This window comes from Terrapene carolina, unplaced genomic scaffold, assembly GCF_002925995.2.
Source record: "Terrapene carolina triunguis isolate 2854851 unplaced genomic scaffold, T_m_triunguis-2.0 Scaffold31, whole genome shotgun sequence".
Lineage (NCBI taxonomy): Eukaryota > Metazoa > Chordata > Testudines > Emydidae > Terrapene > Terrapene triunguis.
This window is the reverse complement of record NW_020664382.1, coordinates 1,687,574-1,821,986: the sequence shown is the minus strand read 5'-3', so window position 1 is coordinate 1,821,986 and position 134,413 is coordinate 1,687,574. Positions and strand designations below refer to the sequence as shown.

Sequence of the window (134,413 nt, the reverse complement as noted above, 5' to 3'; positions counted from 1 at the left end):
GGGGCTGGAGGCCGGGCAGGGGGTGCAGCAGGGGCTGGCTGCAGGTAAGGCAGGGGCCCCCCTAGTTCTACCACCCTCCCCGTGCCTATTCAGCTGCAGCCTCCCTGTTTGCTTCTCCCTGTACCTGCTCGACTGCAGCAGCAACTCTCCCCTAAGTTGGCTCCCCTTTTTGGGGGGACACTGGCTCCCGGGGGCACTCACCTCTCTGCACAGCTCAGCTGTGCTGCCGCCCCGCGTGAGCTGCTGCCGGCGGCCCCTCCCCCTGCCTGCTCTGCGTGCCTACTCAGCTGTTCGCTTCTACCCTGTTTGTTGGAGGGCCGGACAAATGGAAGCCTCGGGCCGGATCTGGCCCGCGGGCCGCAGTTTGGAGACCCCTGGTCTAGATGATCCAGGACTGTGGACCCACTTGAGCAGTAGCCTGAGGGACTTCCTTGTACTGCATGGGCCACAGCAAGTGAAAAACTTCATGTCCCCCAAAGACAATGAAAATAGAAGTTTCCATCCAACACATTACTGGCGTGAAATCCCCAGTGGTGATAAAGTGGAGAGGCCATGGCTTATGTACTCAAAAACCCAGAATGCTGCATACTGTTTTTGTTGCAAACTCTTCCAGTCTAATGTTCCAGCCACATTGGGTTCTACAGGAACAAAGGACAGGAAAAATCTGGCTAGAAATCTGGCCTGCCATGAGAAGGCAGCAAATCACCAGAGAGCATTCCATAGGTGGAAAGAGCTTGAGATGAGACTAAGGTTAAAGGCCACCATAGATGATCAGCATCAAGAGAAGATTGCGTCAGAGTCTCTTTACTGGCAAAATGTTCTGAAAAGGCTCATTGCCATTGTGAGAATGCTTGCTACCCAAAACCTAGCACTGCATGGCACTTCAGATCAGCTAAAAAAACAACAAGGAGTCTGGTGGCACCTTAAAGACTAACAGATTTATTTGGGCATAAGCTTTCGTGGGTAAAAACCTCACTTCTTCAGATGCATAGAGTGAAAGTTACAGATGCAGGCATTATATACTGACACATGGAGTCAGCTGTATGTGCCAAACAATGGAAACTTCCTTAAAATTGTGGAGCTGATGGCTGAGTTTGATGCTGTACTCCAGGAGCATCTAAGAAGAGTCACCACCCAAGAAATGTACACCCACCACTACCTTGGAAAAACAATTCAAAATGAGATCATACAGTTCAAACAGAAGATTGTGGCAGATCTGAAGTCAGCAAGCTATTACTCTGTTATTCTGGACTGCACACCTGACATCAGCCATACGGAACAAATGACTTGAATGGTGCGTTTTGTAACAACAATAGAACCTAGTGAAAATGTCCCTGCAATGGTGACTGTCAGAGAGCATTTTCTAGAATTTATTGACATTGATGATACTACAGGAGCTGGTATGACAAATGTGCTTCTTAAAAAGCTGGAAGATACTGGAATTGTGATAGCTGACATGAGAGGTCAGAGCTACGATAATGGTGCCAACATGAGAGGAAAGAACAGAGGAGTGCAGACACGGATCCGAGAATTAAACCCTCGAGCTTTTTTTGTCCCATGCAGTTCTCATTCATTGAACTTGGTGGTCAGTGATGCAGCATCAGCTTCTAGTGAGGCTGCTGAATTTTTTAATGTAATTCAAAGCATCTCTGTATTTTTCTCTGCATCAACTCATCAATGGCAAATTTTGAAGCAACATCTGGGAACATCCTCTCTGACACTGAAACCACTGATGGGAAAGTCGAGTGGAGGCGATAAAGCCTATCAAACACCAAATTGGGAAGATAGATGATGCCATAGTTGCCATTATGGAAGATAATGCTATGACAGGAACTGTTCGTGGGAGAACAGTGGCAGAGGGAAATGGAATCACCAGAAACATACATAACTTCAAATTTCTGTGTGGCTTAGTATTGTGGCATGACATATTGTTTGAAATAAATGTTGTAAGCAAGAGACTCCAAGGTGTTGACCTTGATATATCTGGAGCAATGGAACAACTGGACAAAGCAAAGTCATACTTACTGTCTTACCAGTCAGATGAGGGATTTCAAAACGTTCTGAAGAGTGCACAGAAGTTGGCAGAGGAACTTCACACTGAAGTTATTTTCCCACCTATTCAAGAATACAAGAGTCACCGAAGAAGAAGACGGGATAATCCCATAAGAGACCCCAAACAACAATTCAAAGTTGAATTCTTTAACCAGGTGCTAGATTGTGCAATACAGTCAGTTGAAGAAGGTTTCATGCAGCTCAAGGAACACAGCAGTATATTTGGGATGTTGTATGATATTCCAAAACTCCTCACTATACCTGAAGAAGACCTACACCAGCAATGCAGGGCACTAGAGACAGTGTTGACACATGATGACATGCGCAATATTGATGCTAGTGATTTAGGTGATGAACTGAAAGCCCTTTCAAGATACATTTCAGCAGGATCAACTCCAAAGGCTGTTCTGGAATATATGTGCACAAATAAGATGACCACTCTCTTTCCAAATGCTTTTGTTGCTCTGTGTATATTTCTAACACTTTCTGTAACAGCTGCCAGTGGAGAACGCAGCTTCTCCAAGCAGAAGTTAATATAAACATATCTACGCTCCACAATGACACAGGAGAGGCTGGTCGGCCTTGCAACCATCTCAGTAGAGCATGAGCTGGCCCAGACTGTGGACCTTCGGCAGGAAGCAGTTCAAAGCTTTGCAACCAAGAAGGCACGGAAAGCATCACTTTAATTATTCAAACAGATAAAATGCCAGTGTTTACTATGCAGACAAGAAAAGTTACATTTGCAGTTCAGGCATTTGAAAGTTAAGTGTTACTTAAAAATTTTTGAACAAGGCATTTTAAGTTGTTAGTTCTCCTTTATTGGGGTAGGTAGCAGAGCAGTACCATGAGAGGAGTAGAACAGGAAGAATTGAGACCTTACAAAGTTTTGGCCCAAGCAAGGGGGATTGGGGCGTCCTTTGAGCTCCTCGCCTCTGGTGCCAAAATGTTGTGGGCCAGCCCTGATGATAGCAAGCAAAAGGGACAGAGTCTCGCACGCACACCCAGCCCCGCCTACCCCGTCCCCCCCAACAGAGGGAGTGATTTATATCTCCCCCGGCTGCTCACGACACCTAAACCGACGCACTCACTCAGGACTGCTGCCCAGGAGAGGTGTGTGACCCCTCTTGCGGCTTCCCTTCACCTCCCTGTCAGAAACAATTATTCTGCAGGGGGGAAAAAATCTGTGGGGGTCATTAATTCTGTGCTTGCGCAGTGGTGCAGAATTCCCCCAGGAGTACTTTACCTCACTTGCCTAAGAAAAGATTTTTGTTGGATTTGCGAGTGTGTAACTGATGTGCAAAATTTGCCCCTAAATATTTAGGGATTTTAGTGGGCTATTTAGAGACTGTGATGTCATTTTTCCTGGGTTGTGAGCACTTATGGAATATTTTTCTGTTCATGTATTTTTTGCGTATCTGCCTTTCCTATCGAACCACTGCAACTAGAAATAAGAATGTTTTTCTTTTCAGTTAATCGAGTAAAATATTAATTGTATGAAATGATGAACTCAGTGGCAGGTTTGAAAATGCACATCAAATTGAGCCACTCTGATGCTCATCCTTTTCACTGTGAATTTTGCGAAGGCAGGTAAGAATTTTGTGCTGTAACCGGTCAGGAAAAAAATCAAGGAGCTGTACTCCTTAGTAAAATGCTATGGTTATGATAGGCTTCTGCTGCTATACACAAAACAGTTAAGTTTTGTTCTCAAGCCTTATGTCCCTTAGACACTGAAATGAAAAATTCGGAGAGAGAGAGTTGATATATGCACCACACATGAAATTTTTCACAGCCCTGAGCAATATAGTTAGGTCAGCCTAAGTTTTAGATGTAAACCAGGCCTTCTGTGTAAGCTTCTTGGGGCACAAACTATCTTTCACTATGTGTTGATATAGTGCTTAGTACTATGGTCTGTGATCTGTTTTGGGGCTTTTAGTGCTACAGGGTAGGACAAATAATAATAAAGAAGTGCTCCGTGTGGGACAGGAGGTTGCCCAACCAAGCTCTGTCTATAGGACTGGCATGTGTTTCTAGAATAATGTTCTGACAGTCTTCCTCAGTTCCTTCTCTAAAGAACCTTGAAACAAAAGTGTTTTTACCAGATAACTGTTTATTAAGTGACTGCCTGATCCTTCATTCCCTCTGCACCCAAAATGCCAATGGCCTTTAATGGAAAAATTAGAAACATTAAATAAATTTGTAACAAAACTAAATATTAAAACCCAGAACACATTATTAGAAATAAATTAAAATAATCTTAAATGAACTTAAGCTCCACTGTCTATAGCAGAAGAGAAGACAAAAGTTGATTGGATATTAAGTGCAGCACATGAGAGAAGTTTGTAGTGTGCCAGGAGGCCAAAGGCTGTTTCAGTCCTGTGTTTTCCCTTGGTGTGGTTTTTAGGGTCATTTAGTCAAAATCATGTTTCCTTATTTTTGTACCAGAAGATGATGGATGATAAGACAGAAAACACAGTCTGCTGCAGTTCCATAACTGGTGTCATAACTATAAAGGGAAGGGTAACAGCTCTCTGTGTACAGAGACTCCAAATCCTTTTACCTGTAAAGGGTTAAGAGGCTCGGGTAACCTGGCTGACATCTGACCCAAAGGACCAATAAGGGGGCAAGATACTTTCAAATCTTGGGGGGAGGGGGAAAGGCTTGTGTGTGTGCTCTTTGTTTTAAGGGGTGGTTCGCTCTTGGGACTGAGAGGGACCAGACATCAATCCAGGTTCTCCCCATCTTTCTAAACAAGTCTCTCCTATTTCAAACTTGTAAGTAAAAAGACAGGCAAGGTGTCTTAGATTTACTTTGTTTTCTCAACTTGTAAATGTACCTTTTACCAGAGTGTTTATCTTTGTTTTGCTGTACTTTGAACCTAAGACAGAGGGGGGGGTCCTCTGAGCTCTTTAAGTTTGATTACCCTGTAAAGTTATTTTCCATCCTGATTTTACAGAGATGATTTTTACCTTTTTCTTTAATTAAAAGCCTTCTTTTTTAAGAACCAGATTGATTTCTCCTTGTTTTAAGATCCAAGGGGGTTTGGATCTGTATTCACCAGGAGTTGGTGAAAGGAGGGTGGGAGGAAGGAGGGGGGATGGTTAATTTCTCCTTGTTTTAAGATCCAAGGGGGTTTGGATCTGTGTTCACCAGGGAATTGGTGAAAGGTTTCTCAAGGCTACCCAGGGAGGGAGTTCTTGTGATGGTGGCAGCGGACCAAAGCTAAGCTGGTAGATAAGCTTAGGAGTCCTCATGCAGGCCCCCACTCTTGTACCCTAAAGTTCAAAGTGGGGATACAGCCTTGACAACTGGACACCAGCTCATCTCGTTAGGGCTGGTACAAGATAAATGTCAATTCAGCCCCACTCCCTATGCACCTCTCATCTATTGTTATGGTGGCAAAAGCCCATCCACTCTCATAGTATTCCCCACATACTTGACATTTTGCAGGTTGCTGAGTATTTGCTCCTGGCGAATAACACAGGTACCTTTGATAAAACCTCAGTCTTGTGAACATTCAAAAGAAAACTAAAGCCCAAAGCCTTCACCTTTCTGCAGGGAAGCAGAGGGTACCCAGCACAGCAGAACTATTGCACTTCCAGTGCGATAGGGACGGGACGGGAGAACAGGCTGCAGGGAGTCCATGCACTGTGGGTTTGATCCTGCAAGGTGCTGAGCACTCTGGTCCTCAGCCAGCAGAGTACTTAAGCACATTCTTCACTTTGAGGACATAAGTAGTTCCCCTGGACTTCTATGCTTCTGAAGGTTAAGCACATGCTTAAGTGAGTTGCTGAATTGGGGCCAGTGTGCTGAGCACCTTGCAGAGTCAAGCCCTGCAGCTTGTGTAGCACAGCTCTGGGAGGACTACTGGCACAGTCATGCCCCGGAGCTTTCTGGTGGTGCGTGGGCCTAGAGGACCCGCTGCTAGGCAGGGGCACAATGAGGGAGCAGTCCAGACCCTTCCGTGGCCAAATTTGAAAGGCACTGCAATTCCATGTGCTACATTTTGTAGTCTTGGTGTCCCTGGGCACTCCCAATCCTTGGGAGAAGCAAAGCAAGTAGCACCAGGAATAGGGTGACCAGACAGCAAGTGTGAAAAATCAGGACAGGGGGTGTGGGGTAATAGGAGCCTATATAAGAAAAAGACCCCAAAATAGGGACTGTCCCTATAAAATTGGGACATCTGGTCACCCTAACCAGGAATCCCCAGTCACAGGCACGTGGGAGGATTGGATCTGGGTATTTGGTTCTTCCTGGAGAAGCAGACACACAGAATGCAGTTTGGGTTCCCAGAACTGCTGGGCCCCTGGTGAGGATGGTGCTTTTCAGCCTATCTATCTGGGGAAGAGCTCAGAGCTGGATGCAGGGCAGCAGTAGGGGACTGCGTGTGTGAGTGCTGAGACAGCATGCATGAGAACACTCAGGACCGAGGATAACAGAGTGTCAGGGGAGAGCTCAGGGCCCTGTACAAGGGCAGTGGGGGATTTCTTCGATTCTTCAGAAAACAATCCAAAACGTCAAATGTGGTTTGATTACATTATGGATGCTTCACATGATGAATTTCAGTTTGAAATGGAAATGTGAGTTCTGTAGCTCAAACAAGTAGTGTGTGTAGAAAGGTACGAAGGAAACATCCAAGACAATGTTCTCAAAGTTTGTTTTAAAATGTGCTGTATGCTACACTTTGTGTAAGTCAGAGCCTGAAGTAAATTTTTACAGCAGCATTATAAAGGTTTCCAAACCAGGGATTTAATCAAGAAAACTGCAGCTGCTTCTTACCTATTGCAGTGCAAATGGGTTAGTGGCAGAAAAATAAAACATCTCAGAGCTGGAGGAAACACCCTTTGGAAGACCTGATAACAACCATCTGTGTCTTTCCCCATGTTCAGTTGTTTTCTTGAAACTAATGATTTTTAATTTTTTTGGACATTAGCTGGCATGAGCTTGTCTGTTGTTATTTGGGGTTGCAGAGTGATGGAGTTGCAAAGTACAAATGCCACATTTGTTGTGAGAAGTGTGTCCTCCACATTGCCCTTTCGCCCCTGCAAGGCTCACCAGCTCCAGTGGCCTAATAAGTATCCTCACTTTCGATATTCTCAACGGTATTTTGAACCCCGTCCCCTGCCCTTTTACAAGGAATTTAGTTTCATTTCTTTACTAAGTTCCTGATGTCCTCCAATGCCCTCTTGTAAGATCTTATACTTGTAATGGTATAAGGTAGCTATTTTGCTCCAAGAATAAAAATAGTAATTGGATTTCCCGCTTTTACCCTTAGTATTTCCTCAGACCTGTGACACCCCACCAGGGAGAGTCTTTACTTGTTACATTGGGAATGAACACATGTACTAGCTAATATTCAAACAGCTGTAACTTGAAATTCATATAGATTCTCAAAGTAACATCAGAATTTGGAAGAGGCTGCAGCTGTTCCTTGTTCTTTCTACCATTGCTACTTTGGCTTCTAGGTGAGGACAACAATGCTATGAATGAAGCCAGTGGCTCACAACTTGTTAACTGAAGGCAAAATTACAAAATTCTTCCGGCTCCCTGAATGGCAATGGGAAGCCCAGTCCACAGCAGACACACTGAATTTCCCTTCTTTAAGGAAGCCAGGAATTGGAGACGTTATGGCATCCATAGTCTGTGTATATATAGGCTGTGTATATGGTTCTACTCATGGGTTTCAGGATGAGAAATTCAGTTACCTTTGCATACACACAGAGCACCATTTACTGGCTTGTTCTATTACACAGTGATAGGAAATCTTTTCTGAAAAATTAACTCTTGAATACCTACCCACTTGTCAACTTCAGACAAAATTTCCAGAACATTAAAAGGTACAGAGAACTTGGCTATTTAGACAGATGGAAAAGTGATATGTAAGTTTCTACATAAAATATACACCTTCCATATTGAGAAGTCTCAAAAAAGTTTAATAGTAGACAGTGTAATAGCACTTGATACAGTACGTTTTCCTGAGAGAACTCAGACTACAAGTGAGGAGGACTTAACCTCTTCCTCATCCCACTTCTTTACAATGGCACTGCTATAGTATAATTATTTGAAAATTGTACCCTGTGTTTTTGTATTCTGTGGTATGTACAATGTAACGTGACATAACTATTGAGTAAGGCTATTGCCTTTACAGCAAGTCTATGTAACTTGTAGGCAAAGCCCTATGGTACACTAATCCCTTTTTGGTTTTGAATGATCGCGCTAGTAAAGATTCTGCAGCTTGAGGCTCCTTTGTTTCAGTGTCAATGTGCCAAAAGCACCGTTCAACTAAATAAATATTTTACCAATAGACAATTGTATGTACATGGATCGCTATACAATGTTGCCATTTTGGCTCCAAATAATTCAATATTTTGCTATTATCAATGTGCAAAATTCCCAAATCATTGCTGAAAAGACAGGGAATAACTTAACGTTAGTCAAAAAAGGCTGGTGATGTATTGGCAAAGATATTGTTCAATAAATGTACGTCTCTGTGCTGGATTACACACCCCTTGTATTTTTACTTTGAAACAAAAGTGGCATAACTTTGGTATTCATTTTATCTAAAGACAATATTTCTTGAGCATAGGAGATATGGAAACTGCTCAGATAAGCAAGTTCCTCATATTGGGCCAAAGTATTAAAGAAAAGTCCTTGACAAACTCTGTGGAAAAAAGTTAAAAGCAGGCCAATCGTGAGGGAGCATTGCGAAGGCCATGTTTTCACAGGGAGAGCAGTTGTGAAGCTGCAGCACTCACTAGCTCTCCAAGATCAACTCATTTTTAAGATCCTCCACTCCCAACTTCTCCAAAAAGACATCAATTATGCTGCAGTTCCACACGTGGCATCTCACCCTGGGTACATGGCTTTTTGGGGGGAAGTTTAGTGAAAAAAATTAAGAGAAATGCTTGATAAATGTGATGTTTTCAGTATACGGACCCAAGTAGAACAGTTTTAAAGTTGTGGTGCTCTGAAAAATGTAGCTGAAGTTTAATTTTTGAAAAACTATCTAATACTTTTTTAGCTCATAATCTCTTCAAAGTGGCCTGGTCAAGGAACTTCAATGTTTTTCTTTTTGTTCTCCTGCGGTGAAATGCCTTTTAGTATTTTAGGGTTAGGGGAAGGCTATTGGAGGATCAAAAGAGACACATTTCTCTTGATAGGATTACAGTAGATCAAATAAATGGTTGGCATGCAAACATTCATGATATGATCACACAGATAAAAGCCTTTCCTTCTCCACTGTGCCCATTCTGATCCCGCCCCCAGGGAACTCTTCCACACCCTGGACTCTCCTTCTATGGCCTTGCTAACATCCAGAGGAAAGCAGCTCTGCTTCATTGGTCCTCATAAAATCTGTCTCAGTAGGGCTCTCTCTATTGCAAACCATATAAACATCAACCCTCTTTCAACACTTGGCACTTAAAGGAGAAAAAAGCAGGGAAATTCACAAACAACAAACCACAGTAGGAATGAGTTGATTTTGAAAGCATTTAGCAATAGAGCCTATCCTGTCCCACTGCACATGTATTATAATGCTTCTGCTTCAAAAATCCTCAAATATGATAGTCTGGGAATGAACAGTTAAGGGATGAAGCCACTTTCCTCATTATTTATATTGCAGAAACACCAATCTACTACGCTCTGGAGAAATGAAAGAAACTAAATACACACTCATGCCACATACTCCTTTTACTTACTGCCATCTGATGAACTTACACCTCCCAGGCAAATTTCAGTTTGCATAAATACATATAAAGTTGAAAACATATTTCTAGGAAAATGAAAGAAGAAAAAAAAAAACCCCAAACATTTCCTTATCAAGAGGTCTATTTTCAGTCTGATATGGCTCTCACATATAGTACACTTTTTTAAAAGCTATACATATGTTTGTTAGTAAATTTAGGTAAAATGTACCAGTTAACTTTACACCAACATATAGCAACACATTTTGTAACTCCATAATGATTTCTCTCAGCCACAAGTTTTTTTTTTTTCCATTTCGCGCGCTCTCTCTCTCTCTCTCTCAAAAACACTTTCAATCAGCACAACACACTTGCAGAAAACTGGTTTCAGAGTAGCAGCCGTGTTAGTCTGTATCCGCAAAAAGAACAAGAGTACTTGTGGCACCTTAAAGACTAACAAATTTATTTGAGCATAAGCTTTCGTGGGCTACAGCCCACTTCTTCGGATGCATTCCGAAGCAAATGTACCCTGGGGCACAGAATCACAGAACCATAAGGGTTAGAAGGGACAGCAAGGGTCATCTAGTCCAGGGATTCTCATAACGATTTTTTTGGTGGCCTCAGATTGCAGCCACCAACTCTAGCTGGTGGCCATTCTTGTCAATTTTTCCTAAAATACTTAATTAACTTTAGGAAAAACAAATATGTACACTGATTTGGACATGTGTATGTAATTCACTTATGTAGGGTTGGCTTTTTTTGCAGACTCAATAATAAAAATAATGTACAGTTGTCTCTATTCTTTACTGGGTCTAAACAGAATAGAAATACAAATAAGGTGCTTTGCACATTCTTGTCTTTTCTGTTCCCTTTTGCTTTTTTGATTTTAGACTTAAGTCTAGTAAGTCTGCTGCTATGAAAAGTGATGCTTGTATGTTAATATCACAGCCTCCCAGCTAGCTACTAATTTTGCTGTGAAAAGTGATATTAACAAACATACAAATAGCACTTTCACTGCAGATTATTCAACCCTGATAAGCCTGGGGACAAATTAAGCCCTGAATGGGGAGGTGGATAGGAAGGCAGCAGGGGCCAGTGTCCGACAACTGCTGCGTGGCTGAAGCCTAGGGCTGGAGGAGGCAGCGAAGGCCAGGGGTGATAGGGGATAAGCCCAGGGCTGGAGCCTGCCCTGGTGTGGCTGAAGCCCTGAGCCAGAGAAGGCAGTGGGACACAAGGGTGATGAGGGAGGGGTGCTGAGCCTGGGGCTGGAGTCTGTCATCATATGGGTGGGGGATGGAGCCTGAAGCCCCGCGCCTAGGGGATGGGGCCCGGAGACAGAGCCTGAAGCACTGCAGCTGGGGTAAGGAGCCTGTCACTGCAGTCTGGAGCCCCGCTGCTGTCCACCACTCCAGGGCTGAAACCTGACCTCCCCCCTCCCCCCCAAGGTGGGGAACTCACTGGCTGCCTGCTCCTCCAGCATTTGTGTCGGCAGAGGAGGACAGGGCCCAACCCCTGCTGGGGGGGGGGGGGGGGGGGGGGGGGGGGAGGCTGCTGCTTTGCCCCCTCCCCCAATCATTGCCCAGGAGGCTGTGGCCGCATTTGAGAAATGCTGATCTAGTTTAACACCCTGCCAAGATGCAGGATTTGTTAGTTTTGAAATCTTTAGTTCTAATTAAACAGAATGTTATTTCTTCTTTATCTCGCTAACACTGTTATTATTTCAGACCACAACAAGGGTGCATAATTTAGGTTGTGTGGGAAGGTGTAATTTGCATGGGGCAATAGAATATATGGTTCTGAATTTTATTTTTGTTGTGAGCCCCTTGGGGCAGGGACTCTCTTTGTTGAATGTTTGTACAGAGCTTGGCACGACAGGGTCCCACTCCTATTTCAGGCCTCTGGACAATGCTACAATACAGATAATTAATAATGAGCAAAGTGGTTGCACATCCCTTAACGGTTCATTTCCAGGCATTCATATTTCTGAGGGATCTGTTTTTGTTTCTAAGTAGAATTATTCTTCTGTGGATACTATAATTCATTCTCTAAGGGTGAGGTAGATCTTGCTGACACACACTTTCAAGTTTAACTCATTCCTCGTCACGTTTTTGTTTACAAATTGAACATTTTCATTAATGTGTTAGGCACAGATAGGCTTTTCGTTAACATCAGTCTGTCTCCATTGTGAAGTGCATCAATTGCCGTATGAAGGAATATCCCTCTTAGCAAGTTTGAGTGCCTCTGTTTGTAATGCAGCAAAGGAACTTTTTCTTCATCCATTGCTGGTTTGGGAAAATTTGCCTTTCAGGTGTCCAGTGGCAGAGAGCAACTTTTACTGTTCACTGCTCTTTGACAACAGCAGTGCTTTGTCCTTTGTGTGGGAGGATATCATCGTCATTTTGTTATGCAACAATCCAGACTGCGCACTGGCACAAACAGAAGATATGGAGGATACAGCTTATCAGGCATTGGAAATGACAGTCTCAGCATAGATGGGTCATATATCCAGGCAGGCCTATATCCATTGGCTCAGAGTGCCTCCTTGTGGCAGTATACATGAATGTTAGACATTGCACTTTATGACTTCATGACAGCCAGTGTGTGGCTATGAGATTTGGAAGTTCTACAAGCAGAATCCACACACTAGTTCTGCCATGCAGAAGAATAAGGAGATGAAAAGATACATGGAACCAAGTCAGACCAGCCGTTAATACGTAAATATAGACCAAGAACACACAGTGAAATACAAAGGCTATATAAAAAATTACTCTCCCAAATGTTTATTACATGATGAAAGAAGACTAATTGGTAAATCCACATCCTGAACTTGATCAAAGGGGACTGATTGCTCTTCCGGCCTCCTAGCTAAAAGCAATCTTGAAGGAGCAATTTTGACAAAATTACATAAAATTTTATCACATTCTGGTTTCAGCTCATAACCGGTTGGATTCAAACAACTTTTATGGTCTTCTAGTAAAGTTGTTTTAACATTAGACTGGCTATTTGCTTCAGGAAGCACTGACATGTTTTACTGATAAAAGATTTTTCCATCACCACAATGGAAATACTTTGTGAAATTGGGTGCACTTTCTTTTACCCCATGGACTTTCCCCCACTTCCAGCCCCAAACCCTCACCCTTACTTTCCCAGAGATACAAGACCTTCTAAGGATGGAAAAAGCAAGACAATCCTTTTTTGGGGGCTCAATTATATCTTTACATTTCAGTCTCTAGAAGGTGACAACCAGTGAACCCCAGCTCAGTGTATACATTCCCTCCAGATTGGAAAACAATTAAATTGTATGGCTGAGGGGTTAGTCATATGTACTATTTGTGATTTCCCCTCTTTGTGTAAGGTCTATTGTGATGCTCTGGTCAAAACCCAGAACCATCACTGCACAAAACACACCACCACACTGGGGTGCTGAATTTAGAATGAGACTTCTAGATGGTGCTGCGTTTAGAAATAGTGTGTGAATTTCAAGACCACGGTGTTGCAGGGTGCTATGCCAATTTTAGTTTACATTTCATTGTATAAACATTTTTCCATCTCTGTTTGGTATCCAGCAAACAATTCACTTATAGTTTCCCACTTTTTAAAAAATTGTCTCATAGTCCAGTCCATTTCAAGACTTTTCAAGTATAAATCAGTAGCTGTACATCTGCTGTTGCTGCTCTGTTTGAACTTGCTGCTGTCCTGACTGCTGTTGTGTTTGCTGCGACTGGGGCGGCAGGACATCAGTCTGAGGCACTGCCCTCCATGTCAACGGATGCTGCTCTGCGATCTGGTTCCCTAGAGGAGCAATGGAGTTCACCAGGGTTGTCAGGTTTATAAAATGGGCCACAGACTGGGGATTGGCTGCCTCTGGCTGTGGCTGTATCTGAATATCGTTTTGGCGATTGTGCAGCATGGCAGAACCACTGACAGTATCAAATGTCACAGTAAGGATTGAATTGTCGAGCTGTAACTGGCGTTCAGGAGCAGTAAGGTGGCCCACAGCCACTGGCTGGAGGTTGGTAAATTGGGTTCCAGCTGCCGTGGTAATCGGGGTGACGGTAATATTTGTCAACCCAACAGAACTAGAAGGGGCCGTGACGTTTGGGTCGCCAAGGGTCACCACCACCTAAGGACAAACAGAAATAAAACCTCAACCTTCTGTTTGGGTCTCTGAAATAAAACATGTTAGCTGGATGCAGATCATTTTGGTGCCCCTACTGCTGGCCATGGATATCATGCTGAAGGGAATCTGCTGCTGTAAGCGGAAGAAAGCAACTAACAAGCTAGAGACAAATGTAATATTGATAACGATTCACTGAATTAATTCCAAACTTGCAAGCACAGCTTCAGCAAGAGGCAGTGGCACCGAATGGGCTGAAATGAAGATAAGGAGTTTAGTGGAAGTGGAGGGGATTAAATAGACCCCTCTTCCTTCCCCATCTTTCTATATCTCTTTGAATTGTGATTTCTACCCTCAGCTTTAAATCTCTAGCTCATTCACATTTGGCCTTAGGATTCCAACACCATCAACCCCTGTTGCAAGGTCTGTCCAGTAGCTTTTCATGGGAACTCACCTGCTGAATACTCTGTACAGCTGAATTGGTTTCATCTCCCACATTCCCTGTGAATTCAGCTTCTTTCTCTGTGTATTCATTGAAGGCAGGGTCCTCAGGCACTTGCACTTCCTCCTCTTCACCCGGCTTCTGCTTTCGCTTATGGCCACGTTTAGGAGCTTTCATATGCTTGCCTTCGGGTAACTCTCCCTGTTCCAGGGTTAACTCCGGCTACAAGAAGAGAGTTTTCAGTACAACTGAATGTCGCTACTCAAGTCATTTAGCTCAGCATAGATCTGAGTGTGTCACCAGAGGTTGGTTTTCTGTCCATCCCCAGGTGAAGATGACCAGATTTGAGGGAATGGTTTTTCTCCCTGTAATTAACTCTTTACAATACCAGTACCCCCACTAAACCACAAAGCAGAGAGGTTATTAGCATCTCTGTAGATGACCTACACCAGCTGAGCTGAGTCACTGAAAAATGCATTCCCCACCAACCATGCTGAACACAGGTAAGATATTTGCAAAGGACATAACCCTTATTTACAGTAGGCACAGAATCTGGTTTTCCTTAGAATTTTTCTTCCTCTCTACACAGTCTTTCACACTCATTCTGGATTTGTTTTTCACTCTGCCCACTCCCCTCTTCTATTTGTCACTCTATTTTTTTCTTGGCGTTTTTGCTGGTCCCCTCACTACTCCATTTTTCAGACAGTCTGATCATGTTTGTTGCCTCTTTGAATCCCTCCACTGCCTTCTGCTCACTGAACATAACATTAAAACTCCCTGTCCTCACCTTCTGCCTAGCACTGCGCCCTGACCACCACATCTCTTACCACTCAAGCTCCCTTGCTCCCTGTTGCTCTACCTGAGCACTTAACATCCCTCTTTCATTTCCTTCTCCTACTCCTCTCTGAAACCCTGGCTCAGTTGAAGTCAATGGGAGTTTTTCCATTGACTTCAGTAAGACCAGGGCTTCACCTTCTGTTTTCCTCTTCAGAATCCTGCTTCTGATCTGATCAATCTCTTCTCTTTACTGTCCCTCCATAAAACACACTTCTTCCACAAGGCCTATAAAGCCCCAGCTCAAATCTGCCCTGTGATGCTTCTTTCACAGTCTGATCACCACAGGTCTGAGCCTTGAGAGCAGGGCCCCTGTCTCTGATCTATTCAACACAGAGCCAAACACAATGACAGTACCGAAACGCTTAATAATAATGTTTGTTAACTCTTCCCACTCTCTGCTCCATTTTTCCACTGCATTTTCTCTCTGCTTCTTTTTTCACTATCTCTATAAACAGAGCACAAACCCAAACCCCACTGGAGTCTCTAGGCACTACCGTAACAATAAGCTACAGTGTTTGAGTAAAGTTTTCAAACCTGTTTTTCCACCTTCAGAAAAAGAAGTTTGTTCATCCTCAGTTAAGACTAAGCCTGGGACAAATGCAAAACACTTGCCCATAGTGCATACAGGATCCTGAATCCAACCCCAGCATTCATGAGCAGGTTCCAGCATGTGAATGGCAAGGACCCAAAGCCACAGAAGAATTTAGGATTCTGCCACGATTAGTTTACCTGAACAATCCCAATAGAGGAGGCATCAATGGTGGTAGCTTCTGAGAGCTGCTCTAAATCGTCAATTCTAACCGAAAGAACCTACAGATAAACAGATCCTGGTCAGCTTGACAAATTATGGCCAGTACAGAACAGCAATGGAGAGCTCCATTGACAAGTAACAACACAGGACAGGATCATGCAACCGAACGCATTTTAATTGATTTGGTTAATCAATATAAGAGGTTTAATGTGTTTTACTTTCATTGATAATAATAATCTTATGGTATATAATCTTCCTTCCTCTCACTGACACCACAGCAACCAACTCCATAACATTTAGTTTCCATAAAATCTCATTGCTTTCTGTGGGAAAAAATAAGCATAATATATGGGTCACTATACTGCCATATGAACAAAGTGACCACACTGCTGGAAATTTAGTTTAAACATAACAGCAACCGCAGTCCATCTTTTTATCCTTGCTTCCTAGGCAGACAATACCCCATTAAAGGACTTTAGGAGAAGACAAACCCTCATTTACCTGCCCTGATGCTTCAGTGAGCAACAAAAATTACAGCGCCCCTGAACTACAAGTCTCTGAGTGTGGCATGCTCCACTGTATACAACAGGATCTATAAATCTCAGTTCACTGAAGATCAGAAACAACCAGCTCTCCACATTTCAGGTACTTTATTACTCAGCTTGGTTTTAATGCAAAAGAGAGAGGGCAAGAGTTTTGTCCCTTATTTTGTTTCCCAGCCTTCACTGGGAAACAAAAGAGATCAAGGAAGAGCAATAATAGTGATAAACGGTTTATAAAGTAAGATCTCCAAGGGAAAAGTTAGTAGAGCAGGTCATAGCTGAGCTAGATTAAAGGAATTCTGAGGGCAACATGATAGCTGTCAACAAACTTGTGAAAGGGATGCCATAAAAGGAACAGGGATCAATTATCCACACTAGTTGATGAGGACAAAACAGAAAAATACGGAGTTAAGATGCAGCAGAAAAAATTAGCTGAATTAATAGGAAAAAGGAATTATTAAATGTTTATGAATCAGCAATTAGAAGGAACAAAAACAGAGGGGCAAGGGGTTGTGGAATTGCCGTTAATGCAGAAAATCAAGCCTAACACAGACACTTGGTCTACAAATAACCAAGATCAGTCCTGCCAGAATGCAAGGAGGAGGAAGTAGATGACTGACTTGAAGTCATAGCTACGCCAAGTGAATTTATAATAAGCCGCAATCCATCTGCCACAGATCTCACCTCTGGATGTTTGCGCCTCATGTGTCGACTCATTGAAGCTCTGGTAGAAACCTTTGTCCCACAGAGCTGACAACTCTGAGCTTCTACCTTATCGTGAGTTAGCTGGATGTGCTTCTGAAGCATGTAATCAGTGACGTACTTTTTATCACAGACTGAACACGTCCACTGTTTCCCCACTGGTGGCAAATGAAATGAAAAGGAGTTAGTAGATATCCCTAAAGGTGAATATTATAATAGTGCATTAAGAGGAACACTTTTTTTTTTTAATTACGTAGTGCAGAATGCGGACTCAGGATTGCTTGAAGCAGAATGTCAAGCTGTTGTCTTTCGATACATTGCATTAGTGCACTTACCTGTATGAATCAGTTTATGGGTCTCCATTGTGTTTCTCTCACTAAATGTCTTCCCACAGAGCTCACACATAAAATCTTTGATCCCTATATGGAGAGATTACATTTAAAACTGGAGTGATAATAGACTAAGGTACCTGGTACAATTGTGAATCTTAGGTTATGAAAAATCAGTTTCACTAGCCACTTTTTCCATTGTTTGCAAAAGTACTGTAGGAAATGCAGGCACTAATGGGAGCTGGTGCAGTGCGTGAGACGTTTGTCTCTGGGGATCAGAGTTCAAACCCTAATTCGAGACAAAAAGCGTACAAACCATGACACAGTGGGCAGATCTCTGCTCATGAGAGGCCAAAGTCTTCACACCTTTTAAAAGACAGTATATGCATATTCTTTTTAACTGTGTTGCTCATGCTCTTTGACTATTCAGAGCAGGGTAATGTCATATATTTCCAAAACAACCATTTAACTGATTAAGTGTGATTTCTGCAGGATGACTGGTCCTCTGGGTTGCTCTCACCTGTGTGCCTTTTGTAGTGCTTCAGCATGTTGACCTTCTGTGCGAATTTACGATGGCATTCCTTGCATTCATATTCCTTAATCCCTTTGTGGAGTTTCATGTGGTGACGCAGAGCATGTTTTGTCTTCATTCCTGTGAGCCATGAAGATGTAACTGAAGACATGGTGGGAAAATTCATCTGCATTACCCTTCACCCCCCACCCTGAGTAAGGACTTAAGATAAGCATGTTTCAAAAAGATGATCCTAACTTCATCCCGAATAGAAGATGTCCACGAATGCCCATAGGTGATCTAGAAATGCTCTTGAAATAGTGGGTTTGGGTTTTTTAAGTAAAAAAAAAAAAAAAATCTATGAAAAACATTTAAACAATCACTAAGGAGGGTCAGAGAAAAGCACGGAGAGACAGGGAATTTGACAAGAACATAATCTAAGGCACCATATTAGTGTCTTGCAGGGATTTCAGTTCAAGGTTGTTCAAGTAACAAAGTAAAGAAAAATGTTTCTTCTAACTGCTAAGTCCTGAAAACTCAGCCTAGAATGCACAGTTAAACTGTGTTCTTTCTGACTCTTTTCTGGGATGTAAATGCGATGGAAGTCAGGCAGGCAAGCGTTCCTGAAATTAGCAGCAGCACAGATGAAGAACTTTAGAAGTCAGGTTTGGTTGCTGCAGGCCAGGGAACTGATGGATGTAAAATTAAGGCAGGCCCCATACATCCTGATCAGCATGGGTTCCTATTCAAAATACAAGACTCTCATTACTTTGAGGACTTTCCTGGTATTTAATGAAGCTATTGGTTTTAATATGGGAAATGTAACCAACAAAATGTCTAATTCAAAGGCGATGTCTGTACCTTTACCACATTCCGCACACAGGTATTCTCGGATGTTATCGTGGACTCTCATGTGCTCTTTTAACATGTCCTTTCTGGCAAATGACTTTCCACACTGCTCACACGCATGACTTTTTACACCTTCAAAAAAAAAAAAAAAGTTATTGCAGTATAAGCAGAATCTCTAGGGGAAAATGAGTGTTGCTAAAAGCCGACAAACCTCTGGCAATAGATTCACTGAGCAATAATCCAACTGTCTCCTGAACAACTCCTCTCAGACAAACTGAATCCCAGAATGAATTATGAGAAATAGGCAAGGGAGAGAAGAGGTTTTCATCTGAGCTTTGAAACAAGACGGAGGCAGAGAGAGATGGAAGAAAGCTGTAGAGAAGGATCTCTTGATGAGCCGTAGAGACTTATGTTTCTGTATCAACAGTGCTGAGATTGTGTAAAGGGACAGAAGAGTGAGTGGTGCTAAGTGAGCAGGTGGGGGGGGGGGAGATAGATGGAGACAAGGGACAGAAGTCTGACTGGAGATTTTTAAAAACCAAAGAGCGCTAGATTGAACTGCATTCTGAAATGCACAGTGGGGAGCCAGCAAAGTCATTTAAGGATGAAGGGACGTGGACGTGCTCCTCTCCACCTCAGAGGAGATGGGGAGCAGCCTTCTGCACGTGCTGGAGTAAAGAGCTGGCACTTTGGGATGCCAAAGAGCTGGAAGGAACTGCAGTTCTCAAGGTGAGAAGAAATGAAGGCCCGGATGAGTATTTCAGCAGAGATAAGTAGAGAGCCAACGTTTTTATTGGATGAAAGCTAAATTATACAATCAGGGAATCTCTTAAATCATGCTCTGGTATCATTTACCCTCATCAATTTTATACATACATACATACATACACACACACTTTATAAAACTGGCCTGCCATAAAACCATAAAAATAGCAATAACTGTATGGGTTCTTACTGTAAACTACCATAACCAGTTTCTTCCTGACAAGTAAAAGTATGGCCTCAGAAAGCATCCAGAAAAGGAAACCTTTGATATTAATAATAAAAGAACAACAACAACATCATGTTACCTGTGTGTATAAGCTTATGTCGTTCCAAATTCCCGATGCTGTTAAAAATCCTTCCACAAATTTCACATGGGTGGATGTATCTGAAACAGAAAAAGAAGCAGACTCTGCCATTCTCTTTTTGACAGGACTATGGTTTCAGTAATCTCAATCAGCAATTGAAATTTGTTTGAAAAGATTGTTACTGGAAAGGTTTCCTTGAAATATAAGTGTATGGTAAAATAGGGTTAAATAAAATAAGCCTTAAAAAAAAACATACAAGTGCATCACAAAGTAAGTGTGGCCAGGCAGTATTGCTCTCTCAAATTATACAGTCATTTTTTGATTTGATTAAAAATCTTTACTTTAAAAATCCAGAACTATTATCTGCCCGATGGTGTACCTGCTATATCTGACATGACATATTGACAGTCGGGGGTATGTTTTACCCCTTCAGTAAATGAGGACCTGATCTTACAACCCTTAATGAAGCAAGAGGTCTCAATGGGACACAAGAACTGCAGGACTGTATAAACCTGAGACAATGTCAGAAAACATCAGCTACTCATATCACAAAAGAAACTGAAAAAAGAAGGGATTTCTCCTGGTCCCTTGACATTAAAGAGAAAAGCCTCAAGAATGTCAATGTGTGTCTATCTCTCACTAACCAAGCACCCCTATTTGGCACAGCCACCATGATCTCAAAAAAAAGTAGTTCATACAATATTAGTCAGACATGTCATCTTACTTCTGCACATTTGGATCAGGCAGATTCTCCCGGTGAATGACCATGTGAGCATGGTAAGTTGCCTTCAAGGCGAATCGTCGATTACAGATGCTACAGCCATAGCCTTTCTCCTTGTGAACCTCCATTATGTGTTTTAGGTACTCCTTCCCTCTGCCAAAGGTTAACTGCAGAACGAACCAATAGTGAACGCACGGGAAAAAATCTCTCAGGAAATAGTGACCAGTTAATGTAGTACTGGGATCTACAGCATAAATAGCCAATAATCAGAAATACTGTCCTCACTATCAGACAAAGAGTACAGGGAAATCTATACTCCTTCCTGGAACCTGTTTTGTCACTGAAGAACTAAGCACACCTATAAAGAACATCCAAAACCAGTCCCTCCACATGGGAGACTGTAGTTTGGGATACTAGTGCTCCCCTCCCAGGGGCTAAGAATGTGGCAGAGGCAGTTCACTCAGCCGCTGGAGATGGAAAAAAATGTCTCACATTGCTCTGCTAGGAATCCTCTGATTATTTCTGGCCCTGAAGGGAGCTACAGCCAACCTCCCTTAGCCATCAATGCAGCAGACCTGCAGGGGAGAGAGTAGCTTTTGGACTCTAAGGATCTTTCCCATCTCACAGGGGAAGCGGAGAGGATAAAGAGAAATTGTCTCTTCATGCAGGAGTCTTACTTTGCTAAGATTTACTTTTCTGTTCTCCCTTCAGAATGTATGAAGAGACATTTCCAGCGGGAAGAACCTTCCCTTCCCAGCACTTACTCATCTTCCACAGCTGTTGCTGTCAGCTCTGATAGTGGATTGTTCTGTTTGCCTAGGACTGCAGGGATGCTTGATACCAGAGCTGACAAAGGAACAGCTTTCTAACCTGAATTGCGTGAATTCTCTTATTTTAAAACCTACGTTATCGGATGCTTTATATCACGGTCAGCCTGGCACGACAGGCAGCCTGAAGAGTTACCACAAAGCACCGTCTCAGGGATTTCACTTCTCAGCTGTTTAAACTGTACTGAGCTGAAAGTGAGGCATGTCACTGCTGAGGTCACACATCTTTATTATGATTACTTGTATGACAGTAGCATCTAGAGGCCCCAAATAAGATCAGGGCCCCTTTGTGTGAGGCGGTGTAGATAGTAAGTTCCTGTCTGAAAGGGATGACAATCTAAATAGACAAGGCAGACGAAGGCTGGGAGAAGGGGTGTATTATTATCCCAGTTTTACAGATGGGGAACAAATGAGGCACAGAGAGACTAAATAACTTGCCCAAGGTAACACAATCTGTGGCAGAGCTAGGACTTGAACCCTGATCTCCTGAATCTCAGCCCAGTGCCTTAACCACAAAGCCATTCTGCCTTTCTGACATAAGTAATAATTCAGTCAGTTTAGCTGTCCCAACCAATCAGTTCTCTGACAGAGAATTCTAAGAATCTTGAAGATGACATTTTCCCCCTGGCCATGACTCCCACCCCCACACACTTCTTTCCAACTCCCAAAAGCCCTGTCCTGTGATGATCATCTCTTCCTCCCACAGTGGATGGCTCAGTCAAGTATGCTCCAGAGGCCATGAATGCCATTCCATTAGCGTCGGATGCAGGGAGGAGTGTGGCACCCTCTCATTGCTGATGTGGGAGTGCAGGACCAGAATTAGGTCGTGGTCTTGAATCCCCCAAATTGTGCTGCTGCTAGACCATCAGACTGGCCCTCTTTTAGCTTATTTTCAATGTTCTGTGAAATTCTGATTATAACAACTTTTTCTTTGACAGAAGAAACTAACACACACATTTAGTTGGAAAGGAGAATTTAAAGCTACCTGGCACCTTTTGCAGCTATACTTGTGAGGCTCAGAATCTGCACTTTCATCAGAGTTGTCATCGTTTTCCTCTGATGAGATTCCGATTTTACCAATGAACTCTTCCCTCTGGTGGTCATCCATTAGTGCAATGTCCTATACAAGGGTGGGGAAGGAGATTCCATCTTAATCAGATCTAATGTCAAAAGTTAATACAGCTCCAACCCTTCTGCGACACTGATTAACTACATAAACTGCAACAATAATGTGATTCAAGGCATTCTCCCATATAATGAAATCCCTGCAAAAGGTCCCCAGTTTGTAGACAGACACAATGTTGTTATTTTTTAAATGCCAAATATATGCATATTTTATGAATATTAGTATAAATAGGGACCAAACCGCAGCAGTGTTAAATCCATAGCACCATTTTAATGGAACCATTGAAGATTGTAACACCTTTCAGTTTGTGTTAAAGAAATTGCACCATTTCACTAAGCCACTTGACTCTTAACTGCATTACAAGGGTTCTCCAGACAGTTCAACAGGCAAGACGTTTCCCCGTGAGGATCCTGCAATACCTCAGGGATTCTGAAAGACTTTCAGAGTATGGACCACATTATAGCAGAGAGACTATTTCAGGCATGCCTCCCCTCCCATTCATAATTGCTTAACAGCCCTGTAGCAACTATAGCAATTGCTTATATGGAAAAGTAACATCAAGAAAAGATTCAGTATATAGCTGCCTTTTAATGCAGTTTAGCAGCTGGCAACCAGGAGGAGGAGCAGCAGCACCATGTCTGCGGACCACCAGCCTGTGCTCTGTGGATCAGTGTGACAACTGCTATAATAATCAATAATACTTCTACCCAACACTCGCATAGCACCTTCCACCCAAAGCTCTAAAAGGGATCATACCAACACTAGTTAATTGAGCCGCCACACCTTGCAAAGGCAGTAAGTGTTCTCTTTGCTTTAGGTGGGTGAACTGAAGCACTGTGGTTAAGTGGCATGTCCAAGGTCAGGCAGAGTGTCAGGGGTCAATCTTGGGACCTGAACTAAGCTGTCCTCCTAACTTCTAGTTGCTTGCCATAACCATTAGACAACACCTCCTCTATGTAACCTATCTATTAATGTTTAATGTGATGGTTCCCTCAACTCTCCTATTTCATAGTTTTTTTTCTCATACTTAACCACCCACAATGTTGAAGATAAGCTACAAAGGATTTACCTTAAAAAACCCAAAACTCTTGTTTCTGAGATTCCAAACACCAAATTCTGGCTTGAATCGAGAAACAGGTGTAACAGACCCTTATAGAGAAGTACGTACAGGGCAAGGAGATGTATGTGATCCCTCTTACGTGGCCAGCACGATCACACCACCTTAGTATTCTCAAACAGGTTTCCAATAAAAAATGCAAGTTATCAGAATATTAACAGAATACCTTAAAATGGACGTGAATATGATCTCTAAGAACGTCCACTCTGAAAAATTTACGTCCACAGATTTCACAGGTGTATTTCTTGTCTCCGTGTGTCAGGAGGTGTTTGTTCATATTGCTCCTGCATGAAAATACCTAGGGTAGAAGAACACTGAAGAATATTTTTCTTGTCATGCCTCAAGAGGCATCTGAGCTACTCCTCTTCATAACTTAATTTGCAATTAGGTTTAGGAGGTATTTAATACTGCTCTACTTGTTCCTGGGCAGGGCAACCTATTTGTTTGTGTTTCGGAGAAGTAAGAGCTCCCATCATCCACTCCACACCAGGCTACACAAGCTGTTAACATAGTCACTTATGCATCAATAATCACTCAAAGGATTAGCAGAGAACTGTTATGTAACAGAGGTGGACATCTAATATAGGTGGAGTAGAATTACAATTAATACATTTGGAGATATTTGGGGATGGTCCCTTGAAACAGGATTGCCTAAGAAGGGTGGTCCCCTTCTATATATGCGACACTGCAGTGACACTTAGCTATTCCCAAGTAAAAAAACCCATCATTTACTTAGAAATAAGGTTGCTTGAGTGCAAATTCCACCACCACAAATCACTAAACATCTTGGAAACAGTAGTTAAGCCCACATTCTCGTCCATGCCATTCACATTCACACTAATCTTGGATTGCATATTTTACCACCCAACACTGCCCAATTGCACTCGTGGCCTCCATCACTATGCCACACACTCACTTTCCGTTCTAATGCAGAATTGCTCACAAAGCCCACATCCAGCTCCTCTCACTCCAACACAAACCCTTCACTCCAACCTAAGCCAAATAAAGAGACTGTATTAACAGACAAATCTGGAGCGTAACAGTTTATAACTGGTCCTCGGAAAATATGAGGTTGGACTAGGGTTTTGTTTAATGCTGCTTTAAGTGAAAAGCTCCTCAGAACGCTGGCTACAGAGTTTTTCTTGGTGCGTCTGTAGTGAGGACTGGAGGATTGCTGGAGCTTGTCAGATAGAGCTTTGCATTCACAAACTGGCAAAAAAAGCCTACCTTCCCACACACAGGGCATCCCGAGGGTTCCTTCTTGTAGCGCACCATGTTCTCCGTGCTGTGTTCAAAGTCTTCTCTTTTCACACGCCTCACCCCTTAACGTCACAGTCCCCACCAAAAAAAAATAAAATAAAATAAACCACATTTTCCACTCCTGTATGCCTTTTCAGTCGAATACACACTATTCCTGTAAAGCGCAGTGAGACAGGGGAGTAGCGCTCTATGTGTAATTTTGTCTCTGAATGAATGAACCAATGCTTAGTTACAGCAGTGAAAGGGATCTTAGAAATACAAGAAAGGCGTGTTGAAGATATATTTTTGTTTTCCTATTGGTTCCTTGTACCAATCTTAAAGTACGAGAAAAGATACTTCTATTGTAAGCAAATCACGTTCATTATTTGTTTCAGTAAAGTCTACCCGGTGTGAGGTGCTTTATCTAGGGTGGTGAGCAGTTTAACATAGAAACTCTTCCAGCCAGTCAGTCAGAGGGTGCTGTAGATGCACAGCCGCTCAACCCCAGGCACTTCATGTTTAACAAAGACCCCTATTTCCACCCCTGCTGCTTTCGAGGGGAGAAGGGGGCCCCAGGTCACTGGCCCAGCCTCTGTGACAGGTGAGGGGAGACCCACTGCCCCCAACACCACTCAAAGTGGGGGATGGGGCTGTGGTATGGGGGCAGAACAAAAGGAGGGGCCTCTCTTGTCATGTGCCTAGGGCTCAGATTGTTTAATCTGGCCCTACTTCTAAACTACTTTCAATCTTGTCCCTAAAAACTACTAGTGGCAGTTTAAAACAAATACCCAGATTTCATTGTATGTTGTCATTTTTTAACCTCTTCTTTGTGACTATCATTTCCTTCAGAGGCTATGGCTTAATTATCAAAGGTGCTGGGCACCTGCAACGCCCACTGACTTCAGTGAGATTGTGAGTGCTCAGCTCTTCTGGTCTGGTTTCATAAGTGCTCTAAATGTTGTAAGGCAACATATTGTGCCGCATTCAATTTATTTATTAAACTGATAGTCATAATCCCATATTATTCTCCGGAATGGATCTGTGCTTACTCACTGCCATCCAATTCCCAATGAAAGACAGCAACTCTGCCAACAAGCTTTTCAGTTACCACAGAAATTTCAGAAGACTTGGATTTTTAACATCACAAGAGATCATTGTGATCATCTAGTCTGACCTCCTATTCAACACAAACCACACAATTTTCACCAGGCAGTTAATGCATGTAGCCCAACAACTGGTGACTGAACTACAGGATATAGTCTAGAAAGACACCCAATCTTCATTTAAAGACTCCAAATGATGGATCATCTACCACTTCCCTCAGTAATCAATTCCAATGGTTCATTATCCTTATTGTTAAAAATTTGCTAACCTTCCCAAGGATAAGCTACACCAGATCAGCTAATTAGTTTTGAAATGATAGCCAGCATCAAGTGAAAACTGATGCAGAATGATTTACTTAATTTCCCCAAGCCAACTGACACTTCAAAAGCAACAATCAGGTTCATGCCAAGTGTACTTACCTTCCAAGTGTCTCCTTTGATGATCCAACATGACGTCCTTCCGGTAGAACATCTTATTGCAGATTTCACATGCAAATTTCTTATCCCCGTGCTTCTTCTTGTGTTTGGAGAGGTTACTATTCGTGGAAAAGAACCTGAAACACATCTCACACTGGAATGTCTTGTCATCTGTAGGTAATGAAAATAAAGCAATTATTTTAAGATAAAAATGGTATTTTTTAAAAAATATGATAAGAAATTTATTCTATAGTTAGATCTGGCATTACAAAGCACCACACATGAATCTGGGGAAAGCAGAACATGAGTTTTTTGTTCTTACTTGTCAATTTGTCTTCTGTCAAAAAATAAAATAAAATCAATCAATCTAGAATCTCGACAGGTTAAGATCTGCTCCTCAAAATCAATCACAGGCAACTCTACTAGAGATTCCACCCTCGCTCCCTCAGGTTTGTCTTGCTCTATGAAAATCTAGAAGTCACCAAAACACACCAAAATTGCTTCCAAAGTTAATTCAGCAATGGTAAATATTAAAGATGTTAACATGTACATTGATTCTAGCAAAATAAGTTCCTCATATAGGCCCCCGACCCTGCAGTCTGGCATACTCTCATTAATTCTATCCAAACTGGGTTGTCACAGGTTTTCCAAATATGACGTCCTATTTGGAGCGGCAATGTCTGAGGAACACAGTAGCATAGGAATTGCTATCCCAACTTCGAACAAAGGCACACCTAGTCCACACCTGATTTCCAAGAACAGACAGTACCAGGTGCTTCAGAGGAAGGCGTAAAACCCCCATAATGGACAGTTATACAACAACAGGCCTACTGGGGAAATTTCTTCCTAACTCAGAGGCTGTTCAAAAGTCTGAGGGTTGTTGCATGGTCCTGCAGATGCCACAGGGAGAAGACAGAAGAAAGAAGTATTAGGCCGTTAACAATAGGTCCAAAATGTTTTTAATTTGGGAAAGGATCAACTCTGTGAGAGAGAGAGAGCTGCCACTGACGAAGGCAGATTACTGGGAGGTCTTGGCACCATCTATCCTTTTATACAAGCATTGCCCCTTGGAAGAAAAGTCTTAAGTAAGGTTACCTCCAGTTGTGCTTGGAGGAACAATTACCCAGAGGATTCCAGGCTGATGGATATTTTGTGTCCAAGGAGCGACTAAGGGCTCTACGGAGGAGATGCAGAGGAAAGGATAGGTTCTAGTGATATCACAGAGGAAGAAACAACAGGACCTAGTGGGAGACTGGATTTACTGGGAGAAGGAATGAGAAAGCAGGTGAAGAGTGCAAGTCTGGGAAACTGGAGGCTGCAAGTCTGGAGCCTTCAACGGTGATAAAGATAAGAGGAAGCAGAGATGGACTGAGAGGAAAGGTGTGAAGTTTAGTTTTAGAAAAAGCAAGCTGGAGAAAGTGGTAGGATATCTGGGAGGAGATATCCGAGACACAGCCGGGGATGTGAGATTCGAGAGAGGGAAAGAGATAAAATACAACGCATGGGTGGAATTGTTGCTGTACAGATTGCCTGAAATAGTTTTCCATGATGCGGTAACAGATGTTTGTTTTTACAGTGCTGCTGTAGTGTGAGGAAGGTGAAGCCTGAAATGACTACTCTTCCCTCCTGGTTGCTATAAAGATGAATTATGGTGTAGCAGACTTCACTTGGGGGTCCATAGGCCATGGCTCAACAGTCCCCAAAATCATGGGATGGCCTTGTCAGGCAATCTGAGGGCCTGGCGGCTGAGTTACAGCTGTCTTCCTCCGGTGTTCCCTGGGTTCTCCCAGCTGGACAAAGGGGGGGAGCGAAGGGTACAGGGACCAGGGCCCTCCCTCTCCACTGGGTCCCAGCCCAAGGGGGAAAAGGGTGAGGAGTGTCTCAGCCCCCCTCTTGCTGGCACACCAGACCAGCTACCCTTGGACTACTTCCTATCTTCCCTATTCTTTCTTCAGTTTGGGGCAGGGTCACAGCACGCTGCTTCCCTCCCCGGGGGAGAGTTGCTCAGACACTCTCAACAATTCAGATAGTCATTCAGGGCTTCCCAGCTCCCTTCGCATGGTCCAGGGATTCCCCCTGTCAGAGAGAAGGGGAGAGAAAAAGGGGTCGGGCCTCTGGCTGCTACGTCAGGTCTTACCCACAGTCCAGGCCCTTCCCCTGTGGATTCCTGTCCCAGAAGCTACCAACCAATTGGCTTCGTTCCTGCAGACAGTTTTTTCTTCACTCTCCCGCCTGCTTGAGTGCCAGACTCCCCTTTTAAACCGGTCCTACATCTGGAGCAAGTTCTACAGTGGCTGAGGGGCAGGGACCTCTTGGCCCAGTACTGCTCCATCGCTCATTTAGTCTTAAGTGAGGGATCTGTAAATGCCATCATATATGGGAAATTATGAAAGCTGATTCAAGATTAGATAACGTTGGTGAGCAGTTATCACCTGTTCTGCAATTGTGGAATTCCAATGCACTTTCTATCCGAAAGGCCTTTTCACATGTAGCACACTTGTACCTGTAGTCGCTGTCGACCTGAGGATTGTAAACAGTAAACATTTAAAAGAGGGAGAAGAAACACAAACCATACACAATGGAAAGAGAGCTTGCAAAAAATTCTAGGCTGCTTTTTTATTGTGACAGCCATTTCATTTTCTTCAACAGAAATATTTTTCTTCAGAACATTTGAGTACGTTTCAGCGCAGAATTCTGACATTTTAAATTTCAAAGAATGACTCCTAATTCTAAACTTGCTGCAAAAAATATGGTGCTGTACTTACTGATCTATAAAAGACACATATGTACGTGTGTAGGTGAGAGAGAGTGTGTCTTTTTGGCTACTCTAAGCCCTGCAATGAAGAATTTGATTTAGGAAAAACAAGATGTTTTCTGACCCATAGTCAGGCTCCACAATATTCTTGGCATCAGATGCCAGTAATCTGAGAGTTTAGGGCCTGATCCAAAACTCACTAAAGTTAGTGGAAAGACTCTCATTGCCATTAATGGGTTTTACTAGCATTATGAATTGTATTGCAGTAGCATTCAGATGCCTCAATCAAAGATCAGAGCCCCAATGCAAGTAACACTGTACACACACACACACACGACCATCTCTGCTCTAGGGAGCTCACAGTCTAAACATACAACAAGAGACAACAGGTGGCAATAACCAGAGAGGACACGCAAACAAGACAACAGTGAAACAATCCTACTTAGTACAGTGAACAGCAGTCAGAGCACACCTTTAGATCCTGCCCTGAGTCTCCAGCTAGCTCTGATTCAGTGACACTCCCCCTTGAGGTAAGAAATGCCTGAGCACTTTTCCATAGGCAATTCATACCAGGGATCCATTCACACAGGACTGACTCTCACACCCCAATCATCAGCACTGAACTCTCAGCACATTTTCATCTCTCCTCATGAAGAACCATCTGGTTGTTTCTACTCACCTCATTCCTGCTGTGTTTATATGAAACATGCTGCTTCAAGCTCTCTTTTCGGCTGAACAGCTTTGCACATTCCTCACATTTAAACAGTTTGTCACCTGAGGGATCCATCAAGACAAAACAAAGAGTGAGCGACTGATGTAACCAACTGGGAACTCCATGTGTGATAGCTGAACAATTCTATAGGTTGCTTCAAACAAATAGGCTAGCAATCAGCTGAAATGTGAGCAGCTTCAATCATTAAAAGGATTAATTCATTGATGTTTGAAGTCAGAAGGGACCATTGTGATCAACTAGTCTGACCTCCTGTATAGCACAGGACATAGAACTTCCCCAACATAATTCCTGCATTTAGTTCTACATGCCCAATAACCCCTGCTTGAACTAGACCATGTATTTTAGAGAGACAACTAATCTTGATTTAAAGACTCAGAGTGACGGAGAACACACGACACCGTCTCACTGTTGAAAGTCTGTACCTTATTTCCAGTCTCAATGTATCTAGCTTCAACTTCCAGCCATTGGATCTTATCATGCTTTTGTCTGTTTGATTAAGGAGCCCTCTAGTAATTAATGATGGAACCTGTGAAAAACATCTGCATCTCGAATATCTCGGTTCCTCTACTGAACCCCTGAACTGACTGGAGAGAACCACAGCATAGTAGGGAGCTGAAGGGAAACCCACCATGAGACCGGATGTGCCTGCTGAGGTTGCTGCTGTTCTGGAAGATCTTACTGCAGATGTTGCACTGATATACCCGTTTGTGTTCCCCAAGTTGCTTTATGAGCTTTCGACGTATTCCATGTCTACTGGAGAGAATTAAACTTCTTTTGAGGGACATGGTGTTTTGGTGATGAGCAAACCTACTGGATTAGAGAAAGAAAGGCAGTGAGTGAACAGCATTCCATAGTTAAAAAAAAATAAAAAGTTAAGAGTTCCATCCGCTGACAAAGGCTAGGAGGGCTACCTCAGCCTTTAGGGGGAAGTCAGCCTCTCGTTCCGACAACGGTGACTCCTCCTGGCCATATATGAAGAGTAGCTGATCTGTCGGAAGAGAATTTGCTCCAGTCTCTCTCAGGCAGAAAAACAGTGGCCACCACAGTCAAAGATTGTATGTTCAGGGCTCTCACAGGAACTGCTCTTCTCACCCTCCAAAGGTATCTCAATGTCATTTTTCACTTAAAAGCTTTGTAGTCTTCATCCAAGAACCGTACAAAATGAGCATGCGTGGAACCATCAGGCAGCACTGTTTTGTTTCACTGTCTAAATGCCATTTGGCACATGTTTTTGAATGTGTACTTTCTTATTGCCATCTACTTGCTGTGGACTTCAATTTATTTATAGCACTATGAACTAGAACCTTAAACTACTAACGGATCGATCACCTCCAAGTCTCTCAAGAAGCTAGCTTCACTGGAACAAGTTTTTAAATATGTAATTAAATGAACAACAAAGGCCTCTATGAGGTTCTGTAAATTTCATAGACATTTTCCCCCTTTGCTCAAGGTTTATTACAAACCCTGAAATTCGCAGTGATGCAAGAGACGCGATTCACAAGTTACAAATATCAGTGAGACACAAAATCTCTCCCAGGCATGTTATTTAAACATCCATATCTTTAGCACCAACATTCAGTGGGAGTAACATTTAACTTTGCAGCCTCTTATGGGTTTCAAATATCCCATTTTGTACAAAACTGTAGCAAGATAGAGAAATAATCCTATTGCACTGCACTCTAAGGGTGAAAATCATATCACCAATCTCCCATCACCCATGGCTACAACCCAGCATCAGTGCATTGGGTCTGCATGAATCCCCCTTTGTGGCATACAAGGGTGCAGAGACTCCTTGACCAGCTGTTCCACTGGCAGCATGCATGTGTGCGCATGCACATACAAGACAGAAGGCTTTGAATGGATGTGGCTATGTGTCCAAGTTCTCATCAGAGTCATTATACTCTGAAGAAGTCTGTCTAAGTGTATCTGGCTCTCATCACTTGCTCCAAATGAGCCCTTCCTCCATGCTAACAGGGGGAAACTACAATGGTGCTTTACAGATGTTAGGAGAGAAGGTTCTACCCCGTTATGAAGGATTGCAACCCACTCTGACTTACTTTGTTACTGAACTGATGTTGTTTGTGGTGCTTGGCAACTTTCCTAAAACCAGTTCCATAATCCTCTCTTCCGCTGCAGAGGGAAGGGCTGCTTCATCAGGTGGGATCTCTGTTATAATTTCAGCTACTCGATCCACTGTGAATACATTATTATAAAAATACAATATTTACATGAAGAGTTTTAAACACACGCACACACGAATAAAACTCAGAATATTTCTGAGGCAGACGTTAACCATTATATTTACTTTGACACACTCTTGATCCAGAAATAAACTGAAATGAAGCTTCACCTCTTGGCATCCGATTGAGTTCAAAATAGATAGGACAGTCAAAAATGAAGATTCAAATTCAAGTCCATAATGGGAACCCAACTCAACAGCCACCTCCAAGACAAACAAAACCATCTGATTACGTGGGGAGGGCAGGACTCTTTTGGAACAATTTAGTCTCAGAAGGAACAGAAAAGAAAACATTTCTCTTTCTCCACAGGACCCTTCTTTACATAAGAGAGACCAAGGTCTCCAGACAGATCTATCTACAACAGAGGTGGGCAAACTATGGCCCGCAGGCCACATCTGGTCCATGGGACCATCCTGCCCGGCCCTTGAGCCCCCGGCCCCTCCCCTGCTGTTCTCCCTCCCCCACAACCTCACCTCGCCACGCCGCCAGCGCTCTGGCCCACTGCTCCTTCTGGGCAGCGCGGTGGCATGGCTGCAAGCTCCTGCTGCTCTGAGCAGCATGGTAAGGGGGTGGGCAGCGGAGGAGGGTTGGATAAGGGGCGGGGGGCCCCAGGGGAGTGGTCAGGAGACAGGGAGCGGTTGGATGGGGTGAAGGTTCTGGGAGGGGGTGATCGGGGGAACGGGGGGGTTGGATAGCCATGGGAGTCCCATGGGGGCCTGTCAGGGGGCAGAGATGTGGATAGGGGTCGGGGCAGTCAGGGAGTGGGGGTGGGGGGGTGGGGTGTTGGTTGGTTAGGGGCAGAAGGTCCCAGGGAGCAGTCAGGGGACAAGGAGCAGGGGGATTGGATGGGTTGGGGGCTCTCAGAGGGGCAGTCAGTGGTCGAGAAGTGAGAGAGGGCAGATAGGGGGCGGGGGACAGGCTGTTTGGAGAGGCACAGCCTTCCCTACCCGGCCCTCCATACAGTTGCACAACCCTGATGTGGCCCTTGGGCCAAAAAGTTTGCCCACCTTGATCTACAATAAGAACAGAAACAAGAGAATTGCCACAAGCCACTCCTCCAGGGGAGTGCTAAAGCTAGAGCTGTTCACAGTTTGGTGTGCAGGGCATGGACAGCAGGTGCTATGCCCTGTGTGGCACTGGCACATTCAACAGCTTCACTGATAACACAGGTGTCGTGTAACAGAGTGCCAGACTGTAGCTGAGGCACAGCCAACATGTCTGTCACAGGGGCACAGCCTTGTAAGAACAGTGGTTTCAAGACAGGGCACATGTCAATGAAGGGTTGGCTGACCATGCATTATGTGATGCTCTACTGGAGACAATATAAAGGAAGGCTCCTGGCTCAATCTTGGGAAGATGAGGGTCGAGGAAAGACCCTAAGGGAAGTCCCTTCATGGGAGCAAGGCAGAAGGCCTAGGGGACAGCCAGGAGAGGCTAGGAAGAAGGATGTGTCCTTTCCCTTCCCAGCTTGCGGAAAGCAAGTTAGGCCTCCGTGACCCAGTATTTTGTGTGTCTTTGAGTCTTTCTGCATCTTCTGCTTTAATAAAACCAGCCCTAAAGAAAGGGACTTGGACCTCAACTTGAAAGTTTGGGCTTTCTTTTGGCTGCCCAGTGGTAAATCTGCCAACCAGATTAAACGCAGCTGCTGCAGTGTTTAGCACTGAGGCATCTAGAAAAGACTGACAATCATTTTCTGCAATGTCACTAGGGTTTTCAATGTGAACTAAAAAAATCTCCAGGTTTCCCCATTTAGACTCTGAGCTTGGCAGACTTTGCTGAGAATAGATCATTAAGGTGGAAGCATGTTTGGCAACTACTTTTGTTAAACCTCTCTCATCTCACCTGCTGGGTCTTTATCTTCAGTGATGACAAGAGGTGTTTCTGCTTTTGCTGCTTTGGGCTTTCTTCCCCTTCGTGGAGTCCTCCTGGAGTCTACGTTGGCACGAGCACCTTCGCCAGTCACAGGCTGATCAGCAATGGGAGCCTCTGCAGGCTTCTCTGGAGTTGCATCATTTTGGCTTGTCTGGGGGACTCCTTTGGCTTGTTCCAGGTGACTCAACAGATGTTCTGCAGGTGTTTATGTGGGGGAAACACAGTCATGTAACATGTAGACGGCTCCAGCACCAAAACTTATAATTAGATCTCCTTTATTGAACGGAATCTTGCCTAGATCAAGTATTTCACTGCAGTTAAAACACCTTTCTAAGTAAAAGTACGCTCTCTATTATAAACTAAATTGATCATTGAGATGGATTGACATTTTAGAGGTTTTAATACTTGTTATTAAATTGGTGAGTGCGTGCTCAGGTCCCCCTTCTGAGCCACTCTGCAGAGGATAGGAATTGTTACACACCCCAACTACAGAGCCTTGCCTTTTTAGCTCAAGCTGTAGCAGTTCATACTTTTTGCTCTGAAGGTTCCTGGTTCAATCCCTGGTGTATCAGCCAAGATGATTACATTATATTTTATTGAACAGATCTACAGCCCACTGATGTACCTCAATGATTTAACAGCGTGCCATTTTAAAAAATGACTTAGTAGCCTAAGTTTCATTGAAAGTCAATGGGACCGCCACTGCTAAGCCTTTTAGGTGCTCAAAAATTATGCTCAATAGCTATAAACACAAAGTATGAAAATGACAAGTTCCATTAGCTTTTACTTATAGTGTCTTTCAGCTCCAATCGCTTTGTTGATAACACTGAGCATAAGCCTGTCACTAATTTTGCACCGTTTTGCGTATACAATTCCCTATCCTTTGAGAGTCTTAATATTCATCTATCATATGTTATACAAGTGTTTCTTTCATTCCAGATCCAGTAACACAAACATTTTATCAGACAGGATGCCTACAGTCAATATCAGTTGCTACTGCAGTTTTACTCTTTTTTCTTAGGATCGGGGTGGGGGAAGGAAATCTACAAAAGTGTAATTTATGGTATTGTGAAGCCACTTCCCTGCCCATAATCTGTTGGCTTGGAAGGACAGAACTTCCAGAATATTTCTGGGTATATTTTTTATACGAATTCCATATTCCCCTTACCTGTCAGTAGCTGAGGTTCCGGGAAAACAGATGAACACACTTTACATGTCCACTGGCTGGACTCCGCTTCAAGGGGCCCACTACTCTCTGGAGCGCTCACTAGGACATGCCAAGGAGAAATTATTACAAGTTTTTAAAATGATGACAGCAAACCCTTCAGCAACTTTCTGGGATTTACTATCTTGTTTATCCTGTAAGGAAGCCCCCAGAAGAGCAGATTACAATCAATCAGTCATGAAAGACCCCAGGAGGCGGCTGCTGCTATCTTGGCACTAGTATTGTAGTCTGGTAAAGAACAGGAGGGATAAAAACCACACCTCCTCAGATACTTTAAGATGTACAAAATGCCAGAAATGACACTCAAAGACTAACGTTTACTCCATGAGAAGGCTGCAAACAGGACTCTCTCATACCAACATTTAAGGAGACAAAATAGAAACTGGAAAAAAAACCAGGAGAGATTTATGAGGTGGGAGCCTTCCTACGTCTCATCTGAGTTGTAGATTGGATCTCCTTCTCCCTAAATTAAGTGGAGATGAAAGAAACAGTACAAAAAGCACACCTGGAGCAACCAATCTTGGGCACCTTCAAAACCGGAGTTACCCAGCTCTGGACAAACTGGGGATACAGACTGAACAAAGTACTGTCTGAAAAGCATCATGGAAACACTAACATTTGGGTTAAAGTAAATAAGGGTGGTGATAAGGAAATCACATATTTGAACAGTTTAATGAGCTGGATATTTTGCCAGACGAGCATATTGATGTTTTGCTTAAGCAACTTCCCAGCTCTTACATACAAAGAAAGAAAAGTAGGACGTTATTTTAAGTAACCATGAGACACATAATGCTATTATGGATTTTTCAGGGAAAAGGAAGGTAACAGAATCAGGAAAACTGTTAAATAACTGTGCGCTGTGAACAGAGATTAAGTTCTAAACAGGTCATCTAAGGATCCATCAGGTGGACCTGAGAAATCTAGAACATTCTGCAGATTGTTTAAGATCTCCAAAGTTGAATATTTCACAATCTATTGAAATCCCACAGCCTGCCATGTGGGTAGCCAGGAATCCCAAGGGCCATATTTCATTTTGGAAACACATTCCCATTTCCAACACAGAATATTGCAGAAGCTTAATTCCATGAAAATGTCTTGAGTCTTATATTTTGTCCCAATTGTGGATGAAAAATTTTCTGAAAATTTAAAATTTCTCACAGAACTGAATTTCAGTTTCCTGTCCAGCTCTACATTCTGGCAATAACAGTACTGGAACTAACAAAGGGGGGGATGTTCTGGTGGAGTGTTTTACACTTCTGCAACCAAGAAAATGACATCTTTAATGTTAATATGCAAAAGTTAGCGTAACTACTTTTCAAAGAACAATCCCAGATGATCTCTTTTTGATCTGGATTCCAGGATCATGAATGTACCCTGATTTGGGTTTTTAGTGTGGCAATTTCTAAAAGTTTAATGCTTTTCAAAAATTTTCTTTGCCCCAGTTACCAAAGATTAGATTTTTTTTTTCTGCTTCATGCCTATGGGAAGTGGGAGCCAATCTTTATAACACATTTAGGCTTTCCAAATGATCTGTTCTTTATCAATATTATCCACCTGGCTTACAAGTTTATTTAAGATTTTTAACTACATCCTTCTACTTTAGCCAACACAAGATTCAGGGGTAACCACTGTTCTTGCCATCTCCAAAATGGCGTTGCTCCCACTCTGCTGTATCTTTTTGGTTTTCTTCCTGTATTCTACCACATTTCAGATATTATGTCTTCCAAAAAAAAAAAGAGGTAATATGAAAAAAAAAAAATTAAAAACAGTCAGTGGCATTTAGGATAAGAAACATTTGCTTGAAAAAGTTTCCATGTCCCTTCACTCCCTTTTTTATCTTCAGTGGATTTTTAAGCACAGCACCCAGGAAGGTAATAAAATGAAAATCCATAGACTTAAATTCTCTCCCCATTAACTATCAGAGATGGATTAAGCGCTTACATATTTACTGTATGTCACATAATCATGATGTTTCCATCACCGCAGAAACACTGTGCACTGAGCAGCTCCTTTGCTCCATCCAGATCTGCCCTTAAACTGTCACTATTGGCTCCATACAGCACAGACAGGAACAGAGGATGAAATATTTTATTTACCTGCAAAGTCAGCTACAGGCACACTGGACTTCTTGATTTTTTTAAGAGAGAAGACTGCACTGGGAGGCTTTGAAGAGATTTTGTTCCCTTCCTTGTCACATTCCATCACTACTAAGCATATATCTGCGGTGAAGGAAAAAATAGTTCCTTTTTGTTATTTTCCCAATATCTGACTGGTATCCTTGCTGTCGTGCCAGTGTGACATATGTGGGTGCTGCAGGCTATGCCACCCAGCAGGTCTTCGACAACTTACTCTGCGAGAGAGCCTAATCAAGGCAAAACATTACGTATGCCTGAATTCTGCAGAATAGCTTCCAGCTTAGAATCCAGGATACAGCGGCATCGCACAGCATAGGTGTGCACTCAGGATGCAAACATATGTATTTCACTGTGTATGGATATACTACCTTACAGAGGTATGTACGGTGTCCATATTTTCATTCGACAACAAAGATCACTAACACTATATAAGCCACCAATGCTTTGAAGTCATTTGGAAGGGATTAACCTACAAATGTATATATTCATTCCAATATTTAGCACAGACTTGAAGCTTGATCTAAGCTAATCAGAAAACTTGGACAGAGGATATTTGATTTAATCTCGCAACACATTCACAAGATTAACCAACCCTGGTGCTCTTTTGCTCAGAAAAAAACAAACAACCAAACAAAAGGTAGGCTTTCAATTTACACCACTGAGAAACATCTTGGGGGACCAAAACTACTTTGCCAGAATGACCTAAATACCAATCAGCTTTACGACACTTCAGATTGCCTGCTGCACTGTCAAGAACACAAAGTTACCAAGCACACTGATGGTGCTGGCACATCACTAAGCAATCATGGCTACATTCATAATCCTGGAAATTTTTCTCAGTCCAGGAACCACACTGTACATTAAAGTATTCTCAACTAAACAGCAACAATAACACTTCTGCAATGTTAGAAGTTTGTTTGGCTGCAGAAATGTAAAGGTAGAAGAGAACTGAGGAGGAAATTATTATTATTTATATTACCATAGCACAAAGCATAGAAGCTTTAACATCAGTTTAAAGAACTCTAACAAAGCTGTCTACCTTCCTTTGCAGAAGCTCGAGTAATCATGAGGAACAAAAGCTCAGTTTGAACTCATCTCCTTGCTTCACAGGGCTCTACACAAGACTTCCGAAGGTGCATGTAATTGCTCCCAATTGTACAACACTCAATGGCAAGGACAGAAAGCTTCATTGCAATTAAAAGAAAAGAAGACTGCTTCTCAGGTGTTTGCACTGTGCTGACATTTGAATTTCTTTGGGAAGAGACTGGAAAGCTCTTCCATGAAGAAACGTTTTGATGAAATTACTGATTCTGCAGCTAACGACCATTCCTCCAGTCTTGGATCTCAAACTGCTGCAGAACCAATTAGGACATGCATCTTTTTTTAAAGACTCAGATACCTCTTGGTGCAGAACTTAGGCTTCTTTCTTGTAGGGCAGAAATGCATCTGAGAGTCCAATTTTTTACACAATTTACAAATTCGGGGCCAGATCCTCCAAGGTACTGAGAACCCTCAACTGCCACTGAGCTCAGGAGGATGATCAGCACCTAGTTGGACTGGGCCCTTAGGGAAGAAGAAAAAGGCCCCCAAAACGTACCATTGGCAATACTAGTGACCTGCTTCAGCACTGGCTTTTCCATTTTTTTGGCGTAAAAAGCTGCGTACCACACTCGCAGCTCAGTTCCTGGTGGGATGTCCCGGGAGGTGGTGAAGTAAATATCACTGTCATGCTGGAAGGCAGTCAGGTTCTGGTGTTCATATTCAGTGGCTGCTCTCACCATCATCATCCAATTACAGTCATCTTCGTTAGAGGTATCAAAATAAACCAGGGGCCCATCCTTCTGGAAAACCTGTGAGCCACCCATACAAACAAAATGCATATATATATACAAACACAATAAATAATAAAATTAGGGCTGTCAAGCAATTAAAAAAATTAATCGTGATTAATTGCGCAATTAAAAAAATTAATTGCAATTAATCGCACTGTTAAACAATAATAGAATACCATTTATTTAAATATTTGTGATGTTTTCTACATTTCCAAATATATTGATTTCAATTACAACACACAAAGTGTACAGTGCTCACTTTATATTTATTTTTGATTACAAATATTTGCACTGTAAAAAAATAATATTTTTCAATTCACCTAATACAAGTACTGTAGTGCAATCTCTCTTTATCATGAAAGTTGAACTTACAAATGTAGAATTATGTACAAAAAATAACTGCATTCAAAAAACAAAACAATGTAAAACTTCAGAGCCTACAAGTCCACTCAGTCCTACTTCTTGTTCAGCCAATTGCTCAGACAAACAAGTTTGTTTATATTTGCAGGAGATAATGCTGCCCTCTTCTTGTTTACAATGTCACTTGAAAGTGAGAACAGGCGTTCGCATCGCACTGCTGTAGCTGGCGATGCAAGATATTCAGTGCCACATGTGCTAAAGATTCATATGTCCCTTCATGCTTCAACCACCATTCCAGAGGACATGCATCCATGCTGATGACGGGTTCTGCTTGATAACGATGCAAAGCAGTGCGGACCGACGCATGTTCATTTTCATCATCTGAGTCAGATGCCACCTGCATAAGGTTGGTTTTCTTTTTTGGGGTTTCAAGTTCTGTAGTTTCTACATCAGAGTGTTGGTCTTTTAAGACTTTTGGAAGCATGCTCCACACCTTGACCCTCTCAGATTTTGGAAGGCACTTCAGATTCTTAAACTTTGGGTCGAGTGCTGTAACTATCTTTAGAAATCTCACATTGGTATCTTTGCATTTTGTCAAATCTGCAGTGAAAGTGCTCTTAAAATGAACAACATGTGCTGGGTCATCATCCGAGACTGCTATAACATGAAATATATGGCAGAATGCAGGTAAAACAGCAGGAGACAGACAATTCTCCCCCAAGGAGTTCACTAATTTAATCAACACATTTTTTTAACGAGCATCATCAGCATAGAAGCATGTCCTCTGGAATGGTGGCCGAAGCATGAAGGGGTATACGAATGTTTAGCATATCTGGCACGTAAATAGCTTGCAACGCCAGCTACAAAAGTGCCATGTGAATGCCTGTTCTCACTTTCTGGTGATATTGTAAAGAAGAAGCAGGCAGCATTATCTCCTGTAAATGTAAACAAACTTGTGTCTCTGAGCATGGCTGAATAACAAGCAGGACTGAGTGGACTTGTAGGCTCTAAAGTTTTACATTGTTTTGTTTTTGAGCTCAGTTATGTAATAAAAGAAATCTACATTTGTAAGTTTCACTTTCACAATGAAGGGAACGCATTATAGTACTTGTATGAGGTGAATTGAAAAATACTATTTCTTTTGTTTATCATTTTTACAATGCAAATATTTGTAATAAAAAATAATAATATAAAGCGAGCACTGTCAACTTTGTATACTGTGTTGTAATTGAAATCAATACATTTAAAAATGTAGAAAAAATCCAAAATACTTAATAAATTTCAATTGGTATTCTATTGTTTAAGAGTGCGACTAAACTGCGATTAATCGTGATTAATTTTTTTGAGTTAATTGCATGAGTTAACTGTGATTAATTGACAGCCCTATAACACATTATTGTTATTAATAATAAATAAGTGTGTATTTAGTGCCTTGATGGTGCCTTTCATCCATGGGTCTCAAAATGCTTTAGAAACAAAGCAAGCCTCAACACTCCTGCAAGGTACGCATCACATATGCTTTCAGATGTGTAAACTGAGGCACAAAGACTTGCACAAGGTCACACAGAAAGCTAGTGGCAAAGTGGGAGAAGATCCCAGGAGTTTTGACTCAAAGTAAGCTGCTTTAGCCTCTAGATCACAATTCCTCCATCAAAACAGAAATGTCATTTAACTTGTTTACCTATTAAGGGTAAGGGAAAAAATCCTCAACACTTATTACCCTTGAATTTGGTTTCTAGATCTTTATTGCTGAATCAGATATTACTGCGAAGGGAAGACTGGATTGAAACACCCAAAGTAGTTTTTCACTGGAACTTTTCAAGGGGAGAGAATGAAACAAAAATGAGAAAGAAACAAACTTTTCTTCTGGATGTTATGTAAACAGCGCCACCACATCTTATGTTCTTGTCAAGGCAAAAGTGTACTGGCTTTTGTGACTACCTATTAGAGAAGTGGGATCAAATCGAACCCTTCATTAAAAATACCTGGAGCACCCAACAGTTCAATAGCTGACTCCAAGTTTTGTGGCTTGAACCCGTCTCTACTTATCAGCTTCTTTACATCATCTGTAGGTGATGACCTTAAAACTAACTTCATGTCATTATCATTTTGCTGGTGCCATACTGTACCTTCAGTGGAAATGCTGACTCCTTTTCCAATTTGGCAACTCTCTTGGATTCAAATGGGCCAAACTGAGTACGTTTGACAAGCTGCGTCACTGCAAATACTCCTTCAGTCCCATCTTCTAGTTGTCTGATCTCCAGATTGGAAGGAAGGGATGACCTATTGAAAACAAAAATGAGAGAATCTAAATACCATGTAAAGTAGCTGTGCAGAACACAATTCTTGCAATGTCCAAAAGAAATCAGCACCCATTTCTCAATGCTGAAATGACAGGAATTTGTTATGCTGAATAAAACTAGTTTCCATTCGAATATAAAAAAACAAACAAACAATGGAAACATTTCTACTGAGCTTCAATTCTATAAAAGCTGATTTTTAAAATAATTTATGTTTTGGTCCAAATCTGAGCCCTTTTCAAAGATCACTTGCTTTCAACATATTTTCCTCTTTAATCAGAATCTTTCCCATCTCTGATGTCAAATCCTGTCTCCTTTCTAAATCCAGAGGTTAGCAGTAGCTTTCCTTCGGATTATAGGTGCCTTGGTCATTGATGCCTCACCATTTTTCCAAATCTGTTTTTAAGGGGAACCGTATCCAAATGTGACACACATTTGAAAATAACTTCTTGTGACGAGAGCCACCATGCAGTTTAGGTAATAGTTGTATGGGAACTTGATGTAAAAGATTGTAAACCATTGTTCTTCAATACTGGTGTAACAAACAGAAGAAAATATGTTGGTGTAAGAAGCCTAAGCATGCATTTATATTCAAGTGTTGCAGCCACACCCAGTAAATCTGTTTTCCTATTTAACTTATTGTGGCCCAAACTTTAGGCATAGAAATGGGGAGGAGGGACTGTATTTTTCTATACTATCCCCCTTCCAGCCCCTCATGAATGCCCCCAGTGAGAGCTGCGCTGAAAGGGCTTTGTAGAAGGGTAAGGAAAAGAGACCAGGGAGGGGCTGCTCTCCACAATACCATCCCTTCCTTTGGGCTCAGATTTCCTCATGCAAATCATGGCAGCAAATAATACTGCTAGTGCCGTCATTGCCTCCCACTGAGCGGCGCTCCTCACCTGCAGGGGGACTGAGGCAATGACAACTCAGCTTCAGTAACAGCTGCGTTACAAGAAAGAAAAGCCAGTGAGTTCCTTTCCCTCCATGCTCCCAAGTTCTCCAGATGTGTGGGGTTGGCATGGGGCAGAGCCTCCAAAATCCATGCCCCTCTCCCTCCTCAATAACTCACCTCAGAAGGGAGGGATGGGGTACATGGGGTAATTCAAAGTTTCTCCCCCCCCATAGATTCCCCCATGTGTTTTCCTACTGGAGGAGTGATCTGACCCCGTGCATTTATAGAACTTTAACCTTCAAAAAGTTATGCTGGCTAGTCAAATTTGGCCCAAATATAAGTTTTATAAAAGCAAGTTGTTACAAAGCCTATGCTCAAGGGAAATGGTTTCCAAACATTTTTAAAATTCCAATTAAGTCAAGTTTATAAAAAGACAAACGTCCCCCTGCATTGCTGCTACGCAACTTTTCAACACCGCTCTAGTGCATGAGAACCTGAGAATGAAATTGGCTAGAAACCAACTATAAACAAAGGTGAATCTGACCAGTCTATTTTCACTGTCAAGGCTGAGAGAAATACAGAAAGTAAACCAATTAAACTTTTAGTGAAAAGCAAAGGAGAGTTTTAAAAGCAGTTTTAATATCCTAAGAGATCATGTTGTTATAAGAGAGGAAAGGACATTTGTTAGAATGGTGATCTTGTGGTTAAGTCACTGGGCTGGTACTTAAGAGATCTGTGTTCCAGTCCCAGCTCTGCTGCAGACTTCCCATTTGACCTTAGGCAAGTCAATCTCGCTCAGCCTCAGCTCCCCAAATGTAAACCAGGGATGGCAATATTTCTCCCACCCGTTGCCTATCTTGTTTATTTAGACTGTAAGCTCTTCAGGACAGGAACCATCTCTTCTTATAATACATTTGTACAGCGACACCAGTTGGGTTATCTAAGCATTACTGTAATTGCTGGTGATATGAGGGGGGTGTTCATCCACCAGAGGCGCTATGAAGAAGAGAAAGTTGATATGGACAGTTTAGCTCTCAATGAGTCAGTTTGGTACTGATCAAACATTCACTGCATTGCCCCCATGCTATACGTTAGAGATCAGTATCCTTCTCTGATTTCCATGTGTCAACAGCCATTATAAGCAAAAAATCAAACATTCTACATCAGAATATAATTCCAAATGGAAACATTTAATGCTTCAATATAAAGTTTACTCCTCAATTTTGTTTTATCCTATTCCTAAATCTATATTTAATTTGTTATTTTCTTTTGGGGAGCATAAATATTTCTGCTATTGTATCATAGACCTAGATTTACTGACAAAACTGGGATTGATGATCACTCTTTAGAAGATTTACAAAGATGGAAAAGTCCCCAAGTTTTGCTTCTCACAGTAGAGGAATTACAGAGGCAGTGCAAAGCTGTGTAACTCTTATTAATGCCACTGGGAAATTCCCATGAACCATTTTGAAATTTGAAAATGTAGTGCAGCACATGTAAGGAGGAGGAACGGGATAAATATCAAAGATTTTCAACCAATATAGGAAACAAGTCACCACCACAACTGGTGCTATCTGACTCCTTTGTTGGCAATCTCTGAGAGTTGCCAAGGAATGCATAAACAGACTCTCTTAGGCCTTGTTTCAGCAAATCATTTAAGCATGTGCTTCGATTCTTTGTTTACTTGAGGCTGTATCTATTTTGTCAAGAGAGGACTTCATTTTTCAGCTGTCAGTCTGGCACCTTTCACAAAGACGAAATTCTCTTTAAAAAACAAACAAGCCATATAGTCGTGCTAAAGTTACTTACCTTGCCCTGCTCAACACAAAGGAGTCTTTGACTGTCACCACTGGGCCCAGCTCAGGACACTCCGAATCATGGTACTGACCACAATCCTCGCACCCTGTAAGTAAACAGCACATAGTTTACCACAGTTGTACCTATGCAACCCTCCCTTGCATGTGTATGGCTGGGGGGGAAATTTGGCACAATGGCAACAGCTCTTCTGGACCTCTGGTCCCTTTCCAATGTAATCTGGCAATTCTTTATTACAGGGCAAAATAATACAAGCTTTCAGTTCCCCTAATCTGACTTTTATTTTAAAATACTGTAAGTTATCCAGGGATAAAGGGATCCCAAGAAACAACCTTTAGCCCTGGATAATGATAAAGTAAGAGTCAATTTAGGACTAGTTGAAACAAACATTTCTGTCATAAAGAGTTGTCAAAATGTTACTGTGAAGCCAGTTGATTGGATAGGGACAAGAAGTCATCACAGAGGGGATATTCCCCAGCTGCCAAATTCTGCTTCAAGTCAAACGTGGGGAACCTTGAGGACTTCAGTAAGGTTGCACAAGTATATTATTACATACATGTTTGTAAATTAATGTGATACAGAATTTAATTCCAGACTGTAGCTAGTGAGAAAGAACACCTTGCTTTTACAATGGGAAACTAAACTCTCACCAGCAGTGTTCATGTCTGTGAAACTTACATAGCACTTCCTTAAAGGATTTGCTGTAGCTGAAGCTTTCACTCAATGTTCAGCATTCGAATTAAGAGTGCCTGAAACTTGTGCAAAGATAGCACACACTGTACAGCCTGGGCTCTCCACATTTCTTATTGTCCAGCACTATTGAGGAGTACAAGAAGCATATATCATTTTTGTTCATCCACTAGAGGATTAAAGATCATCAAAGTGGGGAACTCTAGCATTTTCTGACATATGTCTCTGAAGTCTACAGAATCTGTACAGGATGCCTCATACCAGACCCTCCCCTGAATCGGAGTGCTCACCATATGTGATACTTAAGGGCTTACGACCACAGAAGAAATACAAAGTCAGACACAAAGAGATAAACCGTAGATTTCTCTAAGGGGAGTGTATGCAGTTGGGCTTTAGCAGTGAAGATGCCTTTTAAAATTGAGTTTATGGTAGAAGAATAACTCTAATCAATACATATTTTAAAAGTACAAACTTTAATATATTTTGCATTTATATAGTGCTTTTTATTCAAGGATCTCAGAGCACTCTGCGAACAACTAAGTCTTAGTAACATATGAGGTGGGTATTACATCCATTTTGCAACTGGGTAAACTTTGGCACAGTCACTGGGAGAGTTATGAACAGAACACATGAAGTCTGCTTCCAATTCCCAGCTCTAACCACTAGGCTACAACTCCCTCCACTGCATATTCCTATTCCCTAATGACAGCTCAATCCTGCTCCCACTGAATTCAAAGACAGAATTCCCTGCTCCCACTGAAGTCGAAGTACGGGACTTTACGTGCATCTTTTCAGACACACGTGCTTAGTTTGCTGGCAGAAAGGAAAAAGTGTCACTGCTGTTGGCACTGTAAAGTCATCATAATTGCTGAAGAGCACCGCATGTTATATTTGGCCTCAGGTTTACCAACACGACTGTCAACTCTTATTTCTGGTGATGCTGCATGGAACAGAAAGAGACAGCCACAATTTTCAGGCCCCAGACTGAGCAGTAAGAACTGGCATTTTAGAAACAAGTTGTCTGGCTTATAAACTGAGGTAACTGGATATGAAACTCACTGATGGTCAGTAACTATGGAAGCCCACAATGTCAGGTCTAGAAATTCACTTTTCTGAAACAGAAGCGGCCCTTAAAGTCTGTGGAAAAATCTCACATAGGAGGCAAGAAACTTCATGAATTCATCCATCTTGTCCCATTTGGGGTTGGGGGAGGGGGGTTGTTTGACATACACCATCTGTGGAACTGGCAAGATAACTGCCCCCCCCGAAACCCATAGAGATCAGAGCCTTTTTCTCTGCTTCCTAGTCCTCTCCAGTTTCTACAGCTCTTCTGAGGAGGGGCAAGGGAAGAAGGCTCCCTCTGGAGTTGAACAATCCAAGTAAGACTATATCAACTGAATCAGCATTACTGTTTGGGGGGGAACCCTAGCAAATTTTGAAAAGCGAGAAGATGTCCCAGTCAGTCCCGTCCTGACCTTTGGAGCCCCAACCCTGAAGTGCACCTACAGGGACTGCGAGGGGAAGGGACTATGACACATACCATCAAGGCAGCACTCTCTGCTCTTGATCTCCCCACGCCAGATAGATCAAGGTCTCGTCCACTTATGTAAGTGCAGCTCATTGGTGAGTGTGTGTTCCAGTTCCAGTTCCACCTCTGTGACATATCCACAGAGGATGCAACACTGTCACAGCCCCCACTAGAGAGTCTTGACTCTTTAGCCCAAGCTGTAGCAGCTCAAGCTTTTAACTCTGGAGCTCCTCGGTTCCTTCCCCAGTGTGTCAGACAAAGTGGCAGCAGTCGCTTAACCTAAAGGAAACTATTCAGCCACGGATGACCTTTAGGCTTTTAGGATATGTCTACACTGCAGTTAGACACCCACGGTTGGCCCATGCCAGCTGACTTGGGCTCGTGGGGCTCAGGCTAAGGGGCTGTTTAGTTGCGGTGTAGACGTTCGCGCTCCAGCTGAGCCACAGCTCTGGGACCCTCCCATTCTGCAGGGTCCTAGAGCCTGGGTCCAAACCTGAGCCGGAACACCTGTACTGCAGTTAAAGAGCCCTTAGCCTGAGACAGCTGGCATGAGCCAGTCACAGGTGTCTAATTGCAATGTAGACATACCCTTAGTCTCTTGGAGGCTAGCAATTAATAAGCTGAGCTACTAATTCATATCTAGCCATTTCTTGCATTTCCCAACAAAAAATTGAGAATTTGTATTCTTAACTTTAGTGCGATTCCCTCCACATTGCCATAAACTATTTAGATTTCCCTTAAATAATCACCTTTGGGAAAACAATACAAGAGTAAGTGGGTTTGAGCTTTAAAATTAATGCTCTGTAAATACACGTCACATTATGACTCCATCATTATTCTTCTAGTACTTACAAATAAACATGGTCTCATCGCTGCCATCTTCTGCCATTTCTGAAACCTGTCAAAATACAAAGGAGAAAACTGAGCATAATGTAAATGCTCCTTCCTGACACAGTTCTAATGTGCAGATCTAATGAAAGAGTTACCTACTGAGTGATAATATTAACTGACCCAATGTGTGTGCAAAGAGACTACTGAACCCTAGCAGAGTATATCATTCATAGAACGTAAAACACAAATTAAAGTGGTTAATGATCCACTAATGTCTATATTAAGGGTGATGTCAGGTGTCTTGCAAGACCCCTCCTATGCTAAATATCATGCTTTTCCTAACCACTCTGTTCATGCAGGGTTTTTTTTTAATGAAAAGAACGGAAATACATTACTTCAATCCTTAATCCTTACACAATCATTTATGAACAAACAGTTCACACCAGTTCATGCACTATCACACCTTTACAAGCAGGCACATAAACACAATGTAACTTTTTCTTTTATTGTCAAGTATTTTTTCCCTTCCACATAACGGCTCACTACGAATAGACACCCACTAAACAATGTGGGATTTTTATTCCATTTCACTATAAACTGACCTTCTCTCTGAGTTTACTCTAAGTGCATTCCACTGTACATTACAACAGCACCTGTTAGTAATGTGTCAGCTAAGGCAAGGTTCACAGAAAAGGGGGCACAAATGTTTTAAGTGTGCACCAACTATTCAGGAACTCATACCCTCTATCATCTAGACTGGGGTAGGCAACCTTTCAGAAGTGTTGTGCAGAGTCTTCATTTATTCACTCTAATTTAAGGTTTCGGTGCCAGTCATACATTTTAATGTTTTTAGATGGTCTCTTTCTGTAAGTCTATAATATATAACTAAACTATTGTTGTATGTAAAGTAAATAAGGTTTTTAAAATGTTTAAGAAGCTTCATTTAAAATTAAATTAAAATGCAGAGCCCCCTGGACAGGTGACTAAGACCCGGGCAGTGTGAGTGCCACTGAAAATCAGCTCGCGTGCTGCCTTCGGTGCACGTGCCATAGGTTGCCTACCCCTGATCTAGACAGTACAGCACATGGTACATAACCTCACACAATGAGCTCAGATCCCACACAACTCTCAGCCATAAAGTGTCAAGTTGAGCATGAAGTAGAAGACTCATTTCTCAATGACAGGTTTCAGAGTAGCAGCCGTGTTAGTCTGTATCCGCAAAAAGAACAGGAGTACTTGTGGCACCTTAGAGACTAACATATTTTCACTCAATATGCATCCGAAGAAGTGGGTTGTAGCCCACGAAAGCTTATGCTCTAATAAATTTGTTAGTCTCTAAGGTGCCACAAGTACTCCTGTTCATTTCTCAATGCCTTTGCTTCACAAGCCTGAAATGAGGTCTGCCAGCTTTGGTGTGGGGCACAGTCACGTCATCATTCCTCCCTCCACCTGCAAATACCGTTCTTCTGAGCCAAGACAAGACGACATTCTGAAAATGACAAGAATCCGTAGCGCCAATCCTCTGTTCACTAAGAAGATTGGAGAGAGCAAGCAGAATGGAGAAATGCTGCAATGTGAATCCCAATGCTCAAGTCATCATGCTGGGTTTTTTGGTCATGGATCAGAGAGCTAAGGAGCTGGGATTCTAAAAACGGCAACCCCAGCTGTGAAAGACTGATTTTATTTGATTTATTTTTGGTATTACAGAACAACAAAGGAAAAACTCTATTTGAGAGAGGAGAGTTACTTCTTTGATACGCACCAACCACAAGCTTGGGTTAAATTTTGGTGGCTGTAAATCATGTATGCCTTTGCACATCTGGTCCAGAGAGGTAGCGTGCTTTGATGGAGAGGATGCAGTATTATTATTACTGGGAGCCCCAGTCATGGATCAGGATCCCACGGTGGTAGACGCAGTACAAACACAGAACAAAAGACAGTCCCTACCTCAGAGAGCTTACAATCTAAGTTCTGGGAGTTAGGAAACGTACAGTCTAGTCCAAGCTCTGCCACTGACTTGTGTGATTGTACTTACTCAAGTCACCTGACCTCTATGCAAACAAGTTTCCCCTCACCAGTGAATGAGGCTAAGAACCCGTACCCTCACTTCTAAAGCACTTCGAGTGTTAACGGATGAAAATCATTGGATAATTGCTTCTCACTGATGTCTAAATAACCTAAACTGTCAATGGTCGGTTGTTATAACTGGGCCCTATATTTTGTTAGTGATTATCTGGGGCTCACAGCAAAAAAATGGGCAAGCACAAACAAGGTCAGGAAGATCATTTCTCTCCCAACTCCGAGAGGTCATTCTGGTCCTGTAGTGACATATCCAGAGGCATAAGAAAGAGAAGCAGAACCCCCAAACAAGGGACAGGCTCTTCCCAGAGCTGTAGTGGGAGAGGAGGAGGCAAAATGACCAGCAGAAGAACTAAGGAAGGAGAGAAAGAGGCTGGATGCATTTGAGAGAGGATAAATGCAGAAGAATGAGAGATTAAAACTGCAAACGGAGGGAGGAGGGAGAAAGACTAAAGACACACCCAGCAGATGGTGATAAACAGCAAAGCTAGTCTGATCTGAGAATCGAAAGGTCTTCATGCTGCCATAGGAAACGCTCACCAAAGATGCATCTAGCACAGCAGTCACCCAGGATCACTGTAGAGGCAGAGACCCCCTTTGACAATGGAAACACTGTCCCTTCTTGTACAAATCAGATTTCTTAAAAATTCATGCTTCATGCACTTTGCCTGTCCAGCAAACAGAAATATCCAAGAACCATCTCACAGTCACCAGCACTTGCTTCTGAATGGAGCAATAGTCATTCTGGGTGATGGCTCCTAAAATGCGCATAGGATAAGCATGCAAGCTCCATCAGGGCAGACAAATAAACAGTGACAAGTTTTTTAAGTGCTTGTACACAAATGCTAGAAGTCTAAATAATAAGATGGGTGAACTAGAGTGCCTTGTGTTAAAGGAGGATATTGATATAATAGGCATCACAGAAACCTGGTGGAGTGAGGACAATCAATGGGACACAATCATTCCGGGGTACAAAATATATCGGAAGGACAGAACAGGTCGTGCAGGGTGGGGGTGGGGAGAGTGGCACTATATGTGAAAGAAAATGTAGAATCAAATGAAGTAAAAATCTTAAATGAAGCCACATGTTCCATAGACTGTCTATGGATAGTAATTCCGTGCTCTAATAAGAATATAATAGTAGGGATCTATTATTGACCATCTGACCAGGACAGTGATAGTGACTATGAAATGCTAGGGGAGATTAGAGAAGCTATCAAAATAAAGAACTCAATAATAGTGGGAGATCTCAATTATCCCCATATTGACTGGGTACATGTCACCTCAGGATGGAATGCAGAGACAAAATTTCTCGATACTTTAAATGACTGCTTCTTGGAGCAGCTGGTACAGGAACTCACAAGGGGAGAGGCAATTCTCGATCTAGGCTACGTCTTCACTACGGGGGGGGGGGTCGATTTAAGATACGCAAATTCAGCTACGCGAATAGCGTAGCTGAATTCGACGTATCGCAGCCGACTTACCCCGCTGTGAGGACGGCGGCAAAATCGACCTCCGCGGCTTCCCTTCGACGGCTCTTACTCCGACCTTCGCTGGTGGAGTAAGAGCGTCGATTCGGGGATCGACTGTCGCATCCTGACGGGACGCGATAAATCGATCCCCGAGAGGTCGATTTCTACCCGCCGATTCAGGCGGGTAGTGTAGACCTAGCCCTAGTCCTGAGTGGAGCGCAGGATCTGGTCCAAGAGGTAACTATAACAGGACCGCTTGGAAATAGTGACCATAATATAACAACATTTAACATTCCTGTGGTGGGAAGAACATCTCAACAGCCCAACACTCTGGCATTTAATTTCAGAAAGGGGAACTATGCAAAAATTAGGAGGTTAGTTAAACAGAAATTAAAAGGTACGGTGATTAGAGTGAAATCCCTGCAAGCTGCATGGACACTTTTCAAAAACACCATAATAGAGGCCCAACTTTAATGTATGCCCCAAATTAAAAAACATAGTAAAAGAATTTAAAAAGAGCCACCATGGCTTAACAACCATGTAAAAGAAGCAGTGAGAGATAAAAAGGCATCTTTTAAAAAGTGGAAGTCAAATCCTAATGAGGTAAATAGAAAGGAGCATAAACACTGCCAAATTAAGTGTAAAAATGTAATAAGAAAAGCCAAAAAGGAGGTTGAAGAACAGCTAGCCAAAAGCTCAAAAGGTAATAACAAAATGTTTTTTAAGTACATCAGAAGCAGGAAGCCTCCTAAATTACCAGTGGTGCCCCTGGACGATCGAGATACAAAAGGAGCACCTAAAGACGACAAAGTCACTGCGGAGAAACTAAATGAATTCTTTGCTTCAGTCTAGATAGATAGGAAGATAGCTAATGTAACACCAATATTTAAAAAGGGCTCTAGAGGTGATCCTGGCAATTACAGACTGGTAAGTCTAGCGTCAGTACCGGGCAAATTAATTGAAACAATAGTAAAGAATAAAATTGTCAGACACATAGAAGAACATAAATTGTTGGGCAAAAGTCAACATGGTTTCTGTAAAGGGAAATCGTGTCTTACGTAAATTAAGTTGTCATGGGATAAGAGGGAAGATCCCTTCATGGATTGAGAACTGGTTAAAAGACAGGGAATAAAGGGTAGGAATTAATGGTAAATTTTCAGAATGGAGAGGGGTAACTAGTGGTGTTCCCCAAGGGTCAGTCCTAGGACCAATCCTATTCAACTTATTCATAAATGATCTGGAGAAAGGGTAAACAGTGAGGTGGCAAAGTTTGCAGACGATACTAAACTGCTCAAGATAGTTAAGACCAAAGTAGACTGTGAAGAATTTCAAAAAGATCTCACAAAACTAAATGTGGATAAATGTAAAGTAATGCACATTGGAAAAAATAACCCCAACTATACATACAATATGATGGGGGCTAATTTAGCTACAACTAATCAGGAAAGAGATCTTGGAGTCATTGTGGATAGTTCTCTGAAGACGTCCATGCAGTGTGCAGCGGCAGTCAAAAAAGCAAACAGGATGTTAGGAATCATTAAAAAAGGGATAGAGAATAAGACGGAGAATATCTTATTGCCCTTATATAAATCCATGGTACGCCAACATCTTGAATACTGCGTACAGATGTGGTCTCCTCATCTCAAAAAAGATATACTGGCATTAGAAAAGGTTCAGAGAAGGGCAACTAAAATGATTAGGGGTTTGGAATGGGTACCATATGAGGAGAGATTAAAGAGGCTAGGACTTTTCAGTTTGGAAAAGAGGAGACTAAAGAGGGATATGATAGAGGTATATAAAATCATGAGTCATGTGGAGAAAGTGAATAAGGAAAAGTTATTTACTTGTTCTCATAATATAAGAACTAGGGGCCACCAAATGAAATTAATGGGCAGCAGGTTTAAAACAAATAAAAGGAAGTTCTTCACACAGCGCACAGTCAACCTGTGGAACTCCTTGCCTGAGGAGGTTGTGAAGGCTACGACTATAACAGGGTTTAAAAGAGAACTAGATAAATTCATGGAGGTTAAGTCCAGTAATGGCTATTAGCCAGGATGGGTAAGGAATGGTGTCCCTAGCCTCTGTTTGTCAGAGGGTGGAGATGGATGGCAGGAGAGCGATCACTCGATCATTATCTGTTAGGTTCACTCCCTCTTGGGGCACCTGGCATTGGCCACTGTCGGCAGACAGGATACTGGGGTGGATGGACCTTTGGTCTGACCCAGTATGGCCATTCTTATCAACAGCCCTACCACATAAATGAGGTCAACTCATGCTCAACTCTTTCTATTGAGCCCCCGGGATATTTTTAAGACTTCCCTGCAATTCACACTCCTAGCACAATAACCCAAGCTGCAGACTTGCCAGTATCACATATATGTACCAGAAAGCAATATCTGATATTTCCCCTACAGCTCTCAGCCATATTGATGATCACTGAAACACAGGGTCAGCTCTGCACAGAGATACTAAACATGTTCTTCCTCCTTCTGAAATCAAGAAGCTATTTCCGATCAATTAGGCACAACATTGTTTCCTTACCAAGTGTATCTGAGCTAACACTCCACTGGGCAAGTTCCATAGCAAGAAAGAGGACAAGGTGGGCCGCTATTGTCCAGTCACTCGGACTCCTCCTGGATCTGTCCTCCAGGGAACATCCCCCTGGGACGATAATCTGGATATCCACAGTCTCCTTATGAATTCCACCAGACACCACTTCCAACCATTGCCACTCATTCAAGCTTTAATGAAATGTGCTTCCAGTGCAGTGGTTCTCAACCCACGGTCCAATCAGCACACAGCTGCAGCCCATGTGACATCCTCAGGGCCATACAGATAGTATATATATTGTGTGGATGCAGCCCACATAACGCACAGAGAGCTGCATATGTAGCCCACAATGGTAAACAGGTTGAGAACTACTGTTCTAGAGTAAAAGAGCCCATACAGCTTCTCCCTAGTGTGTTCAGTGCTGACTATGGCTGTGACACTTGTGGAATTCTAGGTTATACATAGTCTGTGCCCTTGCAATGGTTTCCATACGTCATGTGGATGGGTCCTAAAGTAATCCCTATAGAATTGGGCTGAGACTCATTGGTGTGGCACACTGCCTGTGTCAGACTTGTTGTGCAAGCAACTCTGGCTCCAGGACTATCAGAATGGCATTTTTCACAAACAGCAGATTAAATCAAAACATGTTTTTGATAATAATGAGGATGCAGATGTGTACTGTTGTGGAAGAACCAAAACTGCTATTTGCTTTGGGAAAGTGTGAGTGATTTAACAGAGAAAGGGGAGAACACAGTAATATCATAATGCTACCCTTTAAGGAGATGAGGATAGAAAACAAGAGGTCACCCAAATACACTTCATTAATTAATTGATAAGAAGGTACTAACTCTCAGTAAATGTTTTACATCAACTTAATGTCCACCTTTCTAAACAAGTGTTTTTTTTCCTACACAGCACAATGATTTCTGATGCATCAGAGGTCTTTTCAGCAAGTTTAGCACAATGACCTACTGTATTATGTTGACAGAACAGATAATGCAATATGTATAAGGCTGATGATTTTAGGGTTTCACCAACAAACACCAATGAAACACTTAAATAAATTGCTGTTTATCCCATGACCACCAGAAAAACACCAGAAATGGTTACTCAATTCATGTTGACATCACCCCTTTCCAAGTGCAGTTTGTTTATTCAGGCAACGTCCCTGCTCCCCAGCTTGTATCTAAGGCAGTGGTGGGCTACGTGTGGCCCATCACGGTAATCTGATTGCGGGGCGCGAGACATTTTGCTGACATTGACCGTCTGCAGGCACAGCCCCCCGCAGCTCCCAGTAGCTGGGAGCGGCGAACCACGGCCACTGGGAGCTGCAGGGGGCCGTGCATCCAAACAGTCAATGTGAGCAAAATGTCTCGCAGCCCGCAATAAGATTCCCCTGATGGGCAGCCTGCAGGCCGCAGGTTGTCCACCACTGGTGTAGACTGCTGGGGTGCACTAAAGGTTCCCCTAGTGCGCTTTAACGTAGAGTTTTTTGAAACAGTACTACATATATGTACAAAGAGAAAGTCCCTCCCAAAAAACAATTTTGGACATCTACATGGAACTCAAAACTTGCTAAAAATAAGCCCTGAAAAATTAAATTAAAAAATCCTGAAAACCAGAAGCCGTAATTATGTATCAAGTAGACTCAAAATCGCTGTGTAAATATATCCATTGGGACTGAGCTAATAAAATTTGCTAAAGGAAACACCTCAGGTGCAGAGAGAGATCTCAAAGACTACTGTACATTACTATATGCACTCTCATGATACAGATTTCTGTCTAGTCTCTACATCTTTGGTTTTTCCAAATTCGAAGAAGGAAGCGTAACCCTACAACTGGATTGATGATGATTCTTTGCATTCACATAGAACTTTTCCGGCAAGGACCTCAAAGGTCTTTGCAAACCTGAAGTAAGTTTTCATAATACCCTTTTGAAATGTGTTATTATGTCCCTTTAACACATAGGTAAATGAGGCCTGAAGAGGTGGAAAAACTTGTACAAAGTCACACTGTGTGGCACAGCTGAAGATAGAACCCAGTAGTTGTTACTCCCAGTTTCTGCTCTAACCCTAAGACCATGTTCATTTCCTCCCTAAGATACTAAAATTCGTACTAGTGGAGAAATCTATTAAGTTACTCATTCCACTGCACATAGTTATCTGCTTATAGAGATGATAATGAACTTCTGCGAAGCCCAACGACACTGACAGGAATAGTTCAGTGGTGACTAAGCAAATGAACAGCAATGTTCCCATCACTATGCATGAGGAGTTCTGCAAATATCGTTTCAGCTAAGAGGACAATGGCCATTAGATCACAGGTGCAGAGTGTACTCTCAGCAATGCGGGAAGGGCAGGACAGTATACCCTTTAAGTAGAAGATGTGAGTTCCTCGCCCTAGCTTGATAGGTGATTTTTGACTTGTTTTGGGGGTCAAGGATTGAAGAAATGATGTGTGAACAGCCAAGTTTCTTTAGCAAATTATCTACACCAAGGAGCATACGAGTTCTGTCAGCCCACAAACAGCAAGCTATCATCAGCTTGATATACTTGATATACTTTTAATATAATAGTTAGTGAAGAGAATCTGTTGGTTTGTCCCTTCAGTTACCAATATACATAACTATACCCAAGTGATAGATAGCATCCTATAAATAGTTATATGTTAAACCAGTTAAGATTTTGCAAGTAAATGGGAGAATTTTACTCACCCCTCAAAAGTTTGCAGCATTACTGTAATAATCTAATAATCATCAGCAGATTGTAAATGTAGGTGATACCTATTTTCTGATTTTATACCTGAGCAATTTTGTATGTAAGCAAGAGCTCTAAGAACATAACCAGGTAAACTCCCTTTTTCCAATTGTATTAAGGCTCCGATCCTGAAAGCTTTTCCATATGCACAAACCATAAAATCCATGTGGAGCCTCATTGAAGTCAGCCCCACTGAGGGTCTATACAGGCACATGGTGCCAGTTGCAGGATCAGGACCTACATATTTAAATTGCTCTTATAAAAATATTTCCATTTATCTGAGCATACCAGAGTGAGTGCATATTGTTACACATTTAAAACACAGAGTTGGAAAATGTAAGTCATAGTGGCAAGATGCGCAATTTTGGTTTCACAAACTGAACTGGTAACCTAGATATAAAGGGAAACAATATAATTTTTTAAAACTCAAGCATAAGATGCATAAACTCAAACCTTTAATTCTGTCTGAATTTATGAGGATACCTGTCATTATGAAAACAAACGAGGATGAGAGTGTATGATACAGGTTTCCCTTTCTACATTACAGTAGAACTTCACTAATTTGCACAAATAACTGGAACACACAACAACTGAATGAAGGTTGCAAATACACACATAAAACAAGAAAAATTCATCAGAAATTTACATTGTTCACTTATTTCACGGTGTAGTTTACTTATAATACTTCTTACCATACTAAAGATATCTTGCAGTATATTTTCTCAAGTAATAAAGTTTTAGTAACACAAGGCTTCAGTATACAATTCTACTGTTAATTTTTTTGCTGAGAAATGGGGAAAGGATGTCTTATTTTTTATGCCCCAATCATTTAGAGTGCAGATTAGCAAAATGTAAAGTACTGAGTTTGTGTTGTACCTTTTAAAAACAGCATATTTTATTTAGCCCCTCTGTGAACACGATAATCACTTGTGCGTACTAAGAAAAAGTAAACTTCAAAGTGTATTTAATGCAAGGCATCAGCAAGGAATTAATGTTTTATAGGAAACAGCACTGAATGCACCATGGAAAAGGGCATTTTTCCTTTATAATTCAACCTACAGCATCACACCTTGTTCTTAAGTTATAGGCCAGCACTTACAAAGCAGAATCAAAATGATAGGACCAATATGTTTTATAATTTAAATGGCTTGAAATAAAAAACCATAACATTACATTGTTAACTGCCATCAGAAAACTCAAAGTACTTCCTAGTAACATGAAAGGTTATCTTGCCCTCCCTTAGTCCTGTCTTCCTGACTTTTCATCATGCCTTTAAAGCACATACTTTAGCAATAAACCTAGGTATCACATACATTCATTTATACCATTTGATGCACCCCAATAAGCAGATAAATGTTTTTGAAGAAATATAGATGGGATACTAATAGGGCCACAATATTACATTTTTGGCTAAAATGTAACTGTTACTAAATAAAATAAGGTTACTGCAAAACTTTCAAGTGTCTTCCATTTCCACAGGCCAGAATGACAATACAGAACTAACCATGACAGTTACAGGGTGGAGAGGACCATACCACTTTCATCCTCACCACTGCCTGAAAAGTACATTTCCCCTGGAGGCCAATAGAGCTGGGCTATTTTAAATGTAAAAAGACTAAGAAATTTATATATCAATACCATGATGGTAATGCCTGTATTATATAAATAATACTTAATAATAATTTCCTAAATGAGACCACTTCCCAGCCTGCTTACAAAGGGCCTGATCCAATTTAACTTTAAGATAGGATTGGGCCCAAAGCAATCTGTTAACATTGCCAACGAAGATCCTGTTTACATTAAGTGCAAGAGAGTAGTGAGTCATCCTTCAAAAATATGTAAGGGACCAACCAGAAAAAGCCCCACAGCCTGGTAGAGGTGGCCTTTAAAGATTGAAGAAAATTGGAGAGATTTTGAAGTGGCTTCTTTTGACAGCAGTGGTTTCCCTCACTGGAGGTGGGGTCTTTAGCACAGGTTTCACTTTATGTGGCAGAATAATGCTTTGTCACAGTTAAATCCTTTCAGGTCTAGGTAATGTGTAGCCCAAAGACAGAAGAACAAACCCCTTAAAATTGGAAGTCAAAACATCTCACCTCTGCACAGAGCTCATAAAGGGCTTGTGTATCCAGACAGAGAAGTAATAACAACCCTCTCTGGAAATATACAATAAATCCTGCCTCTCTGTGGACGTGCAAAGTGTTTCCACGTTGTATTTTAATATGCTGTTTAAATAATCAGCTAGCGCATTTATGGATTGGAAAGACTCACAAAGAGTCTGTTCATCAACACCTAAGTTATGGTGATTTCACCCCTGCGACAACAGATAAAATCTCTCTCCGGTCTCAGCAGCGAGCCCGTGCCGGGCTCTCCAGGGGGGCGAGAGGGGGTGGCTATAGTGAAAATCAGACTTGGTAGCTCTTAGCTCCTGCCCGGGCTCACAGCGGCTGCAGCCCTGGGAAGGGCTTGGGAACCAAGGGGGGTGGTGTGCAGCGGGGGGAGCGCTCCGGGGAAATGGGGGTGGGCTGCACGCGAGCCATCAGAGCGCGACATGGGGCCTGCAGGCTCCCGGCACCTGCCGAGCCCCAGCCCCGCCCCAGCCGGGCTCCGCGCGGCCCCTTTCGGGGCTGACCCGGCCGCTCCCGGCTCCGGGCTGCAGCTCCAAGGCGCCGGGGGGGCGGGCGGCTGGGCCGCGATCCGGGAGCGGCTCCGCCGGGTTTTGCCTCGGACCCGCCCGGCCCCCCCGGCGGCGGCGGCGCGGCCGCTGTAACAAAGAACAGGCGGCCTGGAGATGGAGATGGAGGCGGCGGCGGCTCCGGCGCAGCCGGACCGGGGGCCCCGCGCGCCAGGGGCAGCCCCAGGGGGGCGGGGGCCGCGCGGCGCGCGGTGGTGGGGCAGTAGGGGTGGGGAGGGGTCGCCGGCCAGGGGCGGGCAGCGCCGCGCGCCGCGCTGGAATGCGGGGATTTGCGTTACCTGCTTTTGGAATGTTCCGACCCGGATCGAATCCGGACTCCAGGTTCCGATCCGCTCCGGAAACCACCCGCCACCGGAAGCCGGCCCGGCCGCCCGCCAGCAAAGCACCATGGGAGTCGTAGTTCGCGGAGGGGGCCGCCTACTCTCGCGCCGCGCCGGGCTGTGGGGGCGGGGCTATACAACAGCGCTGTTGGATTCGCGCCCGAGGCCGCCGCAGCCGGCAGGGCCCGGGCCCCGTGCAGGGCGCTGTACGCACCGGCGAGGGAGGCTGCCTGCCAGAGCTCAGCCACCGCCCCTGCAAGCTCGTCTGCAGCACACGGCGGTGGGGGGCGCCTGCCCCAGGTTAAGGGACCCTCCCTTATTTCAACAGAGAGCCCTGGGGCACCTTTAAGGCTAACAGATGTATTGGAGCATAAGCTTTCGTGGGTGAATGCCCACTTCGTCAGACAAAAGCTTATGCTCCAATACAGCTGTTAGCCTTAAAGGTGCCACAGGACTCTCTGTTGCTTTTTACAGATCCAGACTAACAGGGCTACCCCTCTGATACTTCCTCCCTTATTTCAGTGCTTTGTAGCTGGTTTGGTAGCGCTCCCCGTCCCCTTGCAATGATTCTCCTTATTCTTGGCCCCCCACTCGCTGCACACCTGGGGATCCTGTGCACCCACATGGGGCAGCCCAGCCACTGCTCAAACCAACGTGCTGCAGGCTGCCACACACCGGCCTTGCTCTGCCCCTAGCACTTACAACAGTGGGTCTCAAACTGTTTTACTGGTGACCCCTTTCACACAGCAAGCCTCTGAGTGCGACCCCCCCCCCTTATACATTAAACACTTTTTTATATATTTATTTAACATTATAAATGCTGGATGCAAAGCAGAGTTTGGGGTGGAGGCTGACAGCTCGCAACCCCCCCATGTAATAACCTGGCAACCCCCTGAGGGGTCCTGACCCCTAGTTTGAGAACCGCTGACTTACAGCCACCTGCTCCATCGTTCAGAGCTGTGGAAATGATGCAGGTAGGTAGACCTAATCCCTGCTGTAGGCACAGCTTGGGCCACAGAAGAATTTTTCCATTGACCAACTCTTGCCTCACAGGGTGGATTAGGGTGCCCACCTGTGGTGTATGAAAATAAGGGAAAACCTCATGAAAAATACAGGACAACACTGTGTTTTAAAGGACATGTCAGGGAAACACCATTGCCCTTAGGATATCATATTCTTCTTTCCAGTGTACATTTCCACCACTCTATTGTATACAATGCAGTTAAATACCATTTTAAATATTAAATGGAAGCTATCAGTTTTAATACATCTTAAAATAAGGGACACCCTGGCTTTACTACAGTAACAGGAGTTACTTCCCTCACTGTAGCAAGGATCTACCCTCTACTGTAGTGCTTGTAGTGTAAACATACTTTTATGCTTTAACTGGGATACTCTGGACTTAAACGCCGGCACCATACAATTAAACCCACAGATGCTAACACAAACATGAGATCTTCTGCATTACTAAACAGGCTGGAGCCTTCCCACAGTGCACGGTTAGTGTAAACAATGGGACATTACTCACACTCTCACATGTCCCAGCCACTATGCCATGTGTTACAAAGCACATTCACAAAGAGGTAGGATGGCTACTGTAATATGACTGTTGAAACATTACACAGAATTAATAAATTAAGCTGTTAAATGATTTCCACAATGCTATTACAGGTGAGGCTGGAAGCACTGGCCATGCTTAAAGTTGCCTGGCTCTTCCCACTACCAGACCCTGTTTCAGAAGTTTGAGTTTTGCCCAACTTAATATACTGGACGGGACGACATACCACCAAGCAACACTAACTCTGCATTTTTGGGGGGCATTGAATAGATTTATAGTTCAATATGGCCAAACCCATAGAAAAAAAAAGTCAGTTTAGGCAGAGAGTCACCACAGAAAAAAGTGTGTGTGTGTGTGGGGGGGGAAATAGAAAAATCATTACAATCAACCCCTCCCTGGCTTTATACCCCCACACAAATCAAAACACTATCCTTTTCATAAACCAGTTCTATTTACATACCTTTTGAGAGAAGAGGATAGTGAATAATTATAGCGCTAAAGTGTGCATTCAAGCTGCTAAGAGGCTGGCAGGATTATCCAGAAGTAGAGCTGGGTGAAATTTTTCAAACAAAACTTTTTGTCACCAAACAATGCAGATTTGGGTTGACCCCCAACATTTTGTGAACAGGTCAAATTTGCCCAAGTGTTTTGATTGAAAAAAATTCTGAAAAATTCAAAATTGTTTTAAAGAAAAGTTGAACCAAAACATTTTGATTTTTTTCCATTTGAAATTACTTTGTTTCAAAATTTACTTTATTTTTTTTTTAAAAAAAAGCAAAAAAAGTAAAAAAATGAAATGGTTCATTTCAGGTCAACCCAGAACTTTATTTTTCATTTTGGCCAGTGAACTAAAAATAATACTTTAGGCTCCAATTCTACAATGGGCTCCATTCAGATGGCCCCCAGCACCCACACAGAGCTCATTCGAGGACTGGGGTCTTGAGTACCCTTAGTGTTCCGGGTTTTCAGTTTTTACCAATTTTCATTGACAAATTATCAGATTTTTTTAATTAAGGGAGTTTGATTTTTTACTGACTTACACTCGGTTAATATTTTTTTCAGGTACTTATTTTTGTTAAACACTAACGCTTTATGCGATTGTTGTGTCCTGCAGTGCTGAGACTGAAGCAGTTCTGCAGTGTAAAACGCAGAACACACACCTGATGGAAGTCGAAAATCAAACAATGTTAATATTGCACTATGATTGACTCACAAGGAGATGCTGCTTGCCTATTTCTTTGCTACAGAAGAAATAAAAGACATGAAATTATGCATCATTGGATTCAGGGCCGTTTGCGAACAAGTTGAAGGCTCCGTTTTACACAGTGGGAGATGAGTGCAGAACTGGTTGCCAATTACGTACCCCTTTGTGCCACATTGTTGGATGAGCTTGTACAGCGCTGCCTGTCATGTAAATAACGCATGGACTGTACTAATGTGTCTCCTAGATCATCCTGAGTTTGTTGGTTCTAAAGCAGAAACTCTGACGAGACTGGCAAATAACCAAAATGATCACCAGATTCTGCACACCAAGGTAACGTTCATTGTTGAAAACTTGGTATCACTGTGTGACACACAGAAAGCACAGGAGTTTTTTCTGACTACTGCCAACATGTTTGCCAATACACACATTTACCATATCCTGACAACCAAAATTTCAGCTGAATTGAGTACAAACGCTGCAGGAGAAATGTATGTCAAGAAAACCCAGCTGTTTTTAGAAATCCTTCCGACCCCAGAACACAAGAAAACAAAAAACCGCGTTCAAAACCTTCAACACAATGAACCCTGAAGTGTTTGGTGCTGAAGATTCATTTTAGAACGTCATCCAGGTGTTGCACCTGTTCCTCATGGTGAATTTTGCAGCTAACTATGACCCTTATGCCAGAGTGTTTCAACCATTTGCCACTAAAGATGGAATTTCAAATCTGAAAAGGAGAATTTACTACTTACCTCAGGGCAGGATTAACCTTTTGTGGGCCTGGCCACAAACATATTTGTGGGCCATCATGGAGGCAATGGAGCATGGCATGTGGAGGTCGGTCCCTGGAGTGAGGGGCTGGCCAGGGGCATGACATGGCATGGCAGGGACCCGCTCTACCCAGCCCAGTGTGAGAGCACTATTTACAAAGCGGTAGTTGCCAGACGCACAATGGCCCGCCTGGCCCTGTGCTGTCAGCGTGCCCCTTCCCCTCGGGGGTGAGCCCATGCCACGCCACAGAGCTCACCCACACAATACGGGAACACCCCTCTGATTTCCTACGCCCAGCGCCCCCCCAGATCCTGCCACAAATGCACTGCGCCCTGCACAACAGTACCCCTGCCCAGTGCCCCCCTGCCCACAGCCCCACAACTGTCCAGCACCCCACACAGAACCTCCACTCCCTAGTGCCCCAACACACACACATCTTCCCCACCCCCTCACAGCCCAGCTCCCCTTCAGTCCCCCCAGAGACCCACTCCCCAACTCCCGCACTCCCTGCTGGGAGGTGACTGTGTCTGCCAGGCTGAGCCGGCAGCGCAGCCAGGGCTGGTCCCGGGGCAGGGAATCACTCCGGCTCCTCGGGAGTGGCGTGATCAGGCAGGCCAGGGCTCTCCCCCACAACTGGCCAAGACTGGCCAGGCTTCTGCACGAGTCCCAGGCAGCTCAGCTCTGGGAAGACAGGTGGGGCCCCATAGATGACGGGAAGAAGAGTCTGCCTGGAGACAGAGATGCACTGGGGTCCAACCGGGAGGCAGAGAGGAGCTGGCAGGTGGGGCCAGGGGGTGGAGAGGAGCCCTTGGCCGACTGGCAGGCAGGCCGAGAGGAGCAAGTGGTGGACGGGGGAGAGGGAACCAGAGGCTGGCGGGGGCTCAGTGCAAGCGGAGCAGGCCAGGGCCTCTTCTGAGCAAGCACCTGACTCCATGGCACCATTGTAAACCCAGTACTGACTTACCTGAACATGCCTAACCCTAATGTGAAACTGGATGTGCTGGCTTTTTGGAAGTCATCAAGACACACTTCCCAACTTCAGCCAAGTGACATGGTGAGCTCTGAGTGTACCCCCTGGATGTCTTGATGCAGGGTGCTTATTTTCAAAGTTGGACTACCTCCAAGACAGCAAGAGACTCAACAAGAGTGAGGATACTGTGAAGAAAATTATATGAGCGTACGCAAATCAGGATTTCTGGAAAAACTACTAGCTCTGAGTGAGACAAAAATATCTTTGTACATAAAAATGTTTCAATTATACTGTAGTAAAATGTGTATATTATGAACATTTTTTTCCCTTTTCCCCAATTTTTTAAAACCCCAATTTCATCCCAGTTTTAATGTTTGGAAAATGAACATCAAAAAATTCCAGGTTTTTTTTTTTAAACACACACAAAAACTAAACAGACAGAACACTAAGTATCCTTTAGGCAAACAGCTCCATTCAGTTCATCTAAACACCATTGCATCTTGACAACCAATACTGCTATAATACTATGTATACATAATCCTGCCTCAGTGCACGGGGCTGGACTACATTACCTGTCGAGGTGCCACCCAGCCCTACTTTTGTAGGATTCCACACAAGGTGTCTTCTGGACATTCTGTTCTGCTAAAGGACCTTTTCTGACAAAAAAATGATGAAGTGATAGTTGGTTTTGGGATATAACAAATTGTCCATTAAGAGCTGGGCATGTTCATAAACCTGGACAAACTATGCAAACATCAAAGCTTAGGCTCAAATTATTCACTAGTTCCTCAACCCCCTCCAATTGGCTGCCTCCCAACACAGCTTTACTATGCATCCTAATAGAGCAGCAAGGGATCCTTCCTCGATGGGTTCAGGCACAATAAGAACTGAGCAACACAGGGTCAGGCACAGCTAGGAGGAGCTTGCTGCTAAAAGAAAACAGGTAAAGAGGCCCTGTAAACATGGAGTCTTGTTATTAATGCAGATGAGCAGACAGACGATCTGGTACACCTGGAAGACCTGGGCACATATGACAGGATACTATACAGAGACAATTGGTGTTTATTGTTTTATGTACAGCAGTAGTTATTTCTTTTAAAAAAAGAAAAGACATCCTCTTTTCATGCTTATTAGTGATAGTCTAATAAATCTGTACAGCACAGTCCTCTTAATTGCACCAAGTTATTTTAGTGTACAAATTTAAAAAAAGTTATCACAGCTGAGTGCTAAGAGTAAATGTTTCACCCTGTTTGGAATATGCAAGCATATTACACCCTTGGTAAACAGCTACACTTTTTATATAGGGCTGTTAAAATAACAAGATTGGCAAGATAACCAGTTCCATATATGCCGGCTACTTTTGTGGCTCGCTAGTAGCTTGCACAACAGCAGTATAGCTGTCCTGAGTAATACATCGCTCACCCTTAATTGAATGGTGGGAAGATTAACTGAATGTATTCAGAGTTTCCTTATCATTAAGGCCCTGAGTCAGCAAGGTACCTAAACACATACCTTACTTTAAGTACATGAATCGTCCCACAGAAGTCAATGTGGATGTCAAGGAGTAAATGTGAGGCCATTGGTTGCTAAAAGCAGTTTAATTAACAACTCTGCTCTTTATATCATAGCTTTTCCAGTAGGGCAGCTACATGTAAATATGGACTGTATTACCAGGCTCTGTTCCCTTCGAGTAATCATTTAATCCTATGCTATGGTGTACTTGGGTTTTTTATGGTACCCTGCTCACATGTATCTTAACTTTCGGCTTTATATTCAATGAGACGCAAGCAATAAAAAAAAGTCACATTTATGTGATTCCTCCTCTACCGCCCCCAAACCCTATAGTACTATTGCTCTAACACCTAAGGGATCACTAGAACTGAAAAGGACAATTTGGAGTGAGGGTGGGAAGGTGAAGTGCTGTCAAATGCACAAAATATAGTTAGTTTCACTGTTTCCTTCTGCAATTTCTACATAACAATAAAGAGAAAACACACGGGTAAAAAAAACAAAATAAACCAACCCCTGTATACTTTCTTTGGCTTACAGAATGCACGGATAAATAAGAATTAAAAAAACACCACAAAAAGATTTCATGAATTATTTCCACAATACAGCTTTGAAATAATTTGATTATGAGCAAAAACTATAACACAATGCAAGGGTTTTGGTGCGTGATGTGATATTCCTTCTCAAATGCTGAACTACTAAAATCATTAAGGTATGTGTGTCTGTATATTACAACCCCTGCCCTTCCCCAAAGTTAGGGAACCATGCTGGATCTGATCTTGCAAGGTGCTGTGCTGCCCCCATGCCCATTGGTATTCTTCACAGATCATTGCAGGAGGCATTCAGCACTTGAGAGGATTGGACCCAGTGTTAACGTTAAGTGCTCAATCTTGCTGAACTCTGTGGCAAAACTCATCTTCACGTAGATGGGAGCAGGCTGTAGGTGAACTACTGGTATGTGCCCATCTATTTTCATAGGATTGAGTGTTGCTAGCTCTTGCAATTTTAACAGTGAGCTTTCCAATATGAGACTTTATTTAAAGCCCCAATGCCTGGAAATAAAATGATTACATGAGAATCTCAGCTTTCATTTAAAAATAAGAGTACGTTCCTAGCCCTCATGGTTGCAGAGGAAAGCTTGAAAAACATGACAGAGTTCATCCTGAAGGCTCAGAAACCAGAGGGCATATAACCCCCTCACATTTATTTTTAATCTCATAATTTTTTTGGGGGGGGTATGGATCATAATTTTGAACATTTGAAATACTGAGGATTTGAACTGTCAGTTTGGGTTCACAACTAGTGACTATGGCTAACATGTTCTCAACACTATCTACAGTGATTTCTAGAAGAGGGGGAAATGACCTAGCCACATGTGGCAAATCTTAAATCACTATCCATCTGAACAGGGCTATTTTGGAGGGGCCGTTGAGAAGTTTTTAATTTAACAACAAAAATTAAGACCCCCTTTTATCCCAAATGCCTTTGTCCCCTCCATCTTGAGAATAGGCTACTCTAGTCTCCACCTTAGTTCCCCACCACCAAAACTCAAATTTTGGCAGTCATCCAAGACTTCCATAAAAATGAAGAGTTACTGGTCTCCTGGGGGGTGCAGGAGGGAGCCTCCTGCTTGCATTCTGCCAAGATGAATGTAATCCCTCACACCAATTTAAAAAATGAACCCCACAAGGTTTTGTACACGAAAATCCCAACTCAGTAATTTAACAGACTTTACATATTTAGTGTCAAATGTTTGGTTTACTATCAGTGATTCCTTTCACTCATCAGGGCCTAATCCTGCACTTCCTAGGTTCTTGTATACTATGGTGATATCTATTCACCTTAGGAAAACTTGAGTTTAGAAAGGCCACGACATTCAGGGTTTAATTTTGTTTTTCCTCCTTTCAGCAAATAGCATCACTAAGGGAAAGTTTACACTTAAAACGCTGTATCAGGGCAGCACTGAGTTGTGCCATTATAGTGCTTTAAATAAAGACACTCTAAACTGACAGGAGAGCTCTCCAATTGGCATAATTAATCTGCCTTTCATGGAGGGGGAGAGGTAGGTTGGTATAACTACATTGCACAAGGGTGTGGATTTTTAAACACCCCTGAGCAACGTAGTTATACCAATATAAGTCTGTAGTGTAGACCAGATCAAAAACTTTAAATAGGGCAGGGATCTCTCTTTTACCTACCATTACGTGCAAACAACACCTAACAAAGTCAAGGGGAATTGTGTGTGCACACCAAAGGAGTGCAGGGTCAGCCTTTTGGTGCTGATGCATAAACTGTTGTAAAGTAGATATGGAATCCTAATCTCGGTTTTTTGCAAGTCAGTAAAAAGGAGAAACAGTCTCAAATATGTTAAAGTAGGACTTTAACCTAATCCCAAAGCCATAATGATTTCGGATTTAAAAAAAAACAACAACAACCCACAACAGAAAACCCCCACAAAAGCTGTAGAGTGCATAGTTATATTACAAAAAATTGCAACTGCAACAAACTTAAGATTTTTTAAAAATAGTGTTTAAAAATGCCTTCAAGTATTTATAACAACAAATACAGCAAGACTGTTGACAGTACCTATTTTCTGTAAAATGGTATGCATGACAACACTGTCACAGTCCTATTACTAGGCCAAATAAAATGTATTTGGAACTAGAGGCTCAATTAAAAGCATTTGGTGGTTCATTTCTTTGGATATTTTATTTTTTGCTAAAGATTCCCCCCCCCCCCCCCAAGTTTTATACCCTTCAGTACATCTTTGCTAAGGAATTTCGAGCCTACCACAAGTATTGAAAGCTCTTAGTTCAATTATTCAAGTTTCCATTTTGGGAAAATATGCCTTTAAGGCTAGGGCCCAATACTGCCATCCTTACTCAGTCAAATGTCTTACTGAAGTCTTTGGGCCAAATTCACTAGTGACAGAAACAGGCACAACTCTGTTCACTTCAATGGAATTGCATCAGTTTAGATCAGTGGTGATATTGGGGCAACAGGCGTGTTTGCCTGGGTAAAGACAGCAGGATTGAGTGCTATGTTCTCAACAGGGAATGCATATATGGCAAAGGAATGTGTAAACAGGAATATATATGAAAAATATGTAATCTGTAAAATGTATCTAGATACAGAAGTTTTAGTCCCCTCTTAGGCAGTTTAACTAAGTGAGAACTACAATTTTTCTTTTATCAGATATTAAAGAAAGGAGCTAACTACAATATCTTTTAAAACACACACAAAAACCAAACAAACCAAAAAAACCCTTACCATATGACAAAACTTGTAAACTTGTAACTGAAGGAAGGGAAAGAGAAACATTTCAAAAATTCTGTTTTCCAGGCTACCGGTAACTAGCAAATCAGACCATGAACTAATAAAAATCTAAGTAGGATTAAACGTAATCTAAACAACATTTATTGCTCCTAACTTTGCTTTTGATATGGTTGCTAGTATACTTGTCTACAAAAGTACTGTAGATAAGGGTGTAGAGTCCCCAAAATAAAACTGTTGCATTAGCACTTATAGCTTCTCATATAGTGGGGGAAATAGAAGTAACAGTAAGACCTTTTAAATACTTTGTTTGCAAATGGGAACAAAGTAAACCTAGAAAAAAAAAGGGGTTTTAGCATAATATATGCACATAATTAAATATTCTAGGATACAGATTTGCATAATCATCAATTATTATGGCTAACATCAAAGGTAAATGTCTACCTACACTGATTTAGCAGTTATTACAGCAGGTTGTATTAATCAGCATTTAATTTCCTTTTCCAGAAACAAACCCATTTCCAAATTATAACAGGAACCAGATCAGGGTCTCTCGGCTTCCACTTTCAGCCTGTCTAGAAACCCAAGTTGAGATCTGCATTGCTACTATTGTTTCTTATTACAGAAGCACAAACCACAGTGGTACGTTACCTCTTTACAGTGGTCCAGTCATCTACCTAGAAACCAAGAAGTCATGTTGGCTAGAAGTTAAATGTAAGCTAGATTTAATATTCTAAACTTAAAAAAAGGTGAGCCTCCCCAGTCACACCACTTCTACAGTCCAACCCACCTTCTCTACCCCCATCCCTCCCAAAAATAAAAATCTTATCACTAGGAGTGGTAGATTCAAACCTTCTTCAAATCAGGATTGAATGCAGAGTGACAACTTGGATTGGAGTGGGGGGGAAAATATGTTATCATACAATCAACACTATTTATGCTTAGGAGTAGGCTGGTGTGGACAAGAGGATCCTTCTTGCTTAAAGGCTTTTAAAAAAAATACTGTGTTTTGGAAAAATAAAAGCCAAGCTTTGTCTGCTTATTCTGGAACCACTGCATTTGTGAATATTATTTTATGCATGTCACAATCTGTGTTTACATCTTCTAGTATTGTTTTGTAAACCGCTGATCAATTGATGTGCAAGTATCATTTAGAGAGCATTAGGTTTTATACACATGGCTCCATGGAAGTGCCATTCAGCTTGTTCTTGCTTTTGTTCTTAGAAAGAATTTTCTTGTGAAGGATGCGTGTTAGCGTTGCTCCCTTCCTTCGGGTTTCATCAGATGTTGGCTGCTGCAGGTAAACAAGGTCATTGTGTGACTGGCTCATTCCTGGATCCTTCTGATGATGCCGCCGACGGAAAAACAGCTTTGCACTTTTTTTCAAAATTCCACCTGCAGAGGTGAACGAGATGGAGAATTTAGATATAAATATGCTTTCCCCGATGGATCACCATTTTATTTTGTTTTAACATTCTATTAAAAAAAATCATTTTTAGTGTGCTTCTAATTTTAAATTATGCCCTCTGAAATACTTAATGTGAAAGACAAGCTAGGAAACCAAGACTGTTCTGTACTGGAGCAAGAATATTATGAACGTTCTCTAGGTTAGATAACATCAATGCTCTATCAAAGTTCTGTTTTGTAACTAGTCACAATAACTTAAGTTTGCCTGTACACGATCTGTGCTGTCAACTAGATGCTCACATGACAGAATGCATCTACACTGTATGCTACTGTATTTCCAGCAACATGCACATACATCCTCCCTCCGCCCCAAAATGGAACAATTTTGGGAAAGTCTAGGCTCTTAAGTTAGTGAAAGAGCAAGTGTGTGTATATATATTCTTTCACCTCCCCTCAACTCCATGGAAATAGCGCTTTTCATTCTAACCTAATCACTCAAATTCATGAGGACCTACAGCAACTATAGATCTCTATCTATGCACAGACACTTACAGGTAATAGAAAAACCAAGGAAGAAAATATTATCTACAACAAAAGCAATGTAGGCATTCACTGTTATTGTTAAGAGGAGCACTAAAGAGAATGTGTTTTCCTTCAGTCCTCGAAAAAAGAGCGTGGTTGAAAAGGACAGAGATGCTATTACAGAACAAGGTACAGATGAGAATTGTTTATATTGGAGATCCTTTGAATTCTCCAACTTTTCAGGGCCAATCCACGAGTATTGTAGACTTCCCCTTCCATTTGCTTAGTTTCAGTTGCTCTCTTAAAGCCCATGATACATGCATAGCATTCATTGTGGGCTGCAACATTCCAGGATCTTTGAGTTCTCACATCTCATTCAGGTTGATTTAATCCTTCCAATACACTAGGAAGTACAGCATGTGGTATGGGGGAAGAGATATGAAATGAATGGGATGACATGTTCAGAAATACAAACACATTCTACCCTCCTCCCCCCAGATATCTAGTGCACAGATTGCTGCTGAAATAGCAAGGAAGCTGGGGGGGGGGGGGAGGGGGAAGGGGGGAGAGAGAGTATACAGCTAGTTTATGCACAAGATGAAGTTGGCATTTAAATTCCAAGTTCAGGATCCCCATTGGCATCTGTAAATGCTAATTTATTCAGAGCACTACATGCCATGTGCCTGTACAAGTCAGTGTGTGTATTATAGGTGGAGCTGGTACCTACAGTTAAGTTGCCCAACACTTGCCATTATAAAGGTCCTGTTGTCAGATGCTTATAACTTTGCCTAACTTTAGCTGACTGGGCATGGAAAGTGGCTAAATTTCTTCATTTTTAAAATTTCAGCAGAAAGGATTCGGCTGTTTCAGAAAACGAGGCTAGGGAAACATACATTGTTTTCCCCATGTTAAAAACATTCTTGCAGGTGTTTTATTGAGACGCTCTAGTGCCTTCACATTTGGCAGGGAGCCTGCTGTCAAGGATGTGCCATTTGCTGTTTCCATGAGGGGGGGAGGGAAGAAAAAAAAAAAAAAAAAAACCCAAAACTCGACTAGTAAAAAATCTTTGAAAAAGTCTCAGTTTGCACATGCTCAGAACAGACTTGTTAGAATTTAGCCGCCAAACTCTTCAAAATCCCTCTCCGGTTTGTCGTCAAGCAGGGTTGTTAAAATGAACAGACATAAGTAGTTACGTAATAAATTAATACTCCAATTACATGAAAAATACTTTTAATAATACAGTCCTGATTAATGCATGAAAAGGCAACCGTGTCATGTGTTATGCGGTCATGCCAACCACAGCCTGTCTCCCCTCAATAAACTTGCATCTGTAACACAAATCATCAGTAATCTTTTCTTTCTGTAAGAAAATGGATTGCTTTTGGGAGCCAGCAGTCCCCCACTTCTAAGAATTCTCTCTTCTGTAAGTGATCCTGTTTTGTGTGTGCACATAGCCTCAACTGTGAGGCTGAAGCATGCAATTAGTCAGTGTCGGATACAAAACCCTGAAGTTAAGAGGAGAGGTCAGCCTACATTGGTATTAAAAGGAAGGTCTAGCAATACAGATTTAAAATGACAAACTTGGTTTTGTGCACAGTGGGGTGGTGGCATTTTCATCTCCTCCTCTAGAGGGTTCATGCAGATTGGAAATTGGCAGTTAAAGTGAAGAACTTGGGGGGAGTGCAGCTTAGGACCCCAAACAGTGAGCATCAAGTACTCATTATCTTCCTCTCTGGAGCTCAAACTAGTACAAGAGAACAAAATGTGGTCTCCATTACTAACTTGCCAGTGCTGTACAGTCACAATAGCTTGTATCCACACCACTATCTAATCTAACGAGTCTAGCTAGGTTCTTGTATTGGCACCCATCACCATCTTGATGCCATTCGCTTTGCTTTGCTGTCATTACCTATGAATACATAAACCAAGGCAGACAGGGAACTTTTTACATTATACTGTCCTGGAAGTAGGATATGGCTACCATTATTGTCAATGGAGTCTCCTGTCAAATGCATCACATTAAGACATACCCTAATGAAATTCAGTGCAATATCCTTACAGTTAATACCAGATTAGTTGTCCTGTACAACTACATTGTTCCCCACTCCCACTCAAATTGATTATTGAAGAATTGTATTTAGTACATTTTTTGTTTAATTGATGAGTTTCATATCCCATGTCTCCATACTATTCGTGGCTTCGGACTAAAGCCCCTCCTTCTCCCAGTTTTCTCTATTCCACAAAAGTAGCTTTCATCCAGGAAGTGCAATATAGTTATTTAATATATGCCTCTGCTTTCACTCTGGTACTGCTTATACTTTAATGGTCAATCTATACTTCTGGAAGTAGGAGTATCTTTCTTTCAGGAGGTGCTGCTAGTGAAACAGCCAGGTTAGCTGGGCAGTAGGATGGAAGGACAAGTGACTGGAAACAGGTGAAAGCAAATACAAAATCAACTTGTATTCTCATGCAATCCTTTTGTTATTTCTGGCAAGAGAAAGGGAGTGGGGCACGTAGAATCCTTAGCAAGCACTCTGAAGGAGTTCAAGTCACGTTCGAGTCTTAATTGTTTTGCTTGGCTCCATAAAGGCAAACAAACGTGCACTACGTATGTAATGAATAGTACGGTTTTTGAAACGATACTGCAATATTTTAAATATAAAGATATTATAGCTCAAATAATTGGGGATTGTTAGGAAAGAGTGTTAGAAAGCCATAAACAATTTGTAAAACACACACAGTATTCATGTATGGGTATGTAATCATCTGTAATTTGTACGTGCATGTCTTTGGTAGGCTCCTACAGGGATGAATGCCACAGAAATACAGCGAGATGTCAGTAAAATTGCAGTAATTATCCAAGTTTTCCCAATCTGTTATCTTCTCCCCCACTCCCCCAAATCAATTATTTGTAAGGGTAACACACTTACAATTAGAATAACTTGCTACTACAGACTAAGCTGCTAAGAACTCTCTACATAAACAAAGGTATTGCGGAGAGAAGGAAAAAACCCAACCCTGACACAGGGAAGAGAATAACAGGTGAGAAAACAAACGAAAGTTTTGCTTCACTTTTGCAATATGTGTCTCACAGTAAAGCTACATTTTCTTTAATAAAAGTAAAACAAAAATAACTTACTGTGTAGGCAATTAATTCAGGTTGGCATAGTAGTCCTCTTAAGTTTACAAAAGGCATGAGTAAGAAAGATGAAGTCAGAAAGGTAATAAGAGGTAAAAAGAAACACAGGCAAGAGCAAAAATAATAATGAAAGACAGTACAAATTGTGAACCATTAACATTGTACTTGAAGGATTTTTTTTGGTTAAGTAGAACATTTGGCAAACGCTTCCCCTGCAAAACGAATGCAGATGTGAGTTTTTAAACAACAAACATCTTGTACTAGCATAACTTAGTGGGGGGCGGATGAGGGAAAGAGGAAATATTCCTGTCTTACTTCACAAAAGCCATGATGCTGTCAGAGAACACAACATACAAGAGCCCCACAGTTAGACTGTGAATTTCTTTTTTCTGACATGCTTTTGTGTACAACCACATTGTGCTATTTGTGGAGTGTGACACAAACATCCTCACAATATGTAAGAATGTGACACCTGATTTTTTTTGCACTCGTGTATTGCATCATGAACTCAGAATGTTTCTACTGAAGAGTTAGGAGATGGTGAACACAATTATTTTAAAAATAGAAAAGAGAGTAGCATTTAAGTCTGAGCAGTCAGATTGTACAGAGAAAGAAGAGTATGTTTTTATTGTAACTGCATTTTTAACAACAACCCCACCCAAACAGCTACTCAAATGTAAGTCTTTGTTTTCCGAAGGTAAATTTTGAAATGAGTCCAGAGGCTTAGTGACAATGTACCCTGGAATCACATATTTCCTAATATTCAGGTCTCAAAATATGAGAGAGTTAAGCACAGGCAAAACCCACCCTCTATAAAAGCACTTCTTAATGGCCAGCTTATGGATACATTTGCCAAACTGTTCATTTACCTTGACAGCTTCAGGTAAGGTGCTAACAATAAGTGACTGCCAGGAAAGACAAGATGGGAAAATCATGACAGAATGGGAGAAACCTCAGCACGTAAAGATCCACGTTATATTTTACGGCAGAGATTATGAATTTAAAGCACGAGAGATAAAAATTTTGTGGTGGGGTTTTCAGTACTATTCCTGAAGGCCATAAAAAAAAAAGTCAGAAAAGGTCTTGAGGGGGATGGCATACATAAGAACTTTGGCAGCTACTGGACAGTGGCCCTTAGACTTGCCTCTCTCCTACACTAGGTAACAGGCAAGTGGGTGAGTGGAGTCCATTGAACAGAATGTCCCCAGCTCACCTCCCAGCTGGTTTCTTTCAGGTTCAAAATCCCACCAGCCACAGAACAGAAGCAGTGAGACTCAAATTCGTCTCCAAAGTTAGTATGAGTACAGGGGAAGAAAAATCTAATGAGCCACAAGGCACAAGACATGCCCAGGTCATTTGCAGCCTGCAGACACACTCAGGCAAGTATCAGTTATGATAACAAAACAATTTGTCCCTCATTTAAAGAAAACAATCACATCCTGTGTGTCACTCTCTTTTGTAAAGATCTGTATTATTGAAAAAGGCAAGAGGGGAGAGGGACAAACTGTTCAATGGGTAGTTTAATATGCACAAAGAGTAAAAAGTTTATCAGGGACACAAATATCCTTTTGTGGGGAGGGTCAGGGGGAGGGGACAGAGGGAGGTTGTGCACAGAGGGGATGGTGGAGGGGATTGTGGATTTGTACTGTTTTCTCTCTTTATTTGGGCCCTCACTACTCTTGATCTTAATTTACCAGAAAGAATTTGCATCAGTGAATTTGCAGTTTGGTCACTGATCTCCTCAGAGAAGCCAGATGACTGAATGGATTTGGAGCAATTTACCCTCTCTCTCCTGGAACAAGTCTTTCCATATCGTGATGGAGGGGCAAAGTGCGGGGAAGCCTATACTGTATTTTTGTGGTTAACTAGAGGATTTCATTCTTCAGGGTTATGAGTCAGACACTTTTTACCAGCACCAAATCCACTTGGAAGTTTAAGAAGGTAAGAACAGAAAAGAATCACCCGATAGTGCTGCTTGACAAAGACACTGAAGTTCAGCTATAGAAATCAGTACTTTGATACAATACTAGGCAAGTGTCAAGAGAGCTCATATACCTTTAGATTTTTTCACACTCCCAGATTCCGAGACACTTAATGAACTCCCGGACATCTCTTCACAGTCCTGGTCTAAGAGTGCATTGCTGGTCCATTGTTGGCTGCTGTTATCCAAGTCCCACGCATTATGGCTATTTTCCTCTGGGTCAGTGGCAGGTAGCATTTGTGAAGCAGCTAGTGGTAGTTTTTTATTGGGGACTTCTGTGGTAGAATCCCCCACCATGGAAGGGGCTTCCTCTTTACATGAGTCATCCATGGCTGCTGCATAGTCCATCATCAGTGCAGCTTCACTGTCCTGAGATAAGGAGGTCTGCCACACAGAGAGAGAGAGGGGGGAAAAAAAAGACACTATTTGCTGGACAAACCAATCTCCACCCCAAGGGTTTATTCATTTTTTGCACCCTGTTTGCATTGCCCAGATACTGCCAAAATTCCACAGTATCGCGTATTCTCTTTGCTCCTTTTCTAAGCAGAGCACAGAGCTAAATTAACTTTGGTTTTAACAAAAGGATTAGGGCTTGGTTTAAAAAAAGATCCACTGACCAGTAGTGATTACTGCAGTGGAAGACTTTCCTTTGCAAGTAAGCATCTGTGTGGAAGGAACTAAAAAGGTATCAACTTCCAGAAAAATCTAAGCTTTGGTTAAAAAAAAAAAAAAAAAAAAGTTTTTAAGACCTTATGGTGGCAAAGGAACCTTTATGAAAGTCTGCTGCATTCAAGTCTATGTAGTGCCTCATTCCCATTTTGCAGACAGTTTCAATGCTGCTGCTCCCAGCTTTCACAGCACAGTGCAGACAGACAAGGGGTATGTCAGCGTGCACTGCTTCTCCTCAGAACCCTGCAAGTAGCTGTGAAAAGTGACAAAAAACGGCAGTAAATTTCACTGCACGGCAGCTTGGAAAAATGAGAAGCAGCAGAGGCCTTGGAGCTCTTCGGTAGGGAGAAGGAACAAGATGGGGGCTGGGGGAGAGCAGCCAGAAGGCTATATGAGGATAGGGAACATAAAGAGACAAAAGCTTCTTCTCTTTTCCAGCAGCTGGAGAGAGTGGTGGGACATTTAAAAAAAAAAAAAAAAATCAACTACCTCTTTTACAGGGAGCTTAGTCTGAAAGATGAAGCCCCCATGCCCAGTCTAGGGACTGTAGCCTGGTAGCAATTCCAACACCATCTCCTTGCCTCGCAACTGGAATTCTCACCAGGCTGTTGAGCCTGGGCATGTCCTCCCCAACCCTAACCACAGCCCCATCTCCCAAGATAACGGCCTCTATCTAATAAAGTTAGTCGTCTAGCTAAATTGTGTCTGATTAACTCTCTGCTTTTAGGCTTAACTTGCAACACTTAATTTCTGAAGCAACAAGGATATAAACCCCAGCTTCTGCAAAAACTGTCAAATGGAAGAGAGCAGAGTGCGTGTTCAAGTATCATACTCAGCAAAGCGAAGAGTCTCTTCAGTGTCGGGCATTAAATACAAGTGTGACTTTGAACTCTACCTTGGACACCCCTGATATGATAATGGTGCTTTTCTTTCTTGGAGATTTCAGCTTCTGCTTTGCAGACTCACTTAACTGTCGAATGGCTGCTTCAGCAACTGGATCAGTGCCATTCAACACCAGCAGCTCTGAAAAGAAAGGAAAGTGCTTTAAGATAAAAAGTAGGCAAGGGTTTAAGTGCAGAGCAAAGCATAAGAGCAGGAAAAGGAAGACAGCTTGAATTTTAAACACAACAATAGAGAGATCAACACAATCATGTAACTAAAACACCACATAACCAAACGTAAGCCAAATGATCATTTTACTATTAGTTTCCATTCCATTCCCAAATCCTTCCTTTGTATCCTGGAATAGGTATGTCATTCACTCTTCCAAGACTGTACATGAAGCTTCAGAGTCTCTCTGGACACAGAATGTCAGACTGGAAGGGACCTTGATCGGTCATCTAGTGCTGTCCCCTGAACTCATGGCAGGACTAAATCTTATCTAGCTCAGTGGTCCCCAAACTTTTCAGTTGCACGCCGCCTTACCCCCGTCCGCGCCTCCCCCCGCCCCCTCTTGAGCCAGAGACAGGGCGTGGACGGGGTAAGGGAGCCGAGGCTGGGGGTAGGTTTGGGGCCAGGAACGGAGCCACGGCCAGGGGCTGAGGCTGGGGCCAGGAGTGGAGGCCACGGTCAGGCTGCAGTCGGGGGCCAAGACTGGAGCGGGGACGGAGCTGGGGCCAGGAGCAGAGCCACAGTCAAGAACCGGGGCCACGGCTGGGAGCAGGGCTGGAGCGGAGCTGGGGATGGATCAGGGCTGGGTGGCGCTCCATCACCACCCCTTGTGAGCTAGCCTGGGTCCCGCCCCCTCAGAAGGTTCCTCCATGCTCCCCTGTGGGGGGAGCACCCCACAGTTTGAGGACCCCTGATCTAGACTTTCCCTGACAGGTGTTTGCCTAACCTGGTCTTAAAAACCTCTTTGGGCAATTTATTCCAGTGCTTAACCACTCTGACAGTTCGGAAGTTTTTTCTAATGTCCAACCTAAACCGCCCTTGCTGCAATTTAAGCCTATTGCTTCTTGTCCTATCCTCAGTGGTTAAGGAGAACAATTTTTCTCCCTCCTCCTTGTAACAACTGTTTATGTACTTGAAAACGGTTATGTCCCCCCTCAATCTTCTCTTCTCCAGACTAAACAAACCCAATTTTTTCCAATCTTCCCTCATAGACCATATTTTCTAGACCTTTAATCATTTTTGTTGCTCTTCTCTGGACTTTCTCCAATTCGTCCACATCTTTCCTGAAATGTGGTGCCCAGAACTGGACACAGGACTCCAGCTGAGGCCTAATCAGCGTGGAATAGAGCGGAAGAATTGCTTCTCGTGTCTTGCTTACAACACTCCTGCTAATACATCCCAGAATGATGTTTGCTTTTTTTGCAACAGCATTCACTCATATTTAGCTTGTGATCCACTATGACCCCCAGATCATATTCTGCAGTACTCCTTCCTAGGCAGTCATTTCCCATTTTGTATGTGTGCAACTGACTGTTCCTTCCAAAGTGGAGTACTTTGCAATTGTCCTTATTGAATTTCATCCTATTTACTTCAGACCATTTCTCCAGTTTGTCCAGATAAATTTGAATTTTAATCCTATCCTCCAAAACATTTGCAACCATTCCCGTCTTGATATCATCCGTAAACTTTATAGAAGTGTACTCTCTATGACATTATCGAAATCATTGATGAAGATACTGAACAGAACTGGCCCAGAACTGATCCCTGCGGGCAATGTTCCCTCTAATTTTTTCCATCCATGTGCGGAATGAATTTTGTTATGTGTACCAATATCGAGGTAATGTGCGGCACCAGTAGAAACAAAAATAAAAAATATATATATTATATCTAGATTTAAGTTACCATAGGGATAATTACTCCAGCCAGGACAGGTTAGGCATTTTAGAACTCACTACTGACTGAAAGAATTAAATTTAAGCATAAGAGAGAAATAAAATAAAATGCACAGACCAGTCAAAAAACTAAAAGAATAAAATTACAGAGAATATATGTACAATTCAGGAAATACCAAGAAGTAACAACAACACAAATATGTGTTGTAGATGAGTGTGAAAGAGACTGTGTGTGTGTGTGTGTGTGTGTGTGTGTGTGTGTGTGTGTGTGTGTGTGTGTGTGTGTGTGTGTGTCAGAGAGCTGCTGGGGAAGTCTATGAGAGACCATGCGCTGTCTTTTTAAGGCACTCACCAGAAGGCTCAGACCATAGCAGCTGCCAGCAGCTCTCCTGCTCCTGAGCCCTGTCCCCTCTCCCCTGCTCTGTGGAGATGGCATACATGGGCGGGGGCGGCGGACACCCTGACATCAGCGCCTCTCCTCCTCCCTCCTTCCCCCTCCCCCATTCTGCACAAGCAGGAGGGTGCCAGGAGCAACTGGCCAGGGGCTCCAAGGCAGAGGGCAGGAGCAATGCGGTTGCAGAACAGCAGGGGGAGGGGCATCTGAACACATGCTGCCGTGCGTGGCTCTGCTAATCAAGTGTGTGGCACCTGATTCGCTCCTGGGCCACCACGCGACCGCACAGCTTAGAGTGAACACAGCGTGCAGGATCCCACTCGATATGCCCTTCAATCTTGACTGTGAACCAATGATAACTACTGTCTGGGAATGGTTTTCCAACCAGTTATGCACCCACCTTATAATAGCTCCATCTAGGTTGTATTTCCCTGGATTGTTTATGAGAAGGTCATGTGAGACAGTATCAAAAGCCTTACTAAAGTCAACATATACCACGTCTACTGCTTCCCCCCTTTCCACAAGACTTGTTACCCTGTCAAAGAAATCTATCAAGTTGGTTGAAATGTTATAAATGAAGTAAACAAATAGGCCTTAAAGAAGCCTAAGCCAAAACAAAAACAAAAATATTTAAAGTAATCTGCATGAACTCCAGTCACTGCACTGACGTACAACAGCTTACCTATCATGGATCTTTGTCCTTGGGCCAGCAGATCTTCATCGTCCAGCAAACCCTCCAACTGTTTCAGGAACTGTGTGAATTGGCTCCAGAGAGTGTGCTATGTACTCTAATCTCTACCCCAAAGGAGCAGTAAATTCCATAGCATGTGCCATTTAAAGATGACATAATGAGTCTCTACCATTATTAATTTCTATGATACTATAGTTCCAAGAAGGGAGTGATGTTCACTGTGACACAAGGAGTAAAGGACACAAGGACAGTGGATAAAGGAATTTTTTTTTTTTTTTAAAGTGCATTTGCAGGAAGACATCCACAAGACCATATAAATAAGGACACTGAAAATTCAAAATATGGAGGGGAAAAAAAGGTGTTTGCACTTATATACACTTGAAGGGCTTGGGTCTATATTTAAATACATTAAAAAGCATATGTAACCACATGCCAAAAGTGAATTCAAGAACGGTTCTACCACCACCATCCCTACCTAGTATTTTAAACACACTTCATCTTCTATCTCCTGGGTGATTTACAAAAGGTAGAGAAGCAGGCACAGTGAGGATACACGAGTTGCTTAAGGTCACAAATGAGTCAGTGGCAGAGCTAGAAGAGAATCCAGTCTTCTGACTTCCATAGGCGGTCTCTCTCTTCCACTAATTTAGACACAAGGGAGAGTGCACCTCCTCTGACAGGAGGACTCAGCAGTGGTCCCACTTACAAGGGCTTTTGTGCACCATCCCCTCCGGTGGAAGAAGTTTAGGAACTGTGGATTAGGGAGTCTTTGTACCTTCCTAATTCCATGGAGCCCAGGGATGTGTAGGAAAGAGACATTTAGTTGACAAGTAAAGAGGAGCCAACCTGGCTGCTGCTCCATTGGCTTCCCTTCTCTCCTAACAGCACAGCTCCTTGACAGATTTTCAGGAAGTTAGGAATTAGTTACACGCAGACTTCTACACTAATTGTAATATTTACTAACATAAATGCTATGATACCTGCCAGAAGGCACTAAGGCATGGGTCCTGTTGTTAATTTAATGTTTTAGGATAATCTATGGCATAGCAGAGAAAAAGGGATATAGATACAGGCTTTGGAGGTTTCTCTCTTACCTGTATCCGAAGAGGATAACACTTTGCTGACCGGAGCACCTTGACAATGGATTGCTTGAACTGAGAAATCCTTTTCAATCATTTTCTCTTTAGCATGAGTTTTCACAGGAGAATCTGAGAAGCAAGTTTCTCATTTATTATCTCTCACCTAGATACTCTGGTGATAGGTATTTTAGAAATGTGTATAACAAAAATAATGGGCCTCTGAAAAAGTGCTTTTACTGATACAAATTACCATTTGAAAAAACCTGTCTAGTATAATTCTGAGCAAAAGTTCTGTCACTGGTAAATGCCAAATCTTCAGTCTTAAAATGAGCTAATTTTTCTGTTTATAATTTTGATTTTAAAACATTCTAGACAAAAGAGCCAGGTAAATAAAACTAAAAAAAGTTTGTGCAATGATTTGATGACGGTAACTCATATTTACATTTACACACACAACATTTTAAGAGGGTTTTAACTTCGTGCCTGTCACAGAAGGGCTAACAACACTAGTTACAGCAAGGCACAGTCTGGACCAACACTGGACAAGCTTCCTCACACAACATTGCCAATCCACTTTAAAAATAGTTATAGCTATCAGGATTAGAAAGAGCCAGCCAGGTCTGTAATAAGCACAGACTCTGTCAGTCTCATCAAGTTGTATGGTAGTGTTGTAATGTGGACAAGCATCCACCAGAAGCCAAACTCATTTTCATTGTGATCTAAGACGAAAAGTCTAATATTATAAATAAAGTGTAGACATTACTGAGTGCTCTGAGAGCAACAACAACTAAGGTAAGTGACACAGGGAGCTCTTGGTGCTGACTGGCAGAGTATGTAGAGAGTGCATACAGTGTTAAAGGGATCCCCTGGGCTGGCTATCTGCATAATAATTCACTGAGGGGTGATACGTGGGGTCTCTACCAAGAGTTGGTAGCCCACTGGTCATGATAATCATTGAGAAATGTATGTGCAGATAATACTTAAAGGAGTTATGTATCTATACTTAAAATTATGTTTTTAAGGTCTTGGAGTTAAGGGAGGTCACCAAGAGGTGACATACCTCAGAAATATTCCTTTCAGGCAGGAGGTAATTAGCACCTATCTCCCTGTCCGGCCTATTGTGTATTGTATGCCTCGTGCTGTAGGCCTGTTTTCAGGCTCAGGGCACATCTTCACTGGCAACGTTAAAGCGCTGGGCGCGGCAGCACTTTAATGTGGCTTGCATAGTCGCAGCATAGCGCTGGGAGAGAGCTCTCCCAAAAACAACCACCTCCACGAGGGGAATAGCTACCAGTGCTGGTGCACTGTCTATACTGGCACATTACAGCGCTGAAACTTGCAGCGCTCGGGGGGTGTTTTTTCACACCCGAGCGAGAAAGTAGCAGTGCTGTAAAGTGCCAGTGTAGACAAGCCCTCAGTCTGAATTGAGAGATTGTGAAATTGAAGAGAGGAAATCTACAGGAAGAAACAAACAGCAGGGGGTGTCCTGTTCATGAATAAAGACCAAGGACTGGTCTGGTTTATCTTGAGCCAGGTCTATACTTATAGACCTGTATTGGTACAACTACCTCACTCAGAAGCATGAAGAATCCACCCCCTGAGCGATACAGTTATGCCAGCCTGACTCCCTATGCAGACAGTGCTAGGCTGACAGGAGAGCTTCTCCCACAGACACAGCTACCGCCACGCAGGGAGGTGGATTAACTCCACTGACAGGAGAAGCTCTCCAAGCAGCGTAGTAGCAGCTTCACTAAAGCCTTACAGTGGCGCAGTTGCACGAGCGCCGCTGTAGCACCGTACGGGAAGACAAGCCCTTAGAGCACAAAGAAACACAGAATCCTTCAAAAGCGAGGTGGCAAACTGACAACATGCAGGTCTCATGAAAGAAGAGTCAAAGCCTATCTGGCTGTAAAGCGCTGCAGGGATTTTGGGTGAGCAGTACTTTATTAGACATGAGAGGATCTTGTTAAATAAGTCCCATCTCCACAAAGAGAGCTATGATTCTATTTTATATGTAACCATTTGCATACAATACTTCTACTTGCTACTACTTGAATCTCTGTGCTTGGGTGAATAAACTTAGATATGATCTCAGCATAAACATAGCTAAGTGCTGTGTGTTTGGTGGCGCAGCGATCTGAGGTGGAACTGGTAAGCTGGCATATACTACTTTTTTGGGAGAAATGGATTTGTGCATACTGCAAGTGACCAGTGGACCAGGAGCTGGCTGCTACAGGGAGACACTCAGAGAGTTCAGGGATTGGACTGTGCCTATCGCTAATCAGCAGAGTACCAGCGGTGCCTGTAAGGCCTAGAGAGGAGGGCTTATGTTGCCCGTGGCCAGCAGAGTTAGGAAGCTGACTCCCGGCAGGCACAGTCAAGGATTCTTCATCCTAAGGACAGGGAGTAGCAAGGTGCCTCACAACCTCGGGTTACCCCAGGGAAGCGTCAGTAATCAAACTGTTTAATAAGGAAGATCCCTGTCAGGAATCCTGGTCAGGTGTGAATAGTAGCTTAGAAAAACACCAATCCATACTAAAGAGTTAGGGGCAGAGGAGATAAACAGGTCAAGAAATACAGAAGTCAGAAGTTAATAGTTTTAAAGCAATGCATTTTCCATATAGGTAATATGGTTTACTTATATCCTCTCTCGTGGGTATGTATGCAAATGGGGATGTGGGAGGGATAAAGAGGGTGGAAGAAAAGTGGGTGACTCCACATTTTCTTCCCTTCCCCCACGTGACTGACAACAGAAGTAATATACTTCAAGAAAGCATTATGCATGTTAAAGCAAGGTACCCCCGCAATTTCAATTTCTGTTCTGGTAATGCTGTCCTGTGTCTTTTGCACTTGGTCTATTTTTTTTCAAGTTTTCTATACATCACAAACAATCTGACATCTCATAAGAGCACCCACGTTAGCAGCTTGTTGTGTGTTTTTAGAGGGTCACGTGCCATCTTTTCGCAGGGGCAGACAGATGATCACCTTGACAGGGTGTAAGAAACACCTCAAATACAATGGATTTATACATTAATAGCAGCATCATACTATCTACTCTACCCTACTCTTTGAGATTCGTGTTTTCAAAGGGAACACACACACAAAAACCCAACCTCACCAAAGAGAGACACCCAACATTCACAGTACCAAGCAAAGGAAGTCATGATCATTTCTCACCTTACTTACCAGGAGGCTGATTCTGCTCCCACTGAAGTCATTGGCAAGACTTCCATTGACTTCTGTGGGGCAGGATCTGGCTTCATGCAAAAGAAATATTTTATCCAAAGTAACCAGGACCACATTAAAAACAAAACCAACCAACACCTAAATAGAACTAGACAATATTCTTTTTTCTTTCCCCGTCCCCCATAGGAACTATACTCCTAAAAACCAGCACAAACCAAACAAACAATCTTGGATTTGCATTTTAAAGTTTCACTGATGTCTTCACCTGGGCTCAGTGCAGAATGTTTCCCTTCAAGTCGAGGTTTGGTTTTCACAGCAGTGACAGTAGTGACTACAGTCCCACAAGGCATCACGGTTCGATCCTTTTCTATTTTTGTGGCAGGAAGCTGAGCAGGAACTTGCCAGGACTTTGACTCATTAGGTTCTACATAAGAGAACTAAAAAGAGAAAAATTGGTAATTAAAGTAATAATTACACCTTAAAAGGAAAGAGAGATACTTTGAAACAGCAGCTGGAATTGTAGAGTGGACTAGATCAAAGCACACTGATGAACTGTTAGTGCATGCTAGCAAGGTGTCCACAGACCTTTAAGCATGCACCAGGGTAGTGTGGGGCAGATTGACACCCCAGCTTGCCATGAACTAAGTGTTCGTGTAGACAAGCCCTTAGAAGACTCAAATTATTCCTTAAAGCTTTGTCCATAACAGTCGCAGCTTTTGCTTTAAGTAAATAAATATAAGTAAATTAATTAATGGAGATATCTATCTCCTAGACCTGGAAGGGACCTTGAAAGGTCATCAAGTCCAGCCCCCTGCCTTCACTAGCAGGACCAAGTACTGATTTTGCCCCAGCTCCCTAAGTGGCCCCCTCAAGGATTAAACTCACAACCCTGGGTTTAGCAGGCCAATGCTCAAACCACTGAGCTATCCCTCCCCCCTTAGGTAGGGTATGATTCACTGTTACCCTGCACCTTATGCAGTCACTTACACAAGTACAAAGCGAGTTCACAACACTACCATTTTGATTAAGTAGCACCACACTCAGTTGGCACTTCTGTAAATTGTTACAAAACATGCTGGGCAATAGTGTATTGGGCCTGTATTCTTAAAATGGACAATCTGACAGTCAAAAAGTCAACAATAAACATAAGATGTGATACCTCTGCAGTGACCGATCCTAACACAGGGCTATGGCCGCTGGGCCTGCTTGTCAGTGCAAAGCTTTGTTGTCCAGAAGGCTGTTTCCTGAACAAGTCTAAAGGTACAGTTGCCCATGCTGAAAAAGAACCTAAAATAAATGAAAGTGACATAGTAAAGTCTTGTCTGAGCTGTCAATATCTTTGAAGTTATTTTGAAAAGGTGGAAAGCAGAAGCCATTACTACTTCAAACTGCTGAGGCACCTAATATTGCAAGGCATTATCTCTGCAGCACAATAAAGTATTTACTTTATAAAGAGACAGGATTATTTGCAGAGGAAATTTTTAAAGAAGGATCTGTAGTTCTTGCAGGCTAGGTTTTTAGAATAGATATGACACCGCTTGACAGAAAATTAGGCAGATACTAATCATTAATAGTTCTGCTGTTGTTGTTTTTTTAAATAATTTTTCCTCTGCATCCAGGACACTTGGAGAAAACAAACAAACAAACCAACCTCTAGAGATTCTGAACACTGATGAGACTGTTCAAAATACAATCCAGCTGAATTCTTTCATTTTCTCCTCAACTGCCCTTGTCTTGTATTTCATAGAGGGTGCTCCCTGGATTCATTTTGGATTGGCATAGCCAACTAAGAGTACTTCCTTATGTTGGTCTTAGAGTGCAAGTTTAGAGTCTCTCTCTCTCTCTCAGATATCTTATAGTTATGTTAAAGTGGAATTCTATTGTTAACAAAATTAACATGATGCTAAAACTTTGTTATGTAGGTCGATGGGCAAAATCCTAGCCCCTTTCATGTTAATGCGAGTTTTGCCACTGATTTCAATGGAGTCAGGATTTCACTCCATTAAGTAGTCAGGATTTCCATATTTCAGGGTGACAAGCGTTTATGATTCTCTTTACTGCTGTGCTACAGCCTAGCTTCTTCAGCTGACACAGAAAGGCCCTTTTAGATTAGTCTACTATAAAAGACGCTCACAACACTGACACCCCTTCTATCCAGTAAGCCCCACCCCATGCAGAATGTTCACCGTGAGACGGGAATACCATTATTCTTCAGTGTTGCTATCGATTTTACACGGAAGGCACTCAGATGCCATGGTGAAAGGCAGCAGTATAAAACTCTACGATAGATGGACCTACATTAAAGTTAGACGGCTGCCATCATTTTCCACATTCCTCTTACTAAGATTTAACAACCACTACCACCACCACCCACATATACAATTAAATATTACTTTTTCAGAAATTTTATGTCTGCTATTTTATATTTATTTATTGTTAGACTTTTTTTAAGCAAAAAAAATAAAGTAATAAAAATGTGCCATTAATGGTGTATGGTATGTGTAATGGTTGACACATCGTGAAAGACTGTTATTAAAGACACCTACAAAAAATCTGTCCTGCCCAGGTAAGTGATAATACATACTTTGCCCCCTTACTGTGAAGTGTTAATGGCTCTACATTAGACCGGTGTGAATTTTTTTTGGGGGGGGGGGGGGGGATTTCATTTGTGTGTGGGTCTTTCCATCCTCCACATCTCTGTATATATGTTTTTGACAAAATGGCTATTTCCCCCCTCACATTTGTTTGCTGAGGGGAAAAAAAAGTTACTTTCTGTATGTTTCTGATACACAACCATTTCTCCCCCAAAACTGGCTTATTTCCACTTAAAAATCTGTGGCCCAACAGAGCTTTTAAAAACAGCCACAATTACCAAAAGTGTAACAAAATACAAAACTCACCCACCCTTGTATGGTTTTCAGATAGTTTTGTAATTCCTTTTTGCCAACCTTGAATTTAAAAACACATTCTACATGACTGACATAGCACTCTAAATATGGCTTTGATAACAAGTTATTAAATATGGCTTACATAAGTTATATTGGATAAGGGTTTAATTAATACGTAGGAGGCAGAAGGCTGGAGGAAAGGTGTGTAGTGTTTACTTGGTGGGGTGTGGAAAGTTTATCACAGTACTCTAACTTGGTTTTGAATCATTATTAATCTAAAGTTAACTAAATTTGACAATACTGAAATAGAAGAGAATAGCTAAGACTCAGAAAGGATGCTTCCATTTTTACAGAATAATCCTGACATATTAGCAAACTGACCCATGAGGTGTAACACGAAATTTAGAGTTTCTACCTAAAGTGAAGCACTAGGATAGAGAAATACCGCTCTGGTACAAAGTACCATGGCTCATGTAAAAGTTGGGAAACTGAACATTCCCTTTGATCTTAAAACCTGCCTACGCCATCCCCTCGCCAGCAATCCAAGAAGAAGAAAAAAATATGCCTGCGCCTCTCCTGATGAAGTAGAGAGTTACTCTGCAATGGAAACATTTTTCTTGTAAGTAGGGATAAGGAGCTCTACGCTGGGATGGTAGAATCAGGTATAGTAGCGTACAATTCCCTACAGTCAGTTTGATTATACATAAGTGGGATTATGTGCTTGGAAACAGCCAGTTTTGGGCAGAAGGGAAGTCAGGATTAGTCGGGATTTCTTTCTATTCATCCACTCAGAAGAGGTGGATGTATTTTTCCCTTCTCTGGCACAAGAAGTTTTATTTGAAGTTTTATAAACACAAGACTATTCAGAGTTGGTAAGCAGTTCCAGACACAAGTGGCACAAGAGTTTGTTTCTGGGCTATGGTAAGCAGTCAAACTTTTGCACTCTGTGTAGAAGTCCAGGACTGTTCTGCTGACCTGCCAAACAGTAAGTGGGTCTCATAAGCCCATTCAGGAACATAAAACATGAGACGTCTAAGGCAAGAGAATATTAGAGGGTGGAACCATAAAAAAACACCAGCCAAGCTCAAGACAGCACTCAGACTCAAGTCTTGTTTGTACATTCAGTCCTGCCTTAGGGCTTTGTTAAAGAATAAAGCAAAACCCAGGAATACAGAAAAGCATTTGCACAGTGCCATCCCTTGTGTCAATGTTTGGGGACAGAAGGAAACAGTGAAAAACCCATACCCACTTCGCAGCAGGAGGTCATCTAAAACTGCCACTGGAGTTAGCCTTTGATCTATAATTTAAGTAGCTAAGCCCTAAAGCAGAACTGGGTTTACAAACATAAATTTAATTCTGAAATTCTTCCTGGGTTGGCTTTTTTTTTTTTTTTTTAAAATGGTCCAAGCCAGCAAAACTCCCGGCTCCTCTTTCAAGGGTCTCTTGCCCCAGCGACTATCAGCCTTCTTTGTTCCTGGAGTTATTGAGGCGTACCTTATCTGACTACCAGGGTTAGTCAGCAGAACAGGTCTACATTAACTGCCAACTTCTGACAGTTTCTTACATGATCTTATTCAACTGTGTAAACAAAAGAGGATTTATTTCAAGAGCTCAGTAATGCCCATGAGGGGACCATGCAAAAGAATTCAGTTGCAGTACTTACTATCCAATTTCCCATCTTCCAAGATCTGCAGTTGTAACTCTTTTGATTTGGCATTTAATTCACTGTGGAATAAATAAAATGATGTCAAGCCTTCAAGGAATTTTCATTCCTACTCCAGTTATTGTACGGAGAATGTTTCTCCCATCTTCATTTTAAATCACTCTTTACAGAAGGCTTTATATTATGTCTCACACCTTGCATATTGCACCATACAGTGCAGTGTTATTGTCCAGCCAGTGGAAAGTATTAGACAGCATTTACAGCACTCTGCCTTTCAAATACTGTCGAGAAAACATGTGACCCACTTCTTGAATTCAATTAACTTGAGAGAAGGGAATGCTGGGGTGGAGCCTAACCTTGGGTCTATCTAGCTTCCTCACTAAATTTAGGATTGCCAAAACATTTCCATTATAAGAGGGCCTTTTTTCAGTTGGTTATAAACTTTGCCTTTCAGGATGAAGTTTTCCATGTCTGTGCTCTACCCGAAGACTGAGAAACAATTCCTTCTGCGTACAGCTGAGACAACAACAGCTCCCAAATTCATAAGTCAAGAAGATGGAATAGATCCAGTGGTCTATTAAAAGTGGAGTAGCATCCTGCCAATGTAAGATTATTTTAATAAGGGAGGTAAATATTACATTTAAATAAATAGTTTTCTGGCATAGATATCTGACCACTGACTGTGAAACTTCCTGATTTAGAAATCATTGGTGCTTCCCTCTGGTATTTTCTCTAAGGGTCCATATTATTTTGGCACAAAGTTAGAATGAAGGGACACTGTAAGAGGATGAGAGTAAAGAACATGACATGACCAGCATGAATCATTAGACACAACTGCTTTTGGTACAACCTGTGGTGCTTTATGCAATATACAAAAAAAGACAAAAACAAAAACATCACACCCAAATCTATCAACTGGGCTGTTAAAGTATATGGATATTGTGAAATTTCCTCTAAACTTTATTCTGTTCCTTCTGCAATTATTATAAGAGTTCAGTGGAGAACTTTAATATTGGAAACATGTTTCAATATTGGAAACATGCTTCTATTCAGGTGGGAACTTTCTCAGTACTGAGCCACACTTCCAAGGAAGACACAGGGTGCCAGCAGGAAGGGGGGTAGTGTTGGCAATTCAGTAGGTGGCACTCTTCCCATTGAGCCAATGCACCTCGTTGGGGGTGGTTTTATTTTGTCGGCGGGAGAGCTCTCTCCTGCCAACGAAGAGCAGCTACACTGCATACCTTACAGTGGCACTGCTGTAGCGACACAACTGTGCTGCTGTAAGGTGTGCAGTGCAGACATAGACCAAATCCTGACTACTTATCATCATTAAAGAACTCATAGGACTTTGCAAACTTATCTACCTTAGGCACATGTAGAGCACCCATCACTATGGAAAGCATACCATAACTATGGTGTAATGACCAAGTTCCAGTTAAAACAGTCATCCTGCTCACCTGAACTCCCCACTAACAGATAGCTGAAGCCATCTGCAAATACAGTATATGAAGTTCATAAAGCACTTTGAGATACTTCAAGATGAAAGATGCTATCCAACTGGTTTATTTCTATTACTAATGCAAATGAGTTGCATCGTGCTCATCCCAGCAACGTGGTGGCAAAGAATCACATTGTCATGGCAGAGTGTCTGGTCCGTGGCCTTGCAAGGCCACTGTCTTTGATGAGAGAGACATTTTTCCAGTGATGAGACCAAGCACAGAAAAGAACATAAGTCACTAGACTTTAGGTGTCTTACGATGGCAGCTTCAAGGCTAATTATTTTTCACTAAACATAACAGCAAGATAACATACAGCAGCATGCACTGGACACAACTCCCATTTAAGTGCATGATAAAAACAAGATTTTCAGGGTTGCATTAAGAAATATTTACCAAGCTTCTCTTCCTGGCTAGGTCAAATTCAGAACGTTTATCATACATTCAAATCGGGGGAGCTGCATTCTCCACATCCTAAACTATCTCACTCGACAGTTCCTTCACAACCCGTCCACTGCTGCTGCTTCGCAATGCTCTTACCTGTGCTATGCATGCACCTACACATGCAGCGCCGGGAACAATGAGGAGGGAGAAAGCTTCCCTTCTGCAGAGCTGTGCACTGCAGTGCCCCCCACCCCCACCCCCCCTAGGACTGAAGAACAGATAGCCAGTTCACTCCACCCCTCAAGCAGGTGGTAAAGCAGCTGCCAGTCCCAGCAGTAGCACTGACCTAATCCTCTCCTAGATCAGGTCTTCATGAAATTTGCCTCTCTGCCCTTTTAGGAGGGCAAAAGGGACAATGGATGCTGTACAGTGACTCCGGGGTGAGGGGGACACAGGGTGACACAGCAAGTGGCACTTTTCTTTTAAGCGAGTAGAAAGGAGGGAAGGTTCCTAAAATGGATTGGGGTAGGAAAGCTATTGATAGGCTGTAAGGGAGAGGGAGATCCCAATGGGAGCCAACACCTTTTGCTTTAATGCTCTAGGAGAAGAGAAGCACCTACAGCACAGTACACACAGCAGCACCTCTTTTCCTCACTTATTATGACAACCTGCTTCTGCTCCCTCCCTTCCTTTTAGCCAGTAAAGTAAAAAGCCTCTGGCCCTATCAGTGGCTTTCTCCTAAACAACACTGAAGCTGATAGTGATCACCTAAGCAGCTGCTGTGTCATTCAGAGTACCATCAGATAACAGCTTTATCCAAACTGTCTGTAATCTCTTTTTCCATTCCCACTCCACAGCATACCGCTCTGTGACCTGCACTTACAATAGAACTATACCAAACGCCCTTTTACAGACTAAGCCTTGGTCTGCACTACATAGGTTGACATAAGGCAGCTTATGTCAGTGTCTACATTACAATCTTGCTCCCGCGGATGCATGTGCCCTACTACACAGATATAAGTCCGACACTTTGGAGGTGGAATTATGTCGGCGTAGTTAGGGCGACACAGTGTCTGTGTAGACACTGCGTTCCTTATATCGGCTGTCTTGCCATTTTAACGGCTCAGCTGGAACTGTGAATTGACAAGAAAGCCAGCTCCCCAGTGGTGCTGCCAGGTCTCCGCTCCAAGCTGGGCTGTCATCCAGGCTCTCGGCTTGGGCTGCTGCCCAGGCTCCCCACTGGGAGCACGGCAACCAACTGGACTAAGGCATGGATCTCCTTTCCAGAGGCGAGAAGCCCCAGGTGGCTTCCCCTCACTCCCAGGTGGGAGCAGGGAGCAGTTGGGCTCCCGGCAGGGAGCTGTGTGGAGCTGAGAGCCCCGGCTCTCAGAACGCCCACACTACCCCTCTTCAGTCGGCAGAAGCGCTCCTAGTGAGGACGCACACCACTGACAGGAGGAGGATAGTGTGGATATCAGTCATCACAGTAATTACTGCGATGGCTGTAAACTGACCTAACATAGGTTGACTTAAGACTGTGGTGTAGGAATGCCCTCAGGTACTTGCCATCATCCCTCTCTATTAGAAACCACACATCTGTACTTCCCAATCCCAGGCCCAACAATCCTCAATTAAAAATAAAAATGACTGAAATCCATGTTAACACTTGCTATAACTCAGTACCAGAAAATTGCTTTAAAAACCAGTTATGCCCTGCCAGTGTCAAATCATCTGAGATAAAACTAATAAGATACGTTAAAAACACAGTTCCTCTTCCAACGTCTTATATAAATTGAGACTGTAGAAACATTTAATAGAAAATGTTATGTTGGTGGTTACTTACAAGATGAACTCCTCTTTCCAAGAGAGGTTAGTGCCATTTTTGGCTACAGAGCTGGAAAATTTCTGTAGAGGATCATTCAACTGAGTTACACACACTGGATTTATGCTGCCTGTATTGGGAAAGGAAAGGAACAAATATCCAACTGTTGACCTCAAGTCATCAATAAGCCTATATCTCTTGAGCAAGTACGAGACACCTTTTTGTCTAGACCACTGGAAAACAAAAAAAGCCCCCCCACACCCTAGCGTTATTCCTTCTTCCTACCCCTTATTGTTTGTATTACATTAGTGCCCAGTCAAGATTGGGGCATCCTTGCCCAACGTGTTGTATAAACATACTAAAAGAAACAATCCCGGCCCCAAAGACCTTACACTTTAATTTAAAGACCACGAGCTATGAGTGTCGGTGTAACAAAATCACGAGAGCTAGAGAGAGGAGGAGAGTAATAACAATCGGAAATGTAGCTACTAAGAGAAGTTATGTGAACAGTTACATGGTTTCAAGTCACTTAAAACAAAAATTAGATAAATATTTGAAATCCTTACTGATGGTCTAACTGTTTCTTGAGGAACTACTATTTCTTGTGTTAACAGATATTGACCACCACATTGTTAATGAACAATGGATTTACAGATTGCTATTTTTAAAGAGATCATGCCACTCAAGAGCATTGCTCTACTAATACAGAAATGTCTACTAACAAGTTGAAGGTAAAAGTGAATAATTTTACTGTTATTCCAAGTAGGAACAGTTGGTATTATTTATAGCTTCTAAAAAAACACACACAAAAAAAGGAGTAAATTTTACAATGCCAAAAGTCACTATTTTTCATCTTTGGGGCTCTGACAACAGGCAAGAACATACACAAATTCAGTGAGGTTTGTGCACAGAAATAGACAAAGATATATTGAATCTATATTATATATCTATATTTATCTATCTAGATAGATAGATATAGATAGATATAAATAAAATTTGCTATATTAGATCAATCCCAGATGTGTTACCTGAACCCCATACACATAAGACAACCTATACAAAAAACATATGTAGAGCCTACTAGCAAAGTAATTGTAAACAATGGTTATTTACCAGTTAGAACTCACTATACAAACTCATACAGGCATATTAATGTAGTAAAACCCTGTTATGGACAGGTTAAAAATTCATGTTTTAGCCTATCTAGAAACATAGGCAAAGAAACAAACTATGCAGGTTAATCAATCATGCTACAGAGGGCTCCAACAACATGGTCAGACTCAGCTTAATCCTGCCTACAAATGGCGAAAACAAACTATGTTTTAAAAATGTTTTAATGTGATCCAATAACAGTCACTTTCGGAAAAAAAAAATCCCTTAGCCTGGCAGTGCTAAGGATTCACCCCATTCTCAGTAGGGAGCCAAACCCAAGCACAGGGTTTAATGACTGTTGAATTCTTGCCTATTTACACTACAAAAGCCACAGAGACCAAGACTACACCCAACCTGAAGCACTTCAAAAAGGGGCATCTGTTTGTTAAGTAACTAGCGATTCTGGATGCTCAGATTGAGGCATGTTAAAAGATTTTCAGAAAGTTCCGATCACCCATATTCGGGGGTGGGGGGGAATCTACATTGAAAAAGCACCCTTTTGAAAGGTTCAAGTTGGGCACACACAAAATTGAGGCACCCAAAGGGCACTGATCAGAATTCAGACACTTCTGAAAAGCTTAGTTGGTGCTCTAGCCCTGGAGCAATGAAGCAGGCAGGCTTGATCATGAAGAAGCTTAGACACTTGAAAGACAGGTTGAAAGCCTACGCCCCAAACATAAGCAGCACAACTTGTTTTAGTGGGCAGTGACCTCCTGCTTGGCTTCATGCTCCATGTGCCCCAAGCCAATGACTGTTTTTTGGGAGGAAAAGTATGTCTTTCTTCAATAAAGTATCCCTGCCTGAATAAACATCTCATGAAGGGTTCTAGTGTTAACAAATTACTCAGAGCACAGCTAAACCAGTGTCATACCAAGTAATATTCAACCAAACAGAAAAGACCGTGAGTTGGATTATAACACCTATATTGAGTCATCAGTTGTTAAGCAGAGCTTCCAAATGATTTAAGTGGAAAGTTGTATTAAAAAGTGACACTACAATAAGGGTATTTCAAGGTGTTTTACTTCCTTTTGTTTCCTCTCCTCTCCTGCAAATGTGACTTTTCAGACCATACAATGCCCAGAGATTTTCTTGGAAATCTCTGGGCATAACAACAATTCATATTGGGCCATATTCAACCCCTTCCCACCAACAGACCTGCAGGGGAGAGGCCCTGACTGAGGAAAGAGAACTAAGGAGGTTTCCTTTAGAGTTCTCTCCACGCCCCTAACAGAATGATTACCCCCACCCTACATACACACAGAATTGAACACAACCAGTGCACTGAATTCTATGTCCTCCTCTTCCCACACCCACCCTTGAGGACTGTACAGATCTTGCCAAAGGACAGAACCATCTTGATAAAGATCCTATGCCTTCACATTGGCAACAGGGCCCTCTGCTCCTCGGCAGTGCAACTCCATTATAGCCACCTTATCAATTACTTCATCTTCTGCTGCCTCAGAATTCCCCGCCCCCCCTTAATTGCAGGAGTGCTTCATGGTACTGAGCAGTGCTACAAACCAGTTTATTGACTATGGTTTGCTGGGGGTGTAGAAGGAGAGAGTCATGATGTGCACAGTGCATAACCCCTCTTGGTTTGAAATAACCCAAAATTGGTGACCTGGGCATGCTGCAAAGGAATCTGCTCCATAGGGTTTTGGGGGAGGGCTGAGGGTCTGCTTCTAATAACAATGGCAGGATGGAAAGGAGCTTGGCAGGATTCCTTTTTGGAATCATTAATTAGTGCTTCTGGGGTTTTATTTTGTTACAATATTATGTGCCAGGACACTTAGCTTTGTGCATGAGTCTTTTAATTATTCAAATTAAAATAAATCAGTTACTCTGCCCCACCTACAGGTTCTTGGAAGTGGAGAGGATGGAGAGGAAAAAGGCCCACCAGTGCCGCAGAGGCAACAGATCAGAATGAGGATTTATCTGATCCATTCATTATATTTTGTTGTGTCTGAAAGTATGACCACTACAGGTCAAAGAGTCACCCTCCTTACAACTTTGAAGAAGAATATCTGTCTGCAGTTGATTTTGTTTTACCTGCAGCACTGTGATCAGTCAGTGTGGCTACAATGTTCTTCACTAGCAGTTTTAGTTCATGAATCCTTGGAGGTTTCGGAGGGCTGGTGCCCTGGGGGAGAGTTCCTATGTTTTGTACATTCTGTGAAAAGGAAACAAGACACAAGGGATCAGCTATATAAAATACTCAATACCTTGTATACTCACACAGATCAACATGGTAAAAGGCATTTGATATTAAAAATTACAGGGCAGCATTAGCAACAAAGTAGTCACCTAGGAATTTTAAGGTCAAATCCTCCTGTACCAGAGGTTAAGTGGTTTAAAGTGTTTCTCTATGATTTCTGATCAAACAGCACAGTGTTAAACTTGCAGTTCATTCACAGAATTATGAGTGTCCTCTGACTAGACATATTAATATTAACAGAAAACAGGTTGCAAAAATTATTTAAATGTATACAAGACTTACCTGTACCTCCTTTATTATATCTGTAGGTTTTGTACTCAAAATTACAGATGGTGAAACTAAACTAATTAGATTCTGGAAAACATCTCTGAATGGCTCAAATATTGCACATGTCTCAGCCATCTGGCCCTAGTAGGAGAGAAAAAAGAATCATGCTTCTAATTAATCAGGAGAATAAACATTAATGCAGAAATTCACTGGACAGCTGACTAAGCAGTCTATCACTATATCATAAAGCAAATGTTGTAAGAATGAGAGCAGGTCTAGTGCCAATAGCCAGACATACTGAAATGTCAGACAAATAGTCACTGATCTTAGCTATTAAAAATAAAAAACCCACATTCACAATATATGCATTATAATCACAAGCAGCTCTGAAAGAGAAATGGAAAGGGTAAAGTCATTACTCACCTCAAAAAGAACCTCAGTCATGATTTCATACATATTTGTTATGCTGTTAAAGCTCTTTTACCACCTGGGCAAAACCAGGATAGCAATACAGTATACACAGACAGCAGGTCAGATTATCAAACTAGTACCACTGACTTGTATGGAACTATGCTGACTTCCATTAGCTGAAATTTGGCAACTTCCATTCAGCACACAATGATCATTTTGGTACTTCTTTAGCCCAAACCTCAGTCATGCCTAAAATAGTTCTGTCTGACTGTTCAGGCAGCTCCAGTCAGGAAACTTAAGCTATCATTCCCATCCGCTTGTCATCCAAGAAATGCTTTCCAGATATTGATGGTTCATTGCAGCACTCATTTATGCTCGGTCCTTTATACTGCAGGCATCAAAATGCATTGCAAAATTTTGCTTATACATGGTAGCTTTGAGGTTACTTATAAAGCACACCGATGCAGTAATTGTTTGCTTGCCAGTGATCTGATATAGGAGGTTTACTTTTAGCTACAATCAATCAGTGGCAGCATGCTATTCTATGCTTCAGTTTTCTTCAATATTTGGAATTGAGGGGATATTTAATTAAATTATTGCACATAGACAGCAATTAGGAAATTCAAGAGCACTGGAAGTGGTCCAGGAAGAATCTAGAAGAGGTTCAATTTCTAATGTACAGAGATGTAAATCAGGCTATACATGGAGACACTGCATAGACCTACATGACAGAGAATACCTATAGAAGAAAATATATAGAGGAGTGTCTCAAACTGATATCTCATTTAGAAAGATTATACTGTTACAGACCATAACTTTTAAAGGAATGGAGCCAATTTACTGAGTCTTATATGAAACATTCATGTCTCCTGATTCTTACAGTAAGATGGAAAGAGTATCCTGATGTGTGCTGTGGTCAGGTGGAAACACACAGCCATTTTGTACGCAATCGGAGGACTCACATTCTCTGGCAAAAAGTTAGAGACCAAAAAATGGATATTAACTAGGCCCTGTTGCAGAAGCTAAGCTATTTAGCTGCATTCCTGGCAGAAATATCCCAACAACTCACTAGCGCAACTCAAGATGATCACAATAAAGGGGATGAAAGACCTAATCCTGGCAGATGATGAGTGTCCTGCAACAGTCTGACTGAGTTCCATCAACTCTCAACAACTTTGATGAGAGCCAAGAACGCGCAACACATCCCAGGACTGACCACTTCATTTTGCAAACCTACACGGTGCTTTAGAACTAGCACAAGTTAATGAAATATTCCTGCACTGGTGCAAGTGACAACCAAATCTTCACCATAGGCCTAATAAATTTAAAGTCAGAGTTCCTTCTTGACCATTAACTTGTTGAGGGGTAGTATTAGGTGTGTTTGAACAATCCCAATCTGCAATGTATATACATCTTGTTTCACTACCCGCTTTATGATGTCACACTCTGAAGATGTGTAGATATTGTTCATATAAAGTACCCTCCACCCTTCAACCTTATTTTTCTCATGTTGTACTGCTGCTTCTCTCTCTTGTAACCTACTTAAGGGGCCTATTTCTATAAGTTGCATGTTGTTGTGCTCCAATATTTTAAAAAAATACCCCAAAAGACTGCTACAATTAAACTTCCAGTGTCCACTTTGGCAGTGTCACCGTATCAATTTGGTAAGTGTATGGATAACAAACCTTTGTTACACCTGCTTGGAAACCCTCCCCCCCCCAAAAAAAGTTTAAAAAACAAAACGAAAACAAAACAAAAAAAACCACAACCAACCAACCCCTCTTGTTGGGTGTTTCCCCTCCACTTTCAATGAAAATTTAGTTTAATGGAAACTGTTCTCGAAAATTTGAAAAATTCCAACGAGTTCTAATTTTGCTATGAACTAAGTTATGCTAATTGTTATAATTAGCCTGATACTCATTGACATTTTCTGATGCTTTCATGTCCATGTGTGAAGCAGTTCACTTAAAACAAAAAACCTCCACTCACCCAAGTTTAGTTCCAAATGTAAAGGCTTGGAAAGACGGATACCCAATATCATGGGCATTTGGGGTTGTGGGGGAATTAGGTTCATATAAACGTTTTTTCAAAAAGATTATATTCCACTTCCTTGTTGGCTTCAAGTAGAATATAATGTTTGAAAAAACTTGAACTCCATTATCTGTGCCCCATCCTCAACTGTAAACGTTTACATTCAACCCTCTTTCTGGAATCCAACACAGGAAACATTAAAACTGCATCTGAATAAGTTACCTCAAGAACCCTTAACACGTCATTTTTAGAATATGTTAGAACTGTCGTTCCTAACGGTAAAATATTGTTTTTGTGACTGGGTAGTGCAGTTTCTATGCAAGGCCATATATATCATCTGCAATACTAAAAGTCAGCCAAGTACAGAGTGCCAAGTGTGATTCAGAGTCATCCAGCTTTTGTCAGTGTAAACTAGAATCTTCTTATTTCATCCAGTTTAACTGGTGTGTATGAAGCACTGTGAAGATAAGTTCTTTAAGTGATGATCATTATTATTTTTGCATGTAAAAGTATTTACTTAAAAAAAAAATAAGGAACAGAGGGAAAATGTCATTTAAATGAAGGAGCCGAAACAATTTCCAAACTGTAGTTCATTCATAAATGTCAATATTTTGGGGGTTTTCGACTCTAGACCTATAAGATGCATACTCAGTTCCCATTAACATTAAGGAGAGAATGAAGCCTTTAGTTACTTAGCTTTTACAGGTTCTTTTTAAGAGCATGTACAACACCCAATGCAATATAACTACACTTGTAAATCCACAGTCAAGCACTTTTCAAAAAGCAGAGTTTTTAAATACAACGGGCCACACTGTTTCAGAGACATTATGACCTGTCAATAAGTACTTAGTGACTGTTTAATACATGGATATTAGATATTATTCCCAGTGATTAAGGTCATTTAGGTTGCCACACATGCAAAATAAATCTGAGTTTTTTTTTTTTTTTTAGTGTTCTGAAGAGTGTTTTGTCATACATCGTTTTTTAATACATTTAGTTGTATATCCATGATAATAAAATTAAATATCCCCCTGCCTCCCTCCCCCAGTCATCATTCAGTCAATACAATTCCTCAGAAGAAGCTCCAACATTCACTGAAGTCAACTTTTTAAGAAGGGAAAAAACACCACACAAGTTACAGTGCAAGACACTAAAAAGTAGGTGTATAGTTAAAAAAAAAAAAAAAAAAAAGCACAAGGGAACCATTTCCCATTGTTAAGATACAATTTCTCTAATCTGATAAATAAAAAGTGGAGTGAGGAGAGGAAGGTCCCAAATAATGAGAAAATTAATTTGTAACTTGAAAGATAACACATGCAAACCAGAAAGCACAAATCAAGTACTTAGCACTATGGAAAGCCTTAAGATTCTTAGTCCCTCCCCCGCCGCCGCCAAACTAGTCATTTGTCAAGTGGACTCTGAAATAAGGTTGTCCTCTTCTAGTACTAATGCAAGCGATCCATACAGTGACTTAAAAAAATATTTTGATTGGGACACTTATTACAGATGTCCAAAAATGCTTTGAGAAATAATTTTATTTAAGAAGCAAGATTTTTCATGCTTTTAGATTTGGATGAAACCAATGACCCAACAAAAGATTTCTCTGTCAAAACTGGTCAACTCTATCTCAACTTAGGTTTAACACTTTAGTATCCATGTAGGGTGCTACTGTGCTTAAGAGGGGACTCAAAATGTGTCCTTTAGTTTTGTTTTAGAGGACTGGTTAAGACAGACAGACAAACAAACAAAAATAAAAAACTTACTGACTGACCTCCTGCACTGCTGTTGGCTGGATTTTAATATTAGTTTCAGAGGCATTAAGGAAGGACCACACAACTTCAATGTCTTCTCCTTTTTCTTTCAGAGAGAGTTCCAGCTGTTGAAATGACAGAGGTTAGTTTTTGTCATCTGCAGACTTGTAAATATCTTTTAAGAGAAGCACTGGACAAAGCTCATCACTGCTGTAAACAAGTGCAGTATCACTGAAGTCAGAATGATACCAGCATTTAATTTAATAAATCTCGAATGATAGTGGCCTAAGAAGAACATAGAATACACTAAAAGGTGAAATAATTTCTTATTAATATAGCCTAGGGCAGGGGTTCTCAACCTTTTTTTTTCTGAGCCTCCCCCCGGCCCAACATACTATAAAAACTCCATGGCCCAGTTGTGCCACAACAACTGGTTTTCTACATATAAAAGACAGGGCCAGCATTAAGAGGTACCAAGCATGGCAATTGCCTGGGGCACCATGACACAGATGCCTCCGCGAAACTACGTTGCTCAGGCTTCGGCTGCAGCCCCACGTGGTGGGGCTTTGGCTTTCTGCCCTGGGCCCCAGCAAGTCTAACGCTGGCCCTGAAACCTGCTGACGGCCCCCCCTGGTTGAGAACATCAGACTCATGGGAAAAAAATGTATTTTCATGGTCCACAATTATAAATGCAATATTATTTATTTGCATTGTCTTCACAAATATTTAGTTTTAATTATACAATGAATTGGGACAAAAGTACCTTAAAAAAAAAAAAAGCCAACTTTTGTGGACAGCGCTAACATAAATATTTAAGCATTTTATAACTATGAGGTTCAAAAGTTAAAACAATCTTTCAGTTTGACTACAGTGTATGTAAAAAAATTGGGCCAATTAGTTTTTTTGGATCTGAATGTAATATTTAGCAAGGGATATAATTAAAAAACGTTACCTGTAAGTGAAGTGGAGACAGTTTCACACTGTATGACTGACATTCTGTGGTAGTAGGTGAAGTATGTGACACATGAACAATAAATTGAATGGAGTCTCCCACTACATTACAAGAAACCACCTAGCGGGGAATAAATAAATAAGGTTTTCATTCAAGAAACTTTCTACCTTGATCAGTTAGAAAAATTATGAAGTTCAGAAATGCAGGGGACAAGGACACTAGACTTTCATTGCTGGAGACCAAAGTTCAAATCCTGACTGTAGTGTAAAGCATTTACAACCACTACCTTTCTCAAAAATTGGAGGTTTTGACACAATCAATAAAATGCTCCAAGTAAGTTCCTTGACTGTCAAACATTCCCCCCCCCCCCCCCCCCAAACACACTTTCAAAAAAATACAAAATTTTAGTCAAAGATCAAATTTTTGCATCAAAACATGATGAAATCCCATTTTTTTTCATATTTTGATGTGAAACTAGCCATCTTGTGAAAGTTTCACAAGACATTAAGATTTCTGGGTCACAAGATGGCCTGAATAAAATAATGAAGTCGCTTTCACAGCTATCACAAAGATGAATTTTGTTGCATCATCCTAGTTTCCCTGTTTGCAAACATAACAAAAAGCCATCATATAATTTGGCATAATTAGCCTCCTCTACTTAAGAGATCTTTGGTTGAACCAGAAAAGGTGTTGAAATTTAGTACTGAAGTGCACTGGCAGAGTTTGGGGTGAATATTCAAGAGACAAAGCTTGTACAGTGCCTGCCTGCAATACATGTTGCTTAACCCAAGGTAGCCAGTCCATTTGCTTTCATGAACTTTATTTATATACCTCAATATATACCTACAAATGCAAAATCTCATCCTCCCTCCTCCCCCAAGCCAATCTGGTTCAGGAACTGACTTTCTACATTCAAAGAACTTGCAGTACACATTTCACAACACAGAGGAGCCCCAGATATAGACGGAAATTCACTAAGGAGGCAGAATCACATCAGCAATCTTAAGTGAATAGACATCACAGTCATGCTCTTATAATGCAAGTACACTAGCTCACATGAAGTCATCAATTTCTGATTCAGGATTCGTTTCATAGGAACATTTTAAGTATGCTATTAAAGCACAAAGGTAGAATTTGTTACTCTAAATATAAATATATGGAGATATACCTATCTCATAGAACTGGAAGGGACCCTGAAAGGTCATTGAGTCCAGCCCCCTGCCTTCACTAGCAGGACCAAGTACTGATTTTTGCCCCAGATCCCTAAGTGGCCCCCTCAAGGATTAAACTCACAACCCTGGGTTTAGCAGGCCAATGCTCAAACCACTGAGCTATCCCTCCCCCTACAGTCCCTTTGCTTTTATGCGCACACATTTTAATTTTAATAAAACACCCAAGACACAGTTTTAGTTAAAAAGCATTATTTACAGTCCCTTTCCACACCCTCAAAAATATTCTTAGGAGGAGAAGACATTCATTATTTCCGTCTCTTTCCCCCACTCTCCAAAAAAGTCTGTTTTCTTGATAATTGATTTACAATTCTTATTTGCATTACAGTAATTCCTCACTTAAAGTTGTCCCGGTTAAAGTTGTTTCATTGTTACGTTGCTGATCAATTAGGGAACATGCTCGTTTAAAGTTGTGCAATGCTCCCCTCTAACATTGTTTGGCTGCTGCCTACTTTGTCCACTGCTTGCAGGAAGAGCAGCCCATTGCAGCTAGCTGGTGGGAGCTTGTAACCAGGGTGGAACGGCAGCCCCACTATCAGCTCCCTCTATCAGCTCCCTGCTCCCCTAAGTTCCCTGTGCTGTAGCCGCCCAGCAGGCTATCAATTGCCGGCAGTTCAGCTGTCCCTCCCCCCACTGCCAAGTGCTGCTCCTGCCCTCTGCCTTGGAGCTGCTCCCAGAGATTCCTGTTTGCTGTGCAGGGGGGGGGGGGGAGGGGGCTAATGTCAGGGTGTCCCCCTCCCCCCTGCTCCTGCACCCCACTTACCCCTTCTCCATATAGAGCAGGGAGGGGACACAGACGGAGAGAGACATAGAGAGCTTGGGGCAGCAGCTGCTGTCTCAACTTCCTGATCCACTTAAAAAGACAATGCACTTAAGAGTGGGTCAGCTTACTTAAAGGGGCAGTGTGCATCTCTCTCTCTCTCCCACACACAAGGTGTGTCTGTCTCTGTCTGCTATGCTGTCTCCCCTCCCTCGTGTTCGTACTGCCTTGATGAGAAGCTACATTAACAACGTGTTAATCCTTGAGGGCTCAGCCGAGTGCTAGTTCATCATTTAGCAGCAAGGCATTCCCTGGGGCATATCCCACCCTTTTCCACCCTCTAACTTCACCACCTCAACCAAGCTTCACAATCATCATCGCTGTGAACAGTATTAAATTGTTTGTTTAAAACGTATACTGTGTGTATATCTATATAATATATAGCTTTTTGTCTGGTGAAAAAAAATTTCCCTGGAACCTAACCCCCCCCCCCCATTTATATTAATTCTTATGGGGAAATTGGATTCGCTTAACATCGTTTCACTTAAAGTCGCATTTTTCAGGAACATAACTACAACGTTAAGCGAGGAGTTACTGTATCTATTTCAACAGTTGGTTATATAGTCCATAGGGTCACTAGTACAACTCCATAATAATAAACAGTTTAAAATAAACAGCAAGCCAAACAAACGACAAATACTCATTCTCAATCTGCTTATATCTCTCAGACTCAACCCAGAAGTCCTCAGTTTCATTCTGTTTCAAACAGAAACACCACAACACTTCTTTCAAAGACTGAGAAAGTTCTTTATAAAAGGTCATTCCTTCTCCTAGGAGGTCTAACGTGTATACACTTACTTACACAGGTAATATAACTAACTGTTTCCTTTATCCTAAAATGTGAAAGTCACGCCTGCTTAGACCTACACCCACTGGAATGGGTGCTCCATCTTTTCATTCTCTACCTTGTCTCAATAGAATTAAAGGTAAAATAGCCAGTATTTGTATGGTGAATTTATACATTAAACAGTGTTCTTATCTTCTAGCTCTGGTTCTTTTCTTATTCCCTTCTCCCCTGAGTTGTAATCAACAACAGTGGTTCTGAGCCACAAACTATTAAATAAAAAAAATCTGTTAATTTCAAGATCCATCACAGACAAATATTTGCAGATTTGTAGTTTTAATTCAACAAGTTTAGACACTATTTTAACGAGAATGTGTCTATATAAATAAGAGGGTCTAAATTATTTTAAGTTTTCCCTTTCACAATTTACAGAAATTTTATATTTCTATCTCTCAGTCTGATTTTAACTTTTCAGATGAACTTTTTCCTCCGGTTCTCCAGATACAACTCTACCCCGATATAATGCTGTCCTCGGGAGCCAAAAAATCTTACTGCGTTATAGGTGAAACCGCGTTATATCGAACTTGCTTTGATCCGCTGGAGTGCGCAGCCCCACCCCCCTGGAGCACTGCTTTACCGCGTTATATCCGAATTTATGTTATATCTGGGTAGAGGTATAGCTGAATTAGTAGGGGAACTTGTGCCTCAGTTTCAGTTTGCTCCCTCCTACCTCTCTAGAGAGCTATAAAATGTAAGCTACTCTTTTCTCCTTGAAGAAGTGGCAACATGCAGTTAAATAAATAAAATAAAGAGGTTTAGGTTTATTTTAGTTTGTATATTTGTTTTATTTCAATAAAGTTGTTATGTACAGGTACTATATAAACTCACACACTTCACGCATTGTTCCAAATGTTGCCCACGCCTCTGACATTCTATTCTTCCTACCCCCTCTAAACAAGTGGGACATATCCCATAATGAAATGGATTTTAAGTGGTAAATTCTTAGCTTCCCAGTAGCAGTATATTTAGGGTTTGTTAAGATGACTGGCTATACGTATTTATTAAAACTCTCAGTGCATCACTAGCATTGGCTGCCCTTTTCTTTGAAAGAAAGAAACAGGTGCTACTATACAACACAATTTTATTCCCAGATAAATAGCTTAATGAAGGTTGACTGCATATCAGTAATTTAGGAATAAAAATCCTTATAAGAAAAACCACACCATTAGAAAGCCAGAAAATTGAAGTTAAGGTTAAATTTACAATAAACCCCAGTGTTTGAAGGTATGCCAATTTATTCTTAGGCACTCAAACTATCTTAACTCTGCACTCGGAGTAGTGACCAGAGAAAGACAGGGCTCTCTTCTTCTTCCACAACAGTTTCATCTCAGCCAGAACTGAGAAATACAAAAATCAGAGACCTCATCCAAGGCCATGCCTGGGTTAACCTTATTAGTCAGTGACCTTCAATAAGCAGCGTGAATCACAGATCATGTTTCTCTCCTGCCAGTAACCCAGAGTCTCTCCTCAGGAGTTCAGGGTAAGATGATGGGATGGATATCAAACATCTCAAGCGTGTTTTAAAACTAACGGATTGCCTTTTGCATGACTGGTCTTTACCTGCTCCTTCTCTCTCTTGGCCAGCTCCAAAAGGGATTGAAAGGTTCCAACCACTACAACGGTGCTACCCTATACCACCAGCTCTTGGCAGCATTGCTCAACTCTCTCAGCCAACCTACAGAACCAGCACAGTTGCAATGGCAGAGTAGCTTAATAAGGCCCTCAAGAGCAAGCTGCAAAGCCCAGCTGAAAATCACATGGCTGATTAGCCCACTAAATGAAGCTTTCCTTTCTCTAAACCACTTCCTCTCCCCCTCACCCCAGGGGGAATGTTTAGAGTATGAAGAATATGTCAAGCAGGCAATGTCAATGTTTTGAAGGAAAAGGAGGGATACTTTTCATTGTAGCTTAAAAACAACGAAATGGATTTCAAAACTTGCTCTTGCCTAGGCCAGATCCTTATGTGCTAAGTTCCAGACAAGAGGAAAAAAACCAAAAGCAAAACACAAAACTTTTACTGCCAAGTAATAAGCCTTCTGGAAACAGGTGATGGAAATGCTGCCCAAGTCAACTAAAGCAATGCAAGTACTTCTAAAAACAAATCACTTCATTCTATACAGTTAGGCCCTGTCCAAACTATATTTTTAATTGATTTTGTAACTGGTTAGAGGCTTGGTCACCTTAACTTGCAACAAGTCACATGGTTCACTTTGCATCCACACAGCCACTTTTCTGCCATTACAACCATGTTTGTTTGCCCACAGCTGGCATCCGGCCTAATCATCAGTGCTTCCTGGGAAATGCACCAGTTTCTTAGATTTTAAGCTCTTCAAGGAAGGGACAAAGTGTGTTGGGATATGTTTGTACAGTGCCTGGCATAATGGGGCCCTGATCCTAAGTGGGGTCTCTGGATCTACTGCAAAAACAAACAACATTCTGGCCAGATATCCACCAATACCTCAGTAGGAGATATAGTGCCCTGGTAGACTTGTTCACAGAGTAGAACCTGCATCATGTGGACTAATGCACTCAGGCATGTCCTCCTGCAGAGAGAGCTGAGAGGAAGGAGACTAATCACACAGAAGAGATACACTCAACACAAAAAAGAACCCCATGGTGTTTATGCATAATATTATGCATACATGTATTTACTTTACTGTCGTTTTGTCCTTTCACTCCAATTCCTCTGTTGCATCCACTGTTGAGTCTTGTCATAATCCTAGTTGTGAGCTCTGAGGAAGGGACTGTGTTTTTTTAAATTAGGTTTGTAAAGCACATGGCATAATGGAGCCCTGATCCTTGACTGAGGCCTCTAGATGTTCTTGTAATACAATCATAAATAAAAGGGTGCCAAACTGGTTGCAAGAAGATAGCCATGTGCCAGCCATGGCCTCTGGCAAGGGCAAAATGCTCTTGGCTGCCACAGCATTGATAAACATGTGGGGCCTGGTCACACACCATGCTAGTAACTAGTTACAAACTCAAGTTGAAAGTTGCAGTGTGGACAGGGCCTTAAAAAAGGTTTCCATTCTGTATTATAGAATTTCCTGTTCTAATTTAATGTAGACCAGTTCCAGGAACAGAACAATACAAAAGAGCTACTTATTTCTCCATGAATTTACTATCAATGATCTTTGGATTTGCAATTAATGTTCTACAGGAAAACTACCAGAGTTTGCTAGGGAAAAAAAAAAACCCATGCGTTTAAAAAGGGAGTGAAAGTATCTATCAAAGGGCTCCTTCTTTAATTTACAACTATTGTGCAGAGAGGCAAAATATATTTGAATTTCATGCAGTGTGTGTCTTAAACCAAGAAGAGTAAAGAAATTCATAGATAAGGTTGAAGCCATTTCCATAAAAACCTGCCTATATGATTAAGACAGTGTTCAACCCAGTCCTGTCTATATCTGACTTTTTCGCCAAAATGTTTCTCAGTGGAAAATGTAGATTTGTGAACACCAAAACTTATCATCTCAACTAAGCTTCCATCAGAAAGGTTTTTAGATCCAGGATGTTTTGTTTTGGGGGTGTGGGGAAGGAAAAGAAGGAGGTGGAAGAGAAAGGAGAGAAATGGAAGAGACCCAGATCAATGCCTAAATGAGATATGGGAGACCCAGGTTCTAGAGCAGGTATATCCCAGGGGAGTGCCCTAATCACCAGGCTATTGACTTTTCTGGTCTGGGCTGGTTCGACTTCTCCCTCCTCAAAATCCCCCAATCTCCCTCTTATGTGTGCGCCACAAAAAAATATTTATATAGATTCATAGATTAAGGCCAGAAGGATCTACCATAATCATCTAGTCTGACCCCCTGTATAAAACAGGCCACAGAGCTTCCCGGATTGAATTAATTCCTGCTTGCACTAAAGCATCTCTTAGAAAAAACATCAATCTGATCCAATGGTGGCCCAAAGTACTATAGCCATAGTACTAGCAGATCGAGCCTCCGGAGGATTCCCCCGTGTTGGGGAATCCTCAGATAATGTGAAGCCAACAGAATAGCATCCTAGCCCCAGCTGCTGGAGAAAAGGGAGATGCAGATGGGCATCCTTACATCCTGGGAGTTAAGACTCCCCTAACTTACTCTGTGGACTGGCTGAGCCATCAGCTAGCCTCAGGATTAGGGGTGTAGAAACACTCAGGTCTTACTCTGAATGCAGATCTGCTATATCAAATGATCTGGGCCCTTACCTTCCATTCAACGAAGAATTTGTTATTAAAAAACAAACAAAACCAAAACCAAAACAAACCTCAAATCGGGGAACCTAAAGTTAGACTACTCCAACTTATGTGCATAGTTCACAGGACTAACAGGAAGAGAGAAGTAATAAGAGAGTGGGTGCTTAGCACCTGTGAGAATCAGGCCACTTTGTGTTAGGGGCCTAACTGTAGGCATTTAAGTTTGAAAACTTAGTCATTAGCCTCTACAATTTTGTCCAAATTATGCCACCCAATGCAACTTCCACTGAAGACAGTAGAGTTGTGCTTGTGCATCTCATGGAAAGAATGTACATATTCAAATGGCCACATTCAGTCTTGTTTTAATGTTGTGCGCTTCTTAAAAAAAAAAAAAGAAAAGAAAAGAAAAAAGCGTTCATATGCTAGTTCTCATTTAATACCTTTTAGGGTGACTTTCCAGACCCATTAAAGACCAGGACAAAATTCCCATTGAGTTCAACGGGGCCAAGATTTCACCCTTAGACTTTGTACCTACTTGGCCTATTCTTATCTGGTTGCAGTTAAGTAAAACTTTTAATCAACAAAACATTCTCCAGAATGTTCCTTTCCTTCCCCACCCTAAGCAGACTTTAACAGTAATGGGAGGGAGAAATAATGGGAAAACATTTGGCCATGTGACCTTAACAGATGCATACATAAAACTAAGAATGAGCTCAATTTTTTGATCAATTGCTAGTAGCTCTGAAACACTCTGAAACTTATAATCGGCTCAAATAAGCATGCACAGGGTTTACAGCAGTCCATAACTCAGAAAGTCCATTACCAAGCTTGACAAAGCTTAGTATTTTAAAAAGGAGTAACAATTTTAATCTATTAAGAGAAAACATTAAAGTTTACCTTCTCTTGGGCTGACTTTACAACACTTACAACCCGTCTAACTGCTAGCTCCAGTGGCTGAGGAGTTGTGTCTTCTTCAAATGTAAGCAACAACGAATCCTAAGAAACAAGTACACGTTTTAATAAAATAAATTATTTTCACTTCAACATAATAGAGCCACACTGTCATGAAAGTTTTTGAAACCATCAGATAATAGAAAGTGTGAGTTTTCATATATAAAATTGCAGGGGGTTTTAATCCTATCCACTATTCTCCACTACATAATGCAAGGAACATCCTGGAAAACCTATGCTGAATTTCACTCTCATAAGGCCTGATTCTGACTCATCTTGACAGCAATGGGAGGTGAGGGCACTCAACATATTGCAGGTAATTCTATTGAATTCAATGAAGCTACTCTCCTGAGTAAGATTTTCTCACAGCTACCATAATATAAATAGTAACAACTGTTTTCAGGATCCGGCCTAATAACTCTAATACTATTCTACAGCACGTTATATGGCTGGCTGCATGATCTATCCCAAAATGAAGAGCTACCAAACAATTGTTTGAAAGATCTTTAAAAACACAACAATATTTTGTTTTTAATACTTAACAGAAAAACACCCCACGCCTACAACACTGACCAGAACCTAGGAAGAAGAATATGATGTAAACGTAACACACACAAAGAGGGGGAGAAATAGATCCCTAAAATCCACTGCTTTGTGAAGTCACGTTTTCAGAAACAACAGTAATTACATTTTACTCATGCTGTGAGTGCTCATTGGCTGCTGCTGCTGCATTAACAGACTTCCCAGGTTAAGTTTTGCTTTGGTATAAGAGTACACATGGAGGAATTTCATTAGCGTTGTGATGCTGACATTGTTCTGAGCATTTGGGAGCCTAGCTGAGGGAGTAACAACATATTGCAGTGTCAGGCAGTGAATTCATCAAAAGAAAAGGCTACAGAAGCTCTTTTGGGGAGGGTGTGTGTGAGAGGCAATGTTACTTTCTGTATCTGTTTGCCTACAGTGTGGTGTTAATTTCTGTCTCCTGGAACCTGTATCCAATTCATAACAATTCTTAAAATATTTATTTTTGCAGAACTCTGTCTTTCATCCTTTATCATAACACCCATAGTTTTCTCACACCGCACTGATATTTTAAGAGGACAATCAAAAGTATTTCCTACCGACCTTCCCCATTTACAATGATGCCTGGAGAATTTTAAATTTCACACACACATGCACACACGCACACATATGGGTTGCTTAGAAATAACAGATTGCTAACAAAAGATCACTGGCTTGGGGAGATGGTGCTGAAGAATACACATAAAAATCTACACTCAGAAACAACATTTCCCAGATGGTTAGAATTGGGTATTTCCAGCGACACAGCAAAGTTTCAATTTCAGTCCAGGAAATTAGGTTGTTGTGGCCTGACCTACCCTTGCATCCCCCCTTCAGATCCAGAGGTTTTTTATTTTTTTTAATACTATATATAAAGTTTTACGTCCTTTACACAAAGATACTGGGAGTAGAAAGGTAGGTCAAATGTTGTGCATGCCAATTCAGACAGTTTTTTTTTAAGTTTTATATAAAATTCAAACAAGTTGCATGATTGACATAAGGTTGAACATTATCTTATTTTACTCTATTCTGCTCCACTCTACAATTCTGAGATCTGCCAGACAAACAAAAATAAGTTAAACAGAAGTAAACATCAAAAATCTGAAATGTGTTCAAAAACATACATGAGAGGGGCTGGAATTGACCAGTTTTGAGAGTTATATAAGGGGAAAAGTCTGGCTCATGATTGACATTAGAGTCATGTGACAAGTCAGGAAGTTTCTACTGTTTACCTCAGAGGTACAGGACAATGTTATCAATTGCTATGCAGAGTCTATCTTGATTGGTTAAGAGGTCAGTGACACCCTCTCTCCTGCACTTCTAGCCATCTCCCTTCTATATATTTTTTTTAAGGAAATAGTGGCTAGAACAGGAAAATTTCTAGATTTCACTGGCAAAGATATTCTTAATAAGTGTAACCATACACATATTTACTTCTTGTTTTGGCAAACATGGTAAACAGTGGGCAAAGCAAAGCAGAAGTCAAATAGTGACATTCACTTCAACATAATAAAATCAGGTAAACATTATGTATGTTTTATTAACAAATGTATATACAGTTAGCATTTTTCATAGTCCCCAAAAGACTTGATTCACGGTTAGCAAACGTAAGAATAAAACTAGAGTCTAGTAAAGTTCTAGCATGTTATTTTTCAGAGTAGAAGCCGTGTTAGTCTGTATCCGCAAAAAGAACAGGAGTACTTGTGGCACCTTAGAGACTAACAAATTTATTAGAGCATAAGCTTTCGTGGGCTACAACCCACTTCTTCGGATGCATATCTTTTAGCATGTTATTGGGATAGACAACATTTATTTAGCTCTCCTGGCAGACTCTACAATGACAATTGTGCTCTGTAGGGGAGGTGTAAGTCTTTGGGTCGGATTCTACTTTCAGTTACACGAGTGTACATCCAGTTCATTGATGCTTTATACTGTACTCCTGATTTGTACAGCTGTAATGGAAAGCAAAATTTGGCTCTTGCATTTCCAAATTCATATGTATTTACCAAAATAGATTTACCTTTTTAATGGAATGACAGTTCAAAAAAGTGGAAGGAATCATACTGATTTGGTAAGAAGTGGGAAGAAAGATTTTAGTTTAAAGCTTCCAGAAGGCAATTATGATGAACAGTGAGTGTTCATTTATTTGGAAGGGAAAAAATAACTTGATAATGTCCTTACACTGTAGTCTTAAAAATCTGAGGCTCGGTTTTCAAATTACTCTCCAGGACTTTAACCTACACAAAAGTGCAGGTATAAAAGTCACAACAGTATTTAAAATACTACGTATAAGATCCTTTTGGAATAAGAGACATAAAGCCATTTTTCCACTCCCCTTTCACCAGGTTCACTTCGATTTGAAACTCCATAAGAGTCAACAGGGTTACACCCCCATGAAATAGGACTGGGGAAACAGATCTACATTCAAAACCATGAGATCTCAAGAACAGATACTTGCAATAAGTGCAGATGCCCATATTATGGTAACACAGACGATTGCAACGTCGTTTTCAGTGCAAGACTTCCACTATTTTTGTTTTCATTTTTTTCCAGTATACACAGCCACTTACCCCTCTCACTTTGGCTTCTGCATTCAGGGCTGTTATCCAAGCTTTCTGCCACTGGGTCCTCCAGCTGTTCAGAGACAGCACCCAGGCCAATAGGGTGTCATTTCCCTGCAGAAGTTCATCCGACGACGGCGGTTTCCTCCTGCTGTTCCGCAGAGCGACCAGAGCATATTGCACCAGGTAGATGGCCAGAGTGACCAGGGCAGCCACAAACAGAGTGACCAGGGTAAACCACTGGATCTCGTCCACCCAATACGCCGGCCAAGCCATGACTGCACATAACCAGCCGGCTGCCCCGCTCCGCCCGTACGGTCTTCGCGTGCCAGGGTCCCTCCCCTCGCCGGGGGAGAAAACTTCAAGGCATTTGCTTCTCCCGCGCTACCTCAGCCGGATCGCTGAGAGCACCGAGCTCGCCCTTTGCAATCCAATGACAGACGCCGGCTGGCGCACAGTCCGGCCCGAGGACGCCCTAGGGCAGAGCAGGCCAGAAGAGCCGCCCTTGAGCCGGAGCCACCCCGCAGCCGGGAGCAGAGGGAAATGACCGCCAGTCCCAGCCCGTGAAGGCGATGCCCGCAGGGGCCGCTAGGGTCCCGGGGCCCCTCGCCAGCAGCCTGCGCCGCTGCGTCCTCTGCGCGCTGCCCAGCCCAGGCTGCGCGGGGCGGGGAGCCTTGCAAGCGCCGGGCCGGGCGGGCACCGCTCTCGCATGGCGCTGCGGCCTCTCCGGCGCGCGGGGCGGGACCAGAGCCCGCCCCGCACCCCGAGCTGCTCCGCCCCCGCTTCAACCTGCAGCCGGTGGCCAGCGCCGCTCCTTCCTCGGCCCTTCGCAGCCTGCGCCCCCCCACATCGCAGCCACAGGCTCCTTAGTCCTTAAAGGCGCAGCAGCCCCCGCCAGCGCCCAGCCTGTGCAAACACTCAGGTGCGCTTGGGGTGACAGGGTAGGAAATGGGTGCGGGGGGGCCCAGAAGTGGGTAGCGATGGGCTGCAGTGGTGTCGTTCGTGCAGATCGGTAACAGAGAAGCTGTCCCTCCTTGCACGTGTGTGTAGCAGACATGGAAATACGGTGAGGTCACCGCGTTCCTTGCTGTCTTCATGCAGCCCGCTCGGCATGGAACAGCTTCCCCTCGCCACGTTCCCACGGCAGCTCTGAAAAAACAACTCTTCGATGCTATTCTAGAAGCCACCCGGCTGTAGTGACATTGTGCCCCTCTGGGCCAGCTCTCCTGTTCCTTGGGGTGGAATCATTGACCCACCCTCTCCCTGGCTGGGCCAGTCTATGTCAAAAAATTGTGGCAATGTATGAGAATTTTTAAAACATTTCCCATACAAAACTGTGGTTGAAATATCCAACACTGGAAACATTTCAACCAGCTCTATATAAACTGGTTTTAAAAACCCAGCAAAAATGATTAAAAAAAGATTGAAATGTTGACCAGCATTGGTCAGAATGGAGTACCACCATGGCAGGATCAGAAAGCATGGAGCCTGCTCACAGACTCCTTTGTCCTTTGCAAGCCATAGAGCCAGCTCTGCAGGGGCACAGGAGACTTATGATGCAGGCCAAGGGTGTGTAGAGGTCAGAGCCAGTGGGATCACAATTCGGACAAGGTATTCTTAGTATTATTTGTATTCCAGTAGCACACAGAGATCCCAACCAAATGTAGGGCCCCATTGTGCTAGGAAACATACAAATCATAATATAAGATAAAGTTTATGCCTGAACAGTTTGAAAATTAAATACATAAGTCTAGTTGGGAGGACAAGCGGAGAAACGGAAAGGTGAAGTGACTTGCCCAAGATCATATATAAGACCCATTAACAGAACTCTGTCCTCTTGGGCACAGATCCTGTGTGTATGTATGTAGGGCACAGTGTTCTAAAAAAGCTGTCTTGGTATTCTGAACTCTGACTTTGAGTTGGAGTATTTGGGGAAGAGTTTAATTTCCCCCATTGGCTCAAAGTGACATTTGTTTTCATGTTGGATTTGTAATTCTTCAGTTTTACAGTTTGTTTTTCTGTCCTAATTCCTGCACAGCTTGATAGGATTTAGTGACGCATCCTGATGTTTGCTTCTTCCTTACACCAATTACACTAATTTTAGTAGAAGCCATTGTTTCCTCCGTCATTCACTCTCTGACCATGCCTACCCTAGTTAATTAACTGTTCCTAATTGAACTGGTGGAACAGAACCAATTGAAGTCCAAGTAAATGAGTGTACCCACATTAGACACAGTGATTTGTGTTCTGTACCATTACAGTTTTGCTCCATGTTCTCACTAGTGCTGTTCTAAATTGCTTTAGTTGCAATGCCTTCTTGGCATCTATCCCACAATTTCAAGCACATCTTCCAGAAGCAAGGGATTCTGAGAGATTTCAAAGGCCACCAGTGCACTATTGGATAGTAGTGGGAGGGCTACTTGAACCATTGTCCATCTACTGGCATTAAACATTACAGACCCAAACACTGCTTATTCAAAGACTATTCGGCTGTTTGGAGCACTTGTTGCAGAGGTTTTACATGCCTGCTAAGTGGACCAAACAGTTTTTAGAATTGCTCTAGTGTAGACAAGTGCTTTAGGCAGGGTGTGTGATGAGAATAACTGCTTCAATCTATGTGGAACAGATGGAAATGTAAATAAAGGTATTGGTCAGGACACAAATGGGAGGCAGGTGCCCAACTTCCATTGACTTTCATTGCCCTTTTTGCCTTTGAAAATCTCCCCTGAGATTGCTATATCACTGGTAAACATTTTGAAAGGGATCACCCCCCACTTCTTTATAACAGCATATGACATTTTAGGACAGCCCCCATAATAACACCTTTGAAAGAGTAACATTGCGCAATAGCATTTTTGGAGAGAGTGGGCCACAATAACCTTCCCACCCATCCACTTCACAAGATGTTGGGTTTTTGTTTTGTTTTTTTGGCAGGCAGGAAAGAGGGAAGTGTACAAGAGTTTACTATACATTTTCTCTTCTTCCACCATCCCATGACAGAGGGAGGAATCAAGGCTCAAGTATTCTTTCCTCCAACCTCAAAATCCTGAACGTCTTCTTATCCTTTATGGCAGGGGTGTCAAACTCATTGGAAGAAGAGGGCTGAATTCTACTTTTAATTATGGCTCATGGCCCAGGGTATAAATTCAGGACTATATACTCTCAATAAGACATTGATGTCAATTGGCAGTTTGCACAGATATCAAGGAAAGGATATGGTCTTTATGCAGTAACTAAATGTTTTGTTGTTATTTTTCAGTACCTTATTGTCACATTCATCTTCAGTATGCACCCTTTTTCTTTTAAATATGTTCCTGTTTAAGCCTACTGTTGTTTATGCTTTTTGTTTCTCCTTCTTCCTTTCTCAATTTCTTCTCCCTCCCCTGTCTTTGGGAATCTCCTCTGTTCTCTGCATTCTCTTCTTCCCTGCAGAAATTCCAAGTTTCCAACCCCATGGGCTGCACTCCCATCCTCTTCCCAACCTACCCACTAAAATGATGAGTGATTAAATAGTTGATGTTGGCACTGAAGTGTTATCCAAAGCAGTGGTTCTCAACCTTTTTTTACCCAGGGACCCCTAAACTTAAATTGACAAACTTGCAGAACCCCAACTTCCCATCATTATTTTGTTGCTCATAATTTGTTTCTTTCACATTATTTTAATAGTTATCCTGAATATTACTGTAGAGAAATTATTATTTGAACAGATCAACAGAACACAGCAAATTAAAATATTGACAGCTTATTAATGCCAGAGAAGTTTTCAAACTGTGGGGCATGTCCATCTAGGGGGACTCGGGGAGGGAGCGCCGCCTCCACTCCCTGACTCACTCCAGTGGGCCACCCAGCAGAAATCGGGGGCAAGGCCACAACCAAAAATTGCAACATCACTGCAGAAGAGAGATCTCCTGCCATCAGAATGGGTTGCCTCACAGCCATTGACTCCACAGGCAGCAGCTAGCCAAGGAGACACACCACTGCTCTGCTTTGCTGCATCAGCACTTCAGGGAGCAGGGCCAAATGTGCCCCCCTACCACACGTCACCTCTGGTTGCTGGTACATTCGTGGACCCCCTGGACTATACTGGCGGACCCCTACTGGTGTGCGGACCACAGGTTGAGAACCACTGCAAAATCTATATTCCAATCAGCTTTAGATTATTACCAATGCAGCTAGAAAATCGAAGCTGAGATTCTGGAGAATCTGAATAGGTCATGGTGACCACTTAAATAAATTATGTGCTGGCCATATGTTTGATGCCCCTGCTCTGTCTTCTCCAGAGTCCGCTCCTAGTCTTTCTGAGAAAGCCTGCAGGTGGCAGCAGCCCAGGATTAGAGGCTCTGCAGCCTCTGCTTCATGTGCATGCTCTCAGGCTGCTGTTTACCCTCCCACACCCAAGTCTCTGAGATGCTTATCTGCCACAACCACCCATTTCCAAGCAAATGAAAAGTGAGAAATAGAGACAGAAGGGCTGTGCATGGAACAGGGATACATTATTTAATACATTATTTTAAAATAGCAAACATAAGTTGCCAGGGTCCTTAAGTCTATGGGAGATTTGCCTGAGAAAGGACTGCAGGATTTGGCCCTATTGTAATCTACTTACGTATAGCGTAGTATCCACTTGTACCTTTAAACTTGTCAGGGCAAGGACTTGTCATTTATCTGGCACAGTTAATTAGGGTGACCAGACAGCAAGTGTGAAAAATTGGGACAGAGGGTGGGGGGTAATAGGAGCCTATATAAGAAAAAGCCCCAAATATCGGGACTGTCCCTATAAAATCGGGACATCTGGTCACCCTACAGTTAATTTGCTGTATGGGGATGGGAAAGATGGTGTAGGACACAGGACATGAGGGTTCAATTCCTGGCTCAGCTACAGACTCCCTATAGGACCGTAAGCAAGTGACTTAACCTGCCCCATACTTCAATTCCCCATCTATACAATGGAGATATTATGTCCCTATATCACAGGAGTGTTATGAGGCTAAAATCTCATAATGAATGAGGTGATAAAAGTTAGATGTAATAGAACATTGTATATAAATAATAATACAGTAATAACTGCCCCCAGAAATATGACCGGCTGACACATTTGAATATATATTATTACTCTCAAAGTTTTATAAAATCTGTTGTTATTAGAAATGTTTTAATTTCAGATGTAAGGATGTTGTGTTTTGCTTTTTTTCTGTTTGGCTTTAGACATTCCCCTGCAGTGGTAGCAATTCAAACACTGCACCATTGTGCTAGGGAATCAGAGGCTGCAAGGGGAGCTTCCTAGAAACTAACTAGAAGCAAAAATGAAAGCGACTAGCTTAATTTCATTGCTCACACTGAATTAAGTGCAAACTATGTATTTGTGCTGTAGAGAGCAGGTATGAGGAGTAACACCTACAAGGGCCATCCAGATCTGACCTACCACACAGCTACCTCTTGCCTGAAACCTTCCTGAGGCTATGGCAATCTCATATGTTTGTGCTGTCTGTGAGGCTTTGCAGCAACTGGTGCGCCCCACTGCAAGACGGCAGAAGTTGGCCACCTTTCCAAAAAGAGAGGACAGTTTGGAAATGTAATGTCTACCATGATCTATTGGCTGTGTGTCAGACAGGGACATGGACAGAGAATAGCTCCATCTGACACCAGGGGCTGGTGGTGGTGTATGTGTGTAAAGGACAGGTTTCCTGGAAGAATCAGGCCCTACAGAGCCATGTAGATGGCATAAGCCTAATGCTGCCACTGCCAGAGTTTCACTCCCTAGAAAAAGTGCAAATTAAGGAGCCATTTATTCTGTGAGCTGGAAAATCCATCAGTTATGAAATGCTGAATTCTCAGATTCTCTGAAGTACTTCCTGTCATTCCAGAGCAGCAGCTGGCAGCTCCCAATCAACAGAACAGCAGTTCTGCACACTAAGTACCACCCTTTTTTAATCTCTTACAAAACACTGGTCCCCAGTGTCATTTCCAAGTAATAGTAGCTGTTTGTTGTTTTATATTTTTACCTGTCAATCGGGGGCGGGGGAGGAAGAATTATGACTCAGCAAACATTTAAACATTTGTCTTTTTTTTTCTGAAGCAATGTGTCTGTATGAATTTGAAATAGTCTTCCATGAACAGGCAGGATCTCACTCATCAGAGTACAGCAATGGGGATGTGGTTAAAGTAATTAAGTGTCCATAATATTGTGTAATTTGGGCCTGGACTTCAAGGCTCAGATTCAGCCAGTACTTGGCAGTACCACGTATTGGTACCTCTCTCAAGTTGCTATATTGTTTTCCAAATTCTCAGCTTGTTTTTTCTTAGTAAGTCTCTAGCTGATTTGGTTGTGAAGAAAATCTCAGAAAAATAAACTGAATGTAAGGCCACGTCTACACGAGCAAGCTTACAGCGGCACAGCTGTACCGATGCAGCTGTGCCGCTGTAAGATTGCTCGTGTAGCCGCTCTATGCCAATGGGAGAGAGCTCTCTCGTTGACATATTAAACTACCTCCAATGAGCAGTGGTAGCTATGTTGGCAGGAGAGTGTCTCCCGCCAACATGGTACTGTGCACACTGGTGCTTCTGTCGGAGTAACATGTTGCTCAGAGCGGTGTTTTTTTCACACCCCTGAGAGACATAAGTTATACCTACAGAAGTGCTAGTGTAGACATAGCCTAAGTGATGTAGAGATGAGTCTGCAGAGAGCCTGAAACAATAGCTCTGAGAGATGTGAACTACCCCATTCATCTCAGTGAGGCGTTAACTCAGACGTCCAAATGATGGTAATTTAAGCTTTGTCCATAGTTTTATTTCTCATGTCAGAAAGGAGAGAAGAGGATCACAGATCAGCACAACATGCTGTGAGGGACAACAAGTAGGTGGTTGGGAGATACCACCACTTATCTTTTCCCCCAAATCAAGAAGGATCGAAGCTCAGTGGAACGTAGCAGAGCCTGTGGTCATAGTCAAGCCCCACTGAGCCCAGATCAAGGAGGCCAGTGGAGCTCAGAGAGCTGCATGATCATATTTTGAATAGCTGCATAATCTACTGTAACAATGCCTCATTTTGAAAACTCACATGGGCAGAGCTTGGAAGTGTATCATCATCTTTTTTTCCATCGAGTTTGGTCCCTCCTCGACTCTATTTATTGATACAATGGGACTCCTATAAGAAGCAATCATTACATAGGAAGCACAAATTCCTAAAGTTATTATTGAAAAATATTTTGAAATAGAGCATTATGGGGGCATGGATGGTGTGTGATTAGCATTTTATTCTATTCCGTTCCCCAGCTGGCCTGAACCTACTAGCACTGCAGTTAATGGCAAAACTCCCATGACTTCAAAGGGAGCAGGATCATGTCCACAATTATTTAACTAATGATGTTGTTTTATTTTATTTTACGTGTAGCTTTCACAGTAAATTCATTTACAAATCATTTACATAATGATTATGCAGGGATAAAAACACAATAAAAAATTCTTACCAGTTCGTCATCCCTATACTATAAGGTCTTCTTTTACTAACATGAGAGAGAGAGAGAGACAGAAAGACACGTAAGAGAGAAAAACATAAGCCTATGAAGGCTCTATGCTGCATGCTGGGCTATTAATGTTCAGGGTAGTTCACAAAGAAGCCTTATTGGAAGATATTTGGCAATCTATACCCAAAAAGGCTAAACAAACTGTAACAAACAAATAAAAGCAACAAACTCAGCAACAAAGGGTACGTCTACACTGCAAGCGAAGATGTGATTGAAGCCCTGGTAGGCCTACCTGGGATAGATTTAATCTAAGTAGCATGAGTAATAATAGCAGTGAATACACAGCAGCATGGACTTTAGAATGTGCTAACCACCAGAGTACAAGCTTGCCAGGGACCCTGTGTATTCTGGTAGCTCACCTGTACTAAAGCCCATGCTGCTGCATCTTCACTGATATTATCACCCCAGTGCAGAAGGCCCTCGTGTATGTCTAAACTGCATAGTAAACCTGGGCTCCGACTCAGGGTTAAGCCCAAGCCCCCTACCATCCACACACAAATCTTTCTGAATTGGGCCAGAAAACCCTCAGGACCTGAGCCCAAGACTTGCCGTGATGTGAGTCCAAGCACAGGCAATTTGCAGTAGGGACACAGTTCAAGCCCGGGTTGCCAGACACGCGTCCGGAGAATCTGCTAACACTATCCCACAGTCCCTTTGGCCTGTGTTTTCCAGCCCTTCTATCTCAAAACTTCCTGTTTGATTCCCAGGAACTGAAAGTGACCTCCCGGTTCAGATACAGCTGCTCCGCATTAACCCTTCCTTTCCATGATGACCGCTTAACGGGAAACACAGTTAACCCTGTCTCGTGTTAGCTATGGCCAGCACTATGAAGAAGCCCTACACCAAGTGCTCTGTTAGCTGGTCAGAGGAACACAGCCAGATTTTGTTTAATTTCTGGTGTGTGGCAAGCAAGATATTCAACTTCAGCTAGAGTGCAAGAAATGAACACATGTACAAAGGTACCTCAGAGAGACTTGCGGCTTTGGGGATTCACTGGACCCCTGATCAATTCAGAGAGCAAAGCAAGTAAGTCAAGACTGACTACTGCAAAGTCAGGGATGATAACCACCGCTCAAGGAACTCCCCAACTATCTGCCTCTTCTACAAGGAATTTGACCACGTACTGGGAACTTTACTGAGCACTGAACCCTCAGTGGTGCATGACAATCTGCTGAGCAGGGCTGACAGGCCAGAGCGATGTGTAGCTGTTGATTGTGGGGGGAGGGGCACAATGTAAAGGTTCGGGTGGGGGGGAACGTGACCACCCCACATGTTTCCTCTGGATCTAGGATAGAGGTTTTCAAACTCTGAGGCATGCCCCCTGAGGGGGGCATGGAGGAACATTCGACGGGGAGGGGCAAGCGATGACACCAGAAGGCTAGGGCTGGTGATGCCAGACAGCTCGGGCCAGTCCTACGTGGCAGGGCACAGGAAGGGAGCACCACGTTTACCCCTTGACTCACCTCAGTGGTTCACGTGCCCCCCCCCCATGTCATCTCTGATTGACACCGTAAAGGCTCCCCCAGTCACAGGCTCCACTGGAGGAGAGGCAGCAGCCACTAGATGAAGCTAACAAAGTGACCCTGGTGCTGACACAGGTCCCTGAAGAGGCTATGTCACTGGAGTAGCTAGAGCTGGATCCATATTTGGAGGACCTGTTTGGGGACAGCTCTGGGGAACAGCCCACAGCGGAACACGCAGCTAAAGTGCTGCAGCCAAAGCCTGAGACTTGTATGTTTCTGCCCCCATGTTTGTTATTATTAATATACAAATGGGAGAGATTTCTGGGTTATGACCCTAGAAAATTATTATTACAAGCCAGGAGATGTAGCATGCTTCTGTTCAGTTCCTTAGCATCCGCCGTCCCCCCCACCACATGGGATTCAAAATGGACACCGGGAAGTGTGGGGGGAAATGTTAAACAAGCAGTTATCATGAAATTTTTACTAGATACACACTGATTGTTAGAAAGATGAGTTGGGGTATTAATATTATGAGTCTTACATTCCCTTTCCTGCTCCTACAGTTCACCATATAAATCAGCCACGCTGGACTGCCTGTAGTATGAGTGCAAACAATACTGGAAGGTGTTTTAATTCATGGGTGCAAGTATTATGAGTCCAAACTGCACCGGAGGTATTTAGTCCATGGCTGCCTGTATTATGAGTCCAAATGATAACAGAGCGTGGTTGTCTCTGTTATGGATCCAAATGGCTGGCAGTTGGGGCTCTGCATGAATGCAGGGTGCTTGCAAGGAGGCTGAATTACATCTCCATGCTAAATCAGCATCTTGTTGATTTTGCCATTAATTTTCTCCCATTCCTGGCTCCTTTTTTAGTCCTTTTACTGTGTTTCTTAATTTGAGGTATACATTTAAGTTGGGCCTCTATTATGGTGTCTTTAAAAAGCGCCCATGAAGGGCCAAGGACAACAGAGGCACAGGGGACCCCAGCAATAGTGAAATTGCTGTGCAGGAAATGGACATAGTTTGGGTGTTTTGCACTCTTGTACATTTCATATTTACATGCACTAGTCGCCTCTTTTTGCACTGCTTTTGTGTATTGTGTTCTGAGTTTTGATGGCAGCTGGTCTGCCTTTCAAGTTTTTATATTGCTAGTTCTTATTTAAATGCATGTTTAAAATAAAGTGCTTGATTTGCACACAAGTTTCATTAGCAAATTTAATTACATTTATTAAAGTGGCATGTCATCCCAGTAATCCATAAGCTGTGGGTAGCACATGTCCAGTTTCTATAAAATGCATAAAAAATTCCATCCACCATATAAGCCATAAACTGTGTGTTGAGGTTCATGAACAGTGTTTACAAAATGCATACTACAAATTCATAAAAACAATCTTCTAGAGCTGCCCTACATCCAGAAACAGCGAGATGAGTGTGGCACAATTAAAAATACTATTTCATTCCCCTTCATCCATGGGACCGTTCAAACATATTATGTGGCTGCACAGAGAATCCCTGCTTTTTGTTGCCCATGGGGATCCTGCACCAGTAGTGACAGGTGCACCTTCTGGCTCTGTGTACAAATCCAGCAATTCAGCAGTGTTGTGAGTCCATTCCTGGTGAAATGGCTCACTTTTGTCCTCACAGACATTGTGTAGAACACAGCAGGCTACAATAATGTGGACAGCAGAGGTGACACTGGCATCCAAACAGTTTTGAAAGCAGTGCCACCACAATTTCAATCTGCCAAACACACATTACACCACCATCCAACAGCTACTGAGAATGTAGTAAACTTTCTTTGGCCAGACCCTCTGAAATCAGGGTATGGTTACATAAGCCACAGTAAAAGGACATCTGCTAGAATAACAGTGACTCCATTTATAACAATGTCATTCGGAGGGAATAATGTCCCAGCTTGTCCATGAAGGTATAGTCCCCATCTCTGGAAAACCTTTGTATCATTCACTTTGCCAATACATCCCACATTGGTGTCCATGAACCTGCCTCTGTGATCAACCAGGGCCTACATTACAATGGAGTAGTACCCTTTGTGGTTTATGTACTCATGTGCAACTTGCAGAGGGCAAACTATTGGCACATGAGTCCCATCGATAGCCCCAGCGAAGTTTGGAAAGCCTATTCTCTCCAAGACAGCAATTATTTCAGGAACATTGTTTATGCCCCCCATCTTTGGGTACATCACCTCGCAAACCTCTCCCATGACAAACCCCACAGTTGACTTGCCAACACCAAACTGGTTAGCTATGGGGTAGCAGTCTGGGGTAGCCAGCTTCCAGGTGGTTATAGCAACTGGCTTCTGGACCAGCATGGCCTCCCTCATGCATGTTGTCCTGACTCTGGAGGATCAGAGCAGGCTGATCACACAGCTCCAGGAACATCTGCTTCTTCATGCAAAAGTTTTAGAGCCCCTGCTGGTCATCTCAGGTCTGCTTGACAATGTGATCCCGCCAGTCTGTGCTCATGACCCAGCTCCAGAAGCACTATAAGGGGAATCTGGGGTTATGGCAACAGGCATGAGCAAGATCAGCTGGGTTGCCGCTGCCATGTCTTCATTCTTTGATTGAATATATACCACCACTGAAATGTCCACAAGCATCTCTCAGATGCTGTGCCTGAATCCTGAAATAAGAGTGAAAGCATGAGCAGGAGAAATTCTTCCACCATTGCTGGAACCATGTTGATGAATCCAGTTGCAGGGAGTGTGCACACCCAAAAGTGACTTGGCTGGATGCCCTGGTGGGCTAAAAACAGGTCTCGTCAAGTCCTGTGGGATTGACAGATAAGGTCTCTCACAACAGACCATGAACCAAGCCCTAGAGTGGGAACAGCTACCAAGGGCACTAAGAACCCTGGCATATACCCCAGAAACAACAAGGTCTGACTCGAATCTGTGTGGTGCAGTGTGGATGCATTGGCACAGGTATGAGACTCGAGTAGCAAGGGAGTGTGGATGCCCAAGCACGAGCTTGGAAAGAATGGGTCTGCAGGCCTGGGTTCCACAGACCAGCATTTACTATGCAGTGTAGACACCCCTTGAGGCCTTATGTGCCATGTAAGCCTCTCTGAAGACATGAAGGGTGTCTTATCAGGAGAACTGATGCAATTGCACTATGCAGTAGAGGAAAGAAATGGGAGAGGGGGAGGTGGAGAGGAAGAGGTGTACCCCCCATGCACTGTATGGAGCGGAGCCCAGCTCCACATGGGGAGAGCGGATGTTTGAAAGGGGAAAAGCCAAAGGATTTGCCACTGCACAAATCATCCAATCCTTCCTCTGCTGGAAGGGAGGCTGTTAGAGATGCAAAAGCTACTCCAATTGATGACTAGGGGAACCTCTTCAGAGTGCTTGACTGATGCTGTGAGGCAGTAAAGAAGATTCCTTTCCCCTTTCCATCTCTGGAGATCCCTACCACCCTTCAGATTGGGTGTTAGGCACAAAAATTCATCCTGAAGGTTTAAGTGGTGCATATGCCCTATAACAGCCCCTTCTGCACTGGGGGGGAATTTGACTGTCACAGTTCAGGGCAACTGCACCTGTATTCCCCCTCTGTGGTCCCTTGACGGCATCCACTCTAGGTTTCCAGTTCCTCAATTATCGCCTCTCTTGGGCGGAGATCCAAGTCTCTCTCCCTCCTGACTGGGATTTTCCAGGCTGCACAGTTCCATGCCAACACTGTGATAGCCCAGCAAGCCAGATTGTCTAATTAGTCTGTGCTTTGCTTTCTCTTCAAAGGCAATGAACAGAGTTATTGCCAGTACCTATAAGTTGCCACACAGCCCTTTATAAGCAAGCACATTTATTTTTAAGGTGACAGCATTACAGAGAAAACATATAAAAACAATGGAACTTCCTATGCACATGTTAAAAACTTACCAGAGGTCACCCATCAGTCTTATTGGGCATCAGGAGGCTAAAAGCCTTCTACTCTTTCCCAGGAAGGACTGCCCTCCAACCTTGGACAGGAGGTCCTACCTGTTTGCTGGATGAGAAAGAAGGCCCTGTCCATTTAAACACAGGCTGTTTATCCAACAGCTGTTTATCCCTTTCTTTGTCTGTTGGTCTCTGGATAATCCAGTTTGAACTAGTATAAATGAACTCTGCAGGTGGTGGTACCTCTCTGGAGGTGTTACAACCTGAGTGAATTTTCCTAATCACTCCCCGTTTTTAGTTCTTGGAGCAGCTGTGGTCACTCTCCACCATAGAATTACACACAGTCCCTGGCCCACAATGATGCATAAATGTAATAGAGTAAGAGCCCCAAAGACATTACAAGAAATTGCCATATTTGTAACAAATACATTAAACATTAAGGCTAATAAAAATCCATAAATATATGAAAAAATGTATTAGGCTCTCAACAGTCTACTTTTCATGTAATTCACTTGGTTGTGGAGTCTCATGTATGGGCTACAAGAACATGTCCGGTGGTGTAAAAATCATGAGATGTATGTTTATTCTTCCATGTTCCCCTCAGTACAGGTAGACACAGCATTGCAGCATCATTTGAATAAAATCAGCCTTTACAGATATGCTTTTTCACCGGTGGGCCTGTGTTGCCTAGGCAATAACTAGGAAAGTTGGAATACTTTTATCCTGAAAATACCTCACTTATTTGTCCATTGTTCCTTGTCCAAAACTGAAGCAACATTCACCCCCAACAAACAGTTGTGCTGCACCTTTGAGAATTGTTTGGGATTAAACAACTTCAGACGGATGCACAGGACATATCTTTTGCACGTATAGAGCAGGGTGAGAGGTTCGCACACATTAGGAACACTTACAGGCATCACTTAAAACAATTAGGATGGGAAGGACCTCACCTCTGTCATCATCACATGACTATACCAGAGGAAGCTGTTGAGAGTTCTTCCCAAATATTTTGAATGATAACTCGATGCCTGTTCCTGTTATCCCTCCATTTGTACAAAATTATTTGATGTCCCTGGGGGAGGCCACCTGACAAGTGTAGTCTCTGTTAATTAGAGACGGTCCTGGTTTGCACAATTCAGATCTGTATCTGGATTCATATTTTTACTCCCCCAAAGGTCAGGAACATTCACATATGGGGTTTTGGTTCATTCATTACAGGCATAGATCCCCTCATCAATTAAATCTGATCTGGATTTAGATTTGAAACACTCCTGATTTCAGAGGGCTCAAACCAAGGGGTTTGGTTTGGGCCCATTTCCATTTGTAATGTGGGCTACAGGGCTTTTAACTGCTCGTGGCATCTATCCATCAGCTTAGAGGAATAGAAAGTTTCCTCTTTAAATTCATTCTCCTCCTCAATGTGCTTCAGATCCTTCAATATGCAATTGGGGATTTCTTCACCTTTTCACCCTAATGCCAACCAACAGCTAAAAAGGTAACTGTCTGCCCAAACAACTTTGCATGCATAACTAAAAATATACTGTATATACTTGTTCATAAGCCGAATATTTTTGGTAAAAAAGCGAAGCATCAAAGAGCGGGGGTCGGCTTATAAATGGGTCTACACCAAAATTTGATGATTTTAAGCTCTATGGAATTATTGAATTGAATATCTAATACATTGTCGTTTTGTTTACCTGGAGTGTCCGCAGGCATGGAGCCCTCAGCTCCCAGTGGCTGTGGTTCGCCGTTCCCAGACAATGGGAGCTGCGGGAAGTGGCGGTCAGCATGTCCCTCGGCCCGCACTGCTTCCTGCAGCTCCCTTTGGCTGGGAACAGCAAACTGTGGCCACTGGGAGCTGAGAGGCTCCATGCCTGCAGACGCTCCAGGTAAACAAAACATCCCGACCCACCAGTGGCTTACCCTGATGGGCCGGGAGCCAAAGTTTACTGACCCATTTATTGATGTCAATACTGCAGCCTTTTAAAGTTGCAAAGGCTTTGTTTAGTGGACTAGATTGGCTTGAAATGAATACTAAAAGAGCAGTACTGCAGATCTGCATGACATTTGACCCATGCATTTCACAAAATGCTACACCTTACAAGCCAATCAGAAAAATACAATGAACGATAGTATTATAGCACTGATGTCAGTTTGCTACTGTGTAATTTGATCTCTTCATACATTTCTACCAATGGACCTCGTAAATCTCAAGCCAATATGAAAATATAACGCGCAGAATCGATGGAATCTCTAATAAAATTTAAATAGCCTGTTATTGCCATAGACATGCCAATCTACAGGGTTGCTTTGAAATAAACAAAGAACAATAATAATGTGACAGTGATAAAGCAGGTGGCATTCTTATATAAGGTCCTACAAAATCTATAATTATAATAATAATGATCTATTTTCATACTAGTATTTAAAATGAACAACGGTGAAATCAAAAGAAAACGGTCTGCTTATCATGCAGCGTTCAAACTTAAAGTTGTTGAATATGCAGCATCAAACAATAATTGCGCCGCTGCTTGTGAATTCTGTATCAATGAGAAGCAAGTAAGAGAATGGCAAAAAAATAAAACAACACTAAAAGACATGCCAAGAAACAAGAAAAAATGTCCAACGAGGTGCGCTTCATTTCCTGAGCTAGAGAAAGATCTCAGTAATTGGGTTGTTGAATGTCGACAAAATGGGTACATTGTCACTAGAACTGGAATTCATCTGCATGCTCTGCAAATGTCAAAAGATGACAAATACAAGTCAGTAAAGCTGTCAATGTTTGTTGCATCAGCGGGTTGGTGTACTCGCTTCATGAACCGTCATGGTCTCTGTCTTCATCAGTGAACAAAGATAGTGCAAAAGCTGCCGAGAGATCTGGAAGAAAAAAATCTAATCTTTCCAAAGGTTTATTATAAAATATCGAAAGGAATATGCATTTGAGCTGTCACAAATAGGAAATACGGATGAAACACCGATGACATTCGATCTCCCAAGCAACAGAATGGTAATCAGTGTTGGTGAAAAAACAGTTTTAATTAAAACCACTGGCCATGAAAAAATCCATTTTACGGTGGTTTTATCGTGTTTGGCAAATGGATCAAAGCTCCCTCCTGTTGTTATTTTTAAAAGAAAAACCTTGCCTAAAAACACGAAATTTCCTGCTGGTGTCATTGTACGTGCACACGATGGATGAAAGAGGGACTACTGAATGGCTGGAAAAAGTGTGGAATAAGAGACCAGGAGCACTTTTCAAGAAACCTGCTATGCTCGTTTACTTGGAACGTCTGCAGGCACAGATCCCCTCAGCTCCCATGGGCCTCGGTTTGCCGTTCCCAGCCAATGGGAGCTGCGGGAAGTGGCTGGGAATGGCAAACCGCGGCCACTGGGAGCTGAGGGGCTCCATGCCTGCAAACGCTCCAGGTAAACAAAACGGACCAGGAGCCAGAAGCCAAAGTTTGCCAACCCCTGAAATATAGGGTTGGCTTATGAAAGGGTCATACAGTTTTTGCTATTTTTACCTATCCATCTTGGGGGGTTGGCTTATAAACGAACAGGTTAATGAATGAGTATATATGGTAGTTAGACTTCATAAAGCTGACTAGACCATATGAGATGACTGCATGACTAACATATGACATTGAATTTCAAGGAAGCTTTCAGACACATATCTCCAGGCCTCAAACTGTCCTATTTTCAATCCACGTAGGTGCGCCTTGATAATCTTTGAAACTTAGTTGCATTTTGGACATTTCTGGCCTACATTTTCAAAAATGTCCACTAATTATGGGTGCCAAACTTGAGACAAACTATATGTTTAAATTCAGGCCCTCCAAGTCACTTTATGAAAATATGGGCCATCTGTTTTTAGGCCCTTAATTCCTATCGGTGCCCACTGAAATGTTTCTGAAAATATAGCCCTGTGAGCAGCAGCTAGGATGTATAATGCAAATATATACTCTATCATCTGGATTAGTGTTTCCCTTCATTAGCGTGGTCATGAGGGCTGGTTCAAGCAAATCTAGTGTCCCCTGCACATTGACTGTGGCCCACATTTCCAGAGCCTAATGTTCTGAACATGCCTTCCTGCCTCCACATACTTCAAACACTAAGTCATGCAAACCGGGGTGTTGGAGAGGGAAGGATGTTCACTCCTATGAGGGACCAGGGGACAGAGAATAAGTAGTGTTTCTAGAACTGAGGAGTATGTTTATGGAAGAAGTTATAGAAAGGTAGATGGAGGTTTAATGTTACACTGAAAGAGTTGGCCCAGCCAACTGTGATTCTGTGTGGATTCCAATTATTATCACCATAGGCAATGTGAGCATAAAGGGGTTTCACGGAACATGGTGCTGGAGCATGAGAAGTAAACATTCCACTAGCACTGGTAGCCTGGCCCCCAGGACCTGAGGGCCTCCTGTAGCCACTGGTTTGGTAGCATTGTCTGAACCACACCTGGTTGCCATCACCCAATGCAAGGTTGCACTCTTAGCCCTGGTCTACACTACGAGTTTAGGTCGAATTTAGCAGCGTTAGGTCGATTTAACCCTGCACCCGTCCACACGACCAAGCCTGTTTTGTTGACTTAAAGGGCTCTTAAAATCGATTTCTGTACTCCTCCCCGGCGAGAGGTTTAGCACTAAAATCGACCTCGCTGGGTCGAATTTGGGGTAGGGTGGATGCAATTCGACAGTATTGGCCTCCGGGAGCTATCCCAGAGTGCTCCATTGTGACTGCTCTGGACAGCACTCTCAACTCAGATGCACTGGCCAGGTAGACAGGAAAAGCCCCGGGAACTTTTGAATTTCATTTCCTGTTTGGCCAGTGTGGCGAGCTGATCAGCACAGGTGACCATGCAGTCCCAGAATCGCAAAAGAGCTCCAGCATGGACCGAACGGGAGGTACTGGATCTGATCGCTGAATGGGGAGAAGAATCCGTGCAGGCAAAACACCATTCCAAAAGACAAAATGCCAAGTCCATGGGGCCAGATGCGCTGCATCCGAGGGTGCTAAAGGAGTTGGCGGATGTGATTGCAGAGCCATTGGCCATTATCTTTGAAAACTCATGGCGATCGGGGGAGGTCCCGGACGACTGGAAAAAAGCTAATGTAGTGCCCATCTTTAAAAAAGGGAAGGAGGAGGATCCGGGGAACTACAGGCCAGTCAGCCTCACCTCAGTCCCTGGAAAAATCATGGAGCAGGTCCTCAAGGAATCAATTCTGAAGCACTTAGAGGAGAGGAAAGTGATCAGGAACAGTCAGCATGGATTCACCAAGGGCAAGTCATGCCTGACTAACCTAATTGCCTGCTATGAGGAGATAACTGGATCTGTGGATGAGGGGAAAGCAGTGGATGTGTTATTCCTTGACTTTAGCAAAGCTTTTGATATGCTCTCCCACAGTATTTTTGCCAGCAAGAAGTATGGGCTGGATGAATGGACTATAAGGTGGATAGAAAGCTGGCTAGATCGTCGGGCTCAACGGGTAGTGATCAACGGCTCCATATCTAGTTGGCAGCCAGTTTCAAGCGGAGTGCCCCAAGGGTCGGTCCTGGGGCCGGTTTTGTTCAATATCTTCATTAATGATCTGGAGGATGGCGTGGACTGCACTCTCAGCAAGTTTGCAGATGACACTAAACTGGGAGGAGTGGTAGATACGCTGGAGGGTAGGGATAGGATACAGAGGGACCTAGACAAATTAGAGGATTGGGCCAAAAGAAACCTGATGAGGTTCAACAAGGACAAGTGCAGAGTCCTGCACTTAGGACGGAAGAATCCCATTCACTGTTACAGATTAGGGACCGAATGGCTAGGAAGCAGTTCTGCAGAAAAGGACCTAGGGGTTACAGTGGACGAGAAGCTGGATATGAGTCAACAGTGTGCCCTTGTTGCCAAGAAGGCTAACGGCATTTTGGGCTGTATAAGTAGGGGCACTGCCAGCAGATCGAGGGACGTGATCGTTCCCCTCTATTCGACATTGGTGAGGCCTCATCTGGAGTACTGTGTCCAGTTTTGGGCCCCACACTACAAGAAGGATGTGGAAAAACTGGAAAGAGTCCAGCGGAGGGCAACAAAAATGATTAGGGGGCTGGAGCACATGACTTATGAGGAGAGGCTGAGGGAACTGGGATTGTTTAGTCTGCAGTAGAGAAGAATGAGGGGGGATTTGATAGCTGCTTTCAACTACCTGAAAGGGGATTCTAAAGAGGATGGATCTAGACTGTTCTCAGTGATACCTGATGACAGAACAAGGAGTAATGGTCTCAAGTTGCAGTGGGGGAGGTTTAGGTTGGATATTAGGAAAAACTTTTTCACTAGGAGGGTGGTGAAGCACTGGAATGGGTTACCTAGGGAGATGGTGGAATCTCCTTCCTTAGAGGTTTTTAAGGTCAGGCTTGACAAAGCCCTGGCTGGGATGATTTAGTTGGGAATTGGTCCTGCTTTGAGCAGGGGGTTGGACTAGATGACCTCCTGAGGTCCTTCCAACCCTGATATTCTATGATTCTATGATTCTAATATATATGCCAAAATCTCCAAAGGCATGATGATGGACAGAGGCTACAACAGGGACACACAGCAGTGCTGCGTGAAAATTAAGGAGCTCAGGCAAGCCTATCAAAAAACAAAGGAGGCAAACGGTCGCTCCGGGTCAGAGCCCCATACATGCCGCTTCTATGATGATCTGCATTCAATTCTAGGGGGGGGGGGGCCCTACCACTACCCCACCACTGTCCGTGGACACCTGCAAGGGAGGAGTCTCACGCAACAGGGATGAGGATTTTGTGGATGAGGAAGATGAGGAGGAGGAGGAGGATAGCGCACAGCAGGCAAGCGGAGAATCCCTTCTCCCCGGCAGCCAGGAACTGTTCATCACCCTGGAGCCAATACTCTCCCAACCCTCCCAAGGTGGGCTCCCGGACCATGAAGCCGGAGAAGGCACCTCTGGTGAGTGTACCTTTGTAAATATAATACAGGGTTTAAAAGCAATTGTGTTTAATGATTAATTTGCCCTGAAGACTTGGGAGGCATTCATGGCCAGTATAGCTACTGGAAAAGTCTGTTAACGTGTCTGGGGATAGAGCGGAAATCCTCCAGGGACATCTTCATGAAGCGCTCCTGGAGGTACTCTAAAAGCCTTTGCAGAAGGTTTCTGAGGAGGGCAGCCTTATTCCGTCCTCCATGGTAGGACACAAGCCAGTAGCAAGTAGTCTGGAATCATTGCAGAACAAAGCATTGCAGTGAATGGGCTCGGGCTTTGGTGGCATTCAAGCAACATCCGTTCTTTATCTCTCTGTGTTAGCCTCAGGATAGTGATATCATTCATGGTCATCTGGTTGAAATACGGGAAATTTGTTTAAGGGGACATTCAGAGGTGCCCATTCCTGCTGGGCTGTTTGCCTTTGGCTGAAAAGAAATCATCCCCGCTGTTAGCCACGCGGTGGGGGGAGGCCCATTCATGCTGAGCTGTTTGCATTTGGCTGACAGGGATCTTCCCTGATACTAGCCACCATGGGGTGGTGGTGGTGGTGAAGCGATCATCCCAGAGAATTGGGTGGTGTGGGGGGGTTGGGTTGTGCTGCACATTCACCCTAAAACCGCAGCCCCTCCTTTTAAATGGCCAACCCAATGGGCTTTGCTTGGTATGGAAAAGGAGGGCGCTGCTGTTTGAAACCATTCCCATATGTTATGAAGGTTGAAGAAGCCGAAACCCTTTGCCTTACCATGGCTGCCTGCAAGCCGAATTCTGTTGCCCAGCCGAGCGTATGTGATGTCTCACACCAAACCAGCAGGCACTCAATATAAGAGGCAAAATGCGACCTTGTACCAAAAGCACATGTGCTATGTAATGTGAATCGCTTGAGTCAGTGTGAAATAGTCTTCCCTTTGTTCTCTAAAATGTATCTTTTAAAATACTACTCTCCCTTTTTTCCTCCCGCAGCTGCAAATGTTTCTATGCTCCCCCTATCATCTCCATCCCAGAGGCTAGCACAGATTAGAAGGCAAAAAAACCACATTCGTGACGACATGTTCTCAGAGCTCATGCAGTCCTCCAGCACTGAAAGAGCTCAGCAGAATGTGTGGAGGCAAACAATGGCAGAGTCCAGGAAAGCATTAAATGAACGCGATGAGAGCAGGGAGGAGCACGATGAGAGGAGGCAGGATGCAATGCTGAGGCTAATGGGGGAGCAAACTGACATGCTCAGGCATCTGGTGGAGCTACAGGAAAGGCAGCAGGAGCACAGACCGCTGCTGCAGCCCCTGTATAACCGCCTGCCCTCCTCCCCGAGTTCCATTTCCTCCTCACCCAGACGGCCAAGAACGCGGGGGGAGGGAAGCTACGGGCACCCAGCCACTCCACCCCAGAGGATTGCCCAAGCAACAGAAGGCTGACATTCAATAAGTTTTGAACTGTAGTGTGGCCTTGTCCTTCCCTCCTCCCCTCATCCACTACCCCACCTGGTGCTTCCCTCCTCATCCATCCCTCCCGGGCTACCTTGCGAGTTTTCCCTCTATTTGTGTGTTGAATTAATAAAGAATGCATGATTTTGAAACAATAATGACTTTATTGCCTCTGAAAGCGGTGATTGAAGGGGGGAGGTCGGTTGGCTTACAGGGAAGTAGAGTCAACCAAGAGGGCAGGTTTTCATCAAGGAGAAACAAACAGAACTGTCACACCGTAGCCTGGCCAGTCATGAAAGTGGTTTTCAAAGCTTCTCTGATG

The 134,413-nt window shown here is 42.6% G+C and overlaps 2 protein-coding genes across 2 annotated transcripts; both read right to left on the bottom strand.

The window, feature by feature from the left end:
- Window positions 1–12,884: 12,884 nt before the first annotated feature.
- Window positions 12,885–47,703, bottom strand: LOC112118287 (PR domain zinc finger protein 15). The gene is made up of 23 exons (XM_024216539.2): window positions 47,661–47,703; window positions 44,585–44,678; window positions 41,713–41,866; window positions 38,989–39,241; window positions 35,200–35,298; window positions 34,002–34,226; window positions 31,977–32,112; window positions 30,548–30,729; window positions 29,866–29,960; window positions 28,864–28,951; window positions 26,435–26,602; window positions 24,900–24,994; window positions 23,839–23,970; window positions 22,415–22,549; window positions 20,606–20,769; window positions 19,882–19,961; window positions 18,824–18,943; window positions 17,972–18,103; window positions 17,458–17,541; window positions 17,105–17,280; window positions 15,857–15,937; window positions 14,303–14,512; window positions 12,885–13,854 (listed from the first exon to the last, which is right to left on the bottom strand). Exons 1-23 carry the CDS (start codon window positions 47,695–47,697, stop codon window positions 13,378–13,380), a joined length of 3,417 nt encoding a protein of 1,138 aa, XP_024072307.1. The 5' UTR covers window positions 47,698–47,703; the 3' UTR covers window positions 12,885–13,377.
- A 22,163-nt stretch (window positions 47,704–69,866) lies between these two features.
- On the bottom strand, window positions 69,867–113,517 carry LOC112118284 (C2 domain-containing protein 2). Its single transcript, XM_024216535.2, has 14 exons — window positions 112,826–113,517; window positions 109,641–109,739; window positions 101,674–101,793; window positions 100,742–100,846; window positions 96,544–96,669; window positions 96,096–96,216; window positions 92,916–93,024; window positions 89,193–89,254; window positions 85,801–85,928; window positions 84,907–85,078; window positions 81,471–81,584; window positions 77,404–77,531; window positions 75,914–76,223; window positions 69,867–70,185 (listed from the first exon to the last, which is right to left on the bottom strand). The coding sequence occupies exons 1-14, from the start codon at window positions 113,090–113,092 to the stop codon at window positions 69,959–69,961; spliced, it is 2,088 nt and encodes a 695-aa protein (XP_024072303.1). The 5' UTR covers window positions 113,093–113,517; the 3' UTR covers window positions 69,867–69,958.
- Between the last annotated feature and the right edge of the window lie 20,896 nt (window positions 113,518–134,413).

What these genes read in the sequence shown, in the direction of transcription:
- LOC112118284 (XM_024216535.2), bottom strand. Translation starts at nt 113,092, where the DNA reads ATGGCTTGGCCGGCGTATTGGGTGGACGAGATCCAGTGGTTTACCCTG. An exon ending in TAGGATCGGTCACTGCAGAG is followed by an intron (nt 85,079 to 85,800) that starts GTATCACATCTT and finishes TTCTCTTTTTAG; the next exon opens with TTCTCTTATGTAGAACCTAA. An exon ending in GTTATCCTCTTCGGATACAG is followed by an intron (nt 77,532 to 81,470) that starts GTAAGAGAGAAA and finishes CTTTCTTTTCAG; the next exon opens with AGCTGCTGGTGTTGAATGGC.
- LOC112118287 (XM_024216539.2), bottom strand. Translation starts at nt 47,697, where the DNA reads ATGGCAGAAGATGGCAGCGATGAGACCATGTTTATTT. An exon ending in TCAAAGGAGACACTTGGAAG is followed by an intron (nt 24,995 to 26,434) that starts GTAAGTACACTT and finishes TGTGACGTTAAG; the next exon opens with GGGTGAGGCGTGTGAAAAGA. An exon ending in CCTCTATTGGGATTGTTCAG is followed by an intron (nt 14,513 to 15,856) that starts GTAAACTAATCG and finishes CTCTTCTTGTAG; the next exon opens with CCGGAGTTAACCCTGGAACA.